General features: G+C 38.3%; 2 protein-coding genes across 2 annotated transcripts; one reads left to right on the top strand and one right to left on the bottom strand.

Moving 5' to 3' along the window:
* The first annotated feature begins 25525 nt into the window (after positions 1 to 25525).
* capza1b (capping actin protein of muscle Z-line subunit alpha 1b) lies at positions 25526 to 43754 on the top strand. Its single transcript, XM_022670269.2, has 10 exons — positions 25526 to 25989; positions 31690 to 31753; positions 32742 to 32793; positions 34487 to 34550; positions 36701 to 36907; positions 38205 to 38284; positions 40036 to 40114; positions 40866 to 40937; positions 41830 to 41892; positions 42279 to 43754. Exons 1-10 carry the CDS (start codon positions 25951 to 25953, stop codon positions 42417 to 42419), a joined length of 861 nt encoding a protein of 286 aa, XP_022525990.1. The 5' UTR covers positions 25526 to 25950; the 3' UTR covers positions 42420 to 43754.
* Positions 43755 to 45884: 2130 nt separating this feature from the next.
* cttnbp2nlb (CTTNBP2 N-terminal like b) lies at positions 45885 to 123846 on the bottom strand. The gene is made up of 6 exons (XM_007256142.4): positions 123734 to 123846; positions 89297 to 89404; positions 62369 to 62623; positions 58585 to 58692; positions 53049 to 54023; positions 45885 to 50378 (listed from the first exon to the last, which is right to left on the bottom strand). Exons 1-6 carry the CDS (start codon positions 123737 to 123739, stop codon positions 50043 to 50045), a joined length of 1788 nt encoding a protein of 595 aa, XP_007256204.3. The 5' UTR covers positions 123740 to 123846; the 3' UTR covers positions 45885 to 50042.
* Positions 123847 to 144179: the final 20333 nt, after the last annotated feature.

Genomic DNA, 144179 nt, shown 5'->3' with positions numbered 1-144179 from the left:
TAACAATTCTGCTTCCGTTTACATTTTAAATGATTATATTTTTGAGCAGACGTATGTCTTCTGGAGTAAAAGAGATCAGGGCATGTGTCTGTCTGATATACAGTTATTACTGTGTTATAAGACCTGAAAAAGAGGAACTGACAAAAATCTGGGAATATGAATGAAGTGTTTGAAGCTGTTTGGTGTAAAAGTTAGATTTTGATAATGCTATATGTAGTTTCGGTTCAACTGCTTCATTTTGCAGGATATGAGGTATTTAGCAGTTTGGATGTGTGGTTTTGTGATGGTACAGCAATGAGTGGCTTAGTAGTTAGCACGTTCACCTCCCAGCGTTGGGGTCTTGGGTTCAAGTCCCTATCTGGGTGGCGTTTCCATTGTTCTCCCTGTGTCTGTATGGGTTACCTTTGGGGACACTGGTTTGCTTCCACAATCCAAAAAACGTGGAGATTGGGTAAGTTGAATAATTTAAATTGCCCCCCAAAAAATGAAATACCCTGAAAACATTGCCCTGGTGTGTGAATATATGTGGGAATGTATGTATGACTGTATGCCCAGATATGGATTGCTACTTCTTAGTGCACAATGCAGTCATCCAGGTGGATGGTCGAGCATGCTTGAGTGGCAAAAGGCACTATATAAGATACGTTTAATTGTAGGTAATTGTGATAAGCATTTCGATAAAACCAGCCTAGTTTACAAAATTGTGTTTTATCAATAAAAAAAACTATAATAACCTTAATTTCAGAAGAAATATTGACATGACATGAATGAATGAGTGTCCCAATACTTCTTTTGTCCCTCACTGAAAACCTACTGACTTTTTTCTTTTAGACACTATTAAGACAAAGGACAGAGTTGCTACCGCAGTGGAGAACTGAAGCAGGAGGAGTGTTCATGTGATGACCTCAGGGCCGTCGCGCTCTGTGTGTGTGTGTGTGTGTGTGTACGGTCGCGTGTGTATTAGTTCCTCTGGCCTGCTCAGCACAGAATGTTTTTCTGCACTTATCTCTCTTCTCCAAACACTCCGGCACCGCTCGGCGCTCTCTTGACCCGGCTCAGCGTCCGAGGAGCGATCGGAACGCCAAACCCAAACAACACCAGAGTCGCCCCGTCAGCGGCCCACGTCTGTTTGTAAACAAGTGTTTGCGCTTGTTCACACCTCATCACACCCACACGACCGCCGGGCCCAGTGACGCGTAGCGCAGGCCTTTAGCCTAGCGCTCGGCTAAATTCACCAGACCCCAGCAGGTCCAGTGTCTGAAACAAGAACGGTGACGTTGATTAAATACATATTTCAGACAGTGATTAAAAATTCGGAGTAGAGATTTTTTTACTAAAACAAAAATATAATATATATTTTAATGTATAGCCAGGAAATTTTACAGAAAAACAAAAAAAGAAATCCAGATGAGGCATCTAGATTAGCTTGTGTTTCATCCATGAGTGAGGATCCATTAGCTCCTTAAGATGCACTATATCGAAAGTGCATTTATTGTAAATGAAAACTAAAGTCATCCAGACTATGAAGGAACACATAAGGAACCATGTAGTAACTTCAAAGTGCTAAACAAACCAAAATACTCTGGGGAGCTGTTAACATGCCATTTCTGAGGCTGGTAACTAAGATGAACTTATCCTGATCAGTGCCAGTTTCATCATAATGTTTGTGATGGTTTTTACGACTGCATTTGAGGATACTTTCAAAGTTATTTGACCTTCATTTCTTAGTTGTGTTAGTCTTAGTAATGTTCTAATCTGCATTAGAACATTACTCAAATATTCACTATTCACTGTATACCTGTAACTCTACCTCTTCACTACTTTACTTTAACTGATGCTCTCAAACACTTTATTAAGAGACAAGAAATTCTCAAAGTAATTAACTCTTGATGAGTTCAGCACAGCTGTTATCTGAAAGCTTGAATTCCAGGTGAAGAGTGATAGAGAGAATAAAATCAGAGCGATACTGAAAAAATCACAGTAAAAGTAAAGTAAAATTAACAATTAAAATAAGACAATAAAACATAATATAAAATAATTAATATATTAAAACTGTAAAAATGACAAATAAAATAATAATATCAAATAAAAATACAAAAGGTTGTGACTGGGATATATTAAAATGAATCAATTAAAACATAAAAAGAAAACATAAAAATGTAAATCAATACATATATCGATGTATAATAATACAAATGGCTCAATTATTAAAACAAAGTTTATAGCTGCTTTTTGAAACTGTTTAATGATGCTGCTTGTCTGATCTCAGCTGGTAAACTGTTCCATTTTGTTTGGAGCATAAAAACAAAGTGCTGCTTCCCTGCTTCTGGTTTGTTTAATGCTTTTTTGTTTGCTAACGAATTCCATGTGTTTTTTTTCTTCATGGTTTGGGTTACTTGAGTATTACTCTACAATGCAGAATATTTAAAAGAGTAAAATAAAAAAAAATGACTTTAAGGTGTTTCCAAACTTTTGACTGGTTATGTACTGTGATGGATACTTTTGATACGTATGTGGTCAAACTATTTCTCAAAATTGACTCAGTTAGAAACAGACATGTTAAAAGTAGTAATCTGTGATCTCTTTATTGTTAAAATGCACCTTATTACTTTCTTTTTGCCTAACTGTAACAGATTACATAAATTATACTGGTAACTATTAATAGTTCCTAAAAAATAAAGCTGATCAATAAAAAAGATGAAGATTGATTGATAAATGACTTTTTTTTAAAGAATAAAAGAAGAGAAAATGAAACAGAGCAGGCCGGAGTTCGGGCTCTGTGTGGGAAACCATTTATGATCTTTGTTCTTAAGAAAGTTCAGAAGAAAAAACATGCGACTGTTGCTTTTCCCCTCGGAATGAAAAACAGATTTGGCGTTTTAGCTGCTGGCGGACTGAGAAACAAGCCATTAAGCCACTCACACGCTGCTACACACACACACACACACACACACACACACACACACACACACACACATGGTCTTAACTGTAAATTAAGTAAACCCAGTGTATATGAGATCAAGCAAGAGAAAGAGAGAGAGAGAGAGAGAGATAGAGAGAGAGAGTTATAGAGCAGGCCACTGTTCTAATGCCACATCTGTAGCCCTGATGTTCAACTTACAACCCATTACTCTTATCACATCTACTGCTCTCCTCTCCTCCGCTTCCTTCACTCCTTCACTCCTGTCTTCAATTCTTGTTTCCTCTATTGTCCTTTCCTCACTTCTCTCCTTATATCTCTCCATCTTTGTTCAGTGTTCTCCTGATGGTGAACTGATGGTTCTACTGATCAACATTAGCATTAGCCAATATCAAATCATCAAATCAAATTTATTTGTATAGCGCTTTTTACAACTGGTGTTGGCACAAAGCAGCTTTACAGAAACATGATTACAGGACAAAGAATCAGGCAAAACATTAAACATAGAAAATACAGAATACAGAACCCCCAGTGAGCGCGGAGGCAAGGAAAGACTCCCTCAGAGCTGCAGGAGGAGGAAGAAACCTTGGGAGGACCAAGACTCACATTTGAGGGGGGACCATCCTACCACTGGTCAAACGGCTTTTAAATTAAAATTTAAAAAGTATTTTATACATCCATATAGGTTTTATGTATTCAGGAGTGTAATAGCGCCACTAATGGCTTGGATGTAATCAGTAGTGGAGAATAAGATGGACGATGAGCAGCTGATCTGTGGTGGTGGATGGAGAAGAGCTGAATTCAGAAACTTCCATCAGTCTGGCCGGACAGGAGACGCGAGAGCCTGAGGGTCCAACATCGGTATCGGGTCAGACAGGTGGGCAGTCAGTAACTCGGAGGAAAGCAGAGAGATGGAATTAGTTTTGACTGGATTTATGCAAAACTGAGAATATTAAAACATTATCAGAGTGTGGCTGATGACTCCGGCAGAACTGAATAAAACAGCCTAACTAAAGGCAGAGAGCCAGAAGGTAACATAGACATGGAGGCTCCCTGAAACACTGGCATCCACCCACTCCACCGTCCACAAACCTGAGTGACCGTGTGCAGTGGGAGAACAACAGCACCAGCATCTCAGTTTACCACAATTCCCTCTGTCCATGAACCCCTGAATCTGCAGCCTTATCTAAAGGAAAAAACATTAATTACCAATTACCAATAGGAGAAAGGCCTTCAGTTGCTTAGAAGTTCCCTTGGGAATATTATACACCTTGCTCTTGATGTGTTTTTTATGGTGGACACTACTAGGGGAGGAAATAATGGTACAAAACGTCTCTACTCAACTATCTCCATTGTTGAATGTGCCAAAACATGTGCCAAACATGTGCTAACACCCCGGTTGTTGAGTATAATACTGTAATTGGCCAGAGCCAATTGTCCCAAGAGCCTGGTTGGTGAGTATAGTATAGGAATTGGCCTGAGCTGCATGTGCCAACACCCCAGTTGTTGAGTATAATACAGTAGTTGGCTTACCACTTGTCCTGAGAACCTGGTTGGTGAGTATAATATGGGAATTGGCCTGAGCTGCATGTGCTAACACCCCAGTTGCTGAGTATAATACAGGTTTATAACCTAATTATTAACCATTAATAAACTTCTTTTTAAACCATGTATAAATCCTTTGTGAATGAGCCTTATTTTAAAGTGGTACCAATGCACTGTATTACTTTCTTGTAACAGATGATATGCGTTACACTGGTAACTATTAAGAGTTCCTAAAAAATACAGCTGATAAATAAAATGATGAAGGCTGATCAATAAATCTTTTAAGAATTAGAAAAGTGAAAATGAAACACTATACTCCTTGCTCTTGGTCTGGTCTTTGTTGGTGGACACTAGTAGGGAAGGAAATAATAGTGCAGTACTTCTCTACTCAACTATCTCCATTGTTGAATGTGCCAAAACATGTGCCAAACATGTGCTAACACCCCGGTTGCTGAGTATAATACAGTAACCAGCCCGAGCCACTTGTCCCGAGAGCCTGGTTGGTGAGTATAATATAGGAATTGACCTGAGTCACATGTGCCAACACCCCGGTTGCTGAGTATAGTACAGTTATCGGCCAGAGCCAATTGTCCTGAGAGCCTAGTTGGTGAGTATTATATAGAAATTAGCCTGAGCCACATGTGCCAACACCCCGGTTGCTGAGTATAGTACAGTTATCGGCCAGAGCCACTTGTCTCAAGAGCCTGGTTGGTGAGTATAATATGGGAATTGGCCTGAGCTGCATGTGCCAACACCCCGGGTTGCTGAGAATAATACAATAATCAGCCAAGCCATTTGTCTCTAGAGCCTGGTTGGTGAGTATAATACAGTAATTGGCCTGAGCCACTTGTCCTGAGAGCCTGGTCGGTGAGTATTATATAGAAATTAGCCTAAGCCACATGTGCTAACACCCTGGTTGCTGAGTATAATACAGTAATTGGCCTGAGCCACTTGTCCTGAGAGCCTGGTCGGTGAGTATTATATAGAAATTAGCCTAAGCCACATGTGCCAACACCCTGGTTGCTGAGTATAATACAGTTATCAACCAGAGCCAATTATAATATGCCCAAGCTGCTTGTGCCAACACCCTGGTTGCGAGGTACAATATGTAAATCGACCCGAGCTCAAAGTGCCAATACTTTGGGTTTGTATGAATTATTTACTCTATAGAAAATTATGGAATTATTACAGTATTTAATAGTTGTTGTTTTTTTTTTAACAATATTTTGCATAAATAGTATTTTGATATTTTGTATGTTGTCAATAAAAACCATAAAAACATAACATGCAGCATTTGTACTGTAAATAAAAAAGCACTATAATGTCAGAACTGTAATTCTATCATTTATTTACAGTAACTGACTATTGTTATTATACAGTAATATGCTGTTCCCTCCAGAGTGACTTATTCAATTTGACTTTTTTATAGCCATTATTTTTATTGCCACATTTTTTGCTATTGATTCACTGTCAAGTTCATAATCTTTTACAGTTTTACACCATTTTAAATAGAGAATTTCTATTAAAAGGCTAATAAAGTCTGCTTAATAGAGTGTATATGAGTTTATGATAAAACTAGGCCTGTGAGTAAGTGAACATTTAGCTTAATTCTACCTTAACGCCTTTGAAGCCCCAGTTCTAGTCCTCTCTCTCTCTCTCTTCCTCTCTCTCTCTCCCACACACACACTCCACACACACCTATATAAATCACGCTTTGCCAGCTGCTCTGATTTTTTGCATCTTGACATTTGTTTCTTTTCGCCCGCCAACTCTCTCACTCCTCACAACGGGTGGTTTCACGCTAGCCACGCTGTGTGTGTGTGTGTGTGTGTGTGTGTGTGTGTGTGTGTGTGTGTGTGTGTGTGTGTGTGTGTAGCAAGAGGGCAATTTGGCCTGTGAGAGTTAACACATACACACACATGCCTCAGCAGATGCAGATAAAATTTATGCATGCATTATTACAGAATTCATAAAGTTCTCCTATACTTTATTATTATCCTCATTTCACCCTGTTCTTCAATACTCAGAACCCCACAGGAGAGAAAACCTATTATTATTATTATTATTATTATTATTATTATTATTATTATTATTATTATTAATATTATTATTATTTTTAATAGTAGTAGTAGTAGTAGTAGTATTAGTAGTATTTGAGTGTTGGATCATTTATTCTCAGCACTGCAGTGATTAGCATTGATTAGTATGGTGGTGGTGTATGAGGTGCTAGTGTGTGTTGTGCTGGTGGTACAGTGAGTGAATCAGATACAGCAGCAGTGCTGCTGGAGTTCTTACACACCTCAGTGCCTCTGCTGGACTAAACTAGAGCAGCAATTCTCAACTGGTTGGTCGGGACCTAAAAGTGGGTTGTGGACATGTTCTGGGTGTGTCGCAGACATCTTGTAAACAAAAAATACATATTTTTTTGATGTAAATAATTAATGATCATCTGATTTTGTACTCTTTTGTCTTTTATATTATAATAAAAGGGACAGAGAGAGTGAAATTGTCATGTTCAGCCTCAGTTTCTTAAAAACAAGAATGTTCTTAAATTCACTTTTGCATGCATATGTATGTTTAAATGGGGTTTTGAAGGCTATTTTTTAATACATTTGTTCGGTTTGTATTATATAAAAGTGGGACGTGACTTAATCACCATAAGAAAATAGAGAAAATGAAAAAGGAGACCAGTTGAGAACCTCTGGTTCTGTAAACTGAGCAGAAACAGATTCAGAGCTTCTGTCTCTGACTTTACTTTACTTTATCTACAAGGTGTTTTAGCTGTAGGAAGAAATGTGTAATAGAGTGGAGGACAGTGAATGATGATTAAACACAGTGTTTAAAAACTCCAGCAGCACTGCTGCAGTATCTGATCCACTCACTGTACCAGCTCAACACACACTAACACCTCATACACCACCTTCACCATGCTAATCACTGCTAATCGCTACACTGTCAGTCCGATAAGTTGAATTTACTTTAAAAAATTGAGGAAACCTTAATTGAGGAAGCCTTAAAAAAGTTAAGTAATGGGTAATGAAAACTTAAGTTAGCATAACTTAGAGCATCAAGCTATTACAACTAAAGGGGAAGTTGATTTAACTTTTTTTTATTTTTGTTACATTAAAAGACCAGATAAGTTGAGTTTACTTAACTTTTTTAAGGCAGCTGGTTTGCTCAAATTCTTTAAGTAATGGGGAATTAAATCTTTAGTTAAAAATAAATTAAAACATCAAGTTATTACAACTAAAGGGGACGTTGATTTACTTCTAAGGTAGCCCAGGGGGAATCATTACACACTGATGGTGAGCGTCAGTCAGAAACTGTTGGACATGCCCAGTATGCAAAAAGATTGTGACAGAAGCCAATGGAAAAGAAGCTGTTAATGGCAACAGACTAAACTCACTTATTATAAGTTGGTTCAACTCAAAGATCTCAGTTTGAATAGTACAGTATATGTGCCCACAAATGTTCAACTAACTCAAAATAGTTGAGTATTGTTTAGAAATATCCAATTTTATGTAAAACAGACTTAAATCATTTGAGATTAAACAACGTATGGGTTTACAGTGCACCACCACCATGCTAATAATAATAATAATAATAATAATAATAATAATAATAATAATAATAATATTATTATTATATTATTATGTGGTGGTTTTCTCTCCTGTGGGGTCCTGAAGAACGAAGCTTCTACATGCGTGCAGCCGCTGATATAGGACGTCATGCTCTGTGGAAATATCAGCCCTGCCATCCTGATTGTATTCACTCTCAAATAATTCCTTCTGTAGCCTGGAAGCGCTTAACTGGTTCCTTACCTCTGGTCACAAGTCCATACAGTCCATACGCCCTCCCATAACAGAGGTACAGTATCCCCCATCCCCTTCTTCTTCTCCTCCAGTAGATACAGTATGTACATACTTAGCGCCAACAAAGAGCATCCAGATGTAGGCTAGCGTGCAACGGCCCCTTAACCCACGAGTGACCGGGACACACACACACACACACACACACACACACACACACACTCTGTTTCATTTGCTGATATGCTAGATGACCCCCCCCCCCCCCGATAAGGATCTCCCCCCTCCGCCGGCTCTGATCCAGCCATGTGTTCCTGTGGCCATTTCTAATCCCATTACAACCACTTTAGCCAACTAATGCCATTACAGCCCCGCTCAGCTTTTCCCCACATTTCCACCTCCTTTGTTTCACTAACCATCCTTCATTTCCCTCACAATGTGGACAAAAGTATCGGGACATCCTGGACAAAAGTATTGAGACACTTAGGGCCAGAATAAACAGAATAAAGAATAAAATAACATTGCTGTTCCCTTAAATGAGCTGCTGTATCCAGGTCAGTATCCTCTGCTGAGACGCCAAAAGCGCCACGCTGTTAAGGTACGAACGTGCCAAAGTCAGAGCTCACCTGCCTCTTAAAGGGAATGACAACTGACACACGGATTGGTTTATTTCACTTTATGGGCAAAATACATCCATAATTTTAATGCACTGTATGTGTGCATTTGCAAATCTGTGTCAGCAATGGGTGCAACTTAAAGTAGCTGTGGGGATATAAAAATTTTACAATATAAGCAGAGGTTACACTAGCTGTTACATTTAAATAATTGTTTTTTTGTTCTGATTTTAGTTATTTAGTTTCCTAGTTTAGTTTTCTTTTTGTGTATTTTGCATTTTCAGTGTTTGTTTTCTGTTTTGCTTTTTTTTTAACTTGTTTCTTTATATTAAATTTATATTTCTGCATTTACGTCCATTCTCTCATTTTTCTGTTTGTGACACCGGAACACTCAGGGTTCCTATTCTTTCATCCCTACATTGGCTACCTGTTAGATTTCGTATAGATTATAAAATATTTCTCCTGACGTATAAATCCCTTAATGGTCTGGCCCCGCATTATCTACAGGAACTCCTTACTCCTTACAATCCGCCGCGTTCACTCCGCTCCCAAGACGCTGGCCTGTTATTAGTCCCGCGTATTAGAAAAACTATGCAGGAGGAAGAGCGTTCTTTTATAAAGCTCCCCAACTTTGGAATAGCCTCCCTATTAATATACGGGACTCAGACACACTCTCAATCTTTACATCTAGACTCAAAACATTTCTATTTGCTCAAGCTTTTGAGTAATGTCTCATTACAATTTTCTTCCTCTTACAGCTTATCCAGCAAATATAAACCCTGTCCTAATCATCTGCTTTCTCTTTCTCTCCCCATGTCCTGAGCTGCTGCTACCAGTGCCCATCCCACTCCAGCAGAGTTTTATAAAACCATTCTAACCCCTTTCTCTTCCCTCCCCTCTCTGTTCTCTCTCTCTGTCTTTCTCACATGTGCTGAGACGCCTGGCCGGCCGGTCTTCCTGGATGTGTCCGTCTGTGGTTCCAGCTTTCAGGAATCAGCCCTGTCCTTCTACTCATCAGAATTATTTCACAACCCTTCTAACTTCTGCTTTTTGTTTCTCTCTCTTTCCTTTCTGTTGTCTCTATCTATCTCTTTTACATGTATGGAGATGCCCTGTTCCTGATGTTCCCAGCCTGGCTCTCCACTGCCCGCTGTGTTGTTCTCCTGCTCTGCAACCCTGCACTGATTTACATTAACACACTCAGTATCTGTTTCTGTATTAGCCATAGCTCTATAGTTTGTGCCCATCACATTCTTATATTCATAAATTAGTACCTGTTATATTAGCCATAGTTCACATTAATTCTCTGTACTGTTTTGTTCTGTTATTTGTTTGTTGTTTGTTTGTACTGAGCGGGTCAACCCGAGTAGGATGGGTTCCTCGGACTGAGTCTTGGTTCCTTCCAAGGTTTCTTCCTCTTAAAGGGAGTTTTTCCTTGCCACTGTGTCACCATAAAATTGGCATCTCTGTGGTGCTGCTCATAAGAGGCGTGGACCTGTTTTTCCTGTAAAGCGGCTTTGTGACAACCTTTGTTGTAAAAAGAGCTATATAAATAAAATTGAATTGAATTGAATTGAATTCAGTGTATCGCTGTCGGGTGGCATTTACTAGCACTAAGCGCTGCTAACCGGGACTAGCGCTGCTGCCTCAGAGACATACATAGCAGGATTAGCCAGCAGACTTCTTCTGAGAGAGGGATCTGCACCTACTGTCTGTGGTAAGACCGCAGATGAAGGAGATAAGAGTAAGTACTTTCAAAGCATAACCTAGTATGTTCGTTTTTTGCCATAAAAATGATCATACACTTTAGTACTTATATACACAAACATTTTAGTTACTGTATTTTTCACACTATAAGGCACACTGAAAATCCATTAATTTTACCAAATATTGTCACTGTCTATAATCCGGTGTGCCTTATGTATGAATTTCACCAGTCAGGTATTAAGGAGCAGTAAACCCACTCCTCTGAAGTACAGTGCTATAAAGGAGCTTCAGTGAAGTTTCTCCAGCACTAAGGCTGGAGAGGTATTAGCATTAGCTGCTAACTGCAGTGCCATTCAGAGGTAAGTATATCAGACAGTAACCACGCTAAAATATTGGAAATCTAAGCTTACTGTAATTTTTTTTAGGATAGAAATCTGTGTAGATTAACACCCAGCACTCATTTGACTTTAAAAGAAAATGTTTTTTAGTTTACTTAGGGGTCTTTAGTAGCAAGACCTGATGAATTAAAAGGGAAAAAAATTAAAAGTGACACCCTTGTTTCTTACTATTTTTGCTTAAAATGTGCCTTATAATCCAATATGCCTTATGTATAAAAATAGACCAGAAAATAGACCTCCATTAATAGTGTGCCTTATAATACAATGCAACTTATAGTCCGTAAAATATGTTAAGTCTTTAATTCTAAAGTAATCTAAGTCATAAATTTAAAGAGACAAAAAGTTGGAAAAAATATTGTATACAAGTAAAGTGTGAATTCTGACCCACCTATGCATTTATGACAAAACTAAATACATAAAAATGTAGAATATTGTCTTTTTAACATGGGAAAGTTATGACGTGTACATATGTACAAAGAACTATGTGGCATGAGCAAATAAAATGAAATGAATCTGCAGTTACAGACTGAAGCTCATGAACCCGCTAACCCCACAGTGAGCTTATGAAATATATTCCCCTGCAGAGAGAGTGAGACAGAGAGAAACAGAGACAGAATTAGTCACCCTCAGATTCTGGGTTGCATCAGCTGACTGCCAAGATCCAAACGGCTGATGGTCCTGCTGGTCCGGATGCTGCATCCATATGCTGTAGTCTCTGCGGAGCTCCGTCCACCAGTCTCCTGCTGACACGCTGTAGATCGCAGATACGGCATTGTGTCTTCAACAGGTCTTCTCTGGATGTGCACTGTCATCATTACAGATGGCATTAGGAAAAAAGAGAGCTGAGACCTGATAGAAAGCCTGGAGGTAACATAGACACAAACGTTTACAGCATAGCTTTACACTACACATTAATTAGTGAGTATCAATAACTACAGTATACTCTATTATATTCTTATTGTTAGTTGCAATAAACTGAAGGCAATAAAAGAGGGAAATGTACCATATATCCAGTGTTTTCCATACAAATAAGGAGATAATCCTTAAGCCTTTCTCTTAGGTAACTGTCTAAAGGTCTATACTTAAGCAAAAGAACACCTTACCAACTGTTAAGCATGGGAGTGGGCGCATCATGCTTTGAGTTGTGTTGCTGCCAGTGGCAAATTTCAAACTTTCAAATCTCACTCACAAGATAACACCTTACAACATACACAGGTTTGGGTGCTGCCAGGGCACTGTCTACTGTGGGTGGTAATGTCATCTATGTAATATCCTGTTCTACATATAACACTATGGATTGAGGAATGTTAAATGTTAAAACCGACACTGGTTTAAACTAGCTTAAAGTCCTATAATTCACCTGCCACTACTTTGAGCACCCTGGCCAGTGCCCAGCTTCTCTCACAAGGTCACACCTCACAACATACAGTATTTAAATTTAGTTGTTCATAAGCCGTTCCCTAAAATAATTTTCTGATGTTCTGTACTTTAGAAAAGGAACACCCTACCAACTGTTAAGCATGGGAGTGGGTGCATCATGCTTTGAGTTGTGTGGCTGCCAGTGGCAAATTTCTAACTTTTAAATCTCACTCAAAAGATAACACCTCACAACATATACATGTTTGGGTGCTGCCAGGGCACTGTCCACTGTGGCTGGTAATGTCTTATGGTTCTATTTCATTTCCCGGTATACACATAACACTATGGATTGAGGAATGTTAAATGTTAAAAAACCCACACTAGTTTAAACTCCCATTATTCACCTGGCCAGTGCTCAATTTCTCTCACAAGATAACACCTCACAACCTACAGCATACAGATGTGGTTGTTCATAAGCCTTTCCCTAAAGTAACTGTCTAAAGTTCTATACTTAAGCAAAAGAACACTTGACCAACTGTTAAGCATGGGAGTGGGTGCATCATGCTTTTGGTTGTGTTGCTGCCAGTGGAAAATTTCAAAACATCCAAGTACTGGACAGTGTTCAGCTTTACTCACAAGATAACACCTCACAACATATACAGGTTTGACTGCCAAGACCCAAGCCATTCTTGAGGATATATACAGTATATACAATACCAATACCAATATTTGGTTGAATAACCCTAGTTTTTAATCACAGTTTTCATGCATCTTGGCATCATGTTCTCCATCAGTCTTACACACTGCTTTTGGATAACTTTATGCCACTCTTAATTCAAAAATTAAAGCAATTCAGTTTGGTTTGATGGTTTGTCAGCAATTTTGTATGTATATATATATATATATATATATATATATATATATATATATATATATATATATATATATATATATATATATATATGTATTATTGCTGTCACACATGTGCAAATGCACACACACAGCTTGTACTGCCAATAGAATAGAACAATCATATTCAGTGCTGCAGACCCCACACGCCAGTGCTTTATATTTAAGCTTCTAAGGGACTTGGCAAAAGTCACGAGACACAATACTAGTTCCTGTCTCATTAAATTTGGCATGTCAGTATACACACTCACTCAGTTAGTTTGTGATATATTTTACACAGGAGCAAAAAAAGGCCCAAGTCTCCAAAAAACCCTGCTCTGTATACACTGCTCTCATTTCGAGTTCAGAATTTATCCTGGAGAAACGTTCTCAGAGCTTATTAAACTGAGAGAGGAGAGCTTTATGATGAATTATGGTGCATAAGTAGCTGTGAGGGTGCTGAAAATGGCCAATGCATCATAACTTTATAAACACCATTTCCCCCCGCTTTCCCCCTCTCAGCTGCTAAAGTGGATGTTTGCAGTGCTTTAGTGTGGCACTTTGGGGAGATGAAGAATCGGCAGGGCTACTTATCAACAGCAGCCCATATATATTCAGGCCTGAGAGGAGCTGGGGATGGAGGGGGTTCCAAAACCCATCCAATCGGATTTTGGCTCCTGAGGTTGAAATACAGCCTAATAGCCAGCGATATCATTGGGCTTTTCAGGGACTAAAGCCAGTACAGAAGTGCAGAAGCCAAAATCTGATCGGCTAACTCTGGAAAGCGCTGTTCCCAGGTGAGCAGAGATTTATCCTCTCTAATCGAATCAAATTAAATCAAATTTTATTGCTGTAGCACTTTTTTACAACTGAAATCTGATAATAAGACAGATAACAAGAGATCAAAACACACATAAAACATAAAAACCATAAAAGCACCAGTCAACAAGAAAAACTCCCTCAGAGCTGGAAGGAAGAAGCTCCTTTTTCTTTGTCTGTCATCAATTAATCAAAGTTCAAAATCAAAATATTCACAGAAGTTATTTTTTTTTATTCACAGGTGTAAAAGTGATCATAAAATGGTAATAATATTAATGAATAATAATAATAATAATGGTAATAATAAAAATAATAGCAGCAATTAAAAAATTAAAAAGAAAAAATAATAGAGAATATAGTAGTGAATGGTGAACAGTTGGTCTGGGGCAGGTGACTAAAAAGGCCGGACATGTAGGTAGGGCAGCCATTAACTTAGAAAATAGAAAATGTGCAGAGATTAAATTAGTTCAGATTAAATGAATGAGAACAGAGAATGTAATCAGATTGATCCGACTAAAAAAAGAGAGCCAGAAGGTAACATACACATGAGTGCACCCTGAAACACTGATCTCCATCTGCTCTACCGTCCACAAACCTGAGTGATCACAAACATGGTAAAGACATGATCAAACAAAAAGAACATTTCAACTACAATGCCCCCAATATTATATAAGCAAAAAATTACATTAGTTTCTTAGTAATTTGTTCTTAAAATAATCAGTCGCAAAACAACAAAATGTGTAAAGTAAGTAAAAATAAAAAAATACATAAGAACACAAGAAGATTAATGAGGTAGAGTCAGCTAGAAAGTGAGCTTTCAGTTAACAGCTGTGTTGAACTCATCAAGAGTTAATTAATACTTGAATTTCTTGTCTCTTAATAAAGCGTTTGAGAGCATGAGTTGTAAAGTAGTGAAGAGGTAGAGTTACAGGTATACAGTTAATAGTGAATATTTTAAGGATGATCTAAAGACAGAAAAAAATAAGAATATAAGTGAAAAAGTATCCTGAAGTGCAGTCGCAAAAATCATCAAAAACACTATGATGAAACTGGCACTCATCAGGACTGCTCCAGGAAACATTCTGTTGTACAGGATAAGTTTATCAGAGTTACCAGCCTCAGAAACTGCAAGTTAACAGAACCCAGATAAGAGCATCTAAATGCTTCACAGAGTATTTTGGTTTGTTTAACAAGAATCAGAATTTTGGGTTCAAATTACTAAAATAGGGTTAAAATTCTAAGTAATGCTGATTAAGATCATTATTCCTAAAATAAACAAAATAACCTTACACTTACACAATGCTTAGTAGGAACACATATACTGTATATATATATATATATATATATATATATATATATATATATATATATAGTCTTGAAATGAGATGATTTCACTTGCAAATATTTCGTTTTTTACAGTGTAAAGGAAGCAAATCTACTTTACAGTGAAAAATCTTGTTTTAGCCCAAAAACTTGAGCATCACACAGCAAAACTGAGAGACTGAGAGAGGTTTGAACTGGCCAGGAACGAGATGAGAGGTGAGACTCGGCTGGAATTTAACCTTGACCCCACCATTAAGAGTCTGAGCCATCCATTCAAGTGGCCCTAACCTTGAGGGGGAGAGAGAGAGAGAGAAAGAGAGAGATTGACTTTATCTCGGCACTTCCTTCACGTGGAGTGGATGTCACTGACATGTCACATTAACCGGACTATTTCCCAGGAGTCTACTTAAAATAACCCTTTCAGGCTTGCGTGCATGAACACACACACACACTCATAAACACACACACACACACCCTACACACTCACACACCGTCCACATGAGCATGAGTGAGAAGACAGATAGGCCTGCGCCGCTTCCCTAAACACCATCAGCAAAAACAAACGCTACAGGGTGTTGTGATGCTTTTACCGTCAAACAGAACCGACCCCCTGACCCGTCCTGTCCTCCCAGCCGTCTCCTCACACCCCCACACTGACCCCCCGCTCTACAGCTGTATAGGAAAGTTTGGGTCAGTCTTGGACAATTGACAAATTTTGGGATATTTTTTTGTGTGTATTTAACATATGCAGAGGATTCAGCAAATCCAAATGTACTGTGCTGAATATTTGGCAACATACAGAGTCAGAATGTACAGTACACTATGTTCATTATTATTAATAATAATAATTACACTTTTAAATTGTTCAGCATTGTAGATTAATACTAAAGCCTTCCAACATACATGTTTTTAAGTTTTAGATTCTTCAAAGTAGCATCTCTTGCTTAAATTAGACAGTTTTGCACATCTTGGCATTGGATTTTCTCAGTCAGCTTTATGAGGTAGAGTCACCTGGAATTCAGGCTTTCAGTTAACAGCTGTGCTGGACTCATCAAGAGTTAATTAAACTTGAATTTCTTGTCTCCTAATGTTAATGTTTGAGAGCCTCAGTTGTAAAGTAGTGAATAGGTAGAGTTACAGGTATACAGTGAATAGTGAATATTTGAGTAATGTTCTAATCCAGATTATGAGAAGCAAGAACTACTAAGTAAAGACAAAAATTACTTTAAGAAATGAAGGTCAGCAGATTCGAAACATTACAATAACTTTGAAAGTATCCTCAAGTACAGACCCCAGCAAAGACCATCAAAAACATTATGATGATGGAACTGGCACTCATCAGGACCACCTCAGGAAAGGGGTCAGTTCATCAGCCTTAGAAACTGCAGAAACCGTAAGTTAACAGCACTCCAGATAAGAGCATCTAAATGTTTTACATCTAAATGAGTATTTTGGTTTGTTTAAGTTTATTTTATGTGACTTCATGATTCTTTATGTGTTCCTAGTCTGGATGACTGGTACTCTTAAAATATTTTATTTTATTTGCAAATAAAAACTTAAGAGGAAGGGTGTGCTATATCATATCGTAGGCAATAATATCACCAACATTTTTGAATAGGTGAACGATGTTTTACCCTGAAATACTGTGCAGTATCACACATCCCTAATTATTACATCAGGGCACTACTTTTTTAATGTTTTTAGCGAAAAAGAAATATTCACACTGTTCTCATTTCCCATTATATATCCTCTAGAGACAGATTATATCCGTATAGTATCATTTTTTTACTTTAATCCTGGATATATGGAGATATTTGGAGTACATTATTAATGTTATTATTACCATGAACTTTTGGATCATTGACTTCTGTAACAAATCTGATAAAATTCTTGTAATTTTTGCAATAATAAAACAAAATTTTCATTTTGTTGCAGTCGCATATATATATATATATATATATATATATATATATATATATATATATATATATATATATATATATATATATATTTTTTTTTTTTTATTCAGTGTTTTGTCATATTACCAAGAGTATTGTTATTTTGACAATACCATGAAATATTGTGATATTTTTTTAGGGCCATATCGCCCACCCCTACTTAAGAGGCACTGTTCCTATCCTGGTAAATGTATATTTTAGAACAACTTATTTCTTTCTTGCATTTATTTCATATATTGCAAAATCATACGCATTCTAAAGCTAAATGAGACTGTTACTACATACTCAATGTGTGTGTGTGTGTGTGTGTCTGTGTGTGTGTGTGCGGTAGGCCTTTGGAGATGATAATACCCTTACATTTCTAACCACTTCAAAGAGAGAGGCCTCACAACTGTCACATCCCATCAGCAGCTCGCGATGTGCGCGAGGGGGACGGGTTAGCGGCCGCGCAACATCAAAGCAGGCTAATGTTACCAATGCTCCGGCCGTGGGAATAGACCTCACCTTTACACACACACACACACACACACATACACACGCTACACACACACCGTCTCCATACCACCCACACATGCCGATACCTTCAGGTCATAAATGTTCATAAGTGTGAACAATCTTCACCTTCACATGTTCCTTAATAGATTTTTTTCCCTTTACTTCATATATTTAACACATCTTAATATATTTAACACATCTTAATATATTTAATCAGACATAAAGGTTTCTTTAGGTATGTATACCTACATCGAAAAAAAAAAGAAAATTCTAATCTAAACTTTTAGATTTGATTTTAGATTTGAGTCACTTTCAAATGTGGTCTTACTTTTCAAGTTAGATTAGAGTCAATCTCACTTATGGTTTTAAATCACATATGTGTTTAGTTTGTGTTCATATGACATGATTTATTGCCCTAATGTAAAGCAAATCTTATTTTTCTAATCTGAACTTTTTAAAATTTTATTTTAGATTTACGTCACTTTCAAATGTGGTCTTAGATTGATTAAGTAGGCATGTGACATGAATGTGAACTCTCAAATCCCTTAACAAGCCACATATTAGATTTTTTTGGAGCTGTGTGCACATGTCAAATCTGTTTTTTTTTTTTTTAAGTTAGATTAGTGTCAATCTTATTTATGGTTTTAAATCACATATTTGTTTAGTTTGTGTTCATGTGACGTGATTTATTTGTCCTAATGTGAAGCAAGTCTGATTTTTCTAATCTAAATTTCTGAAACTCTTGAAAAATCTGAAATGATTTCAGATTTAAGTCACTTTTAAATGTGGTCTTAGATTGGATAAGTAGGCAGGTGACAAGAATGTGAACTCAAATCCTTTTACTTGCCACAGATCTGAATTTTTATAGCTGTGTGGACATGCCAAATCTGATTTTTTTTATTTTATAATTGGATTAGAATTGATCTAATTTATGGTTTTAAATCACATATGTGTTTAGTTTGTGTTCATGTGACATGAATGTGAATGGTCCATTCTCTTAATGTGACTCAGATCTGATTTTTTTAAGAGCTGTGTGGACATGTCAATGTCAAATCTGATCTTTTAAAATTAAATTTCAGATTTGAGTCCCTTTTTTTTTAGATTGGATATGTATCTGGTTTGTGGACACGGCATGAATGTGAACAGTCAAATCAGATTATCCTTTTCTGTAAGTACTGTAACTATGATAATATAATAAATACTGTAAAGATCACTACAATAAATTTAACTGACTTTACTGAAACAGTATATTGAATTAAGTGGAGAAATGAACAGACAGACAGACTGACTACATTTAAATGAGCTGTTTTATAGTCGTGATAAATTGAGGGCACTAGGCTCCAGAGATGGTCAGAGAAACACAAGAGGAAGTCACTTAAAAAGCAGAGCCAGGACGAGCCCTTAACCTCATTAATGGCCTAATAAAACTTAAACTCTGCTAAAAGCCTGGCTTTTTAACAGGGCACTAAACACAGACGCCCTACACCCAACTTCCCTCCATTCTGTTCTCTTAACTGATGCACGTAAAAAACTTCTGCCTTTCTGTAAAGTATTATATTATACCTTTACGAGATGATCTCTAGAGTGGAACTAGGTCAAATAGGTGTAATTAACAACACAAAATATCTTTTTTGGTCATCTGATGCTGATGTTGTTCAGTCGCTGCCCTATAAAAAGCTCTCTGCGGCTAATGTTTGGGTAGTGTACCTCTTGGTGAGAGATCATTCACTGCTATTGATGCACTCCAAGACATTTAGTCCAGTTGACAAACTGTAAGAAGGACTGCTCACCATCTGGGTCCTCTATCAGCCAGCCAGCATCGCCTTCATTTGCAGTATAGTGTTGCAAACGTGTAACCTGGACTGCTAAGAACTGAAATCATATCACATACAGCTCCAAATCCAGGTTCTGTTCAGGATCTGACAAAGATTGGGATGCATGTGAAGCCTAATGACGGCAAAATAATGTCATTAGGACATAAAAACCAAAGTTTCTTTGGTTTTACCAAATTAAAAACCTCTGCAATATAATCAAGAGGAAGCTGGATGATCACAAGCCATCAAACCAAACTGAACTTCTTGAATTTTTGCACCAGGAGTGAGTAGCATAAAGTTATCCAAAAGCAGTGTGTAAAACTGGTGGAGGAGAACATGACAAGATGCATGAAACCTGTAATTAGAAACCAGGGTTATTCCACCAGATATTGATTTCTGAACTCTTAAAACTTAGATATGAATATGAACTTGTTTTCTTTGCATTATTTGAGGTCTGAAATCTCTGCATCTTTTTTGTTATATAAGCCATTTCTCATTTTTTGGAAATAAATGCTCTAAATTACAATATTTTTATTTGGAATTTGGGAGAAAAGTTCTCCCATTCAGAGGTTCAGAAATATTCAGAAGCTGAAGTGGTCTCTTAATTGTTTCCAGAGCTGTAGAAATGAGAGAGTAAAATTTCATCTCAATCAATGATGACATATAACTAGTCAGAATAACTTTAAGGATAATATGAGTAGTAAAAATGATTTTAGAGATTTTTAGATCTGATATTATTACAAATATATACAGTACATACAGTCAAGGATGAAAGGGGTGTTGGCACCCTTAATATTTTTCCAGAAAAATTATTGATACTTTTCATGTCAAAAATAAAATTAACAAAGAATATCAATCATAAAGACCAAGAAACTTACCAGACAGGTCAAAAATAATAAGTAGACATGGTCGTCCACCTAAACTGACTGATCACGCAAAGACAGCACTGATCAGAGTAGCAGCCAAAAGGCCCATGGTCACTCTGGAGGAGCTGCAGAGATCCACAGCTCAAGTAAGAGAGAATCTGAACGGAATGGAAGAGTGGCAATAAAAAAAAAAATTGTTAAAGGAAAGACGTATGTGCCATTTGCAGTTTGCAGCCACAAGCCATGTAGGGGACACGGCGTTATCAGCGTTATAAAACGAATTTAACGAATTTTAAAGTAAATTAAATTTACTTTTACTTTTTCCATAGTGAGGTAGACAAAGAAAGACACATTTAAGCAAGCCCCCCCTCAGCCCCCTGCTTCTCTGAACAGTGTGTATTCAGCAGTGTGATGATAGCTGATGGTGGAGCGGTTCACACACTCATTTGTTCCAGTTTTTGCTCCGCTGCAGCGCTGTGCGGCCAGCGCTAATCTCCGTGGGAGCAGCTGTGGCTTCAGACGCCACCAGTTCTGAGGACGAGCAGTAACGGCACATGGTTCTCCATCACGCTTTCTTTCTGAGGTTCTGTAATTCACTGTGATAATCAAACATGTTTGCCTTGTTTGTCATCATAAACTAATTATTGTTAATTATGCTGAGGAACAGTTAGACAGAGTGCTAGGTTTATCACTACATATGATTACAGTGAAGAAGACTGCATGTGGGTCTGATACTATTTGGTCCGGTTAAAATGGACTCATTTGGTTAATTTCTACCCTTAGTGTGGTTCACTTGAGCAGGTGTGAAATCTGTAATCCCACTCGGGTGTGGATTAAAACAACTTGATCGTGAAAATAGACTGTTGGCGGGGTTTAAGATAGCAATGAACATCACAACGTGCCTTGTGCAGTGTATAAGATTACATTGGGAGTTATTACAGAATGTAATCTTTTTGGTTTCAGTATGAATTCCCACTTGCTTAGTACAAATTTCTCTTGTTTCCAGAATTAATTGTTTGAGATGTTTTTGACTTATGTTTGTTATTTTTTTGTTAGGAGTTCTATTAGATTTCAGTTTATTTTTAGTGAATTTCAGTGAGTAATCTTTCTGCTGACATTATGAATTCTGTCTGATTTTAATATGGACATTTATTGGACATTTCCAGGATGAATTTTGAAATTTCTGTTTGAATGTTGTAGATTTCTATACAGATTTTGTCTGGTTTTAGTGTATATTATTTCTGTTATCAGGATTTCTGATTCTTTTGTTGAATTCAGTACACATACATCTCTGTAAAAATAAAAAAATAAAAGACCACTTCAAAATGATGTGTTTCTTTGATTTTACCAAATTGAAAACCTCTGTCTCACAAGCCAGGAGTGGCCTTAAGTTGTCCAAAAGCAGTGTGTAAGACTGGTGGAGGAGAACATGTCAAGATGCATGAAACTGTGATTAAAAACCACCAAATACTGTGGCTATTCCGAAAAATATTGATTTTGAACAATTAAAACTTTATGAATATAAACTTGTTTTCTTTTCTTTTTTTTTATTTCAGCCATTTCTCATTTTCTGCAAATAAATGCTCTAAATGACAATATTTGTATTTGGAATTTGGGAGAAATGTTGTCTGTAGTTTATAGAATAAAACAGCAACGTTCATTTTACTCAAACATAAACCTATAAATAGCAAAATCAGATAAACTGATTCAGAAACTGAAATGGTCTCTTTCCAGAGCTGTATATTCTGTATAATTAGTGTGAATGCTGTCAGATTGTTTACTTTTTATAATTTGTGTTTCCAGAATGAATTGTACCTGATTTTAATATGGATTCTTTCTGATTTTGTTATATGATTTCAGTCTATAATCAGTCTGGTCCATTTTGTCTGAAATTGCCTGATTTCCATCAAGTTTATCATGCATCTTCTTAACGTCAGTATGAATTCTGTCTGATTTCAGTCTATAGTTCGATAGTCTGATCTCGACCTGGAGTCTGGAGCCTCATATCTCTCTGGACTCGGTCCACTGGATGCTGATTGATGTTGATGGAGTTACTGTCCAGAACCATCAGACTGATTCAGATCAGTCGTCTGATGACCCGCTGGACTCGGACATCACCCCCGATTCTCTCGCTTCCCAAACCCCAGGAGACACCAGACCTTCCATCAGACGTCACACGCTGACGTCCATCGGGTCTCTAGATGCTGCGCATCATGTTTAGCAATATCTGAATATGATTTTACCTCCAAACACACACACACACACACACACAGGCATACACACACACAGAGAGAAACAGGCTTGTGCAGGTCAGTGTTGGAGGGGCACCCAGGCTGCTGGAGCTGCTGCTGGCAGTCAGCAGAGAACAAATGATCACAGATGAGCTTCCAGAGGAGTGTTACACAACCCAGGAGTGAGAAAGAGAGAGAGACAGAGAGCACGAGAGGGTAGAGAGAGAGAGAAGAGGGAGGTAGAGAAGAACATGCTCTTTCTCTTCTTCTCCAAGAAGATTAGTTCCAGAACATTAAAATCAAGTTTAGGGGACTAACACCCAGCTGCACTTTTCAGATCTTCCTCACCTATCTTCTCTTCTCTTCTCTTCTCTTCTCTTCTCTTCTCTTCTCTTCTCTTCTCTTCTCTTCTCTTCTCTTCTCTTCTCTTCTGCTCTTAATTCCTCTTATCTCCCTCTTTATTCACTCGTCTTTTTTTCTTTTCTCTCCTCTTCTGTTCTCCATTCTTCTTCTTTTCTCTTCAGCTCTCAATTTCTCTTCTCTTCTCTTTTATTCACATATCACATATATCCTCTTTTCATTCTCTCCTCTTCTCTTCTTTCAATTCCTCCTCTCGTCTCCTTTATTCCTTCCTCTTCTCTTCTGCTCTCCATTCCTCTTCTCTTCTCTTCTGCTATCCATTCCTCTTCTCTTCTGCTCTTCATTCCTCTTCTCTTCTGCTATCCATTCCTCTTCTCTTCTGCTCTCCATTCCTCTTCTTTTCTCTTCTCTTCTCTTCTCTTCATTCCTCTTCTCTTCTCTTCTGCTTGGATATTTTTAATAAAACATAGCTGATCTAATTTTCCAAAAAAAAAAAAAAAACATCATTATGAGATGCCCTGTGATACTCCATAATGATTAAAAAGCTCTGCTTATTGCGTGCTTAATTTAACCAGCAAATTAATAAAACCAGAGAGAAACTTAATCGAAGTGACCCATCATTCAGTCCAGTGTTGTATTGGGGTATTGCTAATACACAATAGCCTTTAGTCCATGCCTGGGAAATGTGCACACATTAGCTGTGCTGAAGCTCAGTAAAAATGACTGAGGAAGTGCCCTATTTAATCTCATATTCTTGTTTGTTTAACATTTTTTTTCTAATGAATTCCATTGTTTTTTTCTTTATAGATTGAATAGCTTTAGTATAAATCTATATTTTAAATTATTTAAAAAACACTGAATTTAAGATGTGTCCAAACTTTGGACTGGTCCTCTACATTCTTCTGTAAGGGAAGAGAATGGCTGTAAGAATGTCTGAAAAGAGCTATAGAGCCCTCTGCTGGTGAAATCATTGGAAAGTGACTTTATTTCAGTAATTCAGTTTAAAATGTGACACTCATATATATAATCATATAGATGTATTACACACAGAGTGATCTATTTTAAGCGTTTATTTTATGAAAACCCAAAAATCCGTGTTTCAGAAAATGTGAATATTTTATAAGACCAATTGGTACTTTTGCATTGTGGGCAGTGTGCCAAGTCCTGCTGGAAAATGAAATCCAATCACCAGATCTATATGCACTTACATGACATGCCAATCCAGTACTATATATGACTAAAATGCATACATACTTAAAGTTATAAAAAATATATATTAAAATATTGTTTTAACATATTAATTTTATCCTAAAACAACAATAATTGATTTACAGTATTTTTAGTGCAGTATCAGTCAACAAATTCTTATTCAATGTATTTATTTTAGGCAAGAAAACTCCCTCAGAGCTGGAAAAGGAAAAAAACACTTGGATGAACCAAGGCTCACATGTACCTTATATTATCACATGTACTATTAAGGCTAATATATAAGTGGGACCCATCCTCCTCTGGTCAGACAATTTAAACATAAATGTAAAAAGTAATTGTACATCCACACAGGTCTAATATATTTAGGCTCTTATCTGGGAAGGAGTTAACTTGTGGTTCCTAAGGCTCTGATGAACTTGTCCTGTGCAAAATGAGAGCCATTTTCATAATAGAATTTTTAATGGTCTTTATGACTTGGATATACTTTCAAAGTTCTTAATTTTTTTGTTGTTTACTAAATAATTCCATATGTTTTTCTTGTTTTTTCTTTATAGTTTGGATGACTTTAGTATTAATCTACAATGCAGAACATTTTCGTTTAAGATGTGTCCAAAACCTTTGACTGGGATTCTAGACAAAATATTTATATACGTTTTAGGGATTACAGCGTTTAAAAAGACATCTGCTGTATTTCTTACCCTCTGTCTCCCTCTCCTGTCCTCCCTACCTTTCTGCCTGCCTCTCTCTCACTTTGCCTGACTCTCTCTCTCTCTGTGTTCCTCTCTCTACCTGTCTCCTTCACCTGTCTCTCTCTGTTTGTCTCTCTTTTCTTTCTCCCTCTCCTCTTAATTTCTCTCTGCCTTTCTCCCTCTGGGGCTGTTTTCTGTCTGTGTATAGAGCTGATTGAGCTGATCTGGGCTGAGCTGTCTCTCTCTTTGTCTCTGGCTGATTTCTGTCTGTGTGCTGGGCTGCTCTGGGCTGAGCTCTCTCTCTGGGACTGGATTCTGTCTGTGTGCTGGGCTGATCTGGGCTCAGTTATCTCTCTCTCTCTCTTTAGGACTGGTTTCTGTCTGTGTGCTGGGCTGATCTGGGCTCAGTTATCTCTCTCTCTCTCTTTAGGACTGTTTCCTGTCTGTGTGCTAAGCTGTCTCTCTCTCTCTGGGGCTAGTTTCTGTATGTGTGCGGGGCTGAGCTGTCTCTCTCTGGGGCTGGTTTCAGTATGTGTGCTGAGCTATCTCTCTCTCTGAAGCTGGTTTCATTGTGTGTGCTGGGCTGAGCTGTCTCTCTATCTCTCTCTGGGGCTGGTTTCAGTCTGTGTGCTGGGCTGAGCTGTCTCTCTCTCTGAGGTTGGTTTCAGTCTGTGTGCGGGGCTGATCTGGGCTGAGCTGTCTCTCTCTCTCTCTGGGGCTGGTTTCTGTCTGTGTGCTGGGCTGAGCTGTCTCTCTCTCTCTTTCTCTCTCTGAGGCTGGTTTCAGTCTGTGTGCTGATCTGTCTTTCTCTCTGGGGCTGATCTGGGCTGAGCTGTCTCTCCGCTCCGCTCTGCACCAATCACATTCTCCTGACCTATTATGGTTATGAGCGTGACAGCCCGTGTACCCATGATGCGCTGCGGGCTGAGGCTGGTCTGCTGGAGCTAAGATGACCGACTTTGAGGAGCCGCTCTCCGACGAGGAGAAGGTAAGGCGCTTTAGCGCGGTTTCTCGCGGCCGGGGCGGCTATGTACTCGGGCTGCTGGTTGTTCAGCGTCCGTGGAAGAGGTATCGAGCGGTCGGCGGGGTCTGCGGCTCCGCTGGGCGGGGAGCAGAACGCCTTTAGCCGTTTAGCTTTGTGCTAGCGCTAGCGTTAGCTTTAGCATTAGCTTTAGCTTGTACAGGAAGCTGGACGGGAGCTGGCCGTTTAGGGAATGGCAGGCTGGCAGTAAACAGAGCCGGTTCTGCCGGGGAAGCCGCCCGGCAGCTTTATTTACAGCTCGGGGGTTAAATTCCTGGTGTTTCAGGTGATTTATTTAGTAGTTATTACCAGCTGGGGAGCTGTTTTCCCCGCGTTTAGAGCGCAAAAGCCCGGGCTTTGGCTAGCTTAGCTCAGCTTAGCTCGATTAGGTTAGTTGTCAGAATGACTAACGCTAGCTACCCAGCTAACAGTACAGTTCAGGAAGTGGCAGCGCGAGCAGCGAGGCGAGCTGCCTACCATAAATAGTGGCAGCACTCCGGTTCCCTGTTTCTGATTTCACCCGCAAACCAACCAGAGAACCTGGCGTGCTGCTCCAGCCTAATATTAACCCACTGATAGAGGCCGTAACTCAGATTTTACTGTACAAAAACATGCACACACACTAGCAGATTTCTGTAATGCTGCTAATTTTACTAGTGTAAAATCTTATATGTCAGAAATCAGATTTAAAATATAGTTAACGTTATAGCCTGCTTGTGTTTGAAGGTTAATCAAATTAATGTTAATTTGATTAATCAAATTTAAGCTACTGTTTTAACACCATTTTCAAAACAAGATCAAATCCCTTTATTGTCCTGTGTGTAATGTATATACAACTCTGAAAAAAAATAAGAGACCGCTTTAGTTTCTGAATCAGTTTTTCTGATTTTGCTATTTATAGGTTTATGTTTGAGTAAAATGAACATTGTTGTTTAATTCTAAAAACTAACGGAACATTTCCCCAAATTCCAAAAATAAAAATAGTCATTTAGAGCATTTATTTATTTGCTGAAAATTAGAAATGGCTTAAATAACAAAAAAGATGCAGAGCTTTCAGATCTCAAATAATGAAAAGAAAAAAAGTTCATATTCATAAAGTTTTAAGAGTTCAGAAATCAATATTTGACGAAATAACCCTGGTTTTTAATCACAGTTTTCATGCATCTTGACATGTTCTCCTCCACCAGTCATACACACTGCTTTTGGATAACATTATGCCACTCCTCGTGCAAAAATTCAAGCAGTTCAGCTTGGTTTTGATGACAATTTGGTAAAATTAAAGAAAACTCATTTTTTAAGTGGTCTCTTATTTTTTGTAACAAATACTAAGTTTCCTTGAACCTTACATCCAGTTTTTATATTAAACACAAGGTAAACCTAACCCCATGGTATTTCAGTTGAAAAACCCACTGATAGAAGCCGTAACTAATCTCTTTAATGCAGCTAGTTTTTTTGTGTAAACTCATATATGTATATATCAGAAATCAGCTATAAAATATATAGTTATAGCTTACTAGTGTTTTGGGAGGTTAATCTATTGTTTTAACATGGCAAACATAATCCCCTTGTATTTCAGTTAAAGGATCCACTGATAGAAGCCATAACTCTTATTTTACTCTACAAAAAATCTACGGTAATTGTAGATCTCTGTAATGCAACTAGCCCAGTTTTATTACTGGGAACTTTTTATATATCAGAAATCAGTTCAACTTTTTTTTAGCTGTTAAGCATTATTATTATGTTACGTATACAGCTCTGTATATAAATCAATCTGACTAACCTAAATAAACCCCTTAACAGTCAATTTTCTGCCTGATATTACACGCCTATATTTTGAGGATTTCTTTTCAAACATTACATGTAAAGGTTTCCTGTTTAATTAGAATGGTTATTGAAAATATTATGTGTAGTTGTAATAGAAAATATTTAACATTTATAGTAAATATGCAACTTGTTCTCAAAATATAGTGAATAAAAATCATAAAATTGGTGCTTTCCTGAATATCATTTTAAAATCGATATTATCCTAAATACAAATCAAACATTAAATGTCATTCAAAATGGGGTGTGCCATATTGTATCATATGCGGTAGTTTTGTTTGTTAGTTTTTTACAAAATAATAGACTAGATGTTTTCTTGTTTCTACATGGAATATAAATCTATTATATTTGTAATTTATAAAAAAAGTTATCTTTTCCTGAAATTATATTTTTTAATTCAATGTTTTTTTCATATGGCCAAAAGTATCATTATCACTAAAATTCTCCTGAAACATTGTGATATTATTTTAGGGCCATATCGCATTATTTAGTTGTGGTTGTCTAGTTTTTATGTCTATTGTAGACTCTTAAGAATTTTAGGTTATTCTTCTTATAAATCTGAAATTATTAAGTGGAGTAGAGAGTGAACAGCCATCTTCTCTGAGTGTCCTGTAGGCTGTAGGTAGAGTTTAATCAGATAACTTCAGCAAGAAGCTCAGTCATGTTTGTATTTATTGTGGGAACAGGACTAAATATTTTAAGGTTAATATCCTGATGTAAGAAAAGCCCCATCAACATTTTCAACACATTTTGTTCTAAAAATCATATAAAAAAATAGTTATATGAAACGTAAAACATTTTAATTAAGTAATTAAATTGTTGTTTTAGTTAACATAGTATCTCCAGCACTAACCCAGCACATCTACAGTTTGTAATATTTGTAAGACAGATGAATAAAGACAGATTTGTACACTGCGCTGCACTGTCCTGTTAAGTATATGTCACTTAGGGATTTTTTAACAAACCTTGGTGCAGATTTCTCTCCATTAGTGCTGGGCGATATGGGAAAAATTATATATCGCGATATGGAATTTTTTATATCACAATAACGATATATATCATGATATACCACATTTAAGTATGTTTTCAGTTATTCTTTGAAAAAATATGACAAATTAATATCATTGCTTACTTCTTTCCAACTTTATTTCAAAGTGATATTAAACCCAACTTTCACAAATGAGAATTGCTACCTTTCAGTGCAGCAATATATATGTATCAAATGAAAACAGGTGAGGTAGATACAGTAGCTATTACTAATTATATTTTAATAACATAAAGCATGTCGCAAACCGACGTGTCCACCCATGTCCGTCAAAGAACGTGAAGCAGCGTCATGTCAGTGTCGAGCTTTTTTTTGCAAAGATTATTTTATTATCACTTATATAAACAGAGTTTTTCCAAAGTGACCACGCCAATACATTTCATCATAGCCTACTTTATATATTTGCATTAAAATAATTGATGAAATTACTGTAGAAACGATAGGGATGATAGAAGGTAAGTAGCCCAATAGACACTTTTCTATCGTCCCCACGATAGAAATCAACATATCGCAGAGCTGCTTAGGGGTGGGCAATATTATATCGTATACAATATATCGTGACACAGAAATATCATGATATTAAAAATCCATATCGTGATAATAGGGCTGTTCTGTCTTAAAAGTAGTCTATTATTTACTGTGAAGCTTTAGGTGTATTTATTGTATAATTGTTTTAGTTTGCAGTTTACATGCAGGCACTAAATATTCTGCAATATTTTTTGCTGCATTATATTATTTTATGCTAGGATTATTTATTTTGCCACATTATGATTATTCTGTTATACTCTTATACTATATTCCTGAAATTAATTAATTATTTTTCTGTTTTCCTATATCGGCAAGTATATCTTTATGGCAAAAATACCCTGAAATATCGTGATATTATTTTAGAGCCATATCGCCCACCCCTAGCGCTACTCTTCATGTATAAATTTTTCTCTCTTTACTAAAGATTTCTGTGGTGGGGAAAGCTGACTAGTTTAATCGACATTTTAAAGGCTTTGCAGGTGCAGTGCTGCCTCTTCTCTCTAAATTTTATAGGGTCGGCGATGATTTAGGAATAATCATTATATTGAATGTAAAATAATGTAAAAACAATTCTAGTGCAGCATATTTGGTACATGCATACAAACTCAAAACATTCAAAACGTTTTTTTAAAGGTTAAAACAGTTCATAGCAAAAACATATATAGAATACATGCTTTCAATAGTATCTTCATTATCACAATGTGGATATTTTTTATTGCCAGTTTTATTGTCATGCAAAAATTTAGAATAAAAAGGTCAGTATAGTCGTTTTGCTGCTCGCCCGGTTCTGATTTAACAGATCACTGATCAGCAGTGAAGTGAGACTGAAGAAGGTGTGGCAGCACTTCCCCTCTACAGGCTGTGCCACTATAACTGAGCCATTCAGAACACAGTTTACAGCACAGCACGGCTTCTGTGCTCAATAACACTCAAGTCTCATGCGAGTTTTAAGGAACAAAAAGTTAACCAGCTTTGGCCTAATTTTTTTAATCAAACTGATCATATATATGTTTTTTCTAAAAAGCAATTTGGTATCATGTTTTATTCCAAATGAAAATCATAAGCTATTTTAAAAGGTTTTTTTTTTCCAACAGCAAGTTCAAAGCACACAAAAAAAGCTTTGTTAAAATATGTGAATTACAGCATTAAACATTTTAAGGTTGTTTAAAGTTAAAAAGGTAAATTTAATTCAGATACACATATTAGCAAATGCATACTATGCATATACAGTATTACTCAGGAAAAGAGCTGTTTAAAAGTGAATGAATCCACACTTGTATGGACTGTTTTAAGATATGGCCTGAAAAAAGGATCATGATATTTTGATTATTTCAGGGTATTTATGCAATTCTTATATGTTTTTTGCCATATGATCAAACTTATCAAATTTATTTTATTTATTCATTTTAGAGATGTATTACTACAACAAAATATTGGCCTTCCTAAAAGTATAACAGTTCTAGATATTCAGTACAAACAAATATCTGTTATTTTGTCTGTTAACAACAGATACTGATGGGAACAACAGTAACTTACCCAGTATATTACCTCTTTTTTGTGTAATTATCTGTAAACTAATAATAATGTAGTAGATAAAGTGATGCAATATAAAATGATTTAGTATAAAAGGAACTAATAGTAACGTGAAACAATATTTAATTGCATGCAAATAATATCAGCTGATAAATATATACACATTTCTATTTTACACATTTGTTTAAATCAATGTGTTTTAAAGTAGCGCAGCCAGTTTCAGCCAACTATACCCGCAAGATCGGTGTCTCTTGGTCCTTTTCCATTATCTCTTCATATCAGAATATGATAAAAACTGTGTATCGTAAAAAAATCTTCTTCTTTCTTTAAACATTGTGGTATAATATTTTTACATTATCATTAGTGCATAGATTTTGGCCATAGCGTCCAACCCTACCTCTTATACAAAGAATGATAATTGTTTTATAATGCAATTATACTGTTTTAAAAAGCAATGAATTAGGAAAATAAAGAGTATTTAAATATCCTAAATAAGTACAATATAAATAAAATAAACCCACTTTTTTAAAATGTGTTGAAGTTGTTGATATACTGATTCCTTCATGTTAAGGAAGTATATAGTTGGTGGGACAGGCCTATGTGTACCCCTGCCCTTAACCGCACATGCTCTCTGGGTTGTGGGGAGGGTTTTTGTGGTAAATGAGAATTCACAGCTACAAGGAAATAACTTCCTCTGTAAAGGAATGTCCTAATCCACTGTTTCTGCTCTGTTTCTGCAGGTCCGCATAGCAGCTAACTTTGTCACCCATGCTCCGCCTGGAGAGTTCAATGAAGTCTTCAACGGTACGTTTAGCACTGCTGTACATCAATAGTGTGGAATAATTAGTGGCTATAAGGGTTGCCTACTAATGAGGGAATCCCCCTAATTTATTACTGTTTTCAGAGTTAATCATTAGCTGGAAATACAATTATTGCGGATAAGCTTCACCTCACATGCAGTTTTATTACAGTTTACCTTAAACTTTATCTATTAATCAATTAAATTTTATTTAAACCCAGAGTATACTGAGGGTGGCCCTCATTTACAATGTAGACAAGACAATACACAGAGTAAATACTGTCAAAGACCCAGTATTTTAATAAGATATGTAAGATATTATAAAATAAGATAAATAAAATCATAGGTAAAAAAAAAATAAATAAATAAATAAAAGGCATTAAATCTAATCAAACAAAATGCAACAAATGAATAAATAAAACTACCACCACATAAGTGTAAAATAGAAATGAGCAGTAACTAAAATTATTAAAAGAAAAAGATAAAAAATGAAAAAGGAATTGAAAAAATTGATAAAAAGTAAATACCAAAATCATAAAAAAAAATATGTACATAAAATGAGCTAAAAAGTGTCAGTCTGTCTAAAGGTGGTTAGAAACTAAAATTTAAAAATGATTTAGTGAAACCAGTGAGCTAAGTTTTATAGATTTATGTAGTAATTTCCTTCTCGCTGCTGCTCTGTAGCTGAAAGCAGATTTTCCCTAAATTTCACTAAAAACTCTGGATCAAAGTTTTTGTTCAGTTGATAATGTTTTCATTCATAAAAGTGGTCAAGGTATAACTAATAATAAAAAAACACATTGTCAGGAACAGCAACAAAAGAAAGAAGATGGCTTTGATTCTATATAACACCTATTTTAAAACCACACATTTTGCCTGAATATTCAGATGCCTGAATGTTAATGTTTTTACTGATGCAGTTATAATTCAACATAACTTGTGAATGTGAAAACATTTGATTTATTATTTTTCCTTTCCTTTCTCCGTCTTTAGATGTGCGGCTTCTCCTCAACAATGATAACCTCCTCAGGGAGGGGGCAGCACAGTAAGTGTCTATGTTTCTGTCTTTGTGAACAAAAAGCTGGTTATTTCTCAGTACCTGTTTTTAAATATAAAATCCATAATCAGAATCAAGTCCACCCACTCTTCCACACATGTAGCTTAGTCATTTTTTTTTTTGTCGGGTCACATTCACAGATGTAAGTGATCTGTATCTGTGTGTATTTTAAACTAATCTGTAACTAAAACTCCTCACATGAGCACATTGATACCTGTATAAACGTCTCCTTCTTTACCAACAACAAAAAACGTCATATTTGAGAGACGACTCGTAGCTTTATAAAGGGAAATGGATGTGTTTGTTAGCAGCTCATGTGGAGCATCTTTTGCTGGAGTGGAGAAACAGTAAACAGCTGGTCTGAAATTCATGCTCAGGTCGAGGGGGAGAAAAAAGGCCAAGTGGTTTGCTTTTGCTGTTTTTGCAGCTATAGCTGCACCAAGAGATGTGTTGTGGGTACGAGAGAGAAGCACATAGCCCATGCGGAAAACCAAAAAGATGCATACATTCCGATTTGACTGTTCACATTCATGCTGCATGTCCATGGAATGATTATGTATCCGATTTAGGACCACATATGAAAGTGACTCAAATCTGATTTGAAAAAAAATCAGATTTGGCACGTTCACACAGCCATGAAAAAATCAGATCTGAGCCACATTGAGGAAGAAATCAGATTTGTGTCAGTTCAGCCTGGTAGTGTGAACGTAGGCTAACATTCCTCAGCTTTGTGCAGTTCTAGGGAATTCCATATCAAAGAGAGTTAAAGCAGTGCTGGAAAATAATGGTGGCCACACAAGATATTGACAATTTGGGCACAATTTGGACTTTTGTTGCCGGTAGTTTAGACAATAATGACTGTGTTGAGTTGTATTGAGGGCACAGTAAATTTACACAGTTGTACACTGACACTTTACATTGTATCATAGTGTCATATCTTCAGTGTTGTCCCATGAAAAAGATATAATGAAATATTTTCAAAAATGTGAGGGCTTTGTTGTGTCGTGAGTGAAAAAAAAGACGAGCTACAATCCAATTTCAATTTCATTTCAAACCACCTAAACATATGGTTTGGATCTGATTTTGTTTTTGGCAATAATTAGTCTGGATACAGTCTAGATATTCCAAAAATCAGATTTGAGCTGGCAGTCTGAACACATCCTAAGCCATAGCCAAAATGACTGTCTGATCTGATTTGTAAAGATTGGATTTGATATGTTCACACTGCCCTGAATATATTAGACATTTTTCACCTAACCTTTTAACCTGTAATTGTAGCATCACTTTAAGTAGAAAGTAGTATCTTCCTCTCTTCCTATCAGAATTTGAATGCAACATTTAATTGATCTGGTCTTAAACCTGCTGGCCCCGCCCTTACCTGTCACTCCCTGTCCTTGTCCCGCCCCTGCAGATCACATGTCAGCTGACCTGAAACACACCTGAAGCAAATAATGAGCCCCAAGCTCATCTTGAGTCAAACCAAGATAGACCAGAGTTTTAGCTGCATCTAGTGAAACGTTTGTTCAGGAAGTCTACTTTAAAAACAGAGGATAGTTTTAAAGATTTATATATTTATTTAAACAATTAAAATTATTTATTTTTAAGTTTTTAAAGTTATTTCTCTTGTTTACTCTCTTTCTCTCATTCTGTCCTTTTCCTTGTTTCATTTTAATTCTGTCAGTGCCTTTGCCCAGTACAACATGGATCAGTTCACCCCTGTTAAACTGGAAAATTCGGAGGAGTCGGTAAGTGAAGCTCATATATCACAAACAAACGCAGTTCACACGATTACTTTTAACCGCTGTGTACTCCTGTGAAGAAGGTGGAGCCCAGACGTTATATCAGACAACTTTTCTTATCCAATAGGAGTGGTTATGTTGCATAATAGCTTTTATAGTAATCTTTTGTAAAAAGTTGTCAGTTGGTTTTAGAGTTTAGATCCAGGTTTCCCACCACTTTCATTGGGCTGTGACATAGGTGTCTGTTTTTTATTTCAAAGAAATCAATCAAACTTAAAAAATAAATAAATAAAGTTTGGGTTGGGTTTAAGAAAATGGTCTGTGACATTGGCTTCTGATTTTTTTAAAGCTATTTTTATTTTATATAAAGCTATGGCATGATAATCACAACATAGTATAAAGTAACAAATCAAACTGTGATTAAAAAAAAAAGTTGCACAAGTTAGAATGTTATAATCACGCAGCTCTGGGGTTCACGCACACAAGCCCTTTAACTCATATGTGTTACACACGTGACTTGCAGTGCTGTGTGTATCGGTTCTTTAAACTTTGTTCTTAAATAGTAGTTCTATGCTTCTTTAGGGTTGCAGTGTTATCTAACACAATTCAGTACAGATTTTGCTCATTCAAACAACCCCAACATTGATTTTAAAAATAAATTTTAAAAAGCTCAGTTTTAATGCTTTACTTACTGAAACTCTGACAGATCGTACATGGGCTCAGGCCAGGTCGGGCTGTTTTTTTTTTGTTTTGTTTTTTTTGTCCCAATCTGAGCACTTAATTGATTTTGGTAGTGTTAGCATGGTTTCTGTAGGCTTTTGAGGCACTGTTTGTTCAGGATTGTTCTGCGTTTGTTTTGTGATTGCGGTAGTTTAAATCTCATTTATTTTACAAAACCTGTATCTTGAAGGGTTAGTGTGCTTGTCTAATACATATCAGCTATATGCTTACATTTATAAAACTAGTCAGAATTACAGATTGAGAACTGTATTAAATAACCTAATTTTAGGGCAGTTTTTTATCTTATTATTGTTAGATAAGATGGTATTTGCACAGCAGTTTTTAAGAATCTGTTGCTATTGATGCATTTTGTCTGTGACAAAAATATTGATACCAATGTCAAATGTCTCCATACTAATTCTCTATTGTCAGATTAGTCAGACGTTTTTAGCAGATGGTGTTTAAGCATGTTGAACTGCTAGCCAGTTACTTTACATTTGGATGTGTACATGCGCTGTTAAACACTGTTAAAGTGTGAAGCATCACTCCAAATCACCTTTTTTTTTTAATAAATCTTTGCATTTAAACCTTTCTTTGATTAACTGTTCTTTTGTATGACAACTTTACACTTTTCCAAGGTGCTGGGCAATGTGACCTCAAAGTAATTATCACAAATATTTTAACATTTTACATGGGTTACAATAAATGAATAAATAAAATGATTATTTAAAATTATTATAAATCAGCACTGAATTTAAAATGTATACAACTGTTTTCCTTCTGTTTTCCTGGAAGGAAAAGTGTCACGTGATTGCATGTGTCATGTGGTAGTGTGTTTTTAAGGGTGCCATACATTGCAGAATTACATTGGTTAGGGGTTCCAAAATGTCACTTTCTTCTCATTTTCAATGGATTGCCCAGTTCCACTCCTTTTATTAAAGAGAAACTGTACCACTCAAAAGTTTGGACACACCTTCTCATATATTTGATGTCTTTTCTACATTGTAAATTAATATTATAGACATAAAAACAATTTAGGCACATATGGAATTACATAGTAAATTGTGTTCTGCACAATCCCCTGATCTAAACTTGATGAACTGAGATGGTGATTTGGGATGAGCTGGAGCTTCACAGCGTGAAGCAAAAGCAGAACTATTGTTCAGCACCTCCAGAAAACTATTTTAGGTGACACATGAAGCCAATAAGAAAATAACAAGAGTGTGCCGATCTTTTGTTTAACAAAATTATTCCTCACGTATTCCTGTATACATTTAATGTCTTCAATATTACATTTACAATGTAAAATACATAAAAAATAAGAGAACACATTGAAAGAGAAGAGGTGTGTCCAAACTTTTGACTTGTACTGTATTTACATGCACAAGTAAATCCTGCTGCCTAGTTTTAACTCTCTGCTTCTCTGCTTCCTGTAGGTTCTGATTACGGAGCATGGTGACCTGGGTCAGGGACGGTACTTTGACCCACGGACCCGCAGGTCGTTCCGTTTCGATCACCTGCGTAAGGAAGCCAGTGACCCGCAGCCCTACCAAGGAGAGACCGCTTTGCACTCTTGGAGAGATGCCTGTGACACTGCACTTAGTGCCTACGTCAAAGAGCACTACCCTACTGGAGTGTGCACGGTCAGTACACACACACAAACATTCATACATTATACTTCTACATTAAGAGAAGTGTATAAGTTCTATGAAGTTTGGAAAAGGAACTGTTAGTGTCCCATGACTTTTGCCATGTCTCAGTCGCCATCATTACTGCTTACTTAGAACAGCCTCACTCATGAGATAATCCCTCGGGCCCTATGTTACACCCTGCGCATGGCACCTCATTTTGCTCATTGCTATCTTACACTCCACCAAATGTCCATTTTTACATCTTGTACCTACATCGTCTAAAAAGCAACAGCACTTGTGAATGTATCTACATGTGTGTTCAGGTAAATTACTGCCGTATTGCTATCTTGCCAAAGGAAAACAACGGTGCATCACTGACGAAATATGACCTAGACAGACGCCAACAGTCAGGCATTCATTGCTATCTTGGCAACATGTTTGCTTATCTTTTGGCAGCTATGCAAACGTTTACATCTACATTAAATAGAATGAACAAGCGTGAATGAGCAGGTCAATTTCCTCTGCTGAGAAGCATTGGACACGTCCAGGTAGCTGTGGCCCTGAAATAGCAATCCGCCAAAGTCGGAGCGCACCTAAAAGCTCTTTAAAAACAATGGCAAGTGACACGCTGATTGGTTTATTCGCAGTGATTGGCACGTTACACCCAAAACACACCCATGATTAATTAAGAGAATTACTTCCTGCCTTTTGAGCGGCGCAAGGCTTACTTTTCCTGTCATTGCGATAGCAAAGACACACTGACACACCCTAAATCAAGTTGCTGGCCTAAAGAGCGCTAAAATATGGATATGGCTACTCATCTAATACAGGTGGTGGCATTTCCAAGCCCTCATCTGAGTGAACATTTTAATGATCGTCTTACATAGGACTATCCTGTGACTTCTGGTATGTTGGTGTGTGTTATTGATGTGGGATCCGGGCTGTTAACTTCCTGTTACGGGAACTTTTCACTTCAAGTACTTCCTTCAGTAAAACGGGTTTGGCTGCAGAAATCAGCTGCTTATTATTTAGACTCAAGACTCAAGGCTTTGCTATAGTAATTTTATTTATTTATTCAATTATTTACCATTGCATCGACCTTGCATATCCTATGATGTGACTGTTGCACATGTGCACAGTGCTATAAGAGTGCTGAGAAGATCTACTGTGCAGCCCTGATGACATTAGAATAGGATATTGGCAGCAGTCCACAATTCTTAAACCAATGCACCCCCAGTAGTTGTACAAATAATTTGTTTTGTGAATGCAACAGAGTATATTTTATAGTTTATTTTCTCTGTCTGTACAGGTATACGGGAAAACAGTGGACGGTCAGAAGACCATTATTGCCTGTATTGAGGGTCACCAGTTTCAGCCTAAAAACTTCTGGTAAGGAATCGAGCTTAATCATTTAGCATTGTGTTCTTCATTCATGCTCAGAAGAAAGCTATAGTTAGACCATTATTGGTTTCCTACGTAATGAACAGATAACAAGCTAAATGAGACAGACAGACCACCAATAAACTACATGAGATCAACCCCAATATATACAGCTCTGGATAAATTGAGACCACTTTAGTTTCTGAATGTTTCTCTAGTTTAGCTATTTATAGGTTTTTGTTTGAGTGAAATTAACATTGTTGTTTTATTATATAAACTACAGATATTTTTCCTAAATCCAAAATAAAAATATTGTGATTTTTAGAGCATTTAGTTATAGCAAAAAATGAGAAAAGCTGAAATATGAGAAGATCTCAAATAATGCAAAGAAAACAAGTTCATATTCATAATGTTATAAGAGTACAGAAATCAATATTTGGTGGAATAACCCTGTTTTTAATCACAGTTTTCATGCATCTTGGCATCATGTTCTCCTCCTCCACCAGTCTTACACACTGCTTTTGGATAACTTTATGCTACTCACTCCTGGTGCAAAAATTCAAGCAGTTCAGTTTGGTTTGATGCCTTGTGATCATCCATTTTCCTCTTGATTATATTCCAGAGGTTTTCAATTTTGTAAAATCAAAGATACTCATTTATAAGTGGTCTCTGATTATTATTTTTTTCCCAGAGCTGTGTATAGTAGAATGACATATCAGGTTGTGACACACTCCTGTTTGTTAAGAGAAGACTCCCCACGTTGTGAAACCTGCCAACCGTATCACAAGGACAGATGCCAACTCTGTATACCTACTCTGTATCTACTATAAAAGACATTTTCACTCACAATATCTGAACATATCTGAACGCTCCCTTACCCCCAAAGACTGTATCTAACATAACCACTCCTAGTAGGAAAATAGCCTATGAGCTGCAAAGCTGTTTAACTTCCATTACTACTGTAATTCATGCTCAGTTATTCTCTGATTTTTACTGCTTTTATTATTTCCCTAAAATATTGACCATCAAAGCAAGTCAAGTTCCATTTACCACCACAACGCTGAGCTGGTGAAATTGATCTTAGTACAGATTTAATATCTGTATCAATACAAACCCATACACCACCAATGTAGATATAAGAAATCTCATAGGTACACGAATCGAGTAGTTCTATAATAAGTACAGACTGTAGTTTGGTATCTGTTTCTCTGCGTACTTTATTATTATCCTCCTTCTTTCACCCTCTTTCACCCAGTATCTAATAAGTGTGTGTGATTAAAATCTCCCAGGACAGCGTGAGAACAGAATTATTAACATGTTCAGATTACCACTGTGGTTGGGTGTTAAAGTTTTTTTGGTCTTTAACTCATGTGATTGGTCACTAGATACAGGAAATTGAGCTGGCTGTAATAAAAACATGCAAATAAATATCTATTTTAAATTGACTGCTTCCTGTTTTTGATAGCGTTAGTGCAGAAATTTCTGCTACATATATATCAGCTGTAGTTCTGCACCTGACGGCCTCTTTTCATGCTTATAATTAATAATTTGTGGTCAGATTTCTCTGGCTGAGCTTCATATGTGTTAACTTGTGTGTAGCGCACACATCACTTTATACACATCAGGCTACTGGCCATGTGTGAGCTATACAATGATTTAGAGATTTTAAAAGCTGTGTACTTACTTTTACTTAGGAGTATTTATTTATATTTTATTTATTTATATCTTTATATATATATATATATTTATATTTTCCCCAGGAATGGTCGTTGCAGGTCAGAATGGAAGTTCACCATCAGCCAGTCCTCCTCTCAGGTGGTGGGAGTGTTGAAAATACAGGTACAGAGTCTTTTTTTTTCCTTGCTTTTTTCCTTGCTTTTTTCCTTGCTATTAGCTGGTCTTGTTTAGACAAGCTCTTTTTATGAATCTCTTTCTGATTAATACTGTATTTTGATTACTCAGTGCTAACAATTATGTAATTGTGTATTGATTAAATTAATCCAAATCAATTTAGGCTGTTTTTTATGAATTGACTGGTTTGAGAAGGTACCTAAAGAAGAAGACATGTTAGACATGTTTTATGTTTGTTTTATTTCTGCTGTGTATATTTGGATTAGGGGTGTGCAATATGTGTGTTTCTGATGTAATTTTGCTCGTGAACTATATTTTTACAATATTCAAAATCGTGTTTGTAAAAGTCTAGTATTGTACTAACCTGTTCTGCTCAAAGGATAATGTGCCTACTGAATATATTAACGGAAACAATTTGAGGCAAACAAACAAACTGAAAATTGATATTTGCATGTCGTAGAATATCTAAATATTGCACGCCCCGTACTGAAATAAAAACAAGAATACAGGAATTTTTACCTGAAGTCAATCGTTTAATACTAAAACTAGAGTAAAGTAAATGATCTATTAAGAAGAAAGGTGCTATTTATTTATTTATTTATTTATTTATTTTTAATTAAAAAGATCAAATGTTTTAACTATTTGTTCATATTGCAATAATGCTGAAATGATTTCATTTGAAATTATATAGGTGTGGGTGTATTAGTCTCACTAATGATTTACTGTGTGTGTGTTGCAGGTGCATTACTATGAGGATGGTAACGTTCAGCTGGTCAGTCATAAAGAAGTGGAGGAGTCCATCATAGTATCTGTGAGTACATAAATATTATTCCTAATAGATTCTTAAAAAACAACCAAAAAAAAAATGCCTCTCTCTCTTGCTCTCTCTCTCTCTTGCTCTCTCTCTCTCCTGTTCTCGCTCTCTCTCTCTTGCTCTCTTTCTCTCTCTCTCTCTCTCCCGCTCTCTATCTCTCGCTCTCTCTCGCTTGCTCTCTCTTGCGCGCTCTCTCTCTCTCTCCTGTTCTCTCGCTTGCTCTCTCTCTTGCTCTCTCTCTCTCTTGCCCTCTTTCTCTCTCTTGCCCTCTTTCTCTCTCTCTCTCTCCCGCTCTCTATCTCTCGCTTGCTCTCTCTTGCGCGCTCTCTCTCTCTCCTGTTCTCTCGCTTGCTCTCTCTTGCTCTCTCTCTTGCTCTCTCTCTCTCTTGCCCTCTTTCTCTCTCTTGCCCTCTTTCTCTCTCTCTCTCTCCCGCTCTCTATCTCTCGCTTGCTCTCTCTTGCGCGCTCTCTCTCTCTCTCCTGTTCTCTTGCTTGCTCTCTCTCTTGCTCTCTCTCTCTTGCTCTCTCTCTCTCTTGCTCTCTTTCTCTCTCTCTCTCTCACTCTCTATCTCTCGCTCTCTCTCTCTTGCTCTCTCTTGCGCGCTCTCTCTCTCTCTCTCTCTCTCACTTGCTTGCTCTCTTGCTTAATTTCTCTCTCTTTTGCTCTCTCTCTCTTTTGCTCTCTCTCTCTCTTTTGCTCTCATGCTCTCTTCACATTGCAAAAAAAAAAAAAAAATTTAAAAGGATTCTTGGGGGAAAGTTGTTTTACTCAGCAAACCAAAACTGCTTCATGCTTAGTTCACAGGTGCCTAACCCAGTTGTGTAGCTCACGTGTGGTGTAGCATGAAAGCAGTGCTTAATGTTATTTTTCTTCTTCTCTTCTTCTCAGGATGAAGAGTCAACTGCCAAGGAATTTGTAAAAATTATTGAAAATGCAGAAAACGATTACCAGGTAAAGCTTTTCACAAATCAGTGAACATGCGGTCTGCCACTCATGTCTGAACAAGCTGTTATCAGTGTCTGTGTTTCCCAGTTGCTTAAGATGTTATATTCTCCATATACTTTTTTTAAGCATATCGAGAACACCATCAATGCATCAATAATGTTTGGAGAATTTAATTTCTTTAAAAGGTTATTTCATTTCTGATGCAGTTTGACCATGATCATGTGCATTGAGCTGAGTAGTGTGTACGTAGAAAATGTCTTTTAAAAACTGTGATCTGACAATAAGGCCTACATTCATTGTGAAGCAGCTTTTAATATTGCTTTGAACAATATGAATCAGCAAAAAGAGCTTTATCAGATCAGTGAGCTTCTTTTCTGTCTTTCTCCACCTAGACGGCCATCAGCGAGAACTACCAGACGATGTCGGACACGACATTCAAAGCTCTGCGCCGGCAGCTTCCTGTTACCCGCACCAAGATCGACTGGAACAAGATCCTCAGCTACAAGATCGGCAAAGAGATGCAGAACGCCTAGAACCCGCATGGTTCCGCCTCTCTCTCTTTCTCTCTCTCAACGCAGAACCGGTCAAAACCAAAACTACATGCTGTTCGCTAACCAGAGGGAGAATGCCCCCATTGAAAAAAATGAAAAAAAGAAACAAACAAAAAATGACGAAACAAATAATGTCAATGAACTTCAACTGTTCATTCGTATCGGTGTTACAAAGAGGATGCGATTCCATTCGGTTTCTGGTTCGTTAAAGGACTCGGTCCGGTCTCAGCTATTGGAGGAGGGTCAGACGAGAGCTTAGAGGGAGTTTGGATCTAAATTTTATCGGTCAGTCCGATGTTTAGTCTTGCGTTAACGTAAATTCATCTGTCCCGTCTGTCCTTAAATTCTCGGAAAATCTCGGAAAGGGTGTAAATCGTAGTTATTTTTGTCGTTCTTTTTCTTTGTTAATGTTATCGTCGTCGTCGTCATCGTTCTTGTTATGAGATGCTTGTGAGTACGATTTAATAATTGTCTTATTATGTAAGATAACGGCACGGAGAACTGCTGTCTAACTTGGTAACTACTGACTCCAGCCCAAAACTCGTGAACAAACCTCTTTTCTGCGTCTTTCGTTTCTTCTTAAAGCTTCTAAACTCATCCCTGTAGGAGTGTGTGTGAGGAGAAGAGGCTTGTTCAGTGACTTTTGGAATCATTTGGAAAGACTCTGTCTTAACTCCCCTCTCTCAGTATCTCCCTCCACCTGTAACTCAAACCTTCCCCCCACCCCCCCTATAAAAACGGCTTCAAATGACCTTCAAAATCGACCTGGAATTAGTGTGCAAAATATAGAACCAGCCAACCAACCAACCAATTAAAAAAAAGAAACCTCGTCCTCTTTCCCATGGCAAAGAAATCCAAATTTAAGTCTTCATATTTATACATACAGATGTTATATTTTACTAAGCAGTCCTTAAGAAAAAGCTACATCCGAGCACTCCTTTGTTACAGGCCTCACGTGCGCTTTCTGGGGTGTGCCGCCGAATCGAACGAGTCTTACGATGCAAACAGGGAATCTCAGCTGTTCTATGCACTCTTCTGTCCCGGAGCAGAAAGGGGAGCCGCCAGTGTTGCTGTCGCATGTTCATGTCATGGTACTGTTGGGTGCTTCCCCACTGTAAATTCACCCTGAACACAGAAGCATTGTCAAGACTGTGTTTATATCACTCTTTTTCTCTCTCTGTCTCTCTCTCTTTGTCTCTCTCTCTTCGTCTCTCTCTCTCTCTGTCCTGTAACACGGCTCTTAATGCTGATTTTAGCAAAAGTATGTGCTACTCACAGCTAATAAAGAATTGGCACCAGACTGATGACTGAAACTCATCTGCTGAGACTGATTACTTTGCCTATTTGTTGATTTGTCACTTCTTTTTTTTTTTCTTCATGATTTGACGTGTTTCTAGGGCACGCTGCGATACTATATATATCAGGGGTCGGCAGTTAAGTTTGTATAAATATTTTCCAAGCCATTACGTGGCAGCCACAAAAAGAAAAAAAATAAGTTTTGGAAAACAAAGCGTAATAGGATGCTACATGGAGTGCTACAGACTAGTAGCTCTCCAGCCCAGAGGGTTGTTGAACCCAATTGCAGAACAGTTGATCTCAAAGCAGGTAAACCCAAGAAGAAAGGAAAAAAAATAAATTAATTAACACACTGCACCTCACGCAGGATCGATCCTGTGTCGTCAGGGTCGCGGTACAATACACTACCGCTGCTCTGGCGAGTGAATTGGGACACAGCTGGCAAAAACGCCCTTATAAGGAGATAAGGAGCCTGAGCGCCACAGAAAGACGGGTGGAGGAAAACGTAAAAAGCTCACCAGAAGCATTTAATTTTTTCTTCCATTGTAGTTTGAATGTTTAATGCCTATGGCCGACCCCTGATATACACTGACGTCTAATTTTATGGGGCATAAAATCCTGCCTGTTTGTTGTACTAGTGCATCTCAAAAAAATATATATATATAATTGAAAAGTAACTTTATTTTAGTAATTCAGTTTAAAATTATAACATTATAATATATATAGCTGTATTTCACAGAGTGATCTATTTTAAGCGTTTATTTCTTTTAGTGTTGATGATTATGACCTACAGCCAATGAAAACCCAAAAATCAGTGTCTCAAAAAAATTGAATATTATACAAGACCAAATGGTACTTTTGGCAGTGTGGGCAATGTGCCAAGTCCTGCTGGAAAATGAAATTGGTTCGGTTAGTTTAGTGATTAGAATAAAGAACGTTACTACATCCTGTCGTCATCAGCTATGTGGGCGGAGTCTCTCTATACCTCATATTAGTTGGTTTGTAAAATGTTACTTATAATGAGTTCAGCTTTGTGTCACTTTGCCAGGTGTTGTGCTGAATTCTAGCTCTCTGTCAGAATCTGACTCCCCTCTTGCGTACACAGCGCCCCCCACAGCAGAATGAGTGTAACAGATTCTCCACAAATTCTTTTAATTTCTGTTTGTAAATAAGGGTTAATCTACTGGTAAATAAATTAATTCCCAGTCTAAGCATTTGTGTTCACACTGCTGCATGATGCACTGCACTTTTCCAAGGCGAGTCAGATTTCGGCACAACACCAGTTCTTTATTCCTCTGGTTTGTTTAAAGACTGACTCAGATTCCTGTAATTGGTGTAAAAGTCTGAATCATCTAGGAAAATGTTTTACACTGCAGACAAACCAGATTCTGGTTCAGTAGATCCGGACCAAGAACACCTCTCTTGGTGCGTTTAAACTCTGGTCTTTTGGTCTGCATCGTGGTTCACAAAGTTTTTCACACCTGATACTTTAGTTCGGACCTAAACTGAAAAGACTGAAGGTCTGGATCAAACAGTGCAGGTATGAAGGCACCCTAAGACTAATACTAAATCAGAATTACCTTGTCAAAATTAATAGTGCTGTAAAGTAACACATTGTGATTAACCCTTTCAGACCTGAATTATGTTCCAGTGAAAGAAAAATATAAAATAAATAATGCAAATAAAATAAGGCACTACTACTATCCTAATATAAAATGAAATCCGATAAACTATTTTTTTTGTTCTTAGCATGATAGTGTTCTAAATCACAAAGAGTTAGTAAAAATGAGTGTGTATTACTTTGCCTTATTTGTGTTGTAGTGCTGACATGCCCTAATATCTGAGTTGCTGATTCATTTATTTTTTTCCCCAGTGCAGTGGGTTGGGCTAAACTACTGTTTCATTGGCTGGTTCATGACCTTTTCTAATGAACAACAGGTCTCAAATAGAGTTCTGTGCAAAAAAAACTATCAAAAAAAGAAGCTACATGCTATTGTAATTGATGCAGGGTATAATGGGTTAATGCTGTCCCATGACTTTTTGGAATATCAGTGTTTGTCTGTATTAAACCTCTTTTTATACTTCTGTTCATCCTGAAATCAAAAGTTTAGATTTGGTATCCAAGGAAAGAATGACAGGTTGGCACAGGGGGAACTTGGAAATGATTTATTTGCTCCCAAAGTAAAAATCCAAATAAGAGTTTACACTCTGCCGAGCGATTCATATCGAGAACATCAGGTAAAAATATCTGACTTTAAGTATAAACTGATCATTACAAAAATAATAATAATAATACTAAGACAGTAGTATTAGCTCAGGTTTGAGCTGTTTAATAAAGTCAGAGTACAGTATAGGTTCTTATGGAGGGCAGTACTGAGGTATCAAACTGGAAAAAATAACTCAAGTGTCCACTGTATAGAAATGAAAGAAGCCCTAACCCAACATTTGGTATCTTCAGTTCAAATAAACAACTATAAAAAGTCACTTTAAAATAAAAGGGTTTGTGTGAATTGGGTAAAAAACATGGAATGTAATAGCATTCATTCAGTATTAAAAAACACAAATCCAGTCATATACAACCATAATAACCCATAGGTTTATATTTCTTCTCTATTCTTTTAAGCATAATGCAAATAATGATAGTTGCTAATAAAATTACACTTATAACTTATTTGTGCTTTTGTAAAGTCTTCGTAAATTCTAATTTCTAGTAAGCCGATCTCTCTCTCTTACTCTCTCTCTCGTTCTCTTTTGGTCTAACTACTACTAATACCAAACTACGTACAACTCTTTAAGACTTGTGAATGTGTTAAACTACAGTAATAATATATTAAAAACATTAAAAAAACATATTTACAATAGAAATGTGGAAAATATTCTGTACACATGAGCAGTAAGTATTGCTGCGTTCAGAAAGCCAGTGTTTTCACCTTCACCTCAGCACATGGAGACAGAGAGCATGCATTATTAGATACAGGGGAATTAGATTCTGGGTGGACTTTTTAAATACATATTTAGTGTAAGACAGTTACACAAGCTGTGTGCCCAGTTTTGTACACTCTGAGTGTGTAGTGCTGTGCAGTGCTGGCAACCCATTTCAATCTTGTGTTGGAAACAGGTGAATTGTGGCATTCACCCATAACCCATCTGGATTTGGGAAAATCCATTGCTATAGTGTTCAGCATGGTACCAACAGTGGCAGCTTGTCAAACCTGGCTCTTACACCCGTCACCCTGTCATCAGTAGCCCAGTGCTGCAACCACCGAGCTGCCACTGCCTTGTTTCAAGCTGAATACCCTGGATTCGGGTATCAGAAATGGGTATCTGTAGGGAGTCTGGTCTGACTGCAGTTCTAGGACCCTATATGTTAGCTACATTCAAGACTCATAGCTCTTGTGCTAATTTTTAAGGTACAAGCTTCTAAATGCTGTCTGTAGGTGGCAGTGTTGCTAAAACACAGAGTCCTCAATATGCATCCTCCTCTTCTGTAAGAGGAGGATGTCCTATTGCCCAAAGTGTCTGGATACTTTCGCACAGTGTATGTCTATCATAGGCCTGATCGTGGAAGCACCCTACCCTGCACATACAAGTTCTTCTCAAACAAGTAGAATATCACTGAAACATTACTTTATTTCAGTAATTCAGTTCTTTACATACATGTATTACACACAGAGTGATCTATTTTAAGAGTTTATTTCTTTTATTGTTGATGATTATGGATTACAGCCAATTAAAACCCAAAAATCTTGAATCTCTTTTGGCAGTGTGGGCAGTGTGCCAAATCCTGCTGGAAAATGAAATCCGCATCTGCAGAAAAGTTGTCAGCAGAGGAAAGCATGAAGTGCTGTAAGATTTTGTGGGAAAAAAAACTTTAGACTTGATAATAAAACACAGTGGATCAACACTCACTGCCCACACTGCCAAAAGTACCAAATTGGTCTTATAATATAATATTAAAATTTTCACTGATTGACACTGATTTTTGGGTTTTCATTGGCTGTAAGCCATAAAATCATCAATAATAAAAGTAATAAAGACTTAAAATAAATCACTCTGTGTGGAATACATCTATATAACATATGATTTTAATATCTTTTCAATGATATTCTATTTTTTTGAGATGCACAAGTATATTGCCTTCTTATCTCCCAACACTTTGTTAAATCAGGGAATCCACTAAAATGCGCAGGGCAGGGTTCTTTCAGCACCAGGCCTGAGGAACACTGTAGTTCACTGGAATTATGGAAACGCTGGGAAATGGAGGTCATTTCACCATGCTGACACTAGAGGGCGATGTCCTCAAATCTAAAATGTATCTCCTTGATTCTCCAGCAGTTTTGCATCACATCCTACATAAGATAACCAAGAAATCTGTAGACTGAAATAATGTTCAGTATGCAGATTAAGTCTAGTCATTTTAATGAATGCAACCTCAAGGCCTTTTGGCAAATGAATATGATTAATTTGGCTAAGCTAGTAGCAGCTAATGTCATTATGCACAAAATCCATCAATGTATTACTTTGACTTAAGTTTAGTGGGCCAATCAGAAGGAAGATAACACTTCCAAAACATAAAAAGCCACATTTATTAGTGTTCAAATTGGTTTCAGTTTCTTAAAATAACCTCATTATTAGGGTAACAATGGCGTTTGATAACTTTCAGATCATCATTTTTAATCTGTTTTTTTTGTTCCGGTTGTGAGCCAATATGAAGCCAGTAGAGCACCAATGATCGATAATAAATGTTTTTTTGTAGAATGGCCTTTCATTCATAATATAATGTAATGTGTGGACGCAATCTGAATTTGCATAGTGGTTCAACTCAATTACTTAAATAATTAAACAGAACTTGCAACCCCCTGCATTTAGTCTTTTTCAAGTTTTTACTCAGAAATCAGAGCTCCTGAACCACTAACTGTGGTACAGGGGTTTGATTCCTTAATGTGCTTATAAGTTTTTAATGTGTGCTTTTAATTCCTTTTAATATTCTATCCTAGAATTCATATGTGGGATAAAATAGTCCAAAAATAAGCTAGATCTGAGTTCACACCAGTGGATGTTACAATTGCTCAGATAGCCCATATCATTTAGGAAAATTTATTGTGTCAAATGACTCAAATGAGCCGCTAAAAATGATGGAATGAAATTCTAAAACCGTTCTAGTCACGTTCTACTGTAACTGTTGTTTTTTATGATCTGTATGATTTACCATGTATTCATCTCGTTGACTTATTTAGTTGATCAGTTACCTGAGAATGAGGCATCAGTTATTGCTGCTCAGTTTAAAACCATCAGTTCATAAAATCTATTTATTATTTGTTTTTTTAATATATCCATGCAAGACAAGCATGGCACTAAAATGCTAAATAATATCATTTAGGGATAAATAAAAGTAAATCTCAAAGTAAATAATATATTTATGTTAAAACAAAACAGTAATATTCAAAGAAAAAGTAAAAATTCAGGTGTTGGACATTGAAACTGAAACACCTGGTTTTAGACCCCAATGATTTATTGTGGTGACGGACAGTTCTGGTGGAAACAGGGGAGTTGAGGTGCACATTGAATTCTGCGTGATTTGATCAGCCGTGGTTTTATGTTTTTTGGATACAATCCGGGTTAGCACCCGAACATCCCTTTCAGACAGCTTCCTCTTACAGCGTCCACAGTTAATCCTGTTGGATGTGGTTGGTTCTTCTTGGTGGTATGCTGAAATTACCCTGGATACTGTGGCTCTTGATGCATCACAAAGACTTGCTGTCTTGGTCACAGATGCTCCAGCAAGACGTGCACCAACAATTTGTCCTCTTTTGAACTCTGGTATGTCACCAATAATGTTGTGTTCATTGCAATATTTTGAGCAGAACTGTGCTCTTACCCTGCTAATTGAAACTTCACACTCTGCTCTTACTGGTGCAATGCGCAATTAATGAAGATTGGCCACCAGGCTGCTCCAATTTAGCCATGAAACCTCCCACACTAAAATGACAGGTGTTTCATTGTCCAACCCCTGAAATTCCACATCTTGGAATGTGACAGTCCCACAAGAGTATAGTGGTGGACGTGAGTCTCCAGATGTCCATAAACTGTCTGTTCTACAACCCTGTTAATGATTTCCATTTTGGAGATTGCCGAGTACAGCCAGTGGCAGAAGTGGCAGCTTCAACTTTTCATCACCTGTTCAGTAATTTGTAGCTTCGTAGCTTTGTAATCTCTGTAATCTCTCCTGTGCTGAATGCCACAACGTTCCCAGTGTGCCCAATGTGTGATTTATGCCCCTTTGTAATTGATGTGGTTAGTAGATAGTGGTTAGCTAGACGAGGACACAACCAGATCCAGCTCTTTAGCGCCCTCTTGTGTGCTGGTGAGGCCGCAGCTGCCAGACAGCTCTGGGAAGTGGCTGGTTCGACTGGAGGAAATGGGGGATCCAGGCGACTGGTTTATCCCAGGCTTCTTCGGGGGTACGGGTGGCGGGTGGCTCCTGGGGATGACTGGCGATCGGATACCCGGCGACAGGGGGCCTGGCCCTTTCCCTGTGGGAGAAGACGAAGAGGCTGCCAGGGTGCGGTAGTCTGTGCCGAATGGTGAGCTGTTGGGAGTCGGGGGTTTACTGGCTGCCTGCTGGCTGGTGAAACGTGACAGCACCTGTGGCAGGACAGAGGAGAAAGTGTGTGAAATAATGTGCTACCCATTTTTAGTGCTTAACTTTTTAAAAAAGTAAGGATGCTACCAAATATTTAGCAACCGAGATATCTCTTTCAGCAGAGGTGGCACTTCCAAAATGCAAAACAGAGCCAAAAGACAGAGACTTATTCTGAAGCTAAAAACAGACAGCAGGCTCCTATAGCCCAAAAGCTGTGTGAAGACTGTCTGTCGTCGACTATCAGCAAGTAATCCAGCTCAAAGAAACAGTTAGCATTGTTACATTCTTTACGTTTTTTACAACATTCCATTTTTAACCCTGCCTGATAGCATTCACTATTAGTTAAGCTCCATATTCCACCTTGAACAACCTACAGAGAAAAAGCTGTGTAAAGAGTGTCTGTCATCGACTACCAGCAAGTTATCCAGCTCAAAGAAACAGTTAGCATCGTGGAAAAAAACTAAAAAACAACAAAATTACATTCTATAACCCTGCTGATAAACTGCTGTAGTCAAGCTGAGGCCAGCAGAAAAAAAACGCGAGTGTAGCTCCATATTCCAACTTGAACAACCTACAAAGAGAAAAAAGCTGTCATCGACTATCAGCAAGTAATCCAGCTCAAATTTAGCATCCATTTAGCATCATGGCAACATTTTATTCTTTATCGCAGCTGATAGCATTCACAGCTAAACTGCTCTAGTTCAGCTAAGGCCTGCAAAAGTAAAAGCTAATTTAGCTCCATATTCCACATTCAACAACGTACAAAGAAAAAACGTTCCATCAGCTCTGTGTGTAATCTACAGTTGTGGTCAAAAGTTTACATACACTTGTAAAAAAACATAATGTTATGGCTGTCTTGAGTTTTCAATAAGTTCTACAACTCTTATTTTTCTGTGATAGAGTGATCGGAACACATACATGTTTGTCACAAAAAACAGTCATAAAATTTGGTTCTTTCATAAATTTATTATGGGTCTGCTGAAAATGTCACCAAATCTGCTGGGTCAAAAATATACATACAGCAACATTAGTATTTGGTTACATGTCCCTTGGCCATTTTCACGGCAACTAGGCGCTTTTGGTAGCCATCCACAAGCTCCTGGCAAGCTTCAGGTCGAATGTTTGACCACTCTTCTTGACAGAATTGGTGCAGTTCAGCTAAATGTGATGGTTTTCTTGCATGAACCCATTTCTTTAGCACTGTCCACATGTTCTCAATGGGGTTTAAGTCAGGACTTTGGGAAGGCCATTCTAAAACCTTAATTCTAGCCTGGTTTAGCCATTCCTTTACCACTTTTGATGTGTGTTTTGGGTCATTGTCTTGTTGGAACACCCAACTGCGCCCAAGACCCAACCTTCGGGCTGATGGTTTTAAGTTTTCCTGCAGAATTTGGAGGTAATCCTCCTTCTTCATTATCCCATTTACTTTCTGCAAAGAACCAGTTCCACTGGCAGCAAAACATCCCCAGAGCATAATACTACCACCACCATGCTTGACAGTAGGCATGGTGTTCCTGGGATTAAAGGCCTCACCTTTTCTCCTCCAAACATATTGCTGGGTGTTGTGGCCAAACAGCTCAATTTTTGTTTCGTCTGACCAGAGAACTTTCCTCCAGAAGGTTTTATCTTTGTCCATGTGATCAGCAGCAAACTTCAGCCAAGTCTTAAGGTGCCTTTTCTGGAGCAAGGGCTTCTTTCTTGCACGGCAGCCTCTCAGTCCATGGCGATGTAAAACACGCTTGACTGTGGAGACTGACACCTGTGTTCCATCAGCTTCCAAATCCTTGCAGACCTGCTTCTTGGTGATTCTTGGTTGACTCTTGACCATCCTGACCAATCTCCTCTCGGCAGCATGTGATAGCTTGCGTTTTCTTCCTGATCGTGGCAGTGACACAACTGTTCCATGCACTTTATACTTGCGTATAATTGTCTGCACAGTTGCTCTTGGGACCTGTAGCTGCTTTGAAATGGCTCCAAGTGACTTCCCTGACTTGTTCAAGTCAATAATTCGCTTTTTCAGATCCACACTGAGTTCCTTTGACTTTCCCATTGTAGCTTTTGTAGCTGAGTCTAATCACTGGGTCAAATGAGCCCTATTTAAATGGGCTCATGAGAAGTCAACAGCTGTAGTCAATCAGAATCACTTACAAGAAGTGAAGAGGCCATGACATGAAGCTAATTTGATTGACACAACTCGCTACATCACCAAAATTGACAATTTTTTTTGCTGTATGTATATTTTTGACCCAGCAGATTTGGTGACATTTTCAGCAGACCCATAATAAATTTATGAAAGAACCAAATTTTATGACTGTTTTTTGTGACAAACATGTATGTGTTCCGATCACTCTATCACAGAAAAATAAGAGTTGTAGAACTTATTGAAAACTCAAGACAGCCATAACATTATGTTTTTTTACAAGTGTATGTAAACTTTTGACCACAACTGTACCTTCTAACCTCGGCAGTAGTGCTGTGTTATAGAACTAAATAAAATGTTAAAATTTCCAGATTATTCGACTGTGTTAATGCCTTAATGTTTACAGTCCTAGTTAATTTTATACAATGGTGAAAATGTGTCCAAATGAATGAAAACCTTGGAAAAAACATTCCTTGGTTTTGGTTTCGGCCACAACATCTCATTTCGATGCATCACTACTGTAAATCCTTACCTGTGTGACGGTGTTGCGGGCGATCTGCTTGGCTGTGGAGTTCTCGGGTGGAGGTGGAGGCGTTGTGGTGGGTGAAAGGTCCCTGGGCGAGTGAGGCTGATGGTGCTGCTGCTGCTGCTCCTGTTCAGCCTGCTGCTGGAACTTGTGGCGGGCGGCGTGGAAGCGCTGGTTGACGCTGGCCTGGTAGGACGAGGGGTAGGTGGGGCTGCAGGAGCCCAGCGAGGCCAGTCGCTTTGCCAGAACTGGAGAGGAGCAGGGCGAGGAGGATAGGGAGGAGCAGGCCGTTCCACTGGGGGACAGCGACTGGTGAGGCTGGACGGGAGAGCCCAGCGTTCCTCCTCCGTTCTCCAGCCCTCCGTTTTCCAGTGTCTTGTCATCCAGGGAAGACTCGCTCTCCTTACGCAGCAGGTATCCGTTGAGCCTGGGTCTCTGAATTGGCTCCATAGTGGCTGCTTTACCATCCACTTCGGTCTGGCAGGCGGTGGACGTCAAACCTTCTTTAGCTGGAGCTTCCTTGACCTTCTTCACCTCCTCTGCATCCTCTTCTTTTGCTCTCTTTTGCGATTCTTTCTCCCTCTCTTTTATCTCCTCTAGCTCTTTCCTCAGGCTCTCAATCAGCTCCTGAAGTTCCTTGCCTCGCTTCTCCTCTTTACGAAGTTTCAGCTTCAGCTGCTCCTGCTCTGTGTCGAATTCCGCCAGCTGCCGCTCCGCCCGAGCTTCTGTCCGCAGGGCGCGGGCTCGTTCTGCCTCCAGCTCCACCCGCAGGGCCTGAGCAGCACTGCGTTCTTCCTCCAGCTGCTCACACAGCTGGGCCACGCGCTGGCTCTCCTCCTGGGCACGGGCACTGGCACGCTGGCACTCTTTCGCCAGGGCTGAAGAGATCTGCTGCTGTTGGGCCAGGTCCTCCTGCGCCTGACCGGATGCGGCTTGCTGATCTTGCTCTAGGCGGTCGGCCCGGGACTTCTCAAACTCCAACTGAGCACACAAACATGGAGAGAACAGATGCTACAATTTTACATGCTACAATATGCTGCAAGTAAAGCTGTCCATACACCACCCGATGTTGAAAAGACTCTGAAAAGACTTTATAAAGACTAAAGTCTGACATCCTCTCACATCTAAAGACTAGTCACAGACTTTTTTGTCACAGGCTAAGATTTTGCAAAGACTGGGGGGGGTCACTATGTACTAGACTACAACTAGATTCTTCTGAGATTATTTCCCATCATGCTTCTGGTGGAGTTTAACAGACAGAGAAGCACTTTGCCTCAGCTGCCTTGGTTTGTTCAGTTCAGAACAAAAAACAAAGACAAGAAAAGACAAAGACAAAAAAAAGACATTGCAGAACCCTGTACCCGACCCTGGTCGAGTGAACAGAAACGTTTCCTGTTCTTGCCTTGCGGTTTCCCGTAGCTCTTATCCTATTGGTTGTTGACATTGTTCACGTCACTATTTGCGCGAGCCGAGTATCAAGACTTGCGATAATATTAAACACGGTTGAGGACGCGAACCCGACTGACTAAAACTTAACTAAAAACTTAACTGAACAAAAAAAACCTAACTAAAACTTAACTTAAATCATAACCACCTTACACCGAACGATCGAGATGACCCTTAGAGGTCACACTAATACATTACTTCCAACTTCCATTTTTCAACAGGATAATGCTCACCCACACACAGCAAGGGTTTCCCAGGAATGTCTCCAACAGATTGGAACACTTTTGTCCTGCCTGGTTGCCAGATTGTTCACCAATTGAGCATTTATGAGAACAGCTGGGATTCCAGCTTTATCAACCCACGAGTTTAGAGCAGGATCTACAGGCCCAGCTGTAGCAACAACTGTGGGTAAATGTGCTGCAGGATGCCATACTTTCAATTGGACAGTTTTCCCCAACAAACCTATCCATTTTACTCAAATTTTGTAAAGTTTTACCCCATTTCTTAAACGTATTGGTGCCAATAAGTGATGTTACAGGGTTGCCAAGTTTGTGTGGTGTGTCTAAGCAGGGAAATCACCAGGCTACTTTCCAAGACTGGAACTGAATACCTCTTCTTAAGTGCTCTAATGTGTTTATACAGACGCTTATCCAGTGTTTGAGTTGATCTCAGGTTTTTACTGTGCTCTCTAGAGTAGTGCTTCCCAGCCCTTCTCTGGGGGTTCCCCATTTTAGGTACTTTTAAGGTGCTTGTGGATTAGCTGAGTCCGGAGTAATATGAGCAGGGTAATCACTAAAATGTACACAGTTAAAAGCACATTACATGCCATATGCAATACTTCATGTTCTGGATTCTTACCAGTTCACAGAACTCAGAGGTCTTCAGCAGGGGAAGAACTCCCTAACTCTGGAATAACATTTTGGATAATATTTGCGACTCAGACGCAATACTAATATTCAGCTATATAAACTAAAAACTCACTTGTTTAATTACTGTTAGAGCGAATGGAGCGTATAGATGCTCATGTTTCAGGGTTCCCTTGTGTCTATGCTACCCTCTGGCTTTCCAGAATCAGAATTCTGTAAATCTGATTCATGACAAAATTAGATGTCTCCTAATGTATTGGCAGTTCCTCTTCACAGGGAATAGACTAACTCTGTGGGCTTGTGGTGCAACAAAAGTTCTCCTTCTGCTAAAATCCACTTTTTCTTGTTCTTTGTGAAATACAGTAGGTCTCTCTGAGACCTCCATTACTCAACATCCATTGTCTGCAGAAGTTAGTAAAAGAAAATGTTCAGAAAAACAAGTCGATCAGGAAAAGCACCATGTCTACATCAACCCGTGAATTAGTATTCATGGCCTCGCCCACCTCGACTCGGGACCGCCCACAGACAGAGCTGAAGCCGGCAGCGATGCCGTCTCGCCAGATAGGAGCTAAATAACAGCGCTAGGAACAGCATGGCAGTTTATTCCTGTTATTTGTGCGAATAAATAGCACCGCTGGCCTACAAGGCAAAAAACGGACCAGCACCTTCATACCTGATGGCGATGGTCAAAGCCAGATCTGCACCAAGAGCTCTTAGAGCTTCCAGTACGGCTCGGCTCGAACCTCCATCACTCAAAACACACAGAAAACAGACATCCAGACTCTTCTCTGTGCTGGCACCAAGGTGGTGGAATGAACTTCCACTGGATGTCAGAACAGCAGAGTCACTCACGGTCTTCAAACGTCGACTGAAGACACATCTTTTCAAAGAGATCCTAAACTAATAAAAAAAAAATAAAAAAAAAGGTTCCTAGGGTTCTTAACATGATTAAGCTCTATGTATCTCTTGATCCTAGTCTACAAACTAGCTTTGGATATCTTAAGTAACTTTGAAGCACTGTTGTAAGTCGCTCTGGATAAGGGCGTCTGCTAAATACCATAAATGTAAATGTAAATGAATATCACATCAGTGTTTATATGATTTACAGAGTAATTCAGAGCTGAGGAACAAATGGTTAGAATTTGTCTATAGAGGAAAAACACCACCAACCAAGTACAGTTAAGATAGGTAGGTGTATGTTTAGAACAGTTCTGTTTACACTAGTTAAACGTAAAAATTCAGCCCTATTTTTTTTTTTCTGGACCTGGACTACTAACCTCTGTGTGTTTAGATAGGATCTCCGGTGGATTTCATGTTTTACAGAGACAGGGCATTATTACACATGTTGTAAAGTAACATATGACATTGCAAAGACTGTTATTAGTATAAAATGTGTTTATTTTAAAACATTCCTAACTGTTGTTCATCTTGCTGGTGTTGCAGTGCTGTTAGCCAATCAGAGGCGATATGTGTGCATGTATGAATATGCATGAGCAAGAACAGAAATCCTATCGTTTCATTCTTCCCACCCCCCACTCCTCCACTGGACTAAAGCAGTGTTATACCGGATAACCGGAGCACTTTATTCACATGGCATTCATTCATACTAGAAACCACAACTAGACAGTTTTCAAAACGAATGAAAAATGAAAATTGGAATAGAATTAGACCTTTAAAGTACATAAATGCATTCATTACAAGTGCTGTCCATACATATTTGGACACAATGCATTTTTAAAAGCCCTTTTTTAAAGCTGACGCTCAGCTGTGATGTGCCGTATGTTGTGGCTCGTGTCGGGGCCGCACAGGAAGGCAGGAAATCAGTTCTTACGTAATGCTGCATGTTCTGTCCTCTGACCTTATCACCCCTTCCTTCACCCATACAACACACACTCGCGCAGATACACACCCACACACACACACACACACACAGCAGCAGCAGCCCACAACACAATGGGCCTTTTCCTCTGCAGGCTTCCTATAGAACAATCCCAGAGCGACAGACGCAGGACCCCCGCCAGACACACACTCTCCAGTCCAGACGCCCCATTGTGTTACACAATGCCGCTCTTTAAAAGGCCGGGCTGCATTTTACCCAGTCTCAGACTGAAGCCCTGAGCAGCAGAGTGTCCTGATCACAGCTGATATGCTCACTGCTGCTGTAACTGCAGAGTGCAGCTCGAGGTGGACGGACTATTTACAGAGCGGGAGGGAGGGAAGGAGGGCATCGCCATAGAGTCTAAGTTGGTCACTGCAGCCAAAGACTAACTATGGCTGTCAATGTTAAAACTACTTAAAGCGTCTTTAAGAAGAACAAGTGCGATTAATCCCAGTTAATCACAGAATATTGTTTTGATTAATCTAATAACACAAGTAACCAAGGAGAAGAAAGGCAACCAACAATGCAATAATAAACAATGCAAAACCAGAACGTATCTTTTAAAACATCAGAAGGCTTTGGCCTGTATGGGCCACAAGTGTAGGGACTGAATCTGATTGGACAACTGCTGCCTTTTGCCACCAGTAGGGCAGATTTGGCTGGACTAGGGTACCTAGCTTACCTTTTAGATTACCAGTAGTAGTGCTGACCACTGTATGTATAGAGGGTTTAGATGTACATGATATAAAGTGTTTTTCCAGCACAGATAAAAATAGGCTGTGATTAAGAAAGCATATGAGACTCGTTCCTCATCTAGACCTCATCTTGTCTAGTCCCTGTAGTGAAGTACTGCCAAAAGAATAGGACCCTTGGACTCGTTAGAGGAGAATAAATCCCCCCAGTATTCCCATACATATGGGATGAGTTGGAGAAAATCCAACATTTTGACCTCACCAACACTTGCCTTGTCTTTGGTTTGCAATCAAATCCTCACAGCGATTCTCCAGAATCTAGTAGAAAGCCTTATTTGGTCAGTGGAGACAGTTACACCCACAAAATCAAGATAAACTCGTTTCGAGACCCTTGATTTCAGAAGAAACAATAAATGAGCAGGTCACACAATACTTCTGAACCTTTCTGTTTCTCAGCTAAGGGTTAAAGATCCACAATTTTATTTTTTTTCCTGGTAAGTGGAATTTTACTGGCTGCTCAGTAGAAAATCAGGAATGTTATCAATTCACATCACTCAGGTCCAATAGTCCTGTTTACAGTGTTTCACAGCGTGACACGTTTATAGCATGCTGCGTACAGGTGTGTGTTTGTTTGTGTTTTGCTGCGGTTGCTAGGTTACCTGCTGCAATAGTCTCTCTCTTTCCTTCTCCAGCATGTACGTCACATCATCACCTTCCGCTGTATCCTGGGCATGGCGCCGTTTCTCTTCCTCCAGATCAGCAATGACCTTAATAAACACACATATATACACATTTATACACAGATATATACACAGCAGTGCTGCTGGAGTTTTTAAACACAGTGTTCAATCACTGTCTATCACTCTATTAGACACTCCTACCTATCCAGAAGTGTCAAGTAATCAAGTAGCCTACAAATACTTTGTTACTCTAAGTAAGTAAAAATGTTGGTTATCTATACTTAACTGGAGTATTATTACATTTTTACACAATTATCTGAATTTTAACCTCCTTACATTTAAATAAAAAATAGCCTCGTTACTTCGATTTCATGTCAGCTCGTTTTTATTCATTCCAGCTTCTCATCGTTCAATAAAACCCCCATCCAGATAAATCTCTCCATCCAGATAGAGTACAGAGAATCTGATTGTGATTGGATGTAGAGAAGTATAAACATAAACGTATACCATTCCGTCTCCTTATTGGTTTATACTGTGATCCATCACACCTGCACACGCCACCCCCCCCCCCCCCACCACACACACACACTCCAGCAAGAACATAGCAGACGTAGGCTATGTAGTCTAGTATGAAGATGATCCGTGCAGAGACTCAAGAGAACTCCAGACAAACTCCAGTCCAACTAAACTTTAACTTTAATATATTTACATTCTACTAAAATACATTCATTTACAATCAGCATATATGCAGTTAGGGAACAGGCAAGTGCATCCCAAATTATATTATCAACATTAACATTTTAATATTATAACATTATAGTCATTTTTATGGCTTTTAGAAATTTTTTTTTTGCACTTTAGGACTGTGTGGGCGTGGCCTAAGCTTCTGTTCTTAATAGCTTTATTTTTCCCCTTATATTACTTTTACTTTTATACTTGTAAGTAGTTTTGAATCCAGTACTGTTTCAAACACTTTTACTTAAAGAATAAAAAGCTCGAGTTGATACTTCTTCAACTTCTACAGAAGTATTTTACTAAACCCTAGTATCTATACTTCTACCTACAGAGTAATGAAGAAGAATAATTTCCACACTTTTGTACTGAGATGCTCCACTTTTAATGTATTTGAAATGTGTGCAGCGTGTGCTTTTGCATTGTCTTGTTGAAAAATGCATGGATGTCCCCAGAACACATATCGAGCTTATTGTGCTTTTCTGCATTAACGCTGCATCACAAAAGAGTACTGACACACCCCTATACCATGATGGACCCTGGCTTTTAGACTTGCTGACTGATAACAGTCTGGAAAACCCGGTATATCTATTTTTATTCATTTGTATCTTCCTTTTACTGTCCACCTTTTCTGATCTGGGCTTGTGCAGTTATGGTTACATTATGATTACTACCTGCTTTTCTTGGGTTATTGATCTCAATGCATATCTTCAAAAAAAAAAACCGCAGCCACACCCATGGACACGTGTGTGTGTGTGTGTGTGTGTGTGTGGGAGGGCTCCACAGATTGTCAATATTGTGTGGGTGTGTCCGTGTGTGCGCTCATTTGCTGAACTTTCAAACTCGTCCATCACCGCTACCATTGCACACACACACACACACACACACACACACACACATTTTTGCTCTAGACTGAGGTCATCCGGAAGCCATGCTGTGCTCTTTGATGATCCATTCAGGCTGATCGGGTTTCAGCTGAAGCTTATAAATCAAAGACAAGAACCTGCTCACCTCAGAGAGAGAGAGAGAGAGAGAGAGAGAGAGAGAGAGAGAGAGAGAGAGAGAGAGAGAGAGAGAGAGAGAGAGAGAGAGAGAGAGAGAGAGAGAGAGAGAGAGAGAGAGAGAGAGAGACAGAGAGAGAGAGAGAGAGAGAGACAGAGAGAGAGGAAGAGAGAGAGGGAGAGAGACAGAGAGAGAGGAAGAGAGAGAGAGGGAGAGAGAGATAGAGACAGAGAGAGAGATCATTTTGAGAGAAAGAGAAAGACAGAAAGAGGTTGAAAGAGAGTTTTAGAGAGAGAGAGAGAGAGACAGAAGGCTAAAAATAATATAATATTTGAAGCTATTATTGCAACAGCAATGTTCTTTGCTATGTGAAAAAAAACACTGACATATTTTATTAATTTCAATACTATACTGCAGCAAAATAAACGTATTTAATAAAAAAATATAGGAGGTTTAAACATTCAGTAGAAACATTTAAAAAATGGAAACTTTAAAATCTTTCTAAATTTTTAGAAACAATAGGAACTTATAAGACTAATAATAATGTACTAAGAATAATGGGCATAAATAAACATAAATAATTATACAAAAAATAACCTTAAAGCTTCACATTAAACAGCAAAACGAAAATAAAAAATACACTGCTTTCAAACAGTTGTTTAAACAGTTATATCTTATTAAAGTATAGATTTTTTTTCTAACATTCTAGTGATATTATTATGTATGATGTGATACAACACACCCCTAGCTGGGACAGGGAGTGATGGACAGAATAAATGAAGAGGGAGGATCTTCTGTAGCTCAAGGTCAGCAGAGTGACGACAGAGCTATTGTGTAGAACTGAAGCTTCAGAACAAAACTCTCTGTAGAGCAGAGGGACAATACACACGGATTTACTTTCTCTCTCTCTCTCTCTTTCTTTAACTCTCTCTCTCTCTCTTAATCTTTTTTTTTAACTCTCTCTCGCTCTTACTTTAACTCTCTCTCTCTCTCTTACTTTAACTCTCTCTCTCTCTTTCTGTCTCTTTAACTCTCTCTCCCCATTAACACTCCTTGTCTCTCACTCCCACCACTTCTCTCTGTCTTTCTTTAAGTCCCAAACTTTCTCTTTTTCTTTCTTTCTCTCTATCTTTCTCTTTCCCACATACACACTCCTTGTCTCCCACTCCCACTCTTTCTCTTTGACTTTCTTCCTCTCTCTCTCACTCTGTCTCTCACTTTCTCTCTCTCTCCCACATACACACTCCTTTTTTCTCTCTTTCTCTCTGTCTCTCTCTCACTTCCAACCTTTTTTTGTCTTTTTCTCTCTCTCTCTTTCATTTTCATTTCCTCTCTCTCTCTCTCTCTCTCTCTCTCTCTCTCTCTCACTCTCTCTCTCTCTGTCTCTCTTTCTGTCTGTCTCTCCCTCCCCCACATACACACTCCCTGTCTTTCTTTCTCTCTAAGTCTCTCTCTTCACTGCAGGAGCGGCATTGTTCATTTTTAGCTCACAGGACTCATCTGGGTGGGGAGGGTTAAAACACACACACACTGTTCTGTGAAATGAAAGTGTGTAGTGGTAAACGCTCTTTGTTTAACGCTGAATAAACTGCAGGTTCAGACGTTTGAACCTCTGTTTGAGTTTAAAGTGAAAGAAAGGTTTGGTTGGTTTGGTTTTGAGGCGACTCATCTTCAGGAGACACTACAGTAAACTTGAGCTGAGCTCCAGAGCTTAAAAATCAAGGAACGTTATGATTTCTTTTAGTTAAATTGCATTTTATTATAAGTAGGGTTGCCAGTGTTAAAGCATTAACACACACGGTTAATAACATTAACACACGCAATTAATTTTGAATCAGTAACGCATTATTATTTTTTTACACAAATGCAATATGTCACCAGGTTTGACCCCAACTTCTGCCATAATCTGTTCCCTCTATGCCAGACAGCTCCAGCCAATCAGAGGAGACAATGTTTTTGGGGAAACTCTGGACAGAATTAAATGCTGCGAAATTGCAGAAACTCATAGAAATGATGCCTCATATCTCACCCGTCTGTGTCTGCGCTCGGCGGTGGCCAGCTGTGCCATCATCTTCTCCTGCATGCGCTTACAGTGGGTCATCACCAGCTTCAGCACGGCCAGCGGGTTGGGGCTGACCTGGGTCCGGAGGCTGTGACTGTGGTCCTGAGGCTGAGCCCGCTCTCGACCCTGCAGGACCTCACTGTCCCGCTGCAGCGCCAGGAAGGGGTCACTGAGGTCATACTGCCCGTAGCGCTCCTGCACAAACGCATCCCGGTGCTGAGCCTGGAACAGAACGCAGAAGATCACAGGTTAGATCACCAATGTTTTATACTGTATCTTTTAAGCAAAAGTTTATCACAATTTTTTTTTTGTCATTTACAATAGGGGGGGCTCCGGGTGGTCCAGCGGTCTAAAGCTCTGCCACTATGATAAGGAGATCGCTGGTTCGAATCCAGGTCATGCAGTTTGCCATAGACTGTCTAAGCCCTAAATGAGAGCACAATTGGTCTTGCTCTCTCTGGGTTGGTTCAGTAGATGGCGCTCTTTCCCCTCTTCACTCCAAAGGGTGATGTCGATCAGCACAAGGCTGCTTCTGTGAGCTGATGTATCAGAACCGAGTCACTGCGCTTTCCTCAGTGCGCTGTGATGCTACTCCGTAATGCTGCATCAGCAGCAGTTCAAAAAGAGTCGGAGTCTGACTTCACATGTATCGGAGGAGGCTTCTGGTGTTGGGGCATCACTAGTGAGTGCTTTGGGTAATTGTTTTTGTAAATTAGGGACAAAATGTGATCAAAATTAGAAATTAAATAAATAAAAAGAAAATCCCAATTAAGATAATATGAACTTTATATGCTTGCAATAAATGCTATGTTTTGTGGTAGATTTTTGTTGTTAAATTACTTTATTTGTTTTTATGTTTTTATGTAACATTATTATTATTATTATTATATACAAAATCAGGGTCTTATTAAGTCAAGTCATCTTTATTTCTACAGCACATTTAAAAGACAATGAATGCAAAACAAAATGCTGTACGATAAGATCAAATAACACAAAAACTAAATATATAGAATATATATTTTTTCAATATTTCTTATTTGGAATTTGGGAGAAATGTTAAACATATACCTATAAATAGCAAAATCAGAAAACTGGTTTATTAACTTGCTCCAGCAAACCAACTAAATCCAGCAATTTAGAGATTAGAGTAATTTTGTGTGTTTAAGCACAAGATTCACCAAAACACTAATCTGGCACTCGTAGATTACGACTGTGAGCAGTGAAAATGATGAAAGGCCAGAAGGGATTTACATGGAATGTAAAATGGCTTTGTAGTTAAATTTGTATTTATGTAATTGCTTTTAAATACTGTAGCAGAAAGACAGTGAAGGTTCAGCAGTCAGGCTGTAGGAGTCAGTGTGCTCATGGCCTGAGGTCTGCACGTACAGTAAGTAGATTATAGTAACGAATTAATGAAGTTACTTTAGTAATTACATTTCCAATTCACACCTGAATGACATCATCTGTAGTGTTTTCTGGAACAGCGTGTAGCACTTTGGCCTGTGGTCAGTGGGTCGTGTCACTTCCTGTGTTTTTTTCCAGTGCGTCAGTGTGAAAGTGCTGAACTGCTGAGCAGCGATTTACTTAAAGTTGCCAGGTTCGTGGTTTTCCTGCCTAATTGTGCTTGTTTGAAAATCCAGTTGCAGGTGAAAATTCAGGGGTGGCGGGGTGCATTTTTTTGGGCTACTTTTTTTAAAAATGCCACGGCCACCAAAAAAAAAAAAGTGTGTATTGCCTTGGATGTTACAGCACACGGCGTGCAATAAGAAGAGATACACAGAGAGAGAGAGAGAGAGAGAGAGAGAGAGAGAGAGAGAGAGAGAGAAAGAGAAATCACAATATAACCAGAAATCACAATTTGATGAATAAAAAGTGTTAAAGAGGAGAGAAGAGAGTTCAGGAGGGGCAAGAACAGAAAAGAGTAAGTAAAAGTCAGTTATTTTTTATTACTATTCAATGTTCTTGACTGGGATATAAAACTGTTATTAAAGAATTATTAAAACACGTTAAAACATTAAAACATGTTACAATATTATTAATGGCTTTAAGATAAATTGCAATACTGATAATAAATCCCTTACAAACAATATACTAAGTTGTACACTCATAGTTGTTCTGCCATTTGCTACACACGTGTGACAGACATATATTTAGGGCTAGTTTAAGCATATGAAGTGCTGGATTTTTTTTGGACTTGGCAACCCTGGTTTTACTTTATTCTGCCCTGGAACCATTTCATGTTGAAACCGGCACTACCGCGTCCGTGATGTCACCACCTGCTGCAGGCAAAGAGCTGCCACTGCCTGCAGTTCAGAGTCTATATATTTATATATTTATCAGTCCTGTCAGAGTGTGAGTGCAGACCACGGTCACTTAGGCTGTTTTCATACCAGCACTATTTGGTTTGGTTAAAACGAACTCTGGTTCGTTTGTATTCATAGTGTGGTTTGATTGATCAGGTGTGAAAACAGTTAATTGCATTCGTGAGTGGATCAAAACGATTGGACCAAAATTCGATCTGGTCGCAAACAAACTCTGGAGCAGTTTGCTTATGGTGGAGAACATGATCCGGTCTTGATCCGACCCAGCTATTAAATATAGTCCATTTATTTGAGATATACTGCGGATAAAAGGCACAGTTTAATCTAATATATTATTGAGATAACGCTAATTACCACCACTATAAATGAACACTGTCTCTGCTGCTCCATGCTGTTTACACAGAGCACGGTCTGTGCAGCGCTCACTGCTCGCAGCCATGCAATTCTGATTACTACACGGACATCTGCTAAAAAAAAAATGTATGAAAGCGCGGCTAGAACACAGAATCTTCTCGCTATATTTGCTTTTTTTGCTCCTGCACCAGACAGCTCTGACCTATCAGAGGAGACGATGTAATCACATGGTTTATTGGTGTGCATTTTGGTGCGTTTAGGTTTGTGCCTGTGTGAAACCAAACCAAACAGAGGGAAAAACGCTTCAACAAAACAAACTCATCAACTGATCCGGATCACAGAAACTAATTACATGTGTGAAAACACCCTAAAGCCATATGTGACCAGATTATTATTGCTGTAGTGTGAACAGAATATGGTTCCAGTGGTTCCAGATTTTGATGCTGGACTACACCTTGCTAAAACTTATCAACTAATCTTGGTTCCTGTTTAATAACGTGACAGAAGTTCAAGCAAACATACATTGTCCACTAAAAGCTGAAGAACCAAGCTGTGGGATATGTGGGCGGGGTCTCCTGCATTGAATATGGATGTAAGTGATTTCTGCTAGAATCGCTTGTCTGTTTGCATGGACAATTTTTGCCAGACACCGCCGGTCACCATCATTACCACCCATTGCACTGCACTGTTCACTGTAGGTCTTAATATTAGCTTTCTATAATGTATTTCTGATACACATGCATGTGACAATCAGATCCTGCTCCACAACCTCACTCACACGATAACACCTCACAATGTATACACTTCACGATCAGTCTACACATTGCTGTCCCCTGACTTTTGGCATGTGTGTTTAAGCAGTAGTAAGAGTGGCCTGTGGGGGGTAAAGGGTGGGAGTAGAGAAGTGTCCGGTTGAAAAGCTCAGTGTGGGACGAGGATCAGCTTTGAAGTGAAGCAGCTTTATATCCTCAGGCCTGAACTCAGCGGGAAAAAACGACAGAGAGAGAGAGAGAGAGAGAAGGACGAGTGGAAAGAGTGAGAGAGGGGGAACAGCAGAGGGATGAAAGAGAGATAGAATGAAAGACAGAGAGGAAGAAGGAGGGACAGGATGGCCTTCCACCACCGAGCGCTGCCAAGAACAACACGCATCTCCACACAGTGCTTTAACATGAACCAGGTGCTGATACTACACTAATACACACACACACACGCACACACTGAATATACACTAATACACACACACACACACATTTATACATACACAAACACACACACACACACACATTTATACATACACAAACACACACACACACACACATTTATACACACACACACACACACTGAATATACACTAATACACACACACACACTTATACACACACACACACACTGAATATACACTAATACATACACACACATACACTGTACACACACACATTTATACACACACACTGAATATACACTAATACATACACACATACACTGTATACACATTGTATACACACACACACACAGCCTGTACCTCTACACACACATACACTGTACACGAACACACACACACACACACTTATACATACATATACACATTTATACACACACACACACACTGAATATACACTAATACATACACACATACACACACACACACACACACACACACACACAGTGTGTACCTCCACATAGTCTCTCTCTTTCTCTCTCTCTCTCACACACACACACACACACACACACACACAGATCAGCATGAAGCATCCTGGTCTCTATAAGGTCCTGTTTCCTAAATAATTACCCCCAACCCCTCCTCCCTCCAATTACACACACTAACACACACAGGCTACCACCCTGCCCTCTCTCACACACTCGCTCTCACAAACACACACACACTAGCACACACACACGCACACACACTATAACACACGGGCAGGTGTTAAACCTTCCCTGGGGGAAAGGGGGTCACCCACAGAAGGGAGCACAAAAGGAGCAGCTGGGACAGCTCAAGTGTGTGTGTGTGTAGTATGTGTGTGTGTGTGTAGTGTGTGTGTGTGTGTAGTATGTGTGTGTGTGTGTGTAGTGTGTGTGTGTGTGTAGTGTGTGTGTGTGTGTAGTGTGTGTGTGTGTGTAGTATGTGTGTGTGTGTAGTGTGTGTGTGTGTGTAGTATGTGTGTGTGTGTGTAGTGTGTGTGTGTGTGTAGTATGTGTGTGTGTGTGTAGTGTGTGTGTGTGTGTAGTATGTGTGTGTGTGTAGTGTGTGTGTGTGTGTGTAGTATGTGTGTGTGTGTGTAGTGTGTGTAGTGTGTATGTGTTGCTACTAGGGACATTGTGAGTAATTTGGAGGGGTAAGATGGGGTGTCCATACTGAATGAATGGGCAGATGGGAAGCTACGCAGGACAGCAGCAGGACACACTCTTACAGGGGGTGGGTGGTGGGGTTACAGGGCCTCATGGTGGGGTGGTAGTAAGGGGGGGGGGGGGTATTGTCTAGAGATAAGATCTATCTATCTATCTATCTATCTATCTATCTATCTATCTATCTATCTATCTATCTATCTATCTATCTATCTATCTATCTATCTATCTATCATTCTGCTGCTCTAGCTATTATTATTCTATCTATCATTCTATTTGTCATTCTATCTAGCGTTTGGTTGTCCATCTATCATTCTATCTATGATTTTATTGTTCTATCTACCATTCCATTGTTCTATCATTCTATCATTCTAGCTATCGTTCTATCATTCTATCTATCTTTCTATCATTCTATCTATCACTATTTTTCTATCATGGTATTTATCTCTACTATTGTAGCATTATATTGTTCTATCTAGCATTCTGTTGTTCTATCTATCATTCTATTGTTCTAACTATCATTCTATCTATCGATATATCATTCTATTGTTCTGTTGTTCTATCTAGCATTCTATCCATCATTCTATCTATCGGTCTATCATTCTATCCATCATTCTATCTATCGGTCTATCATTCTATCTATCATTGGTCGTTCTATCTATTGCTCTGTAGTTCTAGCTAGCGATTTATTCTATCTAGCATTATATTGTCCTATCTATAATTCTTTCTATCGTTTTATCATTGTATCTATCATTCTATCATTCTGTCATTATATCTAGCATTCTATCTGGTGTTCTATCTAGGGTTCTGTCTTTCTATCTATTAGTCTATTGTTCTATCTATCGTTCTGATGTTCAACCTTATTCTATCTATCGTTCTAGCTTTTTATCTATCTATTGTTCTGTTGTTCTATTGTCTCTCTATTGTTATCTCTATCTTACAGTGTAGGTGCACTATGTGTAATAAAGTAAATGAATAACAAAGATGTTGTTCCTGAGACGAGCATGATCAGTCAAATAAAGAAACGAATACAGTCTTGTAAACTCAGTTTAAATATTACACACACACACACACATACACACACACACACACACACACACACACGCTCCTGTAATCCCGAAACTACTGAAAGGGTTATGTTCTTTGTTTGTGTAGGGAGACGAGCGAGTGAGAGAGAATGGTGGGGGGTAAGTAGGGGCCGTTGGGGGGTAAGTAGGGGCCGTTGGGGGGGAGGGAGGGGGTCAGATGAAGAAAGAATGACTGCAGCCGTTGACTCGTTTGTGTTCGGTCTGAAGGAGAGATGTGAGTGAGGAAGAATGCGAGCGCCTCAGAACCAGAGAAAGAATGTGAATCAGAGGAATGTCTAAAAATATGTGGAGGCCGGGATTAGGTCATCTCTCCCTCTCACTCAGCCTGATGATAATAATAATAAAGCATAAGCTTCATTTAGCACTGTTTATTAATAGACCCAGTAAAACAAAATTATTGGCTAAACACCAAATACCAAAACAAAGTTTTGATTTATTTTGCCACTTTTTCACAATTAAATAAATGTTGTTTTATTTATCAAAAAATAACTTTAAAAATATTGTCTAATTAATCATTAATGTCGCTTAGAAAGGCCATCAAATCAGGTGTGAGTGATAAAGTATTTTTACAGATAAATTCAGTCCCTGTTTTGGAAATCAAACTCTAATGCTAAGGCTAACTTAGCTTACCTAACATTACTATTCTAGCCCTGAACAGCTCATCATGACAAAACTCAGAGATGTGCGTCCGGGCGGGATTAAAATTACTGGAGACCACGGAGTTCAGCAAAAACAGCAGATAATTTAGCCTGTAATTTTCTCAGAGAACGTCTAAGACAAAAAAAACATGTACAGTACAGTTCACTATCTGGACAGGAATAAAATCACAGAGGATAAACCCCTCATAAAAGAGAAAATTACTGCAGAACCCCTTGAGAAACTAATCCCGTGCGGATAGGGCTTGTGTGATAAGTGATGCTAAAAATGTTTTTGTTTTTGTTGTTTTTTTTTTGAAGTGAGTAGAGCATAAAAACATGAACTTCAAACTGCAGTTTGCCAGTTTAAGGTTTATGATATATGTTAAAAACCCCTTTATTTCTCTATTAAAGGAAACTCTGAAAAAAGGCTGAACACAGAAAGTGTGACTATCCGGATAAGATTAGTTGTTCAGGGGGTTCTGGGGTAATTTTCTCCTCATCTGGAACAACCATGTATGTTTTTTTTTTTTTTTTTCTCAGACGTTCTCTGAGAAAATTCCAGGCTGAATTATCTACTGTTTTTGTGCTGAACTCCGTGGTCCTCTGGTAATTTTAGTCTCGTCCGGACTGCGTTTAATAAAATAGCTATTTGCCCACTGCCAACCACTGTACTGTAATTACACTTTGGGTGCCCTTTTGTTTCCACGGAGATGCATGTAAAAAACACAACAGCGAGTGGAAATGGAGGAGCTACTGAACGCGATACTGTCATGTGACCGAGAAAGCCTAAAAAAAACAAACTGCTCCACCTGTTCAGATGCAGGAGTTTTATCACTAGTTGTAGAAGTAGAAATGTGAAATATTTTTCACAAACTTCCCCCTGAGAAACGAATCCCATCCGGATAGGGTTTAGGTGGTCATGAACCTATTAACCCATTATACCTGAGAGTATATATTCCCTCCATTTCACACACACACACACACACACACACACACACACACACACACACACACACCTGTGTATAGGACAAGGTGTTTGCTTTCAGACGGCTGTGTCTGGGTAGCGTCCAGCATAAAAGACGTCTGCTGCTGTAACCAAGACAACCAGGTGAACCCAGAGTCCGGTTACAGCTCTATTTCTCTCTCTCTCTCTCTCTGTTCTTCACTCGCTCGCCCTTTCTCTCACTCTCTCTGTACGCTGAATAAGAGGGTAAATCTGTGGGAATGACCTAAAGCGTTCTAACCACGGACTCTGAAAACCATCTGCAGTGTGGAGCTGAGAGCTGAGGGACTCAGAGACTCAGAGACTGATTACAGACTGAGTGCCGGGCGAGCGAGGGCTGAGTACAGGGCTGAAGATTCTCCCACAACACACACACACAGAATAAAAGCTCGTAAACACACACACACACGTTACTGGATACACCACCACTTTTCCAGTAGCCCAGGCAAGCCTCTTTTATTTCTTTTAATGCCATTCACCCACTGACTGCTTCTACAGGGGTTGGACAATGAAACTGAAACACCTGTCATCATTTTAGTGTGGGAGGTTTCATCATGGTTAAACTGGAGCAGCCTGGTGGCCAGTCTTCATTAATTGCACATAATTGCACCAGTAAGAGCAGAGTGTGAAGGTTCAATTAGCAGGGTAAGAGCACAGTTCTGCTTAAAATATTGCAATGCACACAACATTATGGGTGACATACCAGAGTTCAAAAGAGGACAAATTGTTGGTGCACGTCTTGCTGGCGCATCTGTGACCAAGACAGCAAGTCTTTGTGATGCATCAAGAGCCACAGTATCCAGGGTAATGTCAGCATGTCACCACCGAGAAGGACCATCCACATCCAACAGGACTAACTGTGGACGCAAAAAACATAAAACCACGGCTGCCCAAATCATGGAAGAATTCAATGTGCACTTGAACTCTCCTGATTGTACCATACTAATAAATTATTGTGGTCTAAAACCAGGTGTTTCAGTTTCATTGTCCAACCCCTGTACAAGTAAATGTACACTAAATACAATTGAATTCTTGGCTGAATGTGAATGGTTCTTTATTAAATGTAACCCTAACATTTTAACCACAATTTTTTTTTTTATTTTATTCCTAGAAATGTTGGATCATTGTTCTATATAGAGACTCCCTAAACTCTTAGCGACCCTTTTGCCAATTTGCCAGGTCAGAAAAGCACAGCTCTGCCCTGCAGCATGTTTTAACAGTGATTATAGCTCCTCTTTAACCCATACATCCTCCTTATTAAGCTCATTTTAAAGAAGAAGATGTACACACATCTCTCTCTCTCACACACATACATACACACACACACTCTGCACAGGCTTGTTACACACTCCTCCATAGACAACCCAAACACTGGGTAATGGGTTGCAGCTGTGCGACAGTGCTACATTAGGGTTTAGGCCTGTGATATGAATTGGTAAATGAGATTAGAGCACACAGTAGGGCTGGCGGAGGCTGCTGGTGCTGGCTGAATGAACTGGGTGTGCCTCTGATTGGATGATGACGGTTTACAGTCTCAGACCACCACAGGAGACAGCTGTTTATTTTCTTAAGATGAGCGTAAAGCATTAATCCACATCGTTGCGGCGTAATTACTGCACTCTGGAGGATAGAGATATGCTGTCTCACTCTTCCTCTGTCTGGCCCAGTTTCACTGCTTCCCTACCACCTCTTATCCTGAGCTCAGAGAGAGAAGGAGAGAGCGAGAGAGAGCGGAAAGAGAGGGATAGAAAAAAGAAGGGGGAGCAGGAAGGAAGGAAGAAAGAAAGATACAGAGCGATACAGAGAAAGAGGGTAATGCTCTGGTTTTGCTCCAGCTCTCAAAAAAAAAAAAAAAAAGCAGGAAGAGTTGCCCTTCCTGTGGGACGCTTTAAGCTCTGCCGGTATTCTTATATTTTTAGATCCTCTGACTCTGTAATTGTATGTAAGTTTAGTTAATTTTTTTTAAAGCGACAGTCAGTAAGTTTTGGGGAAAGAGAGACCTCTCTGGTGAGAATGTGTAATTGCACTGTCCTGCTGTTCTGGGGTGCGTTTTCCAAACACGTAGTTGCTAAATATGTTAGCAACTTGCGTAGTCTAAACGATGCAGATCCCAAAAGCGTAGCTAGAACTTATACTGGACAAAAAAAAGATACCACTTCAGTTTCTGAATCAGTTTCCCTATAAACTACAAACAACATTTCTCCCAAATTCCAAATAAAACTAGTAATTTAGAGCATTTTTTGCAGAAAATGAGAAATGGCCTAAAATAATGCAAACAAAGTTCATATTCATAAAGTTTGAAAAGTTCAGAAATCAATATTTGGTGGAATAACCTGGTTTTTAATCACAGTTTGTTTCATGCATCTTGGCATCATGTTCTCCTCCACCAGTCTTACACACTGCTTTTGGATAACTTTATGCTAATCACTCCTGGTGCAAAAATTCAAGCAGTTCAGTTTGGTTTGATGGCTTGTGATCATCCATCTTCCTCTTGATTATATTCCAGAGGTTTTCAATTTGGTAAAATCAAAGAAACTCATAATTTTTAAATGGTCTCTTTTTTTCTTCATAGTTTCCCTGAATATTCAAAACCACCACAATTCATATGTGATGAAAGGAAACCTGTTCTTTCAGCTTGTGTTTGTTTCATATCTTTTCTTTTCTACTCATTTTGGTTTCTAGATTTCCATGTTGGTTTTTTTCCTTATTAAATGCCTCCTATTATTAAGTGCTACAATGTGACAAATTCGTACACATTAGTAAATGAGCTTCATAATGCTTATTTACATCCCATTTACTTTTAATGATGGACGTTGGAGCTGCAAATGGCATCAGTTGACTGCCTTTCCAAATATTAATTAAAACAAATGCGAACTGAGGATCTTGAGATTTAGTACAAGCGGTTTGACAATCATTTACCGGAGTTTAATGGCCAATTAAACTGAAATATGTCCCACTTGCATTGTTACTTAGCATTGCCAAAGGTTAGCAGCAATGCTAGTGCTACCAGTTGAAGTAAGAGAGGAAGCTAAAAAATGAGAGAGAAAGAGAGAGAGAGAGAAAGAGGGAGAGAGAGAGAGTTCAGAGACGCAAACAACAACCCCTGCAGAGATTCACACAAAAGCCATCACACCACGTGATTCCTGAAGATTCATTTCTGACTATGGGAGGAATTTAAAGCACACAATAATTATGCAAATGAGGCAGTCACAGATGCCACAAATGATTTTGTTCAAAGCAGGACGTTCCAATAATTCTTTCCAAAAAACTCTATATCCTTCTCAGTGTTTACTGTAAATGCCAAAGGTGTCAAACACATTCTCATTCATCATTACTCTGTAGGTAGAAGTATAGATACTAGAGTTTAAAATACTTCTGAAGCAGTTGAAGAAGTATCGACTAAAGTATTAAAGTACTGACTTTAAAACTACTTTAAGTATAAAAGTAAAAAATGCCATTAATGACAAGTCTTATAGTGCACTACACTCTAAAAAACAGAGGTATGATATGAGTACTTTTTTGTACTCAAAGGTACACTCTTCATAATTGTACCCTCAAAGGTACAATATTGGTCTTTACAGGGTCAGATTTGTTCCCTCTGAAGTATAAAGTCATTTCTAACAGCAATAAGTACAAATGTGTACCATTTAACCAGCCAAAGGGTACATTCAGTATTCTGTATCACTGTACTAATAAACTATATATATATATATTAATTCCACATTTTTTATTTGAAAGCCAGACACTTTTGGATCATCAAGTTTTTGAGCCATATTTGGTTGATGATAATGTTTATAATCTTTATAATCTTTACTGGCACAAAAAAACATGGGTACAAAAAAGGACTTTCACTGAAAGGTACTTTTTTGTACCTCAATATAAGGTACAGCCCCAGCGACAAGCTTTGTACTCTTTTAAGTACAAATCTGTTCTCATATTTCTTAGTGTGTACCTCCCTCCCCAAAACACATTTTTCTAAAAGCTATAATAATGACTATAAGATTAAAATATATGGTATATGTTTATACTTCTCTACATCCAATCACAATCAGATTCACTCTATCTGGATTGAGAGATTTATCTGGATAGGGGTTTTATTGAACGATGAGAAGCCGGAATGAAAAAATGAGCTGAAATGAAATATTTTAAATATTTTAAAATGCAATTAGTAGAAATTGTGTGGAAATGTAAAAAGTAGAAGTTTCTTATGATATTCCGTTACACCTGTGAATTCACGAGATTCTTTTTAAGTACAGTAATGCCTCATTTTCTGCACGTGTGTCATGAAAGGTTTAGAACTGAGAGAGTTTGTGGGGGGGGGGGGGGGTGTTATGCTGAGACTTGTAAAATGTCCAAATCTGTCCTCACCACCTCAACCATGATGTCATGATGCCAAAAACACATAGCTCACCACACTGATATGGGCTACTTTTCTTTCTATAGAGAAGTGATCTCAAACCCTGATCCTGAACAACTACTGTACCTTATAAGAGTCCCTGGGTCCAACCAAACATCTCAAATATCCAACTAACTCGTCGATCTCGTCGATCTCCATCAACGGGACTGCGGTGGAGAGGGTCAGCAGCTTCAAGTTTCTGGGTGTTCACATCAGCGAGGATCTGACATGGACAGAACACACCACACGGGTGGTGAAGAAGGCACAACAACGCCTGTACTTCCTCAGACGGCTGAGGAGGTTTGGTCTGAACCCCAGCATCCTCAGGACTTTCTACACCTGCACTGTGGAAAGCATTCTGACGGGCAGCATCACCACCTGGTATGGGAACTGTACTGCTCTGGAGCGGAAATCCCTGCAGAGGGTTGTGCGCACAGCGCAGTACATCACTGGGGTTGAGCTCCCAAACCTTTTGGATTTATACACCAACCGCTGCCTGAGGAAATCCAAAAAGATCATGAAGGACCCGTTCCATCCAAGCCATTCCCTGTTCTCACAGCTGCCGAGTGGAAGGAGGCTCAGAAGCTTGAAGACCAGAACCAGCCGGTTCCGAGACAGCTTCTTCCCCCAAGCAACCAGGCTGTGGAATAGCCAGTAGAACGGTGTTCTGCCCAACCCACCCCACTGACACCCATACAAACTCTGCACCCTGCACTTTACTTTACACTGCATCTATCAGACTTTCCCATATTATACAGCATTCTGCCCCCTGCACTCCCCACTCAACTCATTCCTTACCTGCACTTACTCATAGCTATACTGTCACATACTGACTACTTCCACACTATCCGCATATCTACATCTGTGCATATCTGTTCTGTGCAATATTTGTCTATAGTGTAAGTTATCATGTTTATTGTAATTAAGTGTATTGTAAATAGTGTTTATACTGTAAGTTATCTGTATGTCCTATTTTTATATATTTTATATTATTTTATTACTTTCTTGTAAATATTATTCTTCGCGCATTGGTGGGAATCTGCACCCAAGTTTTTCACTCACATGTACACCTGTACTCTGTGACGTGACAATAAAATCTTGAATCTTGAATCTTGAAATCTAATGACTGCCCTCTGAGGTTCTGATTGGCTAAATAGGCTGCCATATACAATATATTGTTGTTGATCTAATCTGAAGCTACATGAAGTTTGGAGGTGTGTAGTGATAATATATAATATCACTGACAGTTGGCTGTGGAATATTTAGTAGTGAGTAGTGAAATTTCACCAAAATTAAGAGATCACTTAAAAAAGTTTTTTTGATTTTACCAAATTGAAAACTTCTGGAATATAATCAAGAGGAAGACGGATGATCACAAGCCATCAAACCAAACTGAACTGCTTGAATTTTTGCACCAGGAGTAAAGCAGCATAAAGTTATCCAAAAGCAGTGTGTAAGACTGGTGGAGGAGAACATGATGCCAAGATGCATGAAAACTGTGAATAAAGAAAAACAGGGTAATTCCACCAAATATTAATTTTTTTGGAATTTGGGAGAAATGTTGTCTGTAGTTTATAGAATAAAACAACAATTTTTATTTTACTCCAGCATATGTACCTATAAATAGCTAAATTAGAGAAACTGATTCAGAAACTGTATTGCCTCAAAACATCAAACACACTACAGATAATGAACACCAAAGATAACATGCCTGTTCTGGGAGTAGACTGCACTGATTCACTCACACTTCACAGCTGTCCACTGTCTGTTTTCTCACTGATAAACACGAGATAAGACTCACCTGCAGGTTAGCCATATACACTGACATGCCAAAAGAAGTCATTGGATGGGAACTAGTAGGAGAAGAACTGCACCCAATAGAAAATGAGGTGTGTTTAGGTCCATGTTTTGCATATTGCTATATTGACAATGGAAAACACAGGTGCACCACTGACTGAATACAACCAAGACAGATGTCAACAGTCAGACATTCATTGCTATCTTGGCAGTGAATTGTCAATGCAGGTGCATCCCCAACCTACATACACATGGACAAAGCAGCAGTGCACAAACCCATAGTGCATGCCTTTTACATTAACAAAACAAAAACAGAGTGAACGAGTGTAAACGAGCAGGACAGTTTACTCTGATAAGAAACATTGGACATGTCCAGGTAGCTGCACTGTTAAAATAGCAATCCTCCAAAGTCATAGCTCACCTGACTCTTAAAGGGAAAAGCAAGTGACACACTGTGGTTTAATGTACGTTATGAAAATTAGTACATTAGTACTTTTGCGGGTTTCGGGACGCTCAAGGCGTACTTTTCCAGTCGTTATGATAGCAAAGCTGCACTCATAATTCCATACTTCATGTCACCTTACCATGATGAACAGGCTGACGTTCAACTTACAATGTATACAGCTATGGGCATTCCCAAGTTGCCTTCTTTAATTTTCCATAATTTTGCATTAAATTTGCATACTGCTGTCCCATAACTTTTGGCATATCAGTTTTTCTGAGCGCTGTGCATGCAGTGTGTGATTTACAGTGCCAGTAGGAGCTGAATTCCTTGGCATGTAGATGTTTACTTGGTGACAGAGCGGTTACTGGGAGAACTGGGTGTGCTGTTGCCGTAGGAGACGAAGTGGCTTCCAGCGTGTTCCTGGAAGCAAATCAAAACTGAGCGAACCTCAATGCTAACACACACACACACACACACACACACACACACACACACACACAAACACACACACACACACACACACAAGTACATTCCAGGCCTTTCAGAGCATAGAAATTCCCCATTTTGCCCTCAGGGTGTGCCATGCCAAAGGCAAAGAAACACAGACTGACGCTGCCATTACCAAACATGGGGCGTACGACATTGCTTCTCTCTCTCTTTCTTTCTTTCTCTCTCTCTCTCTCTTGCACTCTTGCACCTTCTCGCTAACGTTCTTCAGGGTATCTGCAGTGTAGGTATGGGGTAGTTAAATTAAAGGCTTTTTAAGAATTTTTAAAACCATGTAGAGAAAAATTATAATCACTTTAGCAAAAAGACAAAAATACTAAAATCTAAAATGGCAACACAAATATTAAAGCGACAGTCTGTGAGTTTTAGGAGTTCTGGGATTTGGAGACCTCTCTGGTGAGAATGTGTAACTACACACAGTGTGTGGGAGAGTATTTCAAATTAAGCAATAATACACGAAAGGGAGTGTATTACAAACAAAAACTTTTTTTTTTTTTTTTTTTTACCGTTTCTCCCCAATTTACACAGCCAATTACCCAACTCATTAATTAGGACTCCCCTATCACTAATGATGCCCCAACACCAGGAGGGTGAAGACCAGCACATGCCTCCTCCGATACATGTAAATTCAGCCACCACTTCTTAAGCGCAGTGACTAGGTTCCGATACATCAGCTCACAGACGCAGCCTTGTGCTGATCCACATCACCCTAGGAGTGATGAGGGGAAAGAGGGCCAACTACCCACCCAGAGAGAGCAAGGACAATTGTGCTCTCTCAGGGCTCAGGCAGCCGATGGCAAGCTACATGAACAGGATTCGAACCGGTGATCTGGAGAGCTTCGGTTACAGTGCATTACCCGCTGATAATGGCACTCATAGAACGCCTCTCAGCTAATCACATTGCAAGGTTGAAATTAACTGGTATGATGCAGGTTAATATAAATAAATAGCAGTGTAATGTTCTGTGATTGTGAGTATAATGTTGTTTTGTTGTTGTTTCGTCCAAATATAGTGAGAAATTACATCCAACGAACCTACCAGATCACTCTGTTTTTAGAATGAATATATTAGATACTACAGGGAATGGACTTGCCAGCACACTGAAATTATTAATTACGAAATTAAAGTTATCCAAAAGCAGTGTGTAAGACTGGTAGAGGAGAACATTATGCCAAGATGCATAAAAACTGTGATTGTGGAGTTATTCCACCAAATATTCATTTCTGAACTCTTAGGACTCTCTTAAAATGTTGTCCGTGGTTTATAGAAAAAAAAAAAAACAATGTTCATTTTACTCAAACATATACCCTTTTGTATTTCTGGATTTTTGACTCTTTACTTTGATTTTGACTTTTGATTTTGATTTTTGATATTAAACATTCTCTGCTTTTGCATCCCACTACTTGGCCCGAGTGTTTCTGGATTAATACTGCTAGTTTAATTAAAAAAAAAAAAAAAAGTAATTTTTTTTGGAATGCTGCTTTTAGCATATTTCAAGCAGACAAAAATGTATATAAATTTTGCACATCAAAAATGGAACTGTTCGTGTAATGAAAACGGAAAAGGGGTAACGTCGAGTGTAAAATTGAGGTTATCTAACCGGGTTGCGCTAAATTTTACGCTTCCCTATAACCACAGCATCGTCTCCGTTAGCTGAAAGTGAGTAATGAATGTGCATACCCAAAAATAGTGCCTCCGCTGAGCCATAAATAATGAAGATATTTACTGCGCTTAGTTTAATCTGACGTAAGATCAGTAAGCTAACGTCCATATAAAATCTGGAAACTGTGAAATAAAATGTGTTAATATAAAAAACGAATTGTATTTATGGTAAGTGGCATGTTTAATATGATTAGGGAGGAATTTAATTGTTATTTTTAGTTTTTTTCTCTCTCTTTGCTATCTCTTTCTCTTGCTCTTTTTTCTCTCTGTCGGACGCTGAGGACGCTGGCCTTTTAAGGTAGTCCTCCAGTCTCCAGGCTGCATCTTTCTATGAACTCATGCCTGTGAGGATTCCAGCCTCTGGAACAGGTCTGATCTGAAGTGATGAAGAACAGATGAGTCACGCTGTGCTAACGGATCTATTTGTTTGAACATCATTTGAGTCACTTCAGCGTTTCAACAACAGCAGAAGAAGCACAAAAGATTGTGTTTTTAACTACAAAGAGATTATTTTTCCTGACAAAAGTCATGGTACAGCAAGATGTTAACTAATCATGAAGTGTTTCCTCAGGGGACAAACTAAAAAATAACACGAACTAAAAATAGCGTAGCGTATATACAGGGGTTGGACAATGAAACTGAAACACCTGTCATTTTAGTGTGGGAGGTTTCATGGCTAAATTGGAGCATCCGGGTGGTCAATCTTCATTAATTGCACATTATTGCACCAGAAAGAGCAGAGTGTGAAGGTTTAATTAGCAGGGTAAGAGCACAGTTTTGCTCAAAATATTGCAATGCACACAACATTATGGGTGACATACCGAAATTCAAAAGAGGACAAATTGTTCGTGCACGTCTTGCTGGAGCATCTGTGACCAAGACAGCAAGTATTTGTGACGTATCAAGAGCCACAATAACCAGGGTAATGTCAGCATGCCACCAAGAAGGACCAACCACATCCAACAGGATTAACTGTGGACGCTGTAAGAGGAAGATGTCTGAAAGGGATGTTCGGGTGCTAACCCGGATTGTATCCAAAAAACACAAAACCACGGCTGATCAAATCACGCAGAATTCAATGTGCACCTCAACTCTCCTGTTTCCACCAGAACTGTCCGTCAAGACAATAAATTATTGTGGTCTAAAACCAGGAGTTTCAGTTTCATTGTCCAACACCTGTATATTTCTATGTTATTTTCAGCGAAGTGATGGCGCAGCTCTGAGCTGAAGCTCACGTTATGGTATATAAACAGGGGTTTTAATAAGCTTTTAATAAGCTTGTTATTAATGCCTTGTTTTTAACGTAAATCAGGGACCTCCGGATTCTAGCAAGGAGGTGTTGAGCTACTTTGAGCTGGATAACGGTGGAAAAAGCGATTTATCAGGGTAAATTATGCCCCGTGTCACCCAGTCTGAAGGGTGTTTGAACAAACTGTTAAAATTGCTGGATCTCTGAACGCTGTGGGAGAGTGGAGGGGTGCTATTCATCAAAGGTAAGTACTTTTTATCATGTTTTACTACAACAAAAGTCCATTTTACACCAGAGTTCTCTTTTAATGCTCCTGATATCAGAAGAAATTATGAATAATCAGGGGTCCCAGTACTACTGTCCATAAAGTGTAGTGATCTGTTTGGACTGTTTGGGGACTCTGTCACTATGGCATTCAGGTCAGGTCACGACACACACACACACACACACACACAGTACGTACTTCCTTCCGCTCGCTGCAAGCAAACAAAACAAAAAAACACATTCCCAGAATGCCACACAGGGAGGCAAAGGGCAGGAAACCGTGCCTAACAGGAAACAGAGGAGAGCATAGAGTCAGCGTGAGACCGACAGACGTGCACTCTCTGATACATACACACACACACACACATACACACATACACACACATACACACTTACACACAGCTCCATTAGAACCCAAATGTCCAAGGAGCCTTCAGGGCCTCTGAATGTCTCTACTGTGAAAAGTGCCCTTTTACTCAAGAGTCTATCAAATAAAGAACAGTATAATCTCTCTTTCTCTCTCTCTCTCTCTTTCTCTTCTCTCTCTCTCTCTCTCTCTCTCTCTCTCACACACACACACTTACACACACTCACACTGCTGCCCGGGGCAGGGTGGTAAAAGTAGGGCTTAAAGGGGTTATGAAGGGTAAAGTACAGCCTCCAGCGTGAACAAGAGAACCCTCAGTGAATATAATGCTAATCCCAGAGCAGCATGCTAGCATGGCTAGTCAATGCTAATAAGAAATGCTTGTATGTGTGTGTGTGTGTGTGTGTGTGTGTCTTTCTGCAAAAAGCAGAAAGATGAGCTTTTAATATTGTAAGGTTACTGTATGTTTAGGATAAAGAGAAATATTTGAGTAAGAATAGAGTTTTACGATTAGGATTGGGTTTAGAGGAATTAGAGTTAAGATTACATTTGGGTTTAAAGGAATTAAAGTTAAGATTAGGATTGGGTTTAGGGTTGAGTTAAAGATTAGTAGAGTTGAGGGTTTGAAATTATGGTTAGTCAAGTTTAGATTAGGATTAGGTTTAAATTAAAATTGAGGTAAGTAGAGTTAGGATTATTATTTATTTATTTAAGGGCTGAGTTAAGGTTTAGTATAGTAAGGGTAGGGTTGGTTTTAGGGTACTTAGTATTCAAGTTTAGATTAGGACTGGGTTTAAATTGAAACTGAGGGAAGTAGGGTTAGGATTATTAGTAATTTTAGGGTTGAGTTAAGATTTAGTATTGTAAGGGTAGGGTTGGGTTTAGGATAATTAGAATTAAGATTAGGGATTGATTTAGAGTTAATCAAGTTTAGATTAGGATTGGGTTTAGGGTTGAGTTAAAGGTTAGTAGAGTTTAGATTAGAGATTGATTTAGGGTTAATTAAGTTAGGAATAGAATAGTGTTTAGGGTTCAGTTAAAGGTTATTAGAGTTAAGAGTAGGGTTGGGATTTATGGTTAGTCAGGTTTAGATTAGGATTGGGTTTAGGTTGAGATTAAGGTTAGTAGAGTTAGGATTATTATTAATTTTAGGATCGCATTTAAAGTTGAGTATAGTAAGGGTAGCATTGGGTTTAGGATAATCAGCTTTAAGATTAGGGATTGATTTAGAGTTAATCAAGTTTATGGATTAGGATTGGGTTTAGGGTTGAGCTAAAGGTTAGTAGAAGTGAGAGTTTAAATTTATGGTTAGTCAAGTTTAGATCAGAATTGGGTTTAAATTGAAATTGAGGTAAACAGAGTTAGGATTATTATTATTTTAGGATGGCATTTAGTATAGTAAGGGTAGGGTTGGGTTTAGGATAATTAGAGTTAAGATTAGGGATTGATTTAGGGTTAATCAAATTTGTAGATTAGGATTGGGTTTAGAGTTGAGTTAAAGGTTAGTAGAGTTAAGATTAGGGATTGATTTAGGGTTAATTAAGTTAGGAATAGGATTGTGTTTAGGGTTGAGTTTAAGGTTAGTAGAGTTAAGAGTAGGGTTTGGATTTATGGTTAGTCAAGTTTAGATTAGGATTGGGTTAAGGTTGAGATTGAGGTTAGTAGAGTTAGGATTATTATTAATTTTAGGATGTGTTTAAAGTTTAGTATAGTAAGGGTAGGGTTGGGTTTAGGATAATTAGAATTAAGATTAGGGATTGATTTAGAGTTAATCAAGTTTATAGATTAGGATTGGGTTTAGAGCTGAGATAAAAATTAGTAGAGTTAAGGATAGGGTTGGGAATTTATGGTTAGTCAAGTTTAGATTAGGATTGGGTTTAAATTGAAAATGAGGGAAGTAGGATTAGGATTATTATTATTTTAGGATGACATTTAAAGTTCAGTATAGTAAGGGTAGGGTTGAGTTAAAGGTTAGTAGAGTTAAGATTAGGGATTGATTTAGGGTTAATTAAGTTAGGAATAGAATAGTGTTTAGTCAAGTTTAGATTAGGATTGGGTTAAGGTTGAGATTGAGGTTAGTAGAGTTAGGATTATTATTCATTTTAGAGTTGCGTTAAGGTTAGAGTTGAGCTTAGGGTGTTTAGAATTAAGATTAGGGATTGATGCAAGTTAAGGGTTAGTAGTGTTTCAGTTGGGTTTAGGTTGAAATGGAGGTTAGTAGAGTTAAGGTTGTGTTGAGTTTAGGGTTAGATTAGGGTTAGTCGAGTTAGAGTAAAGATTACAGTTATTATTGCAGTTAATGTCACAGTTATTAGGGTTAAGATTAGGGATAAAATTAGGGTCATTATATTAGGGTTAATTTTAGGTTGTGGTCTATGGTTAACTTTCCTGGGGTTTATACCCTTCTAGCCCACACCTGACATTAGGTAGCATGGTGCCAATAGATTCATGCTTGTTGGTCTGCTTTAGTGTGTGTGTGTGTGTGTGTGTGTGTGTGTGAGAGAGAGAGAGAGAGAGAGAGAGAGAGAGAGGGAGATAAACAGGGAAATGATAGCAGAGCAGTGTGACTGGGGGCCTGAAGGCAAATCATTCATATTGACAATCACACACACACACACACACACACACACATTGTAACTGTGCCACCCGAGTGGCTACTCCTCAGCTGTCAGCTGTGTGTAAATGTGAGAGAAAATCAATTTCTCATCACCACTCATCACTCTTACTCACTTTAACTCTACTATTTGTGTACAACAGAAATATGGCTCATATCATACTGAGCTCTCAATATCAACAACGTTATAAATCGAGTATCTACTGATTATCAAATATTCTGACATTCTGACGTTTATAATAATGAATAATAATGCTTTTAAACTGAAGAAACACTGATTCTATTGCATACTAAAATCAGATTCAGATTAAATGCTGTATCGCACTATAAGGCGCACCAGATTATAAGGCGCACCATCAATGAATGTCTATTTTCTAGTCTATTTTCATGCATAAGGTGCACTGGATTATAAGGCACGTTTTAAGAAACACTATAAGAAAATTCGGTAACACTTTCTATGAATTTTTTCTCTATAAGACTCTATAAACATATTCATAACACATTATAATGCATTCATAAGGCATTATAAACATGGCTATACATATTTATAAAACTCTATAATTCATCATAGCCATATTTATTATGCATCATGAACTGTGATTATAATGCATTAATAGCTGTGTTTATGTTTAACATGTTATACGTCAATACCAAGAAACTCAGTCCCAGCTTGTAGACCCGTATCATGACTAAAACAGCTTCCAACTCATAAACACACCCTCAGTTACCACTCATGAATTACACTTGTCTTAAATATAATATTAGTTATAGTCAATTATAATGTATTATAACAGGTCTTTGTGCGCTCTAAGTAAAGTGACATACTTTTTCATTGCAGGACTGGATTATTATTAATAGATATACACTATTTTAACATGTATATCATAAGCATAGCTTATAATGTATTATAATCACAAGTCATAATGCTTAATAAACATGGCTATAGTGGGTTATGCATTTTTATAAATATTTATAGCCAAGTTTATAATGCCTTATGAATGCATTATAATATATTATGAATGTAGTTATAGAGTCTAAGTTGACATTCATAGAAAGTGTTACCGAAAATTCTAATTCAGCAGGTCTCACTAACTAGGTTAACTAAAGCTAAGCTAAGTAAACAAAACTAATAACACTTTCTATGACTGTCATCTCTATAAGACTCTATAAACATACTCATAACACATTATAATGCATTCATAAGGCATTATAAACATGGCTATACATATTTATAAAACTCTATAATTCATCATAGCCATGTTTATTATGCATCATGAACTGTGATTATAATGCATTAATAGCTGTGTTTATAACATGTTATACATCCATACCAAGAAACAGACTTATTATTATCCCAGCAGACTGTATTATGACTAAAACAGCTTCCAACTTATAAACACACCCTCAGTAATCCTATAAATATATTTTTAACCACTCATAAAGTATTCTTGCCTTGAACATAATATTAATTATAGTCAATTATAATGTATTATAACAAGTCTGAAAGTGCCAGACTTTCATTGTGGGACTACATTATTAACCATATATATATACACATTTTAACATATATATTATAAGCACAGCTTATAATGTATTATGATCACAAGTCATAATGCTTTATAAACATGGCTATAATGGGTTATGATTGCATTATAATTTGTTATGAATGTGGTTATATAGTCTAATAGAGATGACATTCATAGAAAGTGTTACCAGACTTTCTTCCAAAGTCAAACAAACACTGGATGTTAATCCACACAGATTTCTCTCCTGAAAGTGCTAAAAGCGCTTCCGTTTATTTCAAGTCAAGTCAAGTCAAGAGGCTTTTATTGTCATTACATCTGAGTACAGGTACACAGTGTGATGAAATTAAGTTCCTCCGGAACCATGGTGCAACATAGAACAACAAGCAATAGACAACATAAAGTGCAGGAGTGACGACAGTGCAAGATAAAATTATAAAATTATAACAACAAATAACAATAAATACAATAAATACAAAAGACGAGACAATTTAAAGACAGGACAGTGCAGTACCGATACGGTATAATAAAGTGTATAGTGGGGATAAGTTTTTAAGAGTGCAGCAAATAAAGTCATGTCAGCCTCTGTGTGCTGACTGGGTGTGTGTGTGGGTGAAGTTCAGTTCTTTGTGAGTGTAAAGGGGGGGGGGGGGGGTGTACAGTTTAGTTTTGTGCGAGTGTGTTGGGTGAGTGGTGGGTGGGGTGGGAGTTCAGTTCTGTCTCTGTGCGTTGAGAAGTCTGACTGCCTGGTGGATGAAGCTGTTGCAGAGTCTAGTAGTGGAGGCTCGGATGCTCCTGTATCTTCTGCTGGAGGCTGGAGCATTAGCATTAGGGGCTAACCGCTAACCGTTAATGCTGCCTGACAGAGCTACACTGAGGAACCCTGATTGTTCAGGTAATCCAAGGCAATATTATCTAGTGGTCCATCCTACGTAGCTGCAGTCAAATCTAATGCTAATGCTGCTCCAGAAGTGCTAGCCGCAGTCTACAGGCCGATAATACTCACCCCTGAACGGGGAAATAGCGATTAGCATCTAATGCTAAAGCTACTCCAGCCCCGGTGCTGAAGAACTAAACTGAAACTCCTGTATAATGGTGTACTTTAATGAAGTGGCTTTACTGCTCGCTACTAGCTGAATTGTAAAATTCATACATAAGTCTATTTTTGGGAAAATTAAAAGATTTTAAGTGTGCATAATAGTGCGAAAAAATAACGATAGATAGGAATTCGGTTCTAGTTAAAAGCTGATTGAATGCCTGATTGAAAATTTGTGGGATGCTATTAGACGCTCTGTTAATATGCACTAAATTTCTACCACAAAGTCTGTAGAAACCATGTGAGAACATTGGAGCTGCATGGGATGGATGGATTATCACAGGACTCCATTAGGAACCTCTACAACTCTCTACATGCTGAGTGGTCTGGCATGTTGCAAATACGTTACACATACGTTACACACTACTTCTGTATGTGTTTCCCATTCTTCTGAATAGCACTACAACCTCTCCCTTCTTTACTTCTGGGTGCAACTATTTTTGCAACTATTTCTTTGACAATAGAAAAAGTCTAAATATAAATATCACCCGATATAATATCGAGACATCTCTATTTTAAACCTGCAGTTCAGAACTGCATTCTTGGGGTCTACTTTTTTTTCTAAACAAAGCCGCACTCCCAGCATGCCCTGTGCTTTAATAAACGGGCCAATGTGAAACAGGCAGGGGGTGCTTGGGGCGGGGTCTTTCTCAGAGCGAGGTTAAAACCCTAATGAACCCTGCTCTGATCTCTGAGCCTCCTGCCCTGTCATTATCACTGCCTTAACCCCTCCCAATGCATCACTTACCACTAATCTCCCTCTCTCTCTCACACACACACACACACACATGGACATGGAGCAGAAGTCCCCTGAGGACGTAATCTGTGCGCTGGCACTAAAATACAGTGTGTTGAACTCTGTAGAGTAGAGTGTGCTGAGTCATTAAGCAGCTGTGATGTCGTTTAAGTGGGTAATAAAGCCTGACTGTAATGAAGTGGAAATAGTGAGAAATATCACGAGTGAATTGAGTTAGTGAGTATATACTACTCATATTGTAACATACAGTATCATAATAAAAAAAAACATCTCTAGACTCTAGATCACTTCAGTTTCTGAATCAGTTTCTCTGATTTTGCTATTTATAGGTTTATGTTTGAGTAAAATAACAATTGTTGTTTTATTCTATAAACTACAGACAACATTTCTCCCAAATTCCAAATAAAAATATTGTCATTTAGAGCATTTATTTGCAGAAATTGAGAAAAGTCTGAAATAACAAAAAAAATGTAGAGCTTTCAGACCTCAAATAATGCAAAGAAAACAAGTTTATATTCATAAAGTTTTAAGAGTTCAGAAATCAATATTTAGTGGAATAACCCTGTTTTTTAATCACAGTTTTCATGCATCTTGGCATCATGTTCTCCTCCACCAGTCTTACACTTTTAGCCAATGCTCTTAACAGGCTTACAATGCTAGTGACTGGGGAATAGAGCTGCCCATGCAAAGAAATGGCTATATATGCACCATCAACAAACTCAAATTAGCTTCACACTTTATAAGTAGACAATTAATTCTGTGGAAATGAATGAATTGCAGGTATTTTTCTCTATAATATTTATGTATTTCCACTGAATTAATTTAGCAATCTGTTCCCTGATGAGAGGACGGGGCTGTTGTTGGGACAGGGCTGATGACGGGACAGGCCTGATGACAAGACTGGACGGATGACGGAACTGGCCTGATGAGAGGACGGGGCTGTTGTTGGGACAGGGCTGATGACGGGACAGGGCTGATGACAGAACAGAGCTGATGATGGAACAGGGCTGATGACAGGTCAGGGATGATGACGGGACAGGGCTGATGACAGGACAGGCCTGATGACAAGACTGGACGGATGACGGAACTGGCCTGATGAGAGGACGGGGCTGTTTTTGGGACAGGGCTGATGACGGGACAGGGCTGATGACAGAACAGAGCTGATGATGGAACAGGGCTGATGACAGGACAGGGATGATGATGGAACAGGGCTGATGACAGGACAGGCCTGATGACAAGACTGGACTGATGACAGAACTGGCCTGATGAGAAGACGGGGCTGTTGTTGGGACAGGGCTGATGACGGGACAGGGCTGATGACAGGACAGGGCTGATGACAGGACAGGGCTGATGATGGAACAGGGCTGATGACAGGACAGAGCTGATGAGGGGACAGAGCTGATGACAGGACAGAGCTGATAACAGGACAGGTCTGATGACAAGACTGGACTGATGACGGAACTGGCCTGATGAGAGGACGGGGCTGTTGTCGGGACAGGGCTGATGACGGGACAGGGCTGATGATGGAACGGAGCTGATGACAGGACAGAGCTGATGATGGAACAGAGCTGATGACAGGACAGAGCTGATGATGGGACAGAGCTGATGACAGGACAGACCTGATGAAAAAATGGGACTGATGATGGAATTGCCCTGATGAGAGGACAGGGCTGTTGTTGGGACCAGGCTGATGACGAGATGGGGCTGATGAGAGGACGGGGTTGATTACAGGACAGGGCCGATAACAGGTCAGAGCTGATGACAGGATAGACCTGATGACAAGACAGGGCTATTGACAGTACGGGGCTGAAAACAGGATGGGGCTGATGACAGGACAGGGCTGATGACAGGACAGAGCTGATGATAGGACAGGGCTAGTGACAGTACGGGCTGATAACAGGACGGGGCTGAAAACAGGATGGGGCTGATGACAGGACAGGGCTGATGATAGGACAGGGCTAGTGACAGTACGGGGCTGATAACAGGACAGGGCTGCTGACGGAACAGGCCTGATGATGGGACTGGGATGATGCTGTACAGGCCTTATGATGGAATGGGGCTACATACAAGAGGGGGCTGATAACAGGACAGGGCTGATGACAGGACAGTGCTGATTACGGGACAGGGCAGATGCTGGTTTTGCTGAGCATGTGTTTTACAGGAACAGCACCATTAGCAGAGCATTGTTCTTCATTCTGCTGATTTCCTGACCCCGCCCACCCACACACTCAAAAACTGCTGATCCCATCCATTACCATACATTCTTAAAAATAATATAGCAGCCAAAAAGAGTGATCAAAAATAATATTTAATAATATTTCCAATAATATAATTAATTGCCAGACAATAATGACAACTGTGTATTGTGTATCCAATACAAGCCCGATACAGAACCAGAATCATCTTATTTGGGTTTGTGTAGTGTGTGTGTGTGTAGTGTGTGTGCGTGTGTAGTGTGTAGTTCTTACCCTGAGTGTGTGTATGACGAGGTCCTGAGCCTCCAGTTCTCCCTCCAGGATGCTGAGCAGCATCAGCAGCTCTGCTTTACTCAAAGTCTCCACATTCATCCTGCCAGCCTGTAAAATACACACACACACACACACACACACATTTTTTGCATTATTTGAGGTCTGAAAGCTCTGGATCTTTTTTTATTGTTATTTCAGCCATTTCTCATTTTCTGAAAATAAATGCTCTAAATGACAATATTTTTATTTGGAATTTGGGAGAAATGTCCATAGTTTAAAAAAATAAAATAAAACAATAATGTTCACTTTACTGAAATATATACCTATTAATAGCATGATATAGCAGAGAAACTGATTCAGAAACTGAAGTAGTCTCCTATTTTTTCCAGAGCTACATGTCCTTTAATTGTTTTCATGTCTTTAATATTAACCTAAAATGTAGAAAATGATTTACATAAGGAAATAAAGAAAAACATGGACTATAAGAAGTTGTGTCCACACTTTTTGACTGATATTATATTTATTTAGAGACATTTTTAAAGTATTTAAATAGCCAGTATAGCTATTTTATCTAATCATGCCTTTTTGTAATGCAAAAACTACTATAGATATCTTTCTAACCTCAGTCGTTTCACAGATGGACTAAAACTGAGAGTATTGACGTCATTCAAATTATATGTAATTCAGCCTTTACAATACTGACACTGCTATACTGGGAACAGAATCATTTTTTTTTGTTATACACACCAGCTATTAAATTGCTTAAAGAGTCCAACCCTCCACACACACAAACAAACAGATCAATTGCTCTGGTCTGAAAACAGGAAGTGAGCAGCAGCTCAGAACCAGTGGCACTGGGTATGACCTCATACAGCCTCGGCATCGATGACCATTAACTCAGACTCGCGATGAGGACTGACGTTTTCATGTCAAATGTTAAGCATGAGTGAACAATAACACACAAACACACACACACACACACACACAAAAACACACCGCGGTATTCAGTCTTCCAGTTCTGTGGCTTGGCCGGCTATCAGACCACAGAAATACAGGAAGCCATTAACACAGCAGAATAGTGGGAGTCTGATCCCACCCAGCCACACCTAAACACACACAGTAATGTAGTAACAAAATACAGAAGAAAAACACCATGGGCTCTATTCTGTTTTGGAAAATGAATAACGAGTAAAAGGATGGAGTGCTGCAGACTAGTAGCTCTCCAGCCCAGAGGGTTGTTGAACCCAATTGCAGAACAGTTGATCTCAAAGCAGGTAAACACAAGAAGAAAAGATAAAATAAATAAATATATAAACACACTGCTCCTCACGCAGGATCGAACCCGTGTCGTCAGGGTCACGGTCCAATACACTACTGCTACTCCGGCAAGTGAATTGGGACACGGCCGGGAAAAAAACGTCCTTATAAGGAGATAGGGAGCCCAAGAACGAGCGAAAAAACGAGAAACTATAGTCACGCTGAGTGCAACAGAGAGACAGGGGAGGTATATAAACAAAAGCTCACCAGAGAAGCATTTTATTTTTTTATTTTTTTCATTATCATTCACTATATTTCAAACAACCTCACGGGCCAGATGTTTCATGCTTGCGAGCCACATCTTTAAAGCATATCAGTTTGTCTTTGCTTTCATAATGATGGGAAAAGTACACCTTGCGTGGCTTCAAACATGTAGTACAAAAGCATGTACTAATTGTCATAATTGCATTGTGGGCGTAACGTAAAATAAACCATTTAACATGTCACCTGCAATTCGCTTTGAGAGCCAGATGCGCTCTGACTTTGGCAGATTGCTATTTTAATAGTGCGGCGCTTCTGCGATTCTCAGCAGAGTAAACTGAGCTGCTCGTTCAGGCTGTGAAGGTGTTTGAGCAAGCTGATCATTTATAGGAACAGCACAGTTTTTTTATTTTATTTTATATTCTGTTTATTGTTGATGTAAAAGTTGGGTTTGTGCACTGCCACATTGCTAAGATAGCAATGAATGTATGACAAGGCATGAATAAGACTGTTGACAGGGTTTAAGGTAGCAATGAGCATTACAACAATGAGCATGTCTTTAAGATTAAGGTTTAAGATAGAGCCCAAAATCCTGCACAACAGCTGGCTTACCAAATGTACTAATTTAATTACGAATTATTAAATAAATAAATTGACTTTAATGTATATCCAACAATCACATTTTTGGATCAGAATCATTCCAATCTCGACCAGCTAGGGAGGGAAAATTGTAAATGTTCAGGGTTAAAAACAAATTGCTTTTTCTTTTTAAAAGGAACACAAATACAGTAAATCTAGACTGAATTTTGAAATTGGGAAAGAAATGGGAAGAAATTGCTTATTTTGCTTACTGATACAAATCCCCAATCTATAAAACCCATAAAAGAGGAACATTATAAAAATAGCAGTGTTTAGAAATTATTTGAGGAAAAAAATGTAATAAGAGGAAACCCTTTGGATTTACATTTTTTCTTTAAATAATTTCTAAACACTGCTATTTTTATAATGTTCCTCTTTTATGGGTTTTATAGATTGGGAAGAGGAAACCCTTTGGATTTACATTTTTCTTAGATAAAGATTTTTTTTGTTGATCCCACATTTTTTTCATGCGTCCATTACTTTCCAGAGTGCTTTCCTAATTCCTGAATGACACAGATACTGGATCTGCTGCTATAACAGTATTGATGCAACACTAATGTTACTGCGTCAAAGAATCAAAATACTCTTTTAGACCTACTGTGGAATAAATGGAATAACATAAACATACTGTTAAATCACTGATGTTGATTTTTTTCTATGTATTCTTTTACTCAAAAGAAAGACTTAAAACACATAATAAGTTTTTTTTTATTATTATTATTTATTCTGTCGGAGATACACAACTGTCCACTGTAGTGGACACCATGCACTAATGGGATAAAATGCAATTTAGTAGAAAATGTTCTATTTCATGTTTATAGCTCAAAGAAACAATATATTATGGGAACTAATCATATACAAAAGCTTCAATGTAAAAACAGCTTAGATAAAAGTATCAAGGGTTTGGTCGCATCAGCAAATTCGAAGAAAATAGCTCATTAAACTCATGCATTGGATAACAATGCAACAGAACTGAACATGCTAGCATACATACACTCACTCATACACACACAAACACACACACACACACACACTTATACAACTAGAAATACATTTTAAAGTTTAGGGCAGCCAATAAAGGTTTTTTTTTTTTTTTTGCAAAGTTAGTGCACAAAACAACTTTTATTGGCTCCCCTAAACTTTAAAATATAATAAGTAATAACAAAAAAATTAAATCCAGCCTGTCCCATTGCGGAGATGTGCATTAAATAGGAAAGTACACAATTTAAAAAATAATTTAATAAAAAAAAAAACATACTTCTCATTGCTCAGGCAAGCAGTTGGAGAAATTTCATTATGATGTTTAATCTAAATGTTACCCTTATTTTACCCTATTTTTTTTACCAGTAGTTTACTATTGTTATATTATGATGAAATATATCATAAATAATATAAATTATAGCATACTTACAATTAACACATTAGTTTATAATAATATTTCCATAATAATACATATAATAATATATAATACCAATACATATATACATATAATATGTATAATAATACTATAATAATATAATATAATAATAATAAAATATCTATAACAGTATTATAATATTAATAATGTATTAAAATAACAATAATTAGAGCTAATTTAGCAAATGCATGAAAGGGCTAGAGCAATTTTGGTGTTACATGATGACTATTGATGATGATTATTTGATAAAACATCCGGATTGGGGGCTCTTCCTGTATTATCTCACATAAAGCCCAATCCTATCTCTTCCTACTCTCTCTCTCTCTCTCTCTCTCTCTCTTTCTCTCTCTCTCACACCCACTCACATTTACTGTACCTACTACACAAACATGACAGTAATGCTTAACAGCAGTGCTGTAATGTAACAGATTCTGTATGTCTGTTACGAGCATCAGGACAGCGAGTGTATATGATACTCTGCGATGTTTCCAGCTGATGGAACGTGTTTTTGGGCAGAATCCAGCGCCCACAGCCGTCCTCCATCCAGCAGAGAGGAGGTGCTGGACTCTGTTCAACTCTCTGCGGCTTCCAGCTTCATGCTGAGCCTGACGGTCTGGCGTGCTTTTAGTTTGTTTGTTTGCCTTAAGAAGAGGAGCAGAGGATTGTAGAGGAGGGTGTTAATTTCACTGTAACAGCAGGAGGCAGCTTGCAGGTGCTTGTGTTGTGTTGGAGTTGGCAGTTTCCCAAAAGCATCATGTCGAGAAGATGCAGGAAAGCATTGTTCACCATGGTTCCATTCCTTATTTTGTTCTATAGAAATTATAAAATGATATATAATCATGTTGTCTATTAAGTTTGGCCGCAGACCAGCCAATCAAGCCAATACCAAGTAAAATGAAGTGTACGAGATCAAACCCGTGTTGTCAGGGTCGTGGTCCAATACACTACCACTGCCCCGGCTAGTGAATTGGGACACAGCCGGGAAAAAAACGCCCTTATAAGGAGATAAGGAGCCCAAGAAAGGGCAGAAAAAATTAAAACAGGCAGAAACTAAAATCACGCCGAGCGTGACAGAGAGACGGTGGGAGGAATGTAAACAAAAGCTCACCAGAGAAGCATTTTATATATATAGTTTCATTATCGTTCATTATAGTTCAAACAATCTCACAGGCCAGATGTATTGCCAAACCCCGGGCCTAAAGGACCAGAAGTTTGTCCAGTAATTGCAATGTCCCAACAGTAAAAGTTACCAAACCATTTATATTTCCATCAAATTACAGTATCTACTTATATTTGTTCTGTTTACCACTGAGACACACTGAAGCTACAACACTCCAGTTTAACCCCTAAGCTTCTGCCAGAGAGCCAGCACCCACCAGATACCATTAAAAGAAGATAAAATAATACTTTAAATGCTGTTTAGACTCCAGATTAAAACATGTATAAATGTGACGACCAAGATTAAGTAAAATACTAATGAGTCTAGCACCTCTAACTACGCTAATGTTGTGCTAACATCAATCAGACTTACTGAAAAAACGTTTGTTCATGCAACCAACTGCACAATAACACCACATGATCAATAATAATACAGGTGCATGCCAAAAAATATTTATTATATAGATGCATTACACACAGAGCGATCTATTTTAAGCGTTTATTACTTTTATTGTTGATAATTTTATGGCTTACAGTTAATAAAAACACAAAAATCAGTGTCTCAGAAAATTGTAATATTATATAAGACCATAAGAATTGGTATGTTTGGCAGTGTGGACAGTGTGCCAAGTCCTGCTGGAAAATGAAATCCACATCTCCACTGATTGTGGAAACTTCATACTTCTTTCCACTATTTCTCAAGATTCTGGTCCTTTGATTTCTATGCTTCCCTCTGATACTGACAACTTTTATGGAGATGCGGATTTCATTTTCCAGCAGGATTTGGCACACTGCCCACACTTCCAAAAGTACCAACTGGTCTTATATAATATCAGACACTGAATTTTGGGTTTTCTTTGGCTGTAAGCCATAAAATCATCAACAATAAAATAAATAAAATAAAATAAAAGCTAAGAATAGATCACTCTGGGTGTAAAACATCTATATAAAATATAATAAATCATAACACAGAAGCCTGGCTCTATCGCTGGCATACTCCACAACTTGGTTGCCTTGTATGTAGGAAGCAGATTACGCAATTTCTTGAGAATGTTTAGAGAATATTCAGTGGTTATGAGGGTGACTCTGCCTTGCATCATCACTGCTACCCCAGTCAGACTAAACATTCAATACCGTCATCATCATCATCCCCCAGCATCTGGCAGGAAAGCTGAGTCTGCTAGACCTAAACTCTTCCCTCTGAAACTGGATCCTGGATTTCCTGGATGAGCAACCTAAAGTTTCTCTATGAGGATGGAAAAAACGAAATATCTTCAGTCCCACCATACTGAGCACCGGTGCCCCTCAGGGCTCTGTGTTCAGTCCACTGCTATTTGCTATTTGCTGACCAGTTCAAATCACTTCATCAGGTCTGCAACTATTTGGACTCAAATGGGTGTCATTAGCAGGAATGTCAATCTGAATACAGTGTCAGTCAAAAGTTTGGATACACTGTCTCAATCAGTGTTTTAATTATTTATTATATATTTATATATTTTTCCTAGATTGTAAATGAATACTAAAGAAACACATAAGCAATCATGTAGTAACTTACAATTGTTAAACAAACCAGAATCTGGGGTGCTGTTAACTAACCTGATGAGAGCCAGTTTCATCATAATGTTTTCGACTGCACTTGAAGTTTTTGTAATGCTCATTTCTTAAAGTATTTTTTTTTATTATTTAGTTGAGTAGTCCTTGATCTCATAATATGGATTAGAACATTACTTAAATAGAGCTGTTCACTGTATACCTGTAACTCTACCTCTTCACAAGCAAGAGGTGCCTAGTTTGATGAATATATTCTGGTTTGTTTAACAATTGTTTGTACTAATCCACAGTGCACAACATTTTAAAAGTGTTTCTCACACTACAAGGCGCACTGGATTATAAAGTGCACCATTAATAAACATCTATTTTCTGCAGAATTTTCATACAAAAGGCACACTAAGTGACATTAAATCACATTAAGTAACACTAGTAAGGAACAGGGGTGTCGCCATGTTTTCCTTCTAATTCAGCAGATCTCGCCGCTGGGTGAAAGTTAAGATAGGTTAAGTAAACAAAACTGTAATTATTTTTATTTTAAAAAACATTTTCTTTTAAAGTCAAATGAGTGTTGGATGTTAATCTACACAGATTTCTTTCCTGAAAACTGTTAAAACTGTTTATTTGGGTGAGTAAAGTGCTTCCATTTATTTACAGTAAGCTTAGATTTCCAGAGTTCCACTACAGCTGCTGGCAGCAATATTATCTTTAGCAGCTAACGCTGTTAGCAGCTAAAGCCACCCAACAGCATTACACTGAGGAACCCTGAGTGTTCCAGTAAACCAGGGCAATATTAGCTAGCGGTTTGTCCCACTTAGCTTAGTTTTAACACAGTGAACACACAGACTACAGTCAGATATACTCTCCTCTGAGCGTCGAAAGAGCTAGCACCTAGCGTGGTGAGCAGATAATGCTAATGTTGCTCCAGCAGTGTTAGCCAGAGTTGACTGCTGGCTAAAGACCGATAATACTCACCTCTGAATGAAAGAGGTAGCTAGCACTTAGCACAGTTAGTTGATAATGCTAATACTGCTGAAAAAACTAAACTGAAACTCCTGAACTTCAGCGTAGTTTTACGTGCAAAAAATTTAACGTGCAAAAAATATGGTAATGAAAAAACACTGAATTTAAGGTGTGTCCAAACTTTGATTGGCACTGTATAAACAATTTTGGTGACAAAATGGTTAAAATCAAAGAGTTTGTGTTGGTGTTCACATTCTGGAGCACTTCATCAGTCCAAATTTAAAAAATGTTGGGACAGTGTGAGCAGGCCTTGTGGTTTTCTCACCATTGGGAGTCATGTTGACTCAGACGTGTCTGTATGAAGGAAACACAGTGCGGGAGTGTCCAGACTTTCCATAGAACCATGATGTCATCACCAGATCCAGCCGGCTCACACTCTCACCATGTGGAGTGTGTGTGTGAGTATAGTGTGGGTGTGTTTGTTTTTTTGTAACAATCTAACAGGGATGGGGCTCTTCCTGAAAACCTTCAGCCTGCTTCAGCTAGAGAGGGCGTGTCGTGTGAATGAGCTGAAAATAAAAGGAAAACTCATTCAAGAACTAAAGTAAGTAAGGAAAAGTACCAAAATCTGACATGTCTCATCATATGTGATACAAACGTCTTATCTGTGTTTTTGTGTTTAATTGTTAAAAAACACACTGAATCTGAATCTTCATTTTCTATTCTGATTTGGGCCTGTTCGATTCATGTGGTAATTAAATCTGATACATATTCATAATATTTTTCTTACCATTACTTTGCTGATGACACCCAGCTCTATCTGTCATTCTCACCTAAAGACCCTTTGATCTCTGCACGGATATCACAGTGTCTCTCAGACATATCCTCATGGATGAAGGAGCATCACCTGCAGCTAAACCTTTCCAAGAACTTCTGGTTCTACCAGCGAAACTAACCATCCAACACAACTTCAACATAACCATCAACTCTCTCTCTCTTCCTGACAAAGGTTGCTATAGGAACCTGGGTGTTCTGGTTGATGACCAGCTCTCCTTCACCCATCATGTGGCCTCAGTTGCTTGATCCTGCTGCTTTGCACTTTATAACATCAAAAAATTCGACCATTTCTATCTAACACAACAGGCCACCCAACTCCTGGTACAAGCAGTGGTCATCTCACGCCTCGACTACTGCAATGCCGTACTAACTGGCCTCCCGGCCTGCGTAGTAAAACCACTCCAGATGATCCAGAATGCAGCAGCACGTCTGGTCTTCAACCAACCAAAACCAACGGGCACATGTCACCCCGCTGCTCATTGAGCTCCATTGGCTACCAGTTGATGCTCACATCAAATTCAAAGCTCTTACAATCGCCTACAAGGTGATGACAGAACAGCCCCTTCCTACCTGCACTCGCTCCTGAAGGCTTACGCTACCTCCCGGCCGCTGTGCTCCTCCAATGAACGTCGCCTCCAAACATTCAAACAAAGCAATCCACACTGTTCTCATACAGAGTTCCCCAATGGTGGAACAAACTACCTTCCACCACCAGATCAGGAGAATCTCTCGCTATCTTTAATAAACTCCTGAAGACAGAGCTCTTCAAAGAGCACCTACTCTCCTAACACCTCTAACCAACTAATTTAAACTACTTCTAACCTCATTTCCTTCTTCCTTTCATTTCCTCCTATATCCGACTATTTCCCGTTAACTTCCTTGAGGCCAAAAGATAATATAATAAAATATCTCAGGACCAATGTAAAAATACCTAAAAATGGGTTTTCTCTAGAAGTCCGAGAAGCTGCTGTACTACTGTGCACCGCCATCTTGCTTCTTCGTGTCGATGGAAGATGGAAAAATGGACAACACGCTGTGAAAGCTCACTGCCAGGTAGTGGTGTTATCCACCACACCACACCAACCACTGCCCAGCTGCAGAAACTGTTTATAACACCTTTATAACTCCTGTGACGCTGACAAAGATGAATCCAAAACTTCACCAATGTCAGATATAAATCTCATTAGAAAACAGTGTGATCAGCCTGAAATAAACATCAGATTTAGTCAAAAAATCAGATTTTAGAAACTTTAACTTGCTGTGTAAACGTAGCCCAACAGTTTACTTAACGTTTTCTCCCAACAGACGCAAGAATCAGGTTTCAAAAACTTTTCCACCGCAGTGATTATCTGACCCGTCTGGCCTCTAAAGTCTGGACTCATTAAAGACTCTTCATAATGTTTTCTTATCCAGTTTCAGAGACACTTATACAAGCATTTCCTCTGGAATCTGTTTCAGCTAATCCATGGGTTTCATTATTACCGACCGCATACTGACAATAACTGTGTGTGTGTGTGTGTGTGTATGTGTGTGTGTGTTTATGTGAGACAGTCCTGCTCATATCTAAAAGCAAACAGAGCGAGCTGAAAGGATCTACTATTCAAACACACACTGCTACACCAACCACTGCCTATTTACAATCAGACCATAGTTACACACAGTCCTGATCATAAACACTACACACACTGCCTCACCACTCCTCTCTAAAGCTCCTGCTCTCTCTTTTTTGTCTCATTCACTTTCTTTAATATCGTTTTTGTCTCTTTACATTCTCTCTCTCCTGCAACATTTCCTGTTTGTCTCTTTATACTGTATTTCACTTGTTTTTTTTTGTTTTGTTACGTGCCTCATTCACACATTCTCGTTTTATTCTTGTTCTAAGCTGACTCTTTTGTCTCAATCTCTTTCTATTTTCTTGTTCTGTTCTGTCATTCTCTTTCTTATGTCTCACTCTCCTCTGTCTCATTCTCATCTGTCATTCCTGTTCTCTTTTATCCAGAGGTTGTCAGTCTCATTTTCTTCTATTCAATTATAATGTTAATGTTATCATTCTTTTCTGGTTTAACTTTCTCTGTTTTTATCTTTGTTTTCTTTCCTCTCTCATTTTTTTCTATTAACTATTTATTTTGTCTTATTTTATTTAGTTTTCGCTCTCTGTCTTTCCACGTTGTTCCATGTTGCCACCTGTCTCATTTTCTTTCTTATATCCGTTTTCTTCTCTTATTCTCTTTCTTACATCCTATTATCTTTCTTTTCTCATGCTTTCTCTGTTGCTCTGTCTTGTTCTCCTTGTCTTCTGTCTCATTTTCACATTCCTTTGTCTTATTCTGTTTTTCTTTTTCTTGCCTTTCTCATTTCTATTTTTTTTTCTCTCAGTATCTCTCAAGTTATAAAAATTATATTTATTTTTTATGGCATTATGTATTGAACAGTACATTTACTGTAATTTGTGGTGTAACCACTGGTGCAAAATATTTCAAAAGTACACACACACACACGCACACACACACACACAGATGCACCACAGTTCACAGACCTAACTTTTACATTAACAATAAACAGAATACTAAATACTAAAAATAGCATTGCTGTTCCTGTAGTTTCCTTTGCTGAGAAGAGCAAAAGCACTGCGCCATTAAAATAGCAATGTGCCAAAGTCAGAGCTCACCTGGCTCTTAAATGGAATTGCAAGGGACATACTAATTCGTTTATTCATATCACGCCCAAAACACACTCATGATTAGTTAAGATAATTAGTACGTGTTTTGCACATTCTGAGCCATGTAAGGCGTACTTTTCACGTCATTATGACAGCAAAGATATGCTGACATGCTCTAAAAAAAAAAAAAAGCCGTTTGACCAGTGGTAGGATGGTCCCCCCTTTAATGTGAGTCTTGGTCCTCCCAAGGTTTCTTCCTCCTCCTGCAGCTCTGAGGGAGTTTTTCCTTGCCTCCGCGCTCACTGGGGGTTCTGTATTATGTATATTCTATGTTTAATGTTTTGCCTGATTCTTTGTCCTGTAATCATGTTTCTGTAAAGCTGCTTTGTGCCAACACCTGTTGTAAAAAGCGCTATACAAATAAATTTGATTTGATTTGATTTGACTCTAAATCGGTTCGCCTATAGATCGCTAAATTATGGCCCATGAAGTCAGCGAGAGATGCTTATAGACTATTATCAGTCCAGCAGTGACATTGAGGTGTTTAAAAACTCCAGCAGCACTGCTGCAGTATCTGATCCACTTACTGTACCAGCAGCACAACACACACTAACACATATACTCCTACCCCACCACCATGCTATGCTAATCAGTGCTAATCACTGCAGTGCTGAGAATATATGACACACCCATATCCATTACGCACGGTCATGTTACGTATGATTGGTGTATCTGGGACAGATTGTTAAGGACAGGGTGTATGACTCATTTCAGTGGGTGAGGACAGGTAAATCTATCCTATCTGGGTTGTAGGGGGATGATGAGATAATTGTGCAGAGTTAACCTGTGGTGTACCTCAGGGCACTGTCATAGGTCTTGTAAATTGAGCTGTTTTGTTACACAGTGTAACAGAACACGAAATTTGACCTAGAGTTTTCATTCTTTCATATGACTGTGTGTGTGTATAGGATTAAAAAATATTTAATATTTAGGCTGGAAGTCAGAACCAGAGTCTGAACAATGCAGTTTAATGACTGAGAGCATTAAAGAATTTTACTGCCTTCTTTACATTATCATCACCTAAATGAGCGTAGTCTCTAGGGGTGTCACAATTTCGAAATTTCATCGAAATCGATCGAAATCATGTCATGGTCTTGAGCCTCGAAGACAAAAAGAGGATCGACGCGCACTATGCAATAGTTTTGGTACCTCAATGAGCATCTTTCTCTCAGATAAAGTTAATAATATATCTTTATTAAAGAAAAAAAATTGTCATTCTCAGGGACCGAGTCTTATTTTTCATCTTTAACTGTTATAGTAGGATAGAGTTCAGTTTGTTAAGGCTCTAATTGTTCTATTATTTTGTACATGACTGTTCCTGTATTTTTTATTATTTATTTTATGTTTTATTTGCTGTTCTAATAGTGTACACTTCTGCTACCAAAAAAAGCCACTAAATGACATTACATATATACCTTAATTAAATTATTTAAATTTGACCATTAGTGCCTACTGTGGTGTATTACAGATACTTGTATCACTTTGCATCACTTATATCAAGCCCACCTTTTGAAATAAGCCTCTCTGCTGTAAAAAAAAAAAAAAAAGAAAAAAGAAAATCGAGAATCGAATCGAATTGAATCGTGACCCTAAAATCGGAAATAAAATCGAATCGAGGATTTAGAGAATCGTGACACCCCTAGTGGTCTCCCTATACAGAACTTCACAATGATCTTATGGATCTTAAGGAATCCTTTACTTCTGCCAAATTCTGACCTTCTGTGAGAATCCATCCATCCATCCATCCATAGAGTAGCAGGCAGAGTTGAGTGTGGGAGAGACAGGAATGCTTCTAGAGCCAGGCATGACAGCTAGCCTGTATCATTTCTTGAATAATTAGAATGTTTCTAACATTATGTAAAAGTTTAAAGTAGCATTTCCAAAACTAAAAATGAAAACACTGACACTGAAGTGATGTTTCAGCGATGTTACCAAAAAACGTTCTACTAACTAACCAAATCTCGTTAGCCAGGTTTCTTTGAGTGCAGGTAAATCCCACAACAGAATGAGTTTAACAAATTTACATTAGATTCCTTTTATTTCTGTGTATAAATAAGGGTTAATCTACAGTTACAGTAGATACAGAATCACCAGCACTGTAATCTGTTGTACCCGTACTGCTCAGTAATTAATCTACAGTTACAGTAGATACAGAATCACCAGCACTGAAATCTGTTGTACCCGTACTGCTCTGTAATTAATCTACAGTTACAGTAGATACAGAATCACCAGCACTGTAATCTGTTGTACCCGTACTGCTCTGTAATTAATCTACAGTTACAGTAGATACAGAATCACCAGCACTGTAATCTGCTGTACTCGTACTGCTCTGTAATTAATCTACAGTTACAGTAGATACAGAATCACCAGCACTGAAATCTGTTGTACCCATACTGCTCAGTAATTAATCTACAGTTACAGTAGATACAGAATCACCAGCACTGTAATCTGCTGTACTCGTACTGCTCTGTAATTAATCTACAGTTACAGTAGATACAGAATCACCAGCACTGAAATCTGTTGTACCCGTACTGCTCTGTAATTAATCTACAGTTACAGTAGATACAGAATCACCAGCACTGTAATCTGCTGTACTCGTACTGCTCTGTAATTAATCTACAGTTACAGTAGATACAGAATCACCAGCACTGTAATCTGTTGTACCCGTACTGCTCAGTAATTAATCTACAGTTACAGTAGATACAGAATCACCAGCACTGAAATCTGTTGTACTCATACTGCTGCTTAATTCATCTGCACACCAAGAAGAGTTGGATTTCAACACAAAATCTTTTCTTTATCTTCTTCTATTGTTTAATTGGTGATGATATCCTGACTCATCTTCCTGTAACTGGTCTCAAAGTCTGAATCAGTCTGCTTTTTTGTCTAAACAAATTTTGGTCCGGTTTGTGGTCTGCTACACCTTTTGCACCTGCTGAAAAATATCTGGATGAGTTTGAGGTGTAAAAGCACTCTGAGGTGTGTTTAAATCCACTAGTGTAAGAGGTAACAGGTCAACACGGATACAATTTCTCAAGCCTGAACGGTTCCGCCCTCAGGGAAGATCTGCTAGTTTTTCTAGTTTGTGTTTTTGCGTGTCTTTCTTTTGTGCACCATAATTCATTTCTCACTGCATTTCTCACTGCAGTCTAATACTAACATAAAACAAAATGATGCAGACATTTTTGTGTATTTTAGTATTGGACTGTCACTGCAGTGAGAAATGCAGTGAGCAATGAATAATGGTGCATAAAAGAAAGACAGGAAAAAACACATTGGGAGTTTTTAAGAATTTATTAGAAACTGAGTAGGAGTGTGTGTGTGTGTGTGTGTAACAAGTGGGGGTGTACATGTGTTGCCAAGATAGCAATTAACTACTGACTGATGACTGTTGTCAGGGTTTTAATCAGCTAGTGGTGCACTTGAGACAGCAATACGCCAGAGATTTACCTAAACACACCTCAATTCCAGACTAACACGCCTATCAGTGTAGATATATATTCACAAGCCCTGTTACTATTTAAAGGACGCCTTGAACAAGACATGAAAAATATATATTACATAATAGAGCTTAAGGCCCTACATCTACAGGTTTGAGCAGCTGTAGGTGGAAGTGTGTAAGAGAGTGGAGGCCAGTGAGAGATGATGATTAAAAACAGTGTTTAAAAACTCCAGCAGCACTGCTGCAGTATCTGATCCACTCAGCTCATCTCTACCACCTGCACAACACACTCTACTAACACCTCATACACCACCGCCATCACCATGATAATGGTGCTAATCACTGCAGTGCTGAGAATAAATGACCCACCACCCAAATAGTTCTGAGTATTGAAGAACAGGGTGATAAAGGAGGATAATAATAATAAAGTATACAGAGAAACAGATATAGAAATACAGTCTATAATTATTATAGAACTACAAAGAGTCCAATATGATCTGTAAAGAAGAAAAAATGAATAATAGGAAGAGTTGTGCGATACTGGGAATTTTGGTATCGATCCGATACCAGGTAAATACAAGGCCAGTATTGCAGATATCGATATCGATACCGATACTTTTTAATATTTAAGTTTCATAGATCCTAGGATAGAGACCTAGGATAGAATTATAAAATTTCACCAAACATTTTACATGACAACAAAATACTTTATTATCACAATCAACATTTTTGTTTATAAACAATACATACTATATATAAATATATATAGTATATAAATATATAAAATATAATATATATATACATATATATATATATATATATACATAAAACATAATATATATATTTAAGGCAAGTATTGTGGTATTGCGGTTTCTCCTTTTCTACATATATATATATAATACTCTGGTGGTGACAGCACAGGGAGGGAAAGAAAAAAAGCAAAAAGCTTGCCTATTGATCTTTTTACACAAGTATTGCTCAATATCAATACCAGCTTTGGTATCGATATTATTGATATTTGGATCGATCTTCCCACCTCTAACAGTAGGTACAGAAACAAGGAAGTGGTCATAATATTATGCTTGTCTTCACAATCATAATCAAAGTATCCTGAATCCATTCAATCCATTCTTCTTATACTTTGATATCCAAAAACAATGGAAGCTCTCACACACTCATGCAGACACAGACAGCACAGACCACACCCACCTATATCAGACGATCAGACACATACATCTCTAATGTGGGACTGTCTGAGTTCAGTCACGCCTGTGTAATAAGATCCACTTCATGAAATTGAAATCACCTCTCCGGTCCCTCTGGGCCGAGCTCAGGCTTGTTTAGTGACGCTGAGAATCAAAGCACAGGGCAGTGGAGGCTAATTACCGCTCCTCTCCAGCCTGAGACTCTCGCTGCAGAGCACCATTATTCATTAATAAGCCTCGTCTCACAGCGCGCCCGCAGCTCAGAGGGGATCTGCTGGGTCTGGGTCTTACAGAACCGCTCAGTCAGACCGATACTCAGAGGAGTCCTCTAAATTAACCTGGATCTGTTTGGACTATTCAACTGATCTGCCCATTTGTTGTTCGAGTAAATCTAAATTATCCTTATTATGGATGCATTATAGACAATATCTTGTCCCAGAAATTATTGTGATAAACGATATTATTGTTATTATTGTAAGTATAATCTATCTATCTATCTATCTATCTATCTATCTATCTATCTATCTATCTATCTATCTATCTATCTATCTATCTATCTAGCACTGCCGAGGTACATTTAAGATTAGAATAACACTGCTGAGGTAAATGTATGACCAGAGAAGCACTGATTAAGTAAATATATAACTGGAATAACACTGCTGAGGTACATTTATGAACAGAGTAGCACTGATTAAGTAAATAAATGACTAGAATAGCACTGCTGAGGTAAATATATGACCAGAGAAGCACTGATTAAGTAAATATATAATTGGAATAACACTGCTGAGGTACATTTATGAACAGAGAAGCACTGATTAAATAAATATATAACTGGAATAACACTGCTGAGGTACATTTATGAACAGAGTAGCACTGATTAAGTAAATATATGACTAGAATAGCCCTGCTGAGGTACATTTATGAACAGAGTAGCACTGATTAAGTAAATATATGACTAGAATAGCCCTGCTGAGGTAAATATATGACTAAAGTAGCACTGATTAAGTAAATAAATGACTAGAATAGCACTGCTGAGGTAAATCTATGACTAGAGCAGCACTGATTAAGTAAATATATGACTAGAATAGCACTGCTGAGGTAAATATATGACTAGAGTTGCACTGATTGAGTAAAATATGACTAAAATAGCACTGCTGAGGTATATTTATGACCAGAGTAGCACTGATTAATGAAAATATGACTAGAATAGCACTGCTGAGGTAAATTTATGACCAGAGTAGCACTAATTAAGCAAATATATGACTAGAACAGCACTGCTGAGGTAAATTCATGACCAGAGCAGCACTGATTAAGTAAATATATGACTAGAATAGCCCTGCTGAGGTAAATTTATGACTAGAGTAGCACTGATTAAGTAAATATGGCAAAATTAAGAATAAAGAATTTCTCTGTTATCCAGGTTAACCACAAACCACAGCCTCCACCGCACTGCTGCAGCTAATGAGTAACGACTGTAAAGCCGAGCAGAACATGAAGAATTTTAGGGAAAAGATGCTGAACATGCTGAACATGCCTAGATGAAAGATTACCATACACTGACAGGACAATGGATCCAGCGCGGGGGGTGGGGGTGAACGAGAGAGAGAGAGAGAGAGAGAGAGAGAGAGAGAGAGAGAGAGAAAGAGAGAGAAAGTAACAGTATAGGGGGTTACAGATACTTACAGGAATCTCAGGAATTCACACCCCACCACACACATCAAATATTAACAAAATCTACTCTCCGGTCTACGGCCTTGGAAGTGTCCTGCAATTAACCACTCGCATTCCTCATCCCACTAAACCCAACATCTATAACCAACGACTATAACCCAAACCTCTATAACTCAACCTCTATAACCCAACCTCTATAACCAACGACTATAACCCAACATCTATAACCAACAACTATAACCTAAACCTCTATAACCAACGACTATAACCTAAACCTCTATAACCCAACCTCTATAAACCAATCTCTATAACCCAATCTCTATAACCCAACCTCTAAAACTCAATCTCTATAACCAACGACTATAACCTAACATCTATAACCCAACCTCTATAACCCAACCTCTATAACCAACGACTATAACCCAACCTCTATAACCCAACCTCTATAACCAACGACTATAACCCAACCTCTATAACCCAATCTCTATAACCAACGACTATAACCTAACATCTATAACCCAACAACTATAACAAACAACTGTATGTCTAATGAGCATCTACTAAGACCCCGCCCACATGTATCCAGATTGGTTAAAATATAGGTATTATCCTCCCTTAACATAGAGATGCTCATTCTGTATGGGGTGATAGGAGATAAAGAGAAATAAATACAGATTTAATCCTAAATTATTCCCTAAACACTACTCCCTGAGTAATATACTATACAGGTCACTATTATTTTACATTAAAAAAATGTAAAAAATAATTTTAAAAATGATATTTCTAGTTTAATACATAACTTGAACACACACTGTGTCAAAATTCTTTGAAGAATGGACCAATAGAAATTCTAGAAGATAACCTGCAATAATTTCTTTTTAAACTGAAGGCTACTGAATGTTATAAAGATTTTGTCTTGCTCCTGTAAAGTTGCTGTTTTGGAGATACATGTTTTTCATGCACATTGTCGTTATGACTTCTAGTTCTCTATATAGGAAATAAGGAGGTGTTTGAGATCCAGACAGAATCATGCATGCAACTTTATGTCAGCCTTTTTATAAAACTTTGTTTTTTTTTCCACCCACTCTACAACACTGTAACAAAAATGCTGTTTTAGACACTAAAAACTTTTTAAAAACTCTAATGTCTCAGTTTAAAAAGAGGTGGAGTCTGGCTTCCCATGTATTAGAGAAGGCGTGTGCTCGTCTTCACCCTCCTGGTGTGTTGGGGCATCACTAGTGATAGGGGGAGTCCTAATGAGTGGGTTGGGTGATTAAAATATGTGCAAATTTAACTCATAGCACCACAAACGTATCATGAAAATGTAGAAAAGTTGGTGGTTGTGTCCTGCTAGAGCAGCGAAGGTGTCACGTCTCTATAACTGACTCTGGTGTAGCCTTCATTATACACACTCTTCCACACACACACACACTGTACTGTATGAAAGCGCCCATACAGCCCGGACTGCATTCTTGCACTTAATGCAACACGACCAACAGAAACACGATTACACATCAGATCAGAACAGAGGAAAACAAATGATTTCACCGACTGAAAATGAGACCAAAATCCCAGATTGTCTCTCAACCTTCCATTAATATCTGTTATTACACTTAATAACGGTCTATCTATCAGTATGTAGGTATTTCTTATTACGGTAAAAAGTAGGTGTAAAACATTAGGTGTAAAAAGGTTCTATTTTTTTTTTCACTTTATAAAAGAATAGAAAAGTGAGAAGAGTTGTTAACTTCCTTTCTGTCCTGTGCAACAGAGGGAACTCTTGCTCTTCCTTTCCTGGTTTGACCCTGATGAGTGCCAGTTTCATCATAACGTTTTTGATGGTCTTCGATACTGCACTTGGGGATACTTTCAAAGTTCAGTAGTTCTTGCTTCTCATAATCTGGATTAGAACATTACTCAAATATTCACTATTCACTGTACACCTGTAACTCTACCTCTTCACTACTTTACTTTAACTGATGCTCTCAAACACTTTATTAAGAGACAAGAAATTCAAGTACTTAACTCTTAACAAGGTTTTTTTTTAGTTTACTCAATTATTTTATATGTTTTTAGGGTTCAAGCACCGAAGGTGCGTAGAACCCTATTGTTTTTGCTAAGATTTTTCTTATTAGGGTTCAAGCACCGAAGGTGCGTAGAACCCTATTGTTTTTGCTAAGATTTTTCTTATTATTATTATTATTATTAGGGGTTCGAGCACGTAGTGCTAGAAACCCTATTGTAATTGTTCTGATTATTATTATTATTCTTATTCTTTTTCTGCCATAGAAGTGATTGGGCAGAAGAAACCGTAAGGCCTACAGGGCTGAGACTTGGTCATATGGTAGTACTTCTCACCGCTACTCAGATTCAAAAGATGAGCCCGATCGGACTCAAGGGGGCGCTATGGCGAAGGTCAACGCGTTTGGCCCCGTAACTCCTACGCCCTGATAGCTAGAGCAAAAATTCTTGCATTATATGGTTCCGTGGTTAATGGCAAATCAAAAAGGTCAATAGAACCACTAAGCTCCGCCCACTTAGATTTTTTGCTATTTAGCATAATATGCAAAACCTACTTTTGAGAACTTGTCCTAAACTCATTGACCAATCCTGACATGTTTGGTGTCAAACAACTCAGCAGAGTCCCAACCTCAATAATTATTAAAAAAATCTTGAAATTTGCAAAAAATATGGCCGCCATATGCAAATTAATCTTACCGTGGCACACCCAAATTTACTTTAACAGCTGTAACTTTTGAAAGCTTAAACCGACACTAATGCCACTTTAGACCTATGATGCCAACATGATTCTGAGGTAGCCTGTCAATCTGTGTAGACATACGCCCCCAGGGGGCGGAGCCAAAGCTAAAAACCTGTTTCTCAGGAACCGTACAAGCTATGAAGCTCTCCTTTGGCATGTATCATCTATGGCCTATGTCCTAATGTTTTACAGAAGGAAAATTTGATATGCAAATTTTTGCGATCGGTATTAGCCAATCAGATTCCAGCAAGCTTTTGACATGCTAACCAATGACCAATCAGGACGATACGTATACCCTACATGTATCTCAGGGCCTTCTATCATCCATTAAAATATGGCGTTGATTGGCCTCAAGGGGGCGCTATAGCAGATAATCAGTTATATCTAAAGGTACAAGTGGCCTAGGCTTGTTATTCTTTTTTAGTTGTATACTGTGCTGTAGCCTTTACAACTTTGTAATTACATATGTTTACCAAAAATGCAAAGATTTTCATCAGTGGCCAAAAGAGTAAAAATTGCTCTTTTCGAACTTGTCTTTAAGTCCTTAATCAATCAAAACAAATTTGGTCTTGATGCAATCTTGAGACCGTGTAGGTAAATAATTATCAAAAAAATCTTGACATTTTAACTATTTGAGGCCCATAAACCTTGATCAAACATGTACGTGAAAGCCTTTTCAGAGTTATTTGGCCAAAACTCTGTCAAAGTTTAAAACATGCCAAAACTGTTGAAGCTACTAATTAACAATGACATTTGAAGCACATGTGCCAAGTATGAGCCAAATAAGTCTTCAGTAGGCTCTACAGTGAAAAAATAACTATTTTCAATTTATTCTATTTATCGCTATTTTCCAACCTAAATGGACAGAAGACAGGAACCTTTCACCCTATCAACACACAAATTTATACACATATAAAGACTGATAATCTGATCTTGATTGCGAATTTTCAGCCAAATCGGACATGTTTTCCCTCTACAACGGCTGGAAAACTACAGCGATTTTGTAGGCCTCAAGCCTGTATTATCGCTTTTTTCAAATCTAAATGGACAGAAGTCAGGAACCTTTGACCCTATCGACACAGAAATTTACATACATATATAGACTGATATTGTGATCTTGAATGCAAATTTTGAGCCAAATCAGATATTTTTTGCCTCTAATATGGCCAAAGAGCAACAGCCATTTTGTAGGCCATAAGCCTGTATTATCGCTTTTTTCAAACCTAAATGGACAGAAGTCAGGAACCTTTGACCCTATCAACACACAAATTTACACACATATATATGCAGACCACTTGATCATGAGTACCAATTTGGAGCCCAATCGGACTTTTCTTCTCTTTTTAATAAATAGAAACACACTGATAGGGAATGTTCTGTCTTACTTATAGAGTGATAGATTTCCAGCAGGTTATATGTGGTCTCTTGCTGCGCTCTGGTGGTCATTTGGTGAAACAGCTACATTTGAATTATTCTAAATTAAAGCTCTGCTGAACTTATTTAATCTTTTTTGTCTTGCTTAATTGAACATATTTATCCTTCTTGGTCATGCTGCTCAGCCACCTGGGTCATTCTTATTTATGCTCCACCCACTTAATTTTTTTTTAATTTGCATAATATGCAAAACCTACTTTTGAGATCTTGTCTTTGCCTCCTTGACCAATCATGACATGTTTGGTGTCAAACAGTTCAGCAGAGCTTACTCCTCAATAATTATTAAAAAAAATCTTTACATTTATAAACAATATGGCCGCCATATGCAAATTAGTTTTACCATGGTGCAGTAAAATGTCTTCTAACACTTATAACTTTTGAATGCTTAACCTGACACTAATACCACTTCAGTCCTTTGATCATTACATGATTCTCAGATACCCTGTGAGTTTAAGTAGACATACACCCCCAGGAGGCAGAGCCAATGCTCGATAGCTGTTTCCCTACAACCATACAAGCTATCAAGGTCATCCTTGCCAATTATCATCTATGGCCCATGCACTAATGGTACACCAAATGAAAATTTGATATGGACACTTTTGTGGTCACTATTAGCCAATCACATTCCAGCAAGCTTTTGACAGGCAGAATGTTTATCAGGTCAAAACTTATACACTATATATGGGTTATTTATATGCCCTTTTTATGCCTTGTGTTTTTTTAATTTAAGAACTGAAGTTGTTTCACCAAATGCCCACTAGAGTGCAGCAAGACACCACATAAAACCTGATGAACACTACAGCTCAATTTATCAATGCTTTTCAACTAGTTTACTCACACCACTCATCTAGCATTGTCATTATGGTCTTTATGGTCACGCTGGTCACCTAGCTTGGTTATGCTGCCCATCCAGCTAGGTCATTCTGGTCATTCACATTGGTCATTATGGTCCTGCTGGTCATTCAGCTTTGTCATCATAGCAATGCTGGTCATCCAGCTTGGCCATACTGGCCAAACACCTTTGCCATGCTGGTCATCCAGTTTGGTGATGCCAGTCAACCAGCAACATGTTTTAAGCCTAACTGGCCTCCAGGGGCCTCTTTGTCTGTAACGCTCGAACCCCGTAAATCGCCGCTTGCGGCTATATTTATTATTATTATTATTCTTTTTCTCCTGAAAAAACAGTTGTGCAGCCTAAACCGTAAGTCATAGAGAAATGAAACTTGGTAGGTAGATGTAGGATCAGTGCATCTCGGTGGACAACAAAAATGGCACCGATTGGTCACGTGGTGGCGCTATAAACAAGGAAATTCATTTTTCACAATTTTCTCAATAACTCAAAAACCATAAGACCTACATTCAAAATTCTTTTTTTGATGGATTCCTTGGGTCAATACCAACAACTTTCCAATTTGGACCATGCACTTCCGTCTATATAGATTTTTTGCTAATTTGCATAATATGCAAAACCTACTTTTGCAAACTAGTCCTAGGAATTTTGACCAATCCTGGCATGTTTGGTATCAAAACACTCGTGAGAGCATGCGCTTCAATATTCATTAAGAAAAAGTTGAAATATGTAAACAATATGGCCGCCATATGCAAATTAGTCCTTCCGGATATATGCCCCATTCACTTCAAGAGGTAAATTTGGAGCACTGTTTCTCAGCAACCGTGCAACCTAGCAAGTTGAAACTTTGCATGCAGAATCTATCATACAGCCTCTAAAGGATGTTCAAAGGGCAACTTAATCAATCAACATGGCTGAACACCATCAGCCAATCAGCATTCAGCAGACATTTTGGCAGGCTGAATGTTGCCCAATCTGGATGATATTTGGCAGTTATGTTCAGGTGGAGACACTGTAGTGACCTGCAAAGTGCTGAAACAATCCGCCCACTGGGGGGCGCTGTTCCAAAAAAACGAGTATATGTCAATCATGCTGTACTATTTTGACATCTAATTGTTTTTGCCATATTTAGTACAGTGGCTCTGACAAATTTCTCAATACAACTATGTTTAAAAAGTGCTTTGTTCATTCATAATTGCTAATTGTTTGAAAATAGCTATATTGAAACTACTCTCTGGATATTTGGCCTATCACCTCCATTTCAGTCTTGCTGCACACTGTAGAGTCTCTAGGTAAATGTTCATTAAAAACATTTGTGAAAATTTCACATACAATACTCTCCAGGCATCAAGCAATCTGTGCGTCCATGGAATTTCTAACCTAAATTGCTGTAACTCTGCAGTGTTTGCTCTAATCTCACAATGTTAAAGACCTCTGTACAATATCACTCTGATGAAGCGCCATTTAATTCAGAACTAGATTAAGAATAACTTGACATTACATGTCATATCAGAACATTCACTCCTTTGTGCCTCTTCTCAACATTAATAACAGGTGAAAGACTTTTGATCATTTCTAAATGTGACAGAATGTCTCCAATTGTGTTAGACCTTCTTACACATCACCATCCTATGCTCTAGTAGGCACCATTGTGCTAGTTGGTGCTTGATGAAGCGCCATTTAATTCAGAACTAGATTTATAATAACTTCGTAATTACATGTCATATCAGAACATTCACTCCTTTGTGTTAATTCAAACTTGTTTGGTCAAACATTTCAGCTTGTTCTGCAAAGGTTCAAAGGTCAATCTGAATACCACTTTGTGAACATTCTGGTTGAAGCCACCTGATCAATACCAATAACATGTAGACACCTTTTGACTAGTTCTAACTCACTTAATGAATATCCTACAAAGTTCACTAGATTTACATGTGAATTTAAGCACTGATCAGGTTGAAAGGCCTCTGCTCAACATTAATAACAGGTGAAAAACTTGATAATTTCTAAATGTGACAGGGCATCTCCAATCATATTAGACCTTCTTACACATCACCATTCAATGCTCCAGTAGGCACCATTGTGCAAGTTGGTGCTTGAACCCGATGATTGCCGCTTGCGGCTATATTTAGGGTTCAAGCACCGAAGGTGCGTAGAACCCTATTGTTTTTGCTAAGATTTTTCTTATTATTATTATTATTATTATTATTATTATTATTATTATTCTTTTTCTCCTGTAAAAACAGTTGTGCAGCCTAAACCGTAAGTCATAGAGAAATGAAACTTGGTAGGTAGATGTAGGATCAGTGCATCTCGGTGGACAACAAAAATGGCACCGATTGGTCAAGTGGTGGCGCTATAAACAAGGAAATTCATTTTTCACAATTTTCTCAATAACTCAAAAACCATAAGACCTACATTCAAAATTCTTTTTTTGCTGGATTCCTTGGGTCAATACCAACAACTTTCCAATTTGGACCATGCACTTCCGTCTATATAGATTTTGTGCTAATTTGCATAATATGCAAAACCTACTTTTGCAAACTAGTCCTAGGATTTTTGACCAATCCTGGCATGTTTGGTATCAAAACACTCGTGAGAGCATGCGCTTCAATATTCATTAAGAAAAAGTTGAAATATGTAAACAATATGGCCGCCATATGCAAATTAGTCCTTCCGGATATATGCCCCATTCACTTCAAGAGGTAAATTTGGAGCACTGTTTCTCAGCAACCGTGCAACCTAGCAAGTTGAAACTTTGCATGCAGAATCTAACATACAGCCTCTAAAGGATGTTCAAAGGGCAACTTAATCAATCAACATGGCTGAACACCATCAGCCAATCAGCATTCAGCAGACATTTTGGCAGGCTGAATGTTGCCCAATCTGGATGATATTTGGCAGTTATGTTCAGGTGGAGACACTGTAGTGACCTGCAAAGTGCTGAAACAATCCGCCCACTGGGGGGCGCTGTTCCAAAAAAACGAGTATATGTCAATCATGCTGTACTATTTTGACATCTAATTGTTTTTGCCATATTTAGTACAGTGGCTCTGACAAATTTCTCAATACAACTATGTTTAAAAAGTGCTTTGTTCATTCATAATTGCTAATTGTTTGAAAATAGCTATATTGAAACTACTCTCTGGATATTTGGCCTATCACCTCCATTTCAGTCTTGCTGCACACTGTAGAGTCTCTAGGTAAATGTTCATTAAAAACATTTGTGAAAATTTCACATACAATACTCTCCAGGCATCAAGCAATCTGTGCGTCCTTGGAATTTCTAACCTAAATTGCTGTAACTCTGCAGTATTTGCTGTAATCTCACAATGTTAAAGACCTCTGTACAATATCACTCTGATGAAGCGCCATTTAATACAGAACTAGATTAAGAATAACTTGACATTACATGTCATATCAGAACATTCACTCCTTTGTGCCTCTTCTCAACATTAATAACAGGTGAAAGACTTTTGATCATTTTAAATGTGACAGAATGTCTCCAATTGTGTTAGACCTTCTTACACATCACCATCCTATGCTCTAGTAGGCACCATTGTGCTAGTTGGTGCTTGATGAAGCGCCATTTAATTCAGAACTAGATTTATAATAACTTCGTAATTACATGTCATATCAGAACATTCACTCCTTTGTGTTAATTTAAACTTGTTTGGTCAAACATTTCAGCTTGTTCTGCAAAGGTTCAAAGGTCAATCTGAATACCACTTTGTGAACATTCTGGTTGAAGCCACCTGATCAATACCAATAACATGTAGACACCTTTTGACTAGTTCTAACTCACTTAATGAATATCCTACAAAGTTCACTAGATTTACATGTGAATTTAAGCACTGATCAGGTTGAAAGGCCTCTGCTCAACATTAATAACAGGTGAAAAACTTGATAATTTCTAAATGTGACAGGGCATCTCCAATCATATTAGACCTTCTTACACATCACCATTCAATGCTCCAGTAGGCACCATTGTGCAAGTTGGTGCTTGAACCCGATGATTGCCGCTTGCGGCTATATTTAGGGTTCAAGCACCGAAGGTGCGTAGAACCCTATTGTTTTTGCTAAGATTTTTCTTATTATTATTATTATTATTATTATTATTATTATTATTCTTTTTCTCCTGTAAAAACAGTTGTGCAGCCTAAACCGTAAGTCATAGAGAAATGAAACTTGGTAGGTAGATGTAGGATCAGTGCATCTCGGTGGACAACAAAAATGGCACCGATTGGTCAAGTGGTGGCGCTATAAACAAGGAAATTCATTTTTCACAATTTTCTCAATAACTCAAAAACCATAAGACCTACATTCAAAATTCTTTTTTTGATGGATTCCTTGGGTCAATACCAACAACTTTCCAATTTGGACCATGCACTTCCGTCTATATAGATTTTGTGCTAATTTGCATAATATGCAAAACCTACTTTTGCAAACTAGTCCTAGGAATTTTGACCAATCCTGGCATGTTTGGTATCAAAACACTCGTGAGAGCATGCGGTTCAATATTCATTAAGAAAAAGTTGAAATATGTAAACAATATGGCCGCCATATGCAAATTAGTCCTTCCGGATATATGCCCCATTCACTTCAAGAGGTAAATTTGGAGCACTGTTTCTCAGCAACCGTGCAACCTAGCAAGTTGAAACTTTGCATGCAGAATCTATCATACAGCCTCTAAAGGATGTTCAAAGGGCAACTTAATCAATCAACATGGCTGAACACCATCAGCCAATCAGCATTCAGCAGACATTTTGGCAGGCTGAATGTTGCCCAATCTGGATGATATTTGGCAGTTATGTTCAGGTGGAGACACTGTAGTGACCTGCAAAGTGCTGAAACAATCCGCCCACTGGGGGGCGCTGTTCCAAAAAAACGAGTATATGTCAATCATGCTGTACTATTTTGACATCTAATTGTTTTTGCCATATTTAGTACAGTGGCTCTGACAAATTTCTCAATACAACTATGTTTAAAAAGTGCTTTGTTCATTCATAATTGCTAATTGTTTGAAAATAGCTATATTGAAACTACTCTCTGGATATTTGGCCTATCACCTCCATTTCAGTCTTGCTGCACACTGTAGAGTCTCTAGGTAAATGTTCATTAAAAACATTTGTGAAAATTTCACATACAATACTCTCCAGGCATCAAGCAATCTGTGCGTCCTTGGAATTTCTAACCTAAATTGCTGTAACTCTGCAGTATTTGCTGTAATCTCACAATGTTAAAGACCTCTGTACAATATCACTCTGATGAAGCGCCATTTAATACAGAACTAGATTAAGAATAACTTGACATTACATGTCATATCAGAACATTCACTCCTTTGTGCCTCTTCTCAACATTAATAACAGGTGAAAGACTTTTGATCATTTTAAATGTGACAGAATGTCTCCAATTGTGTTAGACCTTCTTACACATCACCATCCTATGCTCTAGTAGGCACCATTGTGCTAGTTGGTGCTTGATGAAGCGCCATTTAATTCAGAACTAGATTTATAATAACTTCGTAATTACATGTCATATCAGAACATTCACTCCTTTGTGTTAATTTAAACTTGTTTGGTCAAACATTTCAGCTTGTTCTGCAAAGGTTCAAAGGTCAATCTGAATACCACTTTGTGAACATTCTGGTTGAAGCCACCTGATCAATACCAATAACATGTAGACACCTTTTGACTAGTTCTAACTCACTTAATGAATATCCTACAAAGTTCACTAGATTTACATGTGAATTTAAGCACTGATCAGGTTGAAAGGCCTCTGCTCAACATTAATAACAGGTGAAAAACTTGATAATTTCTAAATGTGACAGGGCATCTCCAATCATATTAGACCTTCTTACACATCACCATTCAATGCTCCAGTAGGCACCATTGTGCAAGTTGGTGCTTGAACCCGATGATTGCCGCTTGCGGCTATATTAGCAATTATATTCGCTTTCATTACTTTTCATTATTCTTTTTCTCCTGAAAAAGCATATCTGCAGCCTAGGCCATAAGGCCTAGAGACATGAAACTTGGTAGGTAGATGTAGGATCAGTGCATCTCGGTGGACAACAAAAATAGCACCGATTGGTCATGTGGTGGCGCTATAAACAAGGAAATTCATTTTTCACAATTTTCTCAATAACTCAAAAACCATAAGACCTACATTCAAAATTCTTTTTTTGATGGATTCCTTGGGTCAATACCTACAACTTTCCAATTTGGACCATGAACTTCCGCCTGGATAGATTTTTTGCTAATTTGCATAATATGCAAAACATACTTTTGCGAACTAGTCCTAGGTATTTTGACCAATACTGACATGTTTGGTGTCAAAATACTCGTGAGAGCATGTCCTTCAATATTCATCAAAAAAATGTTGGAATTTGTCAAAAATATGGCCGCCATATGCAAATTAGTCCTTCTGGATATATGCCCCATTCACTTCAACAATTAAATTTGGAACACTATTTCTCAGCAACATTGCAACCTAGCAAGCTGAAAATTTGCATGCAGAATATATCCTACAGCCTCTAAAGGGTCTTCAAAGGGCAACTTAATTTATCAACATGGCTGAACACCATCAGCCAATCAGCATTCAGCAGACATTTTGGCAGGCTGAATGTTGCCCAATCTGGATGACACTTGGCAGTTATGTTCAGGTGGAGACACTGTAGTGACCTTCAAAGTGCTGAAACAATCCGGCCACTGGGGGGCGCTGTTCCAAAAAAACGAGTATATGTCAATCATGCTGTACTATTTTGACATCTAATTGTTTTTGCCATATTTAGTACAGTGGCTCTGACAAATTTCTCATTACAACTATGTTTAAAAAGTGCTTTGTTTATTCATAATTGCTAATTGTTTGAAAATAGCTATATTGAAACTAGTCTCTGGATATTTGGCCTATCACCTCCATTTCAGTCTTGTTGCACACTGTAGAGTCTCTAGGTAAATGTTCATTAAAAACATTTGTGAAAATTTCACATACAATAGTGTCCAGGCATCAAGCAATCTGTGCGTCCTTGGAATTTCTAACCTAAATTGCTGTAACTCTGCAGTGTTTGCTCTAATCTCACAATGTTAAAGACCTCTGTACAATATCACTCTGATGAAGCGCCATTTAATTCAGAACTAGATTTAGAATAACTTTGTCATTACATGTCATATCAGAACATGCACTCCTTTGTGCCTCTGCTCAACATTAATAACAGGTAAAAGATTTTGATCATTTCTAAATGTGACAGAATGTCTCCAATTGTGTTAGACCTTCTTACACATCACCATCCTATGCTCTAGTAGGCACCATTGTGCTAGTTGGTGCTTGATGAAGCGCCATTTAATTCAGAACTATATTTATAATAACTTCGTAATTACATGTCATATCAGAACATTCACTCCTTTGTGTTAATTTAAACTTGTTTGGTCAAACATTTCAGCTTGTTCTGCAAAGGTTCAAAGGTCAATCTGAATACCACTTTGTGAACATTCTGGTTGAAGCCACCTGATCAATACCAATAACATGTAGACACCTTTTGACTAGTTCTAACTCACTTAATGAATATCCTACAAAGTTCACTAGATTTACATGTGAATTTAAGCACTGATCAGGTTGAAAGGCCTCTGCTCAACATTAATAACAGGTGAAAAACTTGATAATTTCTAAATGTGACAGGGCATCTCCAATCATATTAGACCTTCTTACACATCACCATTCAATGCTCCAGTAGGCACCATTGTGCAAGTTGGTGCTTGAACCCGATGATTGCCGCTTGCGGCTATATTAGCAATTATATTCGCTTTCATTACTTTTCATTATTCTTTTTCTCCTGAAAAAGCATATCTGCAGCCTAGGCCATAAGGCCTAGAGACATGAAACTTGGTAGGTAGATGTAGGATCAGTGCATCTCGGTGGACAACAAAAATAGCACCGATTGGTCATGTGGTGGCGCTATAAACAAGGAAATTCATTTTTCACAATTTTCTCAATAACTCAAAAACCATAAGACCTACATTCAAAATTCTTTTTTTGATGGATTCCTTGGGTCAATACCTACAACTTTCCAATTTGGACCATGAACTTCCGCCTGGATAGATTTTTTGCTAATTTGCATAATATGCAAAACATACTTTTGCGAACTAGTCCTAGGTATTTTGACCAATACTGACATGTTTGGTGTCAAAATACTCGTGAGAGCATGTCCTTCAATATTCATCAAAAAAATGTTGGAATTTGTCAAAAATATGGCCGCCATATGCAAATTAGTCCTTCTGGATATATGCCCCATTCACTTCAACAATTAAATTTGGAACACTATTTCTCAGCAACATTGCAACCTAGCAAGCTGAAAATTTGCATGCAGAATATATCCTACAGCCTCTAAAGGGTCTTCAAAGGGCAACTTAATTTATCAACATGGCTGAACACCATCAGCCAATCAGCATTCAGCAGACATTTTGGCAGGCTGAATGTTGCCCAATCTGGATGACACTTGGCAGTTATGTTCAGGTGGAGACACTGTAGTGACCTTCAAAGTGCTGAAACAATCCGGCCACTGGGGGGCGCTGTTCCAAAAAAACGAGTATATGTCAATCATGCTGTACTATTTTGACATCTAATTGTTTTTGCCATATTTAGTACAGTGGCTCTGACAAATTTCTCATTACAACTATGTTTAAAAAGTGCTTTGTTTATTCATAATTGCTAATTGTTTGAAAATAGCTATATTGAAACTAGTCTCTGGATATTTGGCCTATCACCTCCATTTCAGTCTTGTTGCACACTGTAGAGTCTCTAGGTAAATGTTCATTAAAAACATTTGTGAAAATTTCACATACAATAGTGTCCAGGCATCAAGCAATCTGTGCGTCCTTGGAATTTCTAACCTAAATTGCTGTAACTCTGCAGTGTTTGCTCTAATCTCACAATGTTAAAGACCTCTGTACAATATCACTCTGATGAAGCGCCATTTAATTCAGAACTAGATTTAGAATAACTTTGTCATTACATGTCATATCAGAACATTCACTCCTTTGTGCCTCTGCTCAACATTAATAACAGGTAAAAGATTTTGATCATTTCTAAATGTGACAGAATGTCTCCAATTGTGTTAGACCTTCTTACACATCACCATCCTATGCTCTAGTAGGCACCATTGTGCTAGTTGGTGCTTGATGAAGCGCCATTTAATTCAGAACTATATTTATAATAACTTCGTAATTACATGTCATATCAGAACATTCACTCCTTTGTGTTAATTTAAACTTGTTTGGTCAAACATTTCAGCTTGTTCTGCAAAGGTTCAAAGGTCAATCTGAATACCACTTTGTGAACATTCTGGTTGAAGCCACCTGATCAATACCAATAACATGTAGACACCTTTTGACTAGTTCTAACTCACTTGATGAATATCCTACAAAGTTCACTAGATTTACATGTGAATTTAAGCACTGATCAGGTTGAAAGGCCTCTGCTCAACATTAATAACAGGTGAAAAACTTGATAATTTCTAAATGTGACAGGGCATCTCCAATCATATTAGACCTTCTTACACATCACCATTCAATGCTCCAGTAGGCACCATTGTGCAAGTTGGTGCTTGAACCCGATGATTGCCGCTTGCGGCTATATTTATTATTATTATTCTTTTTCTCCTGTAAAAACAGTTGTGCAGCCTAAACCGTAAGTCATAGAGAAATGAAACTTGGTAGGTAGATGTAGGATCAGTGCATCTCGGTGGACAACAAAAATGGCACCGATTGGTCAAGTGGTGGCGCTATAAACAAGGAAATTCATTTTTCACAATTTTCTCAATAACTCAAAAACCATAAGACCTACATTCAAAATTCTTTGTTTGATGGATTCCTTGGGTCAATACCTACAACTTTCCAATTTGGACCATGCACTTCCGTCTATATAGATTTTTTGCTAATTTGCATAATATGCAAAACATACTTTTGCGAACTAGTCCTAGGAATTTTGATCAATCCTGGCATGTTTGGTATCAAAACACTCGTGAGAGCATGGCCTTCAATATTCATTAAGAAAAAGTTGAAATTTGTAAACAATATGGCCACCATATGCAAATTAGTCCTTCCGGATATATGCCCCATTCACTTCAATTGTTAAATTTGGAACACTGTTTCTCAGCAACCGTGCAACCTAGCAAGCTGAAACTTTGCATGCAGAATCTGTCATACAGCCTCTAAAGGATGTTCAAAGGGCAACTTAATCAATCAACATGGCTGAACACCATCAGCCAATCAGCATTCAGCAGACATTTTGGCAGGCTGAATGTTGCCCAATCTGGATGACACTTGGCAGTTATGTTCAGGTGGAGACGCTGTAGTGACCTGCAAATTGCTGAAACAATCCGACCACTGGGGGGCGCTGTTCCAACAAATCGAATACATGTCAATCATACTATACTATTTTGACATCTAAATGTTTGTGCCATATTTAGTACAGTGGCTCTGACAAATTTGTCAATACAACTATGTTTAAAAAGTGCTTTGTTTATTCAGAACTGCTAATTGTTTGAAAATAGCAATATTGATACTAGTCTCTGGATATTTGGCCTATCACCGCCATTTCAGACTTGTTGCACACTGTAGAGTCTCTAGGTTAAGATTCAATAAAAACATTTGTGAAAATTTCACATACAATAGTGTCCAGGCATCAAGCAGTCTGAGCGTCCTTGAAATTTTCAACCTAAATTGCTGTAACTCTGCAGTATTTGCTGTAATCTCACAATGTCAAAGACCTCTGTACAATATCACTCTGATGAAGCGCCATTTAATACAGAACTAGATTTAGAATATATTTGTAATTACATGTCATATCAGAACATGCACTCCTTTGTGCCTCTTCTCAACATTAATAACAGGTGAAAGACTTTTGATAATTTCTCAATGTGACAGAGTGTCTCCAATTGTGTTACACCTTCTTACACATCACCATCCTATGCTCTAGTAGGCACCATTGTGCCAGTTGCTGTTTGATGAAGCGCCATTTAATTCAGAACTAGATTTAGAATAACTTTGTAATTACATGTCATGTCAGACAATGAACTCATTTGTGTTAATGTAAACTTGTTTGGTAAAACATTTCAGCTTGTTTTGCAAAGGTCAAAAGGTCAATCTGAACACCACTTTGTAAACATTCTGGTTGAAACCACCTGATCAATACCAATAACATGTAGACACATTTTGACTAGATCTAACTCACTTGATGAATATCCTACAAACTTCACTAGATTGACATTACAATTACAATTTACAATTTAAGCACTGATCACGTTGAAAGGCTTCTGCTCAACATTAATAACAGGTGAAAATTTTTTAATAATCTCTAAATGTGACAGGGCATCTCCAATCATATTAGCCCTTTTTACACATCACCATTCAGTTCTCTAGTATGCACCATTGTGCCAGTTGGTGCTTGAACCCGATGATTGCCGCTTGCGGCTATATTTTTATATGTTTTTCTTCATAGTTTTTATATCATAAAAAATGATATAAAAATGATATAAATGTTTGATTATACCGCCCAACACTATTGCTTACTACTATATTACAGCTGCTCCCCATCTGAGTTTATCAGAAATCTACAGCTCTGGAAGAAAATAAGAGACCACTTAAAAATGATGAGTTTCTTTGATTTTACCAAATTCAAAACCTTTGGAGAGAACCAAACTGAACTGCTTAAATTTTAGTACCAGGAGTGAATAGCATTAAGTTATCCAAAAGCAGTGTGTAAGACTGGTGGAGGAGAACATGCCAAGATGCATCAAAACAGTGAAATCAGTCAAAATCAGTGTTACGCCACCAAATATTGTTTTCTGATCTCATAAAACTTTATGAATATGAATTTGTTTTCTTTGAATTATTTGAGGTCTGAAAGCTCTGCATCTTTTTTGTTATTTCAGCCATTTCTCATTTTCTGCAAATAAATGCTCTAAATTACGATATTTTCATTTGGAATTTTGGAGAAATGTTTTTTGTAGTTTATAGAATAAAACAACAATGTTCATTTTACTTAAATATATACCTATAAATAGCAAAATCAGAGAAACTGATCCAGAAACTGAAGTGTTCTCTTTACAGGATTCATCACAACACCACGCTATTTCTCCCCTGCTGTCCTGTCTCCCCCTCTCCTGTCCCAGCAGTTACCATACTACACCATACAACACTATACTACACTATACTATACTATACTATACTATACTATACTATACTACACTTCTAACAGTACTCGAAGAGCCCGGTACTTACCTTCATGCGCTCCGGTACTGTCTCATCAATCCGCCCCGCGCGCGCTCCCTCTCAGCGCCTCACTGTCCGCTTATCCACTGCGCCTCCAGCACTCATCCCCTGCGCGACACGCGCACTACTGCCTCTCACACAGCGTTCAGCCAATAAACAGGGCGGGATTACCGCCCGCCGTCCAATCAGCGGCGTTTCTGAGCTGGAGGGGGCGGGGCTACAGGTCTGAGTATTAGCTCCCTTTGTCTGCAGCCTCTCTCTATTCTCTCTCTTTTCAGTGCTCTGTTCTGATTGATAAGCTGATAGTGATCATAAAACGTTTTTATTCAATATTCTGCTGTTTTCAGCACAGATTCTGCTGTTTATTACAGTACAGAATATCCCCGGCTTCTCGTTTTTAAGCATCTTCGAAGAGAATAGTAATAATCCATTAAGATAAAAAATAAAAATCAATAAAAGTAGCCTACAGTGTACTCTGATACAGGCTACACCTCAATACAGACAGCAGTAGCTAAATACTGTTATTGTAAAAAAAATAAATTGTTTAAAGTTCAAAATAGAATATAGGGGTGTAAAATAGAATGAAAAAAAACAACAGCTGATTTATGTAGTAATTGATTTATTTAATTTTTTTATTACATATTTCTTTTTAATAACTTGATACATCACTGCACGTGAATGCTATTGTTCTCGCCTTATGCCCAGCAGGTTGTGTGATGATGAAAGCACATGTTTTATATATAGAAAAAAGTGTTGGACTATTGTAATGTCTATTTTTGTAACTCTGGCGCCACCGTGTGGACTAAACAAGCCTGGCAGATTACATGGTAATAGTATGTATCAATAGTGTATAGCATGGTAATATCAAGTATGTAGTTCATTACTTAAAGTATTAATAATAATAATAATAATAATAATAATAATAATAATAATAATAATAATAATAATAATAATAATAATTGTACTATTAGCTGCCAGTAGAGGGTGACAGCAAAAAAAAAAGTGCAGAAAGACTCAAAATCCCAGAAGTCCAAAGAGTAATCAGTGCAAACCAGACATACCTGTAGGACGTTTTTTTTAAGGCATTAAAAAGAAAGAATTTTTTTTTAATTTAAGGCCTTGGTGAGTAGCATTATCTTGTCACACCTTTCTTTAGGGGTGATCAGTAAGGTATTCTGAGGCGAGATGAGGCGTGAAGACAAGAAATAAACATCTCAAAAGAAAGCAACAGGCTCACAAATGAAAACTAAAAGAGATCTTAAAAGGAAGCAACACAAGTTTGTACACCCTGTAATAATAGAAAATAAAAAGTAATTGAGGGGTAAATAAAATCCCTGAATGTAGCTGACTCCACCCTCAGCTCAAATTTGAAAAAGACAAAAAATGGGAGGGGTAGTTGGGTCACCTGGGGCACTTGGTGATGTATGGGTTTAGAGGCAGGGCAGGATAGAGAGCTGATTGGCTGAGCATCATCCACACCTATAGCACAGTTGAACCTGAGAGGGCACTGCAGAGCAGAGGCGGAAATTACCAAATAGAAAAGCGTTTTTTATATGTTAGCAAAGGTTTATAAACTTTTTAAGAAGGACTGGTGTGTTTTAGTACTTTAGAGAAACACATTTTAGATATTCATGAAAAAAAAGGTTTTTTAAGGCCTTGGCGAGCAGCAAAACTTGTCACACGCTGAGGCGAGAGACAAGATGAGACAAGACATACACATTTTAAAAAAGAGGGGATCTCAAAAGAAAGCAAAAGGCTCACAAAAGAACGCTAAAAGAGATCTTAAAAGGAAGCCACACAAAATAAAAGAAAAACTGTTCTTTTTAAAGTTTGTCCACCCTGTTCTGCAGCTTGCCATAACAGGATGGAGACATGCATGATAGGAATAAAAAGTGAAAAAAAGCGATTAAGCTGGAAAATAGGATTTCTGTGTAGTCTAAATAATAGTCTAAATAATTACAAATCTTAAGTTACAGAGTTTTGACAACCAAAAGGCACAGTTAATGGAGCTGATGGAAAAATAGAAATAAAAAAAGGACATAGGCCCTTTTAAAATGCACTGTTTTACTACTTCTTTGAGAGATCTGACAGGTGAAGAGTATTTAAAGAGACAGAAGAGCCAGAGACAAGAGAAACCGGTCACACCAGACTCTGTTTAAATACTGTATTTTTAACAAGACAATGTCTCTGACCTTCAGTTCACTCTTTCTATCAGTTTTGAAGGAGGTGCAGGAGAGGGGAGTGTCTGAAAGAATGTGAGGCTCTACAGTACCAGTCAAAAGTCTGGGAACGCCTCTTCTCGTTCAGTGTGTTTTCTTATGATGTTTTACATTGTAAATATAATACTGAATACTATATTAAAGCTTTACAGGAGCACATGCAGAATAATTCTGTAAGCTAGTAGAGTTAAACAAATCAGATTATGTTTTATTCATTAGATTCTCCTAAGTAGCACATCAGGACAGATCTGCACACTCTTGGTGAGATTTTAATCTCAGTGTCTTCATGAGGGAGAGTCACCTGGAATAGTTTTCTCATCTCAGTTGGGTTTAGGTTTGTCGTTACTGTTGATCAGTCTTGCACACCAGCTTGGTGGAATTGTAGCCAATTCCTCCAGACAGAACAGCTTCAACTATGTGATGTTGGTGGGTTTCCTCACATTAACTGTTCAATTCAGGTCCCTCCACATCCTTTCCACTGGATTAAGGTCAGGACTTTGACTTGGCCTCATTTCAAAACGTTAACTTTATTCTTCTTGAACCATTCTTTGGTAGAATGGCCAGAAAATACGAATATTATAGAAGACCAATTGGTACTTTTAGCAGTGTGGGCAGTGTGCCAAGTCCTGCTGGAAAATGAAATCAGCATCTCCATAAAAGTTGTCAGTAGCAGAGGGAAGCATGAAGTGCTGTAAGATTTTCTGGGAAAACCAAACTGCGCTGACTTTAGACTTATTGATAAAACACAGTGGATCAACACCAGCAGATGACATGTCTCTCCAAACCATCACTGATCATCAGTAAATTTTATATTTCATTTGTAAATCAAGGGAGCAGAGTCTGGAGGAAGAGTGGAGAGGTCTTAAACTTTTTTCCAGTGTTTAGAAACTGGGCATTGGGGTTTTGGGTTCAAGTCCCAATCGGGGGGATTTTCTTCCCGTCTTGCTTTGGGGACTCTACTTCCAATTGGGTGTGATTTGTGTGTATTGGCCATATATGGATTATCAATCGATGTAGTTGTTTCCGGTTGAGAGTATGCTGAGTATGATTGGCTGCCTTTTAAATGCTTCTGTTTGTGTGTGTGTTTGTTGATTGAGTTTTGATTGTAAAACCTATTTGCTGGGTCTTGAAAGGTGTTATATAATTGTAACACTCATTGGTATTGTACATCTTGTTCCTTTCTATTAAATAAACTACATTTTTCAGAAAGTTTTCTGAGAGAAAACTTGTTAATTGGCCAACTTTGGCTGGAACACAATAGGAGGGCTAAATTTAGAGACCAAAAAACTTGAGAGTTTGCCTAGAGCAATAAATCTGGGCTACTTCATACAGTTTAGTGTGGCAGAGTTTTCCTTTTTAAACAGTTTTTAAGGCGCTTACTTCACTTCCTTTGGCCTGACTGTGAATTAGAGAGAGAACCAGAGGAAATACTGATTTGAGGCGACCTGCTGCTACTGTACTGCACACATTCTAAAGAATAGACTGGTTGTGTGTGTGTGTGTGTGTGTGTGTATCTCTATGTGTGTTTGTGTGTGTGTGTAAATTTCTCTCCAGTGGCCGAGGCTGGTGGTCTCAGTAGTGTAATTCATTACTGAGCTGCCAGTGGGCTTTTTACAGTGGAGCTCACCTTTGTACCTCACGCTAACTCCTCACTGTGGTGAGCAGGCAGACGCCTCACTCCTCACTTTTAATGAGCATTATTATATATTTTTATATCTGTGTGTTTGACACAGCCTCAGATCAGCCTCCCGGGGGCATGGTACCCGGGATGCTCTTGGCACGGATAAGCCGAGAGCTGAAGCGAGAGAAGGTGAACACTGGAAAGAAAGATGTGTCTCTTTAACGCGAGAAAAAAACGAGACAAAAAGCCGGTGATTTCTCAGCGGCTGCTTCTATCGACGTCCAATTTACTGTCTGATGGCTGCTGGCCTCTGAGGTTTTCACTAATTGATACTTCTCAGGCTCTTTCTCAGCCAGGCGGACGGATAGGTGCACTAACTCTGTCTCCAGCGCTCTGTCTAAGTGAGAAAAAGTCACTTTCTGTGTATCTGAGTGGCAAGTCAATAATTCTTTAAGTGCTTCTATTCTGGAGCGAATTGTTGCTGTCCGAAGAAAAAATGTGTATCTTCCTGGTTGCAAATGCAAATAGTACAGGAGTTGGACAATGACACTGGTGGACAATCTTCATTAATGTTCATTAAGGTTCAATTATCAGGGTAAGAGCACAGTTTTGCTCAAAGTATTGCAATGCACACAACATTATGGGTGACATACCAGAGTTCAAAAGAGGACAAATTGTTGGTGAACGTCTTGCTGGAGCATCTGTGACCAAGACAGCAAGTCTTTGTGATGCATCAAGAGCCACGGTATCCAAAGTAATGTCAGCATACCACCAAGAAGGACCAACCACATCCAACAGGATTAACTGTGGACGCTGTAAGAGGAAGCTGTCTGAAAGGGATGTTCGGGTGCTAACCCAGATTGTATCCAAAAAACTCCAATAAAACCACGGCTGCCCAAATCACGGCAGGTTTCAATGTGCACCTCAACTCTCCTGTTTCCACCAGAACTGTCTATCACCACAATAAATTATTGAGATGTAGTTTTATGTCAAAACTCCCATTTCTATCTCCAATTCCCCCCTAGCACTACCACTGTGGCCCACTGGGGGGCTGCAGTTCATAGGCTATAAACCCCCCCCCCCCCCTCTTTTCCTTCTCTATCCGTCTATTACTCTTTGGCCTCCTAAAATGTTTTGCCCTGTATTTCTACAGTATCTCCTCTACTGCTAATGTACATTAATATTTGTAAGTCACTCTGGATTAAAGTGTCTGCTTAATGCAATGTAATGTAATAAAAGTTCTACTGCAGAGATATCTCAGGTGCTCCGGTGTTCAGGTGCTGTGGGCAGGTCTCTCTCCTGCATTAATAAAAGGCCGCTGTGTTTGACAGAGACAGAGAGGACAGCAGCAGAGCTGGAGCCGAGCCTGAGCCCACAGGGACCGGCCGCTGTAACCCGAGAGAGAGCCGGAGGTCAGGGAGGTCAGGGTGGGTGTGGAGGGTGGAGGTATTTTTACCCACGACATCAAGAGATCTGTACATTACGACCTCCAGTGAGAACAGAAGGTCGGACTGAATGTGATGATGAGGATGATGATGGAGAATTTCTCCCTTTTTATCAGGATGATCAGAAATCCCTGGAGCTAACCACTCTGAAAACATCGGATAGATGGATGGATGGATGGATGGATGGATGGATGGATGGATGGATGGATGGATTGACAGACGGACGGACAGACAGGCAGATAGATATATTGAAAGTTCTATAAACATGTAGAAAACTACAGTTTGAACATTCTAAGATTATTCTTAGATCTATCTATCTGTCTGTCTGTCTGTCTGTCTCTCTATCTATCTATCTAGCCACAAACTTGACAGTTTGAACGTTCTAAGAATGTTAACTGTAAAGTTCAGAAAAGTTCTACTAGTCAAAAATTGTTAATTAGATAGATAGATAGATAGATAGATAGATAGATAGATAGATAGATAGATAGATAGAAAACTTAATTGTAAAGTTTCACCAGCCAAAAAGTTTGATCATTCTAAGATTACTGTTAGATCTATCTATCTATCTATCTATCTATCTATCTATCTATCTATCTATCTATCTATCTATCTATCTATCTATCTATCTATCTATCCACAAACTTGACAGTTTGAACATTCTTAGAATGTTAACTGTAAAGTTCAGAAAAGTTCTACTAGTCAAAAAATGTTAGATAGATAGATAGATAGATAGATAGATAGATAGATAGATAGATAGATAGATAGATAGATAAAAACTTAATTGTAAAGTTTCACCAGCCAAAAATTGATAAATGGATGCATGGATGGATAGATGGATGGATGGAAAACTTAACAGAATGAATGTTAACGGTAAAGCTTCACTAGCCAAAAATTGATGGATGGATGGATGGATGGATGGATGGATGGATGGATAGATAGATAGATAGATAGATAGATAGATAGATAGATAGATAGATAGATAGATAGATAGATAGCACATAGATTTGAATTGACGGGGGTCAAACTCATAATTTTCTTCTCTGAAAAAAATCACTCCACCACATTATGAATGAAGCTGATAAATATGTGCAGCTAACTGAGGACAGAACTGTCTCTGGATTTGCAAATGTGTTATAATGCAGACCAAACCCGCCAGCCAAAACAGTGTGACAGCTGCTTTAGCTGCTTTGAAAACATGGATGTTAATTAGCAGAAATTTGCAAAATCATTACAGAAACTGTAAAGTAAACGCTGTGTTGTAGAGTGTGACCATATTAACCCTTAATAACATGATTTTCATATTTGTTTGTGCTCTGCAGTGCGTCCGTGTGTGTGTGTGTTTAGTGAGGAATGGACTGGCTGATGACTGGCTGTTGTCAGGGTTTTAATCAGTTAGTTGCGCTCCTGTGTTTTCCACCACCAAAATAAAAATATATAGAAACACACCAGAAATATACCTGAACACACCTCACTTCCAGACCACCACATCCATCAGTGTAGATTATTCCTAAACTCTGACACTATTTTAAAGGTGTGAGCACAAGATGTGAAGATAGACTGTTGACGGGGTGAAGGATAGCAATGAGCATCACGACGTGCCTTTCGCAGGGTGTACAACAGGGCCCTTTATCTTCAGGCTGCAACATGTCAGCTTCCTTACAGAGCTGCTCTGCTAATCAACCTTGGAGACGTTGATTGCTTACAACAAGATGGGGACACACATTTACACACACACACACACACAGACATAGAGAGAGACACAGGTTTAATCAGCATAATGACTGTCCCAGACTGCAATGCAGACAGTATGTGTGTGTGTGTGTGTGTGTGTGTGTGTGTGTGTGTGTGTGTGTGTGTGTGTGTGCTTGTGTGTGTGTGTGTGTGTGTGTGATGAGTGAGTGTGTGAGGGAAACACACCTGGAGATGTGGCCAACTGAGCTGACTGCAGCCTCATCTGTGTGTCTCCCCAGAGAGCCCCCCCGCCACTCCCCAAAAGTTAATTGTGCCCTTGCTCTGCTCTATGTGTGTGTGTGTGTTTGTGTGTGTGTGCGTGTGTGTGTGTGTGTTTGTGTGTGTGTGCGTGTGTGTGTGTGTGTTTGTGTGTGTGTGCGTGTGTGTGTGTGTGGACATATGAGTGAGTGTGCCCCCTGAAAGTAGAGCCAGATGAACAGTTAATGAATGTCACCTTCCTGCCTGTCTGTCTTAATGTCCTGCCTGTCGGAGTGTCTTGTATGTGTGTCCTGTCTGCCTGTGTGTGTTATATGTGTGTCCTGTTTGTCTGTGTGTCTTGTATGTGTGTTAGTCTGGCTGTGTGTTCTGTTTGTATGTTTGTCCTGTCTGTCTGCGTGTCCTGTCTGGCTGTGTGTCTTGTCTGTGTGTGTCCTGTCTGTCTGTGTGTCTTGTCTGTCTATGTGTCCTGTCTGTCTATGTGTCCTGTCTGGCTGTGTGTCTTGTCTGTCTGTGTGCCCTGTCTGGCTGTGTTTGTTGTGTCTGTCTGTCTGTCCTTTCTGTCTGTGTGTCCTGTCTGTCTGTGTGTCCTGTATGTGTGTCCAGTCTTTCTGTTTGTCCTGTTGTTCTGTGTGTCCTGTCTGTCTGTCCTTTCTGTCTGTGTGTCCTGTCTTTCTGTGTGCCCTGTTGTTCTGTGTGTCCAGTCTTTCTGTGTGTCCTGTTGTTCTGTGTGTCCTGTCTTTTTGTGTGTCATGTCTGTCTGCATGTCAAGCCTGCGTGTCCTGTCTGTCTGTGTGTTCTGTATGTGTGTCCAGTCTTTCTGTATGTCCTGTCTGTGTGTCCTGTCTATGTGTCTCCTGTCTGGCTGTGTGTCTTGTCTGTCTGTGTGTCTTGTCTGTCTGTGTTTGTCCTGTCTGTCTCTGTGTTCTTTCTGTCTGCGTGTCCTATCTGGCTGTGTGTCCTGTCTGTTTGTCCTGTCTGTCTGCATGTCCTGAGTGTATGTCCTGTCTGTTTGCATGTCCTGCCTGTCTGTGTGTCCTATCTGGCTGTGTGTCCTGTATGTTTATCCTGTCTGTGTGTCCTGTCTTTCTGCGTGTCATGTCTTTGTGTCCTGTATATGTGTAGAGGTTCCTAATGGAGTCCTGTGATAATCCAAATGGAGTGTTGATAGAGTTTCCAATATCATCCTTGGATTGAACTGCAGTATAATAGTTTATTCTATTCTATCCAGATGCTCATCAGTTGCAAACAGTTGCAATAGTACAGCTCAGCCAAAAGAGGGCAGTAAAGGCAAGCATGTGTTCAGCAAACCTCAGTGCACACACCTAAATGATAGAAATATACAGCTTTTACTTGTTTTTCTACAATCCCAGTTCTGAAATCGTGGGGACACTCTATACAATATAAATTAATGTTATTAAAAACAAAATGCAATGTATAGCAGGTCATAAAAAAGCCTATTTGAGTTAGTCATTTCCAAAATTTGGGGTTTTAGCCGCAAAATCAATAAATAAATAGCTATAAAGCAATTATAGACATTAAAGGCTTACACACTCAGCTCTACCTGTGATATCCTGCTTCCAGACTACGATACCCAGAATGCACCCCACACTAATACCACTCCCTCACACAACCACATGACACAGCACACGGCACTCCAAGAAAGCTAATCACCAGAGTATTGATTTCACCTGTTCCCCTCAGTATAAATAATACACCTTCACTCGACACACACCTCAACAAGTATTGCCTGGTTTATCCACTTTGCACTTTGTTTAGTGGCCTTATTTTGTATTATTTGACCCTGATTCACGCCTTGCATCAGATATTGCCTTGCCGTGTTTTCACCCCTGGACTGTCTCTCGTTTTTGGTATGTTTAACCCCTGCTACTGCTGTTGTTACCTGGTGCTTTTAATAATAAAGTCTGTTTATTGCATCTGTCCTGTCTTCACACAGTCTACAAATCCCAGCCAAATTAATTTCCAACCAGCCAAAAATAGGACATGTCCAGGAAAAATAGGACGAATGGTCACCCTGCTTTAAACACAGGAGACGGTAGGTTAACTGCCAAGCTACTATAGCAGCTGGTGGCTCACCATAGCGTGTAATGGCTAATTAACCTGAGTGCTACTCAGGTTAAAGATGCCAAAGAAATAGCATTTATTGAGCAAATTAGGTTGTAACACTAATTTTGTAATAATAAGTATGTTACTTTGGTTGCAGCAAAAATATGTGGATATGGTTTTAAAAGCATGTGGGTGTGTTTTTTGCAGCAAAAATACATGGATGTGTTTTTTAAGGCCCATTAAAGCCCCTTGAATTTTGCCTCAGAATTAAAAGTCAGATTTTCCCTTTATGGCTTATGAGCAGGTGAGCTTTTCTAGTCCCTGTAGAGAAATACTGCCAAAAGAATAGGATTCTTTGGAGCATATAAACTAACAGAAACCTACTAATACTGCTGTTATTGAATGCAATCAAATCCTCACATCAAAACTTCAAAAAATCGTATAGAACCTCTTCCCTGGACAATAGAGATAGTTGTTCCAGCAAATGCAGAATAAACTCTTTTTTTTAATACATTTTATTTAAGATAAACCAATGATTGAACAGCTGTAACCAGTACTTATGTCCATATTGTATGAGTGTATAAAGACTAGTGGTTTTCCTTAGCATGGCTAAATCCATTAATGTGGCAAAAGTCATAGGACAGCAGTGTGTAAATCGATCCTAAAGTGTCTCTCGGAAATGCCCACACCTGTGTATGGTGTGAGGTGCTATCTTGTAAGTGAGGTTAAACAGACACGACTATGTGAATTATGGGAATATTGCATTTTTTTGTACTGTCAGTGTCACTCAGGCCTTGCCCACATATATATTTTTTGTCTGCATTGTGGCCTGGCATTAAAATAGTGAGTTTTGCTCATTGATTAAAAAAAATCCCGTTAGTATTATAAAACAACTTTAAAATGTATTTTATTTATATAGCGCTTTTTACAGCTGATTTTGTCGCAAAGCAGCTTTACAGACATGTGATCGCAGGACAGAGAATCAAGCAAAACACTGAACATACAATACAGAACCTCCAGTGAGCAACAGAGGCAAGAAAAAAAAACCTCTCTTAGAACTGAAGGAGGTGGAAGAACCACTGAGAAGAACCAAGACTCACATGTACCTCTTCCTATCACATGTACTATCTCTAGGCCAGAGGTGGAAAGTAATGAATTACATTTATGAATTAAATTACTGTAGTTGAGTAGATTTTATGAGAAATTTGTAATTTTTTTATGTAGTTTTTAAAATAGGTAATTTTACTTTTACTCAATTACATTTTGACACAAGTAATTTACTTCACTACATTGGAAAACTACCAATTACTGAGTAAAAAATAAAAAATGCTGGGAAAAAAAAAATTGTCTGAATAAAAAAAAAAAGTTTTGTTCTCCATGGCAGCGCAGCTGAACTTTTCCCAGCAGTGTTTATTACTACGGTTAGCTGGAGAGACGCTGTGTGAATCAGCTGTGCTCGGGGGGAACCGGTGTTATGTCGAGTTATGCTACTCATCGATATGTGCTTCTTTACGGCACTGCGCATGCGCCGACAAACAGGTTTTTTTGTATGATTGCATGTTTTTAATGATAATTCCCAATAAGTTTTTATTGGAAACATTAAACAATCTGCTTAAATGTTAAAAAAAAAACATGTAAATAGCAGTTAAAGCATAGCAATGGAAAGTTAAAAAATAATAATAAATTGTAAAACTATAAAAATACAGTTTATAGTCGCCTATATGACCATAACTTTTTAACAATAAAGAAATGGATCATTGAAACTTAACAAACTTAACAAAAAAAATGGATCATTGAAACGTATGCCACTTGTTCTTGAAAATGTTTTATAGGGTGGTCTGAACAAATACTGCCTGAGAGGTCCAAATTATTATTTGGAATAATAATTCACTAAAAACGATTTAATTTGTGATTTGTACTTTTTTTTTTACATCAAATAATTAAAAGTAACTATGTAACTTTTTTGGTCAAAGTAAATTTTAAATTGAGTAATGTTTTACTTTTACTCAAGTAGATTTTTAGAGGGGTACTTTTACTTTTACTTGAGTAGAATTTTAGCAAAGTAAAGGTACTTTTACAATATTTTTGTACTTTTTGCACCTGGAAGCAGTGGAAGCAGTTGGAATCAGAAGTAATTGGTAGTGGAAAGTGAGCAACTAGTACGAGGCAGGTGGCAAAAACAGGTGGGCAGTCAGTAACTCGGAGGAAGACCAGAGAGACGGAATTAGTTTTGACTGGATTTATGAAGGACAGAGAATTATTATTATCTAACGACTCCGGCAGATCTGAATAAAACAGCCTAACTAAAGGCAGAGAGCCAGAAGGTAACATAGACATGGAGGCTCCCTGAAACACTGGCATCCACCCACTCCACCGTCCACAAACCTGAGTGACCGTGTGCAGTGGAGTGTAGTGAACAACAACACCAGCATCTCAGTTTACCCACAATTCCCTATGTCCATGAACGTCTGGATCTGCAGCCTTATCTAAATCAGGGGTGTCCAAACTTTTTTTGTTGGGGGCCAGAAGGAGAAATATATTTGAAGTGACGGGCCACAGACTATAATAAAACAAATAATGAAATAAACAACTTTAAATAATACATTTTCCTGATAACTTTCATTTACACACCATTTTACTTGACTAACTATCTTTATATTTGACAGTGTTGTGTAAACTAAGATTTTTCAAATTGATGTTTCATTTTATGATGTCTCTTAATATTAAACTCCTTAATTACGGCAACTTTTAGACTCTTTGGCCCATTTTTCTGTGCTACAACAGAACACTCTCTCCGCTTTTAGACTCTTTGGCTCGTTTTTCTGTGCTACAACTGCGCACCTTCTCCGCTTTTTGGACTCTTTGGCCCGTTTTTCTGCCCTACAACTGAGCACCCTCTCTGCTTTTAGACTCTTTGACCCGTTTTTCTGTGGTGTTGTTAACTTTCTGGTTTCTGAGGCTGGTAACTTAACTTAACTTAACAGAGGAACTCTTGCTCTTCCGTTTTTGGGGCGGTCCTGATAAGAGCCAATTTCATCAATCATCATAATATTTTTGATAGTCTTTGCAGTGACTTGCACTTGAGTGTACTTTCAAAGTTCTTGACCTTCATTTTGTTAAGTACATATTTTTTTATTTAGTTGAGTAGTTGTTGCTTCTCATAATCTGGATTAGAACATTACTCAAATATTCACTATTCACTGTATACCTGTAACTCTACCTCTTCACAACTTTACTTTAACTGATGCTCTCAAACACTTTATTAAGAGACAAGAAATTCAAGTAATTAACTCTTGATGAGTTCAGCACAGCTGTTAACTGAAAGCTTGAATTACAGGTGACTCTACCTCATAAAACTGGACTGAGAAAATCTATAGCCAAGATGTGCAAAACTGTCTAAAAATCTAAATCTAAAATATAAAACATATTCTGGTTTGTTTGTTTAACACTTTTTTTTCTTAGTTTTCCATAGTTTGGATGATTTTAAGGTGTGTCCACATTTAACTTTTCTGACTATTATTAGGCAAAATTGGGGGCTTCAATATGAACATAGCTAATTTAAACAGATTCATTGCTAGTAGAATTTCAAAACAGACAACCAGCACTGTACAGAGTTCTCAGGGCTAATATATTTTTCTGTTTATATTTTTTCCATAGAACCAGAAAAATGCCTCCAGTCTTCAGGAACACGCGAGTTTTAAATGAATGTTATCTGTCGTGGTTGAACGCGTTATTCTTCCCGTCTATTCTCCGCTGTATGTACTCTTCAGATCTCATGCATATTCCTGTATTAGCTCATGCGTGAAATAAGGTTAGAGCCAGACTCATGATTCATGTATGTGTACGTCTCTGAGAGCGTGAGCTTTAGCTCCTGATTCATGTTCGTATGCGCTTTATAACGGACAGCGCGTCCCATTTATGCACTGAACCACTAAATGCTCTGTATTAGGCATAGGGTAGGACTACTGATGAGGGGCCCAGTACACAACAAGTCTATATATGTGTGTATGTGTGCCTCGGTGTGTGTGTGTGTGTGTGGCTCTCTTCCCATACCTGGATCAGGCCATCATCATGACGAGCCAGAGTTCAGTAGACAGCAGACCCGAGCAGCATGAATTAATGAGACGTACAGAGCGAAACTCTCTGTACTTACATCTGCCAATCAGATCACAGATAAAAGTAAGTCTTCATTAATTTCTTCTTTTTTTCTCATCCTTTAAGCCTCTATCTCTCCCCTGAGTAAGAGTCAGTACCGATACATCTCACCTTCTGTCCTTCTGCTGACTGATGAATTATAGGTCAGTTTTAAAATAGAGAAAAGTTCAATAGAGAAAGTAAAGGTGTGAGGAAGAGTCAGACTCTGCCTCTTTTCCAATGCATTTTTTCTAGGCAGGAAAAATGCTTGGAGGAAAGCGCCAGATCTCCAGCTCTCCAGCTCTCATAAATCTGCCAGAAAGTTACTGAACTTGAATATAAAGGAACTGAGTATAAAGTTAATGTTTGTTATATCAGGATACGCCCACATGTATTCTCCTCAAATCACACTGTATTGAGTTCTGAAACTCTGCCTCCTTTCCAATGCATGCTTCACCATGTGGTCAGTTCCCCAGCTCTTATAGAGCAGCTAACAGAAGCCTGCGCCAACCAGCATCATGATGGGAGTGATGAGGCTATAGATCGCCACCTATTCTACCCACCCAGAGAAAACATGTCCCACTGTGTTCTCTCGGACTCCGGCTGCTGTGCTGTGCTGAAATGAATGGATCAGACACAGCAGTGCGAATGTTGAGAAAAAGAATTGCAGGTCAGTATAAAAAAATCACTGACATTGAAAATAAAATAGCAATAGTTTGTTATGTGTCAGGATATGCCCACATGTATTGAGATATATTTCAAAACAGAGATTTCCCTCTATATTTCTATTTTTACCCAATTTTCTCCCCAATTAAGCTTAGCTAATTATCCCACCTACTTCCTCAGTATATGTTCAGACTGCCAGCCTCAAGATTTGGGGCATGTCTGCATTGTATCCAGATTGATTTTTGATAGTCTAAACATCCAGAAACCACATGAAATCACTTTTAAAGGTGGTTTGGAATACGATTACAATCTGATTTGTACAGATACATCTCAATCTGGACACTTTGGATGCTTCAAATAGATTTCAGCACTTCTAAATGGTTGTGAAACAATTCTCTTGTCCAAAGATACAAACAATCTGGTTTAAGAAACAAGTCCAAATTGTCTGCAGTTCTCGATACTAAAGCCCTGTTCATACCTGGCATTAGTTTTTTTTTTTTTTTTTTTTTTTTTTTTTTTACCTTTGATCGTATTTCGTGTAGTAAGAATCTTTTAGTGTTCTTTAGTCCTCAGCCCAAATCCAGATGAGCTGCTAGTTTGGTTTGTGTTCCAGCCACAAGTATCATCTTTATCTCCTAAATTAATATTGTAGCATGTAGCTCAGCTCACCCCCTTAGATGGTGGATGGTGTGGTTTCATGTTTATTATTTTCCAGCAATGGCAGTGACAGGGTTAATGTGAGCGGGTCTCTGCTAGTGGGGTCACACTACAATAATAATGTGATTATATGGGTCTATGATCTCCTCAGATTGTGATCAGTTTGACTCATGCAATTTGCGATGCTCCTCAAGATGCAGATTCCAGATGGGACTGGGTCTCCTTCTTTGATCCATGTAAAGATGGACTCCGCCTCTTTTCCAATCTAACTTCACCAAGCAGCCAACACGCTTGGAGGAAAGCACCAGATCCCCAGCTCTGATACTATCAGCTAACAGATGCCTGTGCTGAACAACATCTTAATGGCAGTCATGAGGCTAGAGAACTTGAGTGGATAAAATACAGCAGCAGTGCTGCTAGAGGTTTTAAACACTGTGCTTTCTTAATGACCTCAACACTATTAGACACTTCTAGTGGATATCTTGTAGATGTAGAGTCAGAGACCACCAATGACATTGCTTTGCTGCATCAACAGATTCTACTCCTTTTGGAAGGCTTTTCTTAACTAGAAGTTGGAACATAGCTGTGTGGATTTGATTATATTCAGCTACAGGAGCATTAGTGAGTTCAGGTACTGATGATGGATGATTAGTTCTGCTTCACAGACTCCTCTTCAGCTCATCCCAAAGGTTTTTGGGCTTTCAATGGTACTCAACAGCCCACTGCTGGGAGGCTTTATACCCCTCAAGCTGAGATTGGCTGTTGTGTGGCTGCTTCAGAGCATCTTATTCCACTAGCAATACTGGCAATATATTCCTCTGGACGTTCCTGCACATGGTAAATGACTGTATGCTACAGATTAAATTTTTTTACTGGTTTCTGAAAAGTGGAGTCAATTAGACTTAAAACCTTCTATCCATCCATCCATCCATCCATTCATCCATTCATTTTTGGCTAGTAAAACTTTACCGTTAACATTCTTAAAACATTAATTCTCTCAATTTTTACATATATGCATCCATCCATCCATTCATCCATCCATCCATGCATTCATCCATCCATCCATCCATTCATTCATTTTTGGCTAGTAAAACTTTACCATTAACATTCTTAAAACATTAATTCTCTCAAGTTTTCCATCCATGCAATCATCCATCCATTCATCCATCCATTAATTTTTGGCTAGTAAAACTTTACCATTATCATTCTTAAAACATTCATATGCATCCATCCATGCGTCCATCCATCCATTCATCCATCCATCCATGCATTCTTCCATCCATCCATCTATTCATTTTTGGCTAGTAAAACTTTACCGTTAACATTCTTAAAACATTAATTCTGTCAAGTTTTCCATCCATCCATGCATCCATTCATCCATCCATTCATTTTTGGCTAGAAAAACTTTACCATTAACATTCTTAAACCATTAATTCTCTCAAGTTTTACATATATGCATCCATCCAGGCATCCATTCATCCATCCATCCATCCATCCATCCATTTATCCATCCATCCAGCCATCCATCCATGCATCAATTTTTGGCTAGTGAAACTTTACCATTAACATTCTTAGAATATTCATTCTGTCAAGTTTTCTATATATCTATCTGTCTATCTGTCTGTCTGTCTGTCTGTCTGTCTATCTAACATTAACATTCCTAGAACGTTCAAACTGTTAAGTTTTGTAGATAGATAGATAGAGCGATCTATCCATCCATATATCTATCCATCCATCCATCTATCCATCCATCCACACACCCAATATGCAATAATACATAATAAAAAAAGTTATTATAAAGTTATTAAAAGTTGGCTCACCTCAAATCTCAAATATACCTGTTTGAATGTGTATGTGTCCACAAATACAATACATGATGTTCACCAAACTCAAAGTGGTTGAGCAATGTTTGGAAGTTTAATTCCAATTTAGGCTTAATTTATTTGAGTTCAAACTAATTATGAGTTAACAGTGTGGAGAGGAGACGAGGGAGGGAGGGAGGGTATGAGGGATGCAGGTTTGTTTGCACTGTGATTATCATGCGCTACAGTATGTGCTGCCCCATGGCCCCCGAACTCTTTTACATGATAATGGAACATGCCAAAGCATCAGTGAACCGCGGCCCAGAGGGGCAAAGTCTTAATGACTTAAAGCGGCTCTCTGTGCCAAAGCACATCCACGCCGGCGCCCTCTGTAATCGGGCATGACTGAGGCTGATGGATGAGCTCACGTGGCCTTCTTCAGACAGGGAGACGGGCTTTTAATGAGCGGTCAGTGAGCCAGTCACTCAGAGCCCTGCCGCACCTGTCCGTCAGCTGCTGGATTCTGCCTCCGAAGCTGGGTAATTAGCAGTGTGTGGTGTTGGCCAAGAAGTGAGAGTGTCATTATGGAGCATCACAATGTCCAGCAGTAGAAATCACGCAGGAACTGAGCCGGTATTAAGCAGCATTTCCTGCTTTGTTATTTTTGTTACAGTATAATGAACTAAACTTTTGATATGGATAGTTTTCATCCTCAGTCAACAGTTCCATATGAACATCATAAGGCTTGTGTTGTGTACAGTAGTAAAGTTGTAAGTGGTATTAGTGAATATAGTAACTCTGTATTGTAGTAGAGAAGTGGGCGGAGCTTCTGGACATGGTGAACATAAATAATCAAACATTGGAAACTTTTGGACTATTGTATATTGTGAAATATATCTATTAATTATTTCCCTCACTAATAAACGTAGAAATTACACTCCCAAACATACCAAACACTAAACTCTTCAGAGTTTTGGTTCAAATAAAGTTGAGCATCCTAAATTCTAGAGTTTTTTAAGCACTGTCCTCTCATACATTTCTCCCTCCACAGAATGCCCTACATTCTCCAGAACAAAAGAGATTATATTGAGAATAAAACTGCAGTAAAAGCTCATGCGCAGCAGCTGTGGTGCGTGGAGATTTAGATAAAGCGTGTTATTTGTTCTCAGACATGTATGTGAAGGAGAATACGGACGCCTCTGAAATATGAGTGCTTTTATAGAAAGGCAACATCAAAGAGAACCGCAATGAACGGTTCTCATATAGCAGCGATATTTCTTTAGCAGTACGGCGAGCCGACGCTCGCTCCCTATGGTTGAGAATTAAGTCCTCAACAATTAGTTTCTGTAATGGAGCACGACTGAACATGACGAAGATCAATGGCTGCACTTCTCATTCCTACAGCTCTATTATACTAGAAATATGGACAATGGTGTTAATAGCTTCTCCCCTGAACAAAGCAAATGATTCTATAGAGTGATGTTTAATCGTGAGCCTGGTGACCATATAGGCTTAGGCCTGATTATTCGTCACAAAAGCTGGAGAGCTTGTTGGTGCATATATATATATATATATATAAAACAGGGCAGATACTTCATAATATATTGGCAAAAATATTCACTCACCCATCAAAATCATTTAATTCAGGTGTTCCAATCACTCTTCCATAGACATAGGTGTATAAAAAAAGGTGCTAAGGCATGGAGAGTGCTTCTACAAACTGTCGCACAAGATGAAATGGTAGGATCCAAACACAGGTTTATTAAGTGCAATACAGGAAAAAATCAGGCAAAGGACAAATACAAAAATCATGGTCAAAATTACAGATCAGGGTCAAAAATACCAGAACAAACAGAGATTACAAGAAACGCTTCGAAACGCTGTAAATGTTCTAATAAGACATCGCACCACTGTTAAGGTACAGCGTTCATAAATAGTGCAAAAAATGAACGCAAGTGAAAACAGGTGACCACAATTAAAACTGGGGAGAGAGCGACCTCCCCTCCTTGTGTCTTGGAGGTGAACTGCCAGGGTCAACTGTGACACAGGAATGATCCTAGACAACAGTCCAACATGAGAGTCCATTCCTATAGGTGCGCCCAGCGCTCATACACTTGTACACTCGTACTCGTACATTATTAAAATAGGGCCCTGTATTTTTTATTATTTGCCTAAATTTTCTACTGTCCAAGCTGTATGCTAATCATTATACACACCATTTTCTGAACTGCAAAGAACCTCATTCACACATTCACACAGTTTGGGTCTTTGAGTTGACATGATTCCATATATAGCCATATCTGAAGCCCCCTAGAAAAGAAAAAAAAAAAAACCACTTTATTAACACTGTGCCCTAGCATGGCCCCTCAATGGCCTACATATATTCCCTGAAGCAAAAAGAAACATCATGTGTTGAATGGACCTGTCTCATGTTTTATATCATTCTGTGTAAATCGACACTCCTATGGAGTCTCATCTGATTCAGAAATCATTTAAAATATGAAACATTTAGATGCAGTTAGCCCAGGCTATAGGTAGGTTATACAGTTTAAATGCATTTGAAGTAAAGCACTCACGAAGACTGACTGTAGAGAATCATGGACATAAAAAGTGAAGCCACCACAGGTCTAGCGCCTCTGCTGGCTGGTTGCGGTATAATGTCTAGCATCGCCCATCTACTTATGTTTTAATAGCAAAACTGCCACACCCATTTTCTATTTAATTTTTCTCCTCTTAACCTTTCGACATGCAACATGGGTCCAAAATTACCCAGCTGAATTTTCTATATCTTTGCAATAAATTAATTAATCATTCAGTATTCAAGGTATTCCTCAATTAACTTGTTTTTGTTATTATTGTTATAGTACATCCTTATTTATTTTTTTTTCCAGTTTTTTTAAATAAAAATCCTTTTTGTAAAAATGCCTTTTTGACCCATGTGAGTAAATGTGATGTAGTGATATAATCTTTACTTTTTTAATACTGAACTAAAAATTTAAATAATGATCAGTGCTGATCATGTGCAAATAAAGTGCAAAAATATGATATTTAAATGATACTTGGTATATTTAATCATTTAATCACTTAGTAATCATTAAGCAGTCAGTGAATTAGCTAAGCTACTTAACCCTTGTGTGGTGTTCATATTTTTGTTGCTCGTTTACTTTGTTACTTGTATTTAATTCAGCTAAATTAAGCAATTTTACATTAAAATGCTTTACACATGCTTGCTTCACCTAAATTGCACGCAATATAAACAGCTTACATGGTTCATATCTGCCCTTTACCTTTCTTATGTTACATTTCTTTTAAAAAGTGCTACTCTTTTTTTTATTAGTTTTTTTAATAATAATGAATTAAACTCAAGATATGAGTAGAAAATTTGTTTAGTTTCAAATTTACAAATGAAGCAATGTTTATTAGCCCTTTGCCAAACATACTATATGTAATATAAATGTGTGTGTTTATCGAAAATGTGTTTTGATATATGTTTTTCACAAAAAATGAGCCAATGCCAATGAGTTTGAGTTAGAAATTTTTGATGAAAAATGAAAACGGGTCCCACAGACCCGAACACCACACAAGGGTTAATCATGCATGTGGTGTTGCTGTGCTGTTGGTGGCATTAACAGACACTCTGTATTACATTATTTTAGGCTACAAGAACACTTTAGTGCACTATAGCATAATAACTCTTAGTATATTTTAATCTGCTTTTTGTCACTAGGGCATGAATGGAACCACTTGTAGCCACATTATTTATCAGTATATTTAAAGAGTGCTAAAATGGAACAACTTTTTTTGTACTTATTATACTTTAATTGTATAAAAACAGTACAAATGTCTTACTTAAATTGTGCAAGTGTACTTAACTGCACTAAAATGAAACTACATCAT

This window comes from Astyanax mexicanus, chromosome 12 (genome assembly GCF_023375975.1).
Source record: "Astyanax mexicanus isolate ESR-SI-001 chromosome 12, AstMex3_surface, whole genome shotgun sequence".
Taxonomy (NCBI): Eukaryota; Metazoa; Chordata; class Actinopteri; order Characiformes; family Acestrorhamphidae; genus Astyanax; species Astyanax mexicanus.
The sequence above is the reverse complement of the archived record's forward strand: the minus strand, read 5'-3'. Positions and strand labels throughout refer to the sequence as shown.

Bases quoted from the DNA above. Each gene is read 5' to 3' on its own strand.
- capza1b (XM_022670269.2), top strand. From the start codon at position 25,951: ATGACCGACTTTGAGGAGCCGCTCTCCGACGAGGAGAAG. The intron at 25,990-31,689 runs GTAAGGCGCTTT...CTGTTTCTGCAG, and splicing joins CGCTCTCCGACGAGGAGAAG to GTCCGCATAGCAGCTAACTT. The intron at 40,115-40,865 runs GTACAGAGTCTT...TGTGTGTTGCAG, and splicing joins TGGGAGTGTTGAAAATACAG to GTGCATTACTATGAGGATGG.
- cttnbp2nlb (XM_007256142.4), bottom strand. The intron at 62,624-89,296 runs GTAAGAACTACA...GTTCTGTTCCAG, and splicing joins TCGTCATACACACACTCAGG to GCTCAGCACCGGGATGCGTT. The intron at 58,693-62,368 runs GTGAGATATGAG...GTGTTTATTAAG, and splicing joins CCGAGCGCAGACACAGACGG to GTCATTGCTGATCTGGAGGA.